General features: G+C 33.6%; 10 protein-coding genes across 10 annotated transcripts; 6 read left to right on the forward strand and 4 right to left on the reverse strand.

Annotated features, from left to right (window-relative positions):
- Window positions 1-71: 71 nt before the first annotated feature.
- Window positions 72-9,693, reverse strand: LOC134237196 (uncharacterized). Its single transcript, XM_062719299.1, has 3 exons — window positions 9,595-9,693; window positions 821-944; window positions 72-506 (listed from the first exon to the last, which is right to left on the reverse strand). Exons 1-3 carry the CDS (start codon window positions 9,595-9,597, stop codon window positions 115-117), a joined length of 519 nt encoding a protein of 172 aa, XP_062575283.1. The 5' UTR covers window positions 9,598-9,693; the 3' UTR covers window positions 72-114.
- A 6,285-nt stretch (window positions 9,694-15,978) lies between these two features.
- On the forward strand, window positions 15,979-23,493 carry LOC134237211 (cysteine-rich venom protein-like). The gene is made up of 13 exons (XM_062719314.1): window positions 15,979-16,006; window positions 16,140-16,195; window positions 16,585-16,663; window positions 16,947-17,038; window positions 17,787-17,877; window positions 18,184-18,323; window positions 18,679-18,770; window positions 19,740-19,822; window positions 20,640-20,744; window positions 20,872-20,991; window positions 21,085-21,222; window positions 23,133-23,183; window positions 23,352-23,493. Exons 1-13 carry the CDS (start codon window positions 15,979-15,981, stop codon window positions 23,390-23,392), a joined length of 1,116 nt encoding a protein of 371 aa, XP_062575298.1. The 3' UTR covers window positions 23,393-23,493.
- Window positions 23,494-24,685: 1,192 nt separating this feature from the next.
- On the reverse strand, window positions 24,686-29,335 carry LOC134237178 (E3 ubiquitin-protein ligase Mdm2-like). The gene is made up of 7 exons (XM_062719278.1): window positions 29,036-29,335; window positions 28,140-28,747; window positions 27,963-28,017; window positions 27,547-27,694; window positions 27,064-27,246; window positions 25,949-26,096; window positions 24,686-25,582 (listed from the first exon to the last, which is right to left on the reverse strand). The coding sequence occupies exons 1-7, from the start codon at window positions 29,194-29,196 to the stop codon at window positions 25,359-25,361; spliced, it is 1,527 nt and encodes a 508-aa protein (XP_062575262.1). The 5' UTR covers window positions 29,197-29,335; the 3' UTR covers window positions 24,686-25,358.
- Window positions 29,336-29,355: 20 nt separating this feature from the next.
- LOC134237180 (moesin/ezrin/radixin homolog 1-like) lies at window positions 29,356-37,059 on the forward strand. The gene is made up of 8 exons (XM_062719279.1): window positions 29,356-29,512; window positions 32,295-32,380; window positions 33,836-33,952; window positions 34,233-34,398; window positions 34,676-34,777; window positions 35,424-35,526; window positions 35,690-35,888; window positions 36,622-37,059. The coding sequence occupies exons 1-8, from the start codon at window positions 29,428-29,430 to the stop codon at window positions 36,700-36,702; spliced, it is 939 nt and encodes a 312-aa protein (XP_062575263.1). The 5' UTR covers window positions 29,356-29,427; the 3' UTR covers window positions 36,703-37,059.
- A 938-nt stretch (window positions 37,060-37,997) lies between these two features.
- LOC134237198 (uncharacterized) lies at window positions 37,998-47,586 on the forward strand. Its single transcript, XM_062719300.1, has 5 exons — window positions 37,998-38,281; window positions 39,732-39,829; window positions 39,961-40,045; window positions 46,839-47,046; window positions 47,446-47,586. Exons 1-5 carry the CDS (start codon window positions 38,233-38,235, stop codon window positions 47,477-47,479), a joined length of 474 nt encoding a protein of 157 aa, XP_062575284.1. The 5' UTR covers window positions 37,998-38,232; the 3' UTR covers window positions 47,480-47,586.
- A 4,251-nt stretch (window positions 47,587-51,837) lies between these two features.
- On the reverse strand, window positions 51,838-66,144 carry LOC134237181 (uncharacterized). The gene is made up of 3 exons (XM_062719280.1): window positions 65,832-66,144; window positions 54,076-54,421; window positions 51,838-53,234 (listed from the first exon to the last, which is right to left on the reverse strand). Exons 1-3 carry the CDS (start codon window positions 65,889-65,891, stop codon window positions 51,937-51,939), a joined length of 1,704 nt encoding a protein of 567 aa, XP_062575264.1. The 5' UTR covers window positions 65,892-66,144; the 3' UTR covers window positions 51,838-51,936.
- Window positions 62,580-63,526, forward strand: LOC134237199 (uncharacterized). The gene is made up of 2 exons (XM_062719301.1): window positions 62,580-63,141; window positions 63,251-63,526. The coding sequence occupies exons 1-2, from the start codon at window positions 62,859-62,861 to the stop codon at window positions 63,331-63,333; spliced, it is 366 nt and encodes a 121-aa protein (XP_062575285.1). The 5' UTR covers window positions 62,580-62,858; the 3' UTR covers window positions 63,334-63,526.
- A 183-nt stretch (window positions 66,145-66,327) lies between the features above and the next one.
- On the forward strand, window positions 66,328-73,953 carry LOC134237212 (WD repeat-containing protein 54-like). The gene is made up of 9 exons (XM_062719315.1): window positions 66,328-66,647; window positions 67,829-67,891; window positions 68,220-68,292; window positions 71,716-71,772; window positions 71,999-72,076; window positions 72,262-72,394; window positions 72,686-72,848; window positions 73,191-73,259; window positions 73,822-73,953. Exons 1-9 carry the CDS (start codon window positions 66,420-66,422, stop codon window positions 73,951-73,953), a joined length of 996 nt encoding a protein of 331 aa, XP_062575299.1. The 5' UTR covers window positions 66,328-66,419.
- An 8,246-nt stretch (window positions 73,954-82,199) lies between these two features.
- On the reverse strand, window positions 82,200-87,791 carry LOC134237200 (E3 ubiquitin-protein ligase RMND5A-like). Its single transcript, XM_062719302.1, has 9 exons — window positions 87,638-87,791; window positions 87,260-87,405; window positions 86,989-87,126; window positions 86,768-86,868; window positions 86,355-86,521; window positions 85,478-85,643; window positions 85,072-85,174; window positions 82,648-82,802; window positions 82,200-82,389 (listed from the first exon to the last, which is right to left on the reverse strand). Exons 1-9 carry the CDS (start codon window positions 87,771-87,773, stop codon window positions 82,326-82,328), a joined length of 1,176 nt encoding a protein of 391 aa, XP_062575286.1. The 5' UTR covers window positions 87,774-87,791; the 3' UTR covers window positions 82,200-82,325.
- A 213-nt stretch (window positions 87,792-88,004) lies between these two features.
- LOC134237201 (fatty acid desaturase 6-like) lies at window positions 88,005-89,276 on the forward strand. Its single transcript, XM_062719304.1, has one exon. The coding sequence runs from the start codon at window positions 88,092-88,094 to the stop codon at window positions 89,151-89,153; it is 1,062 nt and encodes a 353-aa protein (XP_062575288.1). The 5' UTR covers window positions 88,005-88,091; the 3' UTR covers window positions 89,154-89,276.
- The last annotated feature ends 18,300 nt before the right edge of the window (window positions 89,277-107,576 follow it).

The following is a 107,576-nucleotide window of genomic DNA, read 5'->3' on the forward strand; positions in this document are numbered from 1 at the left end:
TGGTATACTACAGTTGTATTCTTTTTAATATAGAAAAAAATCGTTTTTTTCAGAAAAATAAGCAAATGAAGTACTTCTTCCTACTAATTTATATTCCGATAACATTTTAAGCAGTCATAAGCACCACAGAGGACAAGTCACTTCATGACACAATATATTCATCATTCGATTTGAAAAATAATGACAATTGTTTTTAAAGAGATGGTATTTTCCAAAGGCAAGATGGTATTTAGAGGCACATCTTCGAAGACAGTCAAAAGGCAACCTGGAGTACCCTGCGGGCTTTAAATTGAGTTTAGGTCCACAATGTGGGTATCTGGGAGTGTGTGTGCGTAACGTTGTCTCCTTGGTACCGAATTCAGCGAACCAGCCGTCATAGAATATAAAGCTATGTACAATGCTGTGGACGGGAATCTTCAGGGACCGCTTCCTGCGATGTTTCCCAAAAGATGTCAGAAACATACAGGCTAGGTTGTTGGTTCCAAAGAAGAACGGCTTTGTCCCAGCTATTAAAAAGAAATAAAAAAGAACTTAGTTTCGAATTTTTTAAATTATACAATTTACCTAGTGCATGTATATACGTTCGGTGAAATAATCAAGCTATCACTGGGTAAATCTAATCTGGTTACAAACTGTACTTTTCGTATGGACGAAATGGAGTATTTATCAGTTGCAAGGACACTCCACCCTCATAGGGTGTTTCAGGCATTGTTTCTGATTTGGCACGACTTACAAATGCAATTCTATACAAGACTGTGTAGATTGTTTTTGCTACAGTACAGACAGATTAACTCTAAATTTCTTATATATGACGACTTACGTTCTGGAACAGAACAATCAGGGCGAACAGGACGGATACTGAGGTTAATACTGTGAGGAACTAGGATAGTATTGATTGGTACTATATATAGTAGGAGTACTCCAGCAATAAACAGTGACGTCACCTATAAAGCAAAACAAAAACAATTTATTGCTAATTATCTGGTTTCACACATTTTAATATCTACTGTTCTGAAGTATTCTTCCTTATATATGTTTTAGAAGTGACTGGGGATCAAAGCTTTATCCAAAAACATTTTTACCTGCCAATTCTCTTTAATTATATCTCGTCTATAACTTAATCAAATTAGTAAATAAACTAGATACGATCTCGTTGCGAGCAACGAGTGGGTCTTCCGTCCAATTCTTGATGAGATGAGATAAGATTTTGATTGCGATTTCCACTCTAAAATAATGATTTACCACAATCTGTAAAAAGACATTGAACATTAAAGACTTAAAAAAATCGGCCTTTTGCCCCTAACGGCCCCTAATTTTAGGAATCAGCCCTTTTTATTCATATCATCATAAAGATCTTAAGATTTTGAACATTTTGTGTTCAACAATTATTCAGAAATTCTTTTTCGTTTTTGAGCTATTAGCAAAAGAAATATTTAGGGGCCAACCCTTCAACTCCTTAATGGGGACGTTAAGCAAAAAATGAAAGGTTGCATACTGTTCAGAACATTATTTTGAATATCATTTGTTCAATGCTGCTTATCAAAATATTTCTCCCTTTCGAGATATAAAGCATCAAAGATTTAGCATTCTGGCCCCTTATGGCCCCTAATTATGTACCATACGACATAAAAACCATAATATATAGTTGTAGATGGTTGAGATAAACATCTTTGCTTCAGTAATGTATTACAAAATATTAACTGATAAAGAGTTATCGATTGAAGACTTTTGGCCCCTCTTGGCCCCTAATTCGAGTGCCCAGTCCCTTTTTCGGGATCTCTTCTTAAAGATCTTAAGATTTTGAACATTTTGTGTTCAACAACTGTTCAGAAATTCTTTTTCGTTTTTGAGCTATTAGCAAAAGAAATATTTAGGGGCCAACCCTTCAACTCCTTAATGGGGACGTTTAGCAAAAAATGAAAGGTTGCATACTGATCAGAACATTATTTTGAACAACTTTTGTTCAATATTGCTTATCAAAATATTTCTCCCTTTCGAGATATAAAGCATCAAAGATTTAGCATTCTGGCCCCTTATGGCCCCTAATTATGTACCATACGACATAAAAACCATAATATATAGTTGTAGATGGTTGAGATAAACATCTTTGCTTCAGTAATGTATTACAAAATATTAACTGATAAAGAGTTATCGATTGAAGACTTTTGGCCCCTCTTGGCCCCTAATTCGAGTGCCCAGCCAATTTTTCGGGATCTCATCTTAAAGATCTTAAGATTTTGAACATTTTGTGTTCAACAATTGTTCAGAAATTCTTTTTCGTTTTTGAGCTATTAGCAAAAGAAATATTTAGGGGCCAACCCTTCAACTCCTTAATGGGGACGTTTAGCAAAAAATGAAAGGTTGCATACTGATCAGAACATTATTTTGAACATCTTTTGTTCAATATTGCTTATCAAAATATTTCTCCCTTTCGAGATATAAAGCATCAACGATTTAGCATTCTGGCCCCTTGTGGCCCCTAATTATGTACCATACGACATAAAAACCATAATATATAGTTGTAGATAGTTGAGATAAACATCTTTGCTTCAGTAATGTATTACAAAATATCAACTGATAAAGAGTTATCGATTGAAGACTTTTGGCCCCTCTTGGCCCCTAATTCGAGTGCCCAGCCCCTTTTTAGGGATCTCTTCTTAAAGATCTTAAGATTTTGAACATTTTGTGTTCAACAACTATTCAGAAATTCTTTTTCGTTTTTGAGCTATAAGCAAAAGATATAATTAGGGGCCAACCCTTCAACTCCTTAATGGGGGCGTTTAGCAAAAAATGAAAGGTTGCATACTGTTCAGAACATTATTTTGAACAACTTTTGTCAAATATTGCTTATCAAAATATTTCTCCCTTTCGAGATATAAAGCATCAAAGATTTAGCATTCTGGCCCCTTTTGGCCCCTAATTATGTACCATGCGACATGAAAATTATAATATATAGTTGTAGATGGTTGAGATGAACATCTTTGCTTCAGTAATGTATTACAAAATATTAACTGATAAAGAGTTATCGATTGAAGACTTTTGGCCCCTCTTGGCCCCTAATTCGAGTGCCCAGCCCCTTTTTCGGGATCTCATCTTAAAGATCTTAAGATTTTGAACATTTTGTGTTCAACAATTGTTCAGAAATTCTTTTTCGTTATTGAGCTATTAGCAAAAGAAATATTTAGGGGCCAACCCTTCAACTCCTTAATGGGGACGTTTAGCAAAAAATGAAAGGTTGCATACTGATCAGAACATTATTTTGAACAACTTTTGTTCAATATTGCTTATCAAAATATTTCTCCCTTTCGAGATATAAAGCATCAAAGATTTAGCATTCTGGCCCCTTGTGGCCCCTAATTATGTACCATACGACATAAAAACCATAATATATAGTTGTAGATGGTTGAGATAAACATCTTTGCTTCAGTAATGTATTACAAAATATCAACTGATAAAGAGTTATCGATTGAAGACTTTTGGCCCCTCTTGGCCCCTAATTCGAGTGTCCAGCCCCTTTTTAGGGATCTCTTCTTAAAGATCTTAAGATTTTGAACATTTTGTGTTCAACAACTATTCAGAAATTCTTTTTCGTTTTTGAGCTATTAGCAAAAGAAATATCTAGGGGCCAACCCTTCAACTCCTTAATGGGGCCGTTTAGCAAAAAATGAAAGGTTGCATACTGATCAGAACATTATTTTGAACATCTTTTGTTCAATATTGCTTATCAAAATATTTCTCCCTTTCGAGATATAAAGCATCAAAGATTTAGCATTCTGGCCCCTTGTGGCCCCTAATTATGCAACATACGACATAAAAATCATAATATTTAGATGAAGATGGTTGAGATAAACATCTTTGCTTCAGTAATGTATTACAAAATATTAACTGATAAAGAGTTATCGATTGAAGACTTTTGGCCCCTCTTGGCCCCTAATTCGAGTGCCCAGCCCCTTTTTCGGGATCTCATCTTAAAGATCTTAAGATTTTGAACATTTTGTGTTCAACAACTATTCAGAAATTCTTTTTCGTTTTTGAGCTATAAGCAAAAGATATAATTAGGGGCCAACCCTTCAACTCCTTAATGGGGGCGTTTAGCAAAAAATGAAAGGTTGCATACTGTTCAGAACATTATTTTGAACATCTTTTGTTCAATATTGCTTATCAAAATATTTCTCCCTTTCGAGATATAAAGCATCAAAGATTTAGCATTCTGGCCCCTTGTGGCCCCTAATTATGCAACATACGACATAAAAATCATAATATTTAGATGAAGATGGTTGAGATAAACATCTTTGCTTCAGTAATGTATTACAAAATATTAACTGATAAAGAGTTATCGATTGAAGACTTTTGGCCCCTCTTGGCCCCTAATTCGAGTGCCCAGCCCCTTTTTCGGGATCTCATCTTAAAGATCTTAAGATTTTGAACATTTTGTGTTCAACAATTGTTCAGAAATTCTTTTTCGTTATTGAGCTATTAGCAAAAGAAATATTTAGGGGCCAACCCTTCTACTCCTTAATGGGGACGTTTAGCAAAAAATGAAAGGTTGCATACTGATCAGAACATTATTTTGAACAACTTTTGTTCAATATTGCTTATCAAAATATGTCTCCCTTTCGAGATATAAAGCATCAAAGATTTAGCATTCTGGCCCCTTGTGGCCCCTAATTATGTACCATACGACATAAAAACCATAATATATAGTTGTAGATGGTTGAGATAAACATCTTTGCTTCAGTAATGTATTACAAAATATCAACTGATAAAGAGTTATCGATTGAAGACTTTTGGCCCCTCTTGGCCCCTAATTCGAGTGCCCAGCCCCTTTTTAGGGATCTCTTCTTAAGGATCTTAAGATTTTGAACATTTTGTGTTCAACAACTATTCAGAAATTCTTTTTCGTTTTTGAGCTATAAGCAAAAGATATAATTAGGGGCCAACCCTTCAACTCCTTAATGGGGGCGTTTAGCAAAAAATGAAAGGTTGCATACTGTTCAGAACATTATTTTGAACATCTTTTGTTCAATATTGCTTATCAAAATATTTCTCCCTTTCGAGATATAAAGCATCAAAGATTTAGCATTCTGGCCCCTTTTGGCCCCTAATTGTGTACCATGCGACATGAAAATTATAATATATAGTTGTAGATGGTTGAGATGAACATCTTTGCTTCAGTAATGTATTACAAAATATTAACTGATAAAGAGTTATCGATTGAAGACTTTTGGCCCCTCTTGGCCCCTAATTCGAGTGCCCAGCCCCTTTTTCGGGATCTCATCTTAAAGATCTTAAGATTTTGAACATTTTGTGTTCAACAATTGTTCAGAAATTCTTTTTCGTTATTGAGCTATTAGCAAAAGAAATATTTAGGGGCCAACCCTTCAACTCCTTAATGGGGACGTTTAGCAAAAAATGAAAGGTTGCATACTGATCAGAACATTATTTTGAACAACTTTTGTTCAATATTGCTTATCAAAATATTTCTCCCTTTCGAGATATAAAGCATCAAAGATTTAGCATTCTGGCCCCTTGTGGCCCCTAATTATGTACCATACGACATAAAAACCATAATATATAGTTGTAGATGGTTGAGATAAACATCTTTGCTTCAGTAATGTATTACAAAATATCAACTGATAAAGAGTTATCGATTGAAGACTTTTGGCCCCTCTTGGCCCCTAATTCGAGTGCCCAGCCCCTTTTTAGGGATCTCTTCTTAAAGATCTTAAGATTTTGAACATTTTGTGTTCAACAACTATTCAGAAATTCTTTTTCGTTTTTGAGCTATTAGCAAAAGAAATATCTAGGGGCCAACCCTTCAACTCCTTAATGGGGCCGTTTAGCAAAAAATGAAAGGTAGCATATTGCTCAGAACATTATTTTGAACATCTTTTGTTCAATATTGCTTATCAAAATATTTCTCCATTTCGAGATATAAAGCATCAAAGATTTAGCATTCTGGCCCCTTGTGGCCCCTAAATATGTACCATACGACATAAAAATCATAATATTTAGATGAAGATGGGTGAGATGAACATCTTTGCTTCAAAAATGTATTACAAAATATTAACTGATAAAGAGTTATCGATTGAAGACTTTTGGCCCCTCTTGACCCCTAATTTGAGTGCCCAGCCCCTTTTTCAGGATCTCATCTTAAAGCTCTTAAGATTTTGAACATTTTGTGTTCAACAACTGTTTAGAAATTCCTTTTCGTTTTTGAGCTATTAGCAAAAGAAATATTTAGGGGCCAACCCTTCAACTCCTTAATGGGGCCGTTTAGCAAAAAATGAAAGGTAGCATATTGTTTAGAACATTATTTTGAACATCTTTTGTTCAATATTGCTTATCAAAATATTTCTCCATTTCGAGATATAAAGCATCAAAGATTTAGCATTCTGGCCCCTTGTGGCCCCTAATTATGTACCATATGACATTCAAATCATTATATAAAGTTGTAGATGGTTAAGATTAACATTTTTGCTTCAGTAATGTATAACAAAATATTGACTTTAAAAGAGTTATTGAATAAAAACTGTTGGCCCCTTTCAGCCCTTAATTTGATGAGTCAGCACATTTTTCTTGATATCATATTAAAGATCTTGATATTTTGCACAAATGTTGTTCAGTATGTTTTAACAAAATATTTATATTTTAAAAGATATGATACAAAATGTCTCAAAAAACCACTCATAAAACGTGTCCTAAATTTTGACCCCTACCGAGCTTCCATACTAGGCACTTCCGGAAAATATCCTGACCATGTTGCAACGTGGCAACATGTCCTCTATCATCACTAAAAATTTCATCTTTCTAGCTTGAGCCGTTTTTGAGTTCCATCACAGACAAGGAGGTCCTCCAAATTTTGATCAAAGGGCGATAACTCCCGACCGGAAGTGAATTTCGAAAAAATAATTTGCCGGAATTAACTTCAGATGACAACGCATCGACTGTGAAAATTTGAAGCAAATCGAACGAGCCATCTCCGAGAAATCTTCTGCACAAATTTTGTAAGAAGAAAAAAGAATAAAAACTAGAGCAAAGCTCGTTGCAAAGCAACGAGTAGGTCTTCCGTCCTGTTTGACCGGAAGTAGCATTAATTTTTAACAAAAATGAGAAATAACGCCTAAAAATGGTTTGAATCCTTTAACGCTATGTTAATTAATGCAAAAATAAGCAATTTTTTGCTACTTCCGGTTTGACCGGAAGTGACGACAACGGACGAAAAAATTATTTTTTTGCTTCTAGAGACATTTGTTACCAAAAAAACTTGTCAAGAATGGCAAAAAACGCGTTTTTCGACTACTTCCGGTTTGGCCGGAAGTGACGAGGCCGGACGTTTTTTGACGACTTCAATAGATTAAGCTTGTCATTTTGAACAACTTTCCTTCTTTGACGTATTAGAAATTCTCAATACGTTTTGAGATATAAAGAAAAAACTGTTGGCCCGTCTAGGCCCTTAAATTTAGGGGCCAGCCCTTTTTTCGAGATATCATTTGAAAGATCTTTAAATTTTGCACTTCTTTTGTTCTATACGTTTTCACAAAATATTTTCAGGTAAAAAGATATCGAAGAAAAGGTGTGAGAAATTTTGAAATTTGTGATAGGTCTATTTTCGGGCCATAGCGAGCGCCGACGAGCGTCACTTCTGGTAAAATTGATATACTTGATGCACCTCTCCAGACATAGCTCTACCTAGCCTCAAAGTTTGAAGTTTCTATCTAGAGCCGTTTTTCGGGAAAATTGTGGACAAAATGACCCTTAAAAATCAGAAAATCGACGATATCTCTAGACCGGAAGTGACGTCATCGAAACGGAAAAAAACGCATAAGGTTCAAGTGATGTTCCATACGTCCTGAAAGTTTCATAAGATTTTGTTGAGCCGTTTTCGAGAAATCGCGTGCACAAAATCGGTAAGAAAAAAAAATAATAATAAAAGTGAAAAAGAAACCGAAGAAAAACAATAAGGTCTTCCGCTGAAGACGGAAGACCTTAATAATAATAATAATAATAAAGGTAAAAAAGAAACCGAAGAATAATAGAAGGGTCTTCCGCTGAAGACGGAAGACCCTAATAAAGTAATACTTTTAAAATTTCAAACATTTTCTATATTCAGTGCTCAATTCAGTAAAACCAACCAAAACAATTTTTTGAACATGAAAATTTTATTCAATTTGACAATTTTGATTTTTTGAAAGATATACTTAAGCTAAAACTATTCGGTAATCAATTTTTGATGCAGAAATGATATTTGCATATTTTTTTTATATCTAATTTCAAAATATAATAATACATGTTTAATGCATTTTAATTGTCAAACATGACATCGACAAATTTAGAAATACAGCAATTGTGCACATTTTTCAGCATGTGATATCATTCTTCAGAATACTAGTACATATATATATTTTCATGTTAGAAATTATATGACTGATGGTACATTAAAACTCTGATAAGAGAGATAACTCTTAATGACACAAATCTATATTTTTCCTTCATAAATTTGTCAAGTTGAAGTGCCTTTCTTATCAAATGTTGCCCCGCAGCCCATGATAAAATTGTGTTTATTTTATTTATCATATACTTTTCTTTTGAAATATTATAAAAGTTAAACGAACATTTTATATGAATAAGCAGAGGGTTTATAAAGCCAGCAGAGGACCCATATTTATAGTTGAATCAAAGTAAAGGAGAGAAAAATAATATCAGAAAATGCTGAAGGTTTGTAAAATCGGCAATACATAAAGGAGTAATGACCATATGTTCCAAAGTTCATTTTTTAAATTCCTAGCATTGTTTTTCACTAGGAAATTAGATCCAAATTGAAAGTAGCTTGAGTATAAAGGGGTGCTTTTTTCATATGTTATTTTTTAATATTTTTTTTCTTTGCATGTTGAAGCGTGGTACATTTATAATAAATGTCGTCTAAGAGAATCAGAAAAGCACTGGTTTAAGATCACAACATAGAAGTAATTGTAAGTGTTACATTAAAATAATACTTAGTATCATGCCTATTTAGTTAATGAATATAAAAAAAACTATATAATGTTAGAAAAGTATCTGAAGTCAGATTATCACAATGCAATCTGAGATTGAAAGAATTACATTCATTATGGTATATGTATCTTTCTTTCAAATATTTCTTTAAGTGTAGATTTGTATTGAATTGGCTTATGAAAGGACTATTAATAATGGGGTATTTCTTAATTTTAAAAAGTTATCTCTCTTTTCAGAGGGCGAGCCAATTTTCTTAAAATTAAACATATTAATGATTCAACATTAAGAATAACAAGATTTACATTTAAGTCTTTTTTTATTTTCAATAAAAGTACATTTTCTTTAATTTGACATGGCACTGTATTTCTTTACTCAAGCTATGAGAAAATATATAATATTCAAATACATGTACACATTTTGCAATCATTTTTCTTGTCTTGACTATATTCCACACAGGCGACTGAATGATATGCACTGGAATAATTACCTACAGTTAATATTAATATGAATTCAAAATGAAATGACATATTCTAATATTCCATGATCATTTAATTAATTAAGCTGTAGAAACTCTGATATGATAAATATTACTAGACTTACCATAATGTTTAAGAATACTCTATCTTCAATCCTTGTGTATAGAAATGTGTTTAGTCGATTTTCTTTCGACTTTAAATGTAAACCGCAACAATTTATGGAGATTTATAATTTGCATATAATTATATTTTTTTCCTTTTTACTTTTACTCTGCATCATGTATCTTGTTGTATATCTGTAGCAATGAAAACTTAAAATGTTAATTGAATAATCAGTTAATTGTTAGGTAATTCGTCAGCTGATAAAGAAAAGGAAGTTACTTTAATGATATTGTGTAATGAAGAAAAATATTTTCATTTTAAGAAAAAAATCTCGAGAGATAGGTGCCTTTCCTTGGTGCATATCACATGTAAAATCGCTTGGTTGATTTTAAATCTTTTAAAATTTTAAACTGCCATTACTCATTGTACATGCTTACAAGTAAAGTTGTACTCAAATCATTTTTGCTAATTCGTATACTTTATAGTGAGTAAAATAGAAATTTAAAAGAACTTTAAAATGTTTTATCAGAAAATAAAGATATTAATCAATTGCACCCTTTCCAATACATTTATTGCAGACTTTATTGAAAAGTATAAGTAATAAACAAAGTTAACAATTAAAAGACTTCATTGGCTGTGTTACCTATACTTGACACAATAAATAATTACTTTAAAACAAATTACTGAAACAATTCGTAACAAAAAACTTCTATATCTCATATTTAGACAAGCAAAAATCGATACCACAATCATATCATACTGGTAATTAAGATATTTTTTAAAATGAATATTTGAAGTTTTCAAGAACTTTTTTATCATTTCATGTTTTCTTTAGGTTGCATAATTAAAACATTTATATGCACACATGAAAATACACGTGCTGCAGTCTAATTCACTTCATTTTACTTTTAATTTATGTTGTCATTTATTTAAAGCAGTGAAAGATCAGTATATTTAAGACATAATTACGTTGTTCTTGTTGGGAGAGGTTCTATCTAATAGAACCAAAAAAAGAATGAAAGTAAAAATCCACCCCTATCCTTCAAATAACAAAAACCTCTCGCATATTATCAATTCTCCTTCCCTTAATAATTTTTCTTTTGTACCTTTGCTTTATTATCTGTTTCACAAAGTCTATATATTTTGGTCTATGGTTGCATGTGTTTTCCTGACATTAGTAAAAGTTTGTATGATAAACAGCGATGAATAAAAAAAATGTTTTTGAAAGGTTTAAAGTAAGTTATAAGCCTCAAACTGAGCATTATGTCAGATATTAGACTCTCCTCGGCACTAATATCTAACATAATGGGTAGTTTTCGGCTTATAAGACTTACATAAAAAAGTTTATATTTAGCAAGTTTGGTTTTTCCATATCCATGAAAATTTGAAATTATGAAATCAAATTCAAAATCCACCGAAACAACACAAAAAGAAGTAGAGCGAAACATGGACCTTTATCAACATTATTGGTGGGACCGGGGCGGCATGGAGGAGCGGGGCGGCATGGAGGAGCAAACCTTCCCTGTTGAATGCGTACACCGTGCATTCTTTGACAAGATTGGGTAAATGGTAAGAAACCTTAGATAATTCAATGTGTAGATAATGGTTTTGCAATTTAACATGAAAAACGTTAGTCAACAATCGACCCAAAGACAAAATCGAGCGACAAGGTCATCATATCGAATATAGAACCCGCCAAAATGATGTGTAAAATTTTATATTCATCAAGATGTTTGGCATAGTCAATGGTACATGTAGAACATGTTCTCAACTAGAAAACATGAACTGCATATGCAGGAGATTTTGTATATACAAATTGCTACCAGAATAAGAAGTTTATTACGGTAGAAAGGTTATTGTAATTACGTTTGTTTTAAAGTTTCGTTCTTTTTGTTACCATTAACGTTTAGTAGGATAGCCAATTATGAAATGGATCAGTCAGATTCTATTCGTTCTTTTTACAACTTCACTGGGATATATTCAGCCGACATATAAATAACTATCTTTAATTAATCGTACATAGTGGATATATTAAAACTTAAAGTCGAATTTAAGGTTTTATTCTTCATTCGTTTAAGTTTTTGAATAAATTCTGCTTAATTCCTGCTTCACTTAATTTAAATTGTGAAATTGTGTCTGTTAATAAGGAAGTCACAGGTCATAAAACTCAGCACATGGCGGGTGTGACGTACAGATTGGCAAGGGGTGCATATTCCTTCATGGTACCTGATCCCTCCTCTGATGTTTTGGAGGTCCGTGTTTGCTCTGCTCATATTTTTTTTTATTGTTGAATAGACTTTTGAGCTTGAATACTGTTTGCTATCATCATATATTTCATTTAAATACTCTCTAATTGTTGTTTCATGCAGTTCTCGAAATAGATTAAACTTGCAGCAATGTATCATTTATCATTTCCTATTTTTATCGTTCACATTCAGTGGAAATATGTACGTTTGATAAACAACCCTCAGGTTAATTACATGTAGCGAATCCATCAGTAAATCTAAAGAACGTGGCTGTTAAAAGCAAATATTTAACTGATTTCAGGTGCATGGCAGAGAAAATTCCTGATAATCCGTCTCTGTTATTGAAAGATATGGAGGGACATAAAGTCAAATTTTAAAAGGGTATGAGGAAAATGACGAAGTGTGTTACAGATAGCTCTGCACACCATAGTACTTGCAACGATAAGATTCTAGCTTTTGGGTGGTAAAATATAAGTGCAAAATCATATATCAACATCAATTATTTTGAACTTAAAACATTTCAAACCTACTGTGATACTGAACATATGTGTTTTGTTATTATGCAGGCTTTATGAAATAACATTGTAAAGTAATGCATTACATCACGATGACCATGATAGTAACAGTAAAAGATTTACGTTGATCACTATTCTATCTTTTACAAAATGCAATACATTTCCATAATCTCTGTTGACTTACATTTCATTATAATACCAATTCTTTATATATTGAATACATTACATAACCCTTACTTTGGTAAAGTGATGAATTACATTGCCATTACTTTAGAGAAAAATAAATTGCAATTGACATTACTTTGAAGGGTCTCAAAAATAGAAATATAAAATACATTATTTGCATAAACTTACACCCCACCCCTCCACTTCCGAACAGCGTGTCATTTTGGATTCAAAACTCAGCTTTTCTACCAACTGAGATACAAAATTTATGTTGTTATTAGCATAAACTTACACTTAACCAATCCACTTTGAGCAGCTGTGTAATATTGGATTTGAAAGCAGAAACATTACGAAACTCTCCACTTCTGTTAACTGAATATTCTCAGGAATTAAAAGGTCTGAAAATGTAACTGAATGGCTGAGATATTTACCAGTCACCTTTCAGTAATAATTCAGTAACCCAGTATCTGATCAGCACAATTTTATCCAATGAGGCAGCAAACACTCCCTGAAGTTTTTTTTCCATAATAAACGAGAAATTGGCTCATTTTTAGTTTCATTGAGTCAAATGCTGGCTGACGTTTTTCATACTTATTGTTACTCCATTATTTATACACTGAATTGACGACGGATTTTTCCGTTATTTCCCTAACATTACGAAGAACACACGAGAGTTTTGACCTGTCGGCAGGAGTTGCTTACTCCTCCATGACTGCTGACTCCACCTTTAAGGTTTTGGAGGTCCGCGTTTGCTATGCCCCAATCTTGTATTGTTTTATGATTTGTTTTTATCTTAGATAATGTTCGTCATCTCCATATGTTTCATTTCATGACAAAGACAGTTATAATGGATATTAAACCACTGTTAGAACTTCGAAAGAAATTGAACATCAATATTGTGTACTTTGAAATACAGTTTGTAGGAAAGGTCGATTAAATTAAATTTTCTTCTTGTTGTTTCGAAGGGTAAGAAAAAAGACCAACCAGTTATTGAGGAAGTAAGATTTTTTAAATGTTTAATACTTATTAATCAATTTCAATTGAACTAGTCGCCATTTTCAAAAGAATAGAATATTGAAGCCCAAACTTTATTTTATTTGGAGGGATTAAATCAAGGGATATTACAAAGAATATGGATCCCCCCCCCCCGAAAATCCTATTCTGGGGACATATGACAAATAAGGAGCCTATTAACAACTGGTATCTTTCTATAAAAGAGCCATTTTTGGGGTGGGGTGGAGGGGTTAGAGATCGGTACACGCTTTGAAAGTTTTCGTCTATAATTGTTGTATTTATATAAAACATATGTAAGTTATATTAACTGATTCTTACCTCTATGTAATGTGAATTTCATTAACGTTCACAAACAGTTCAAAACAATTAGACCGTTCATGATAATTTTAAGCACGAAACAGTAAATTAGACAGTAATAGGTTTTTTCTGTTCTCGGTAGAAGAATCCCTCATTAGGGCTTTGTTTCATGTTAATTAATCAAAAAGACTGAATTTATACAGAAGAGTGCATTAATCATATTCATGCAGACTCTTTAGGAAGTTGTCTTCGTTCGAATACAGCCTTCAGTATTTAGCTAAAAAGATCATTCATCATAAAAATCCGTTGAATTTAAATTCTGTCATAGTGGTTAGGAAGGGAGATAAAAAGTTTCGCTGAATGATCATATTTAATTTTATTATAAAATGACATCTTTTGTGAGGAAGTCTGAACTTTAAGTATTCTGTGAAAAAATAAAATATAGAATGAAAGAATGGAATAAACCGGCATTTGAATTCTTCGGTGATATAGATTGATTTTGGACAAAATTAATGTGTGCTTATATAAATCAGTCAAACTTTACCCACCGATGTTCAGAGAGGCTTTATATAGATCTTAATTATTCAATCTGTAACATTAATAAAATAAATAGGAATTGTATAAGTACTTGATTGAATTACCTTTTTTTCAGTTGATCGAATTAGCTGCCCTATATTTAATTGTATCCATATGAAGCAGAATTTATTTTAAAAAATCTTATGAGTTGCTGTGGCCTTCAATTCGACATTTAGATATTTCGATGACGTATTGGCAATTAACAATCGTAATTTCCATTCAAATGTCGACACGATATATCGTGGTAAGATTGAAATAAAAATAAAAGATACCACAGCGTCTGACATTTCTGTTTCATATTTTAATAATTTATAAAAAAAAAAGAGACGTTAATGGCAATCTTACGACAAAACTTTATTATAAACGTGATGATTCTATATTTTCAATCTTTAACCTACCTTACGTATGCAGCAACAAAGCCTTATTACCTAATTTATATTTCTCAATTGATTCGCTACATAAAAACATGCTCTACCGTCTACATACACGTATGAATAGCTTTTGAAACAAATTACTAACAAACATGTTGATGAAACAAGGAGATCAACAGTCTCGTTTAAAGATATCATTTCGTAAGTTCTATGGTCGATACAATGACCTTGTCAGCAGATCCAATTTATTAAATACTTGACGTTTTCCATAATATATGTTAGACAAATGAATTACACATTGAATTGTCAACAGATTTTTCCGTTATTCCCCGTTCATGACAAGGAGCATACGGCGGGTGTGACCGATTGGCGGGGATGCTGGTCCCACCTCTGATGTTTTAGAGGTCCACATTAAGACACATTTACACCGCTCCTGATTTTTATTCTTCGAATGGACTTTTGAGCTTGAATACTGTCCTTTCTGACATATTTTATTTTATCAAATATCACAAGCCAGCGAGTTATATAATTTTTCAAAATAAGTGCGGTGACCTAAAGGGCGACACGACAATACCTTTTGTTAGATTCATATACCATTAAAAACTAAATAAAAGATTATATGTAAGTATGTGTATAGTACATGCACTTATGTTGATTACAACGTGAAAAAGCTCCACTGTGGTCCCAAAGTAACTTGGGGATAAATTTTTAAAGTATGCCTCACGAAAGAAAATCAATTCTTATTAAAAGCATGTGCTTCATCACAACTTCCAATGACCTTTTAACCCATCTTCAAAACATTAATGTTTTGTCAAAACGTTTCTTTACAGAAAGAGGGATGGTTTCATCAAACTTGCATTGTGAAGATGTTTTCCTCCTCCTGTTTTCCTTCTATTCGGTCCAATCGCAAACCCATCCCACCCCAACTGAAACTGCTTTCTTGGGAGTTGCAGTGCATGAGAAGAGAATAACAGTGAACATGAAAGATCGAATCATTGCTTAAAATTAACCTGGTTACAGTGAACACCCACTTAATCCTAGAAGGAATTAGATGACGAATGAACCTATTACTTAACAGGGATATAACGAGATTTGATATCTATATCCTGAATGACGAACACTGATGGTCAACATAACGTACATGTATATGACCTTATATAAATAATTATCAATTATATCAGTAATTAAATAGCTCACTGGATCTAATAAATAAAGAAATAAGATGAGTGTCTGGAAAATTATCTGTCTAAGTAAGAATTACTACTAATGAGATATCTAGAAAAGCTACTTATATATTTCAAGATAAGGATGAGTTACAGTTTAAATTTTCTTCAACGTTTTTTTCAGACAATCTTTGTATATTATTTTTGATTTAATTAACAGGTGTGTTGGCACATTTCTGCTTAGCTGAAGGCAACAGACACAAAAGAAGTGCTAACGTAAGTTTTATGTTGCATAAACAATCAATAATAATTTTACATTTATGTATATAAGAGTAGAAAAAAAATAATACTAAAACAGACAAGCATTATTTTTCTTTAATGCATTATAGGCAGTGCTATAATTTTTTTCACTTCTTTTACTAATTAATGCATTGATATGTGAATTTCAAATGTCTTTGAGAGAATTAAATATTAAATACACCATTGAATGCTACATATATGATCTATTAGTATATGTTATAAAATGCAATATTTATTGTCAATATTTACATAAGTATATACGTTGAAAAAAAGCACAATTTAATGATACCAAAACTGCAAGCCTGGTAGACGAATACTTAGTACCATGATGCTTGATCTTAAAACATCCATTGTCACTATTTCAGGCTAATTGTGAGCCCCGATTCACAGTGATAGAGAATCACAGCGCATGTCTAAACAGATCCGATCAGGCTGGGGCCAGCGGTGAGTTCCTATGTCTTTTAACAAAGAATCTTAAATTCGAAAGACCCGCGCGAAGAGAGATAATTAAAAAATAATTCCTTAAATATTTTTTTGAAATCCAACAATGTCTCAATTTATACCCTTCTTGATATATAGTATTAGTCATCTTAATTTTATAATTGTCATCAGTACACAAATATTTCCCCTTAAAACTGTATGAAAATTGAATGCTGAGATATGGTTTTAAACAATTAAATTATTTACTCTTCATGATACTAATTACTAAATATTGACACTGTAACAGGTGTGTCAGAGATGGAGAAGAGAGAAATCGTGGATGCACACAATTTACTGAGGTCCCAGGTCGATCCTCCTGCTAGAGATATGATGAAAATGGTAATTATAAAGACATTCATAGTATAAATCACATACTTTTGTTACAAGAGGGGTCTTATCAAAATCACTTTTAAATTCCATAATCTTATAAATTCTTAATGGAAATTTTATTCTTAGCTTGACCTGAACATGCTGAAGAAAAGTATTTTTAGACTTTTGAAAAAAAAATCATATAAAAGTATCTTATTAAATATTAAGACATCTTTAGACTAATTCATTTTAATAAGAGGATACCTGCCATTTTTTCTTAGAAAAAATTTCCATAAACAGTGAAGTATTATCAACAGAATTCACTCTTCACTGAAATCTGCATGGCAGTGAAAAGGTTAAATGGAAGTGGAAATAGAAATAGTTTATTTACTCACTTTGAAAATAAGGATTACTTAAATATAATATTAAAAATTTGGACATGACATTTGGATTCAAATTTAATTTTATCTTACACCTCAAGGAGATTTCTCTACGAGTCTCTGCTTAATAAAGCCACTAGATATTCAATTACATATGTAGTACTTTTTGGTGTTCAGTGTTTTCAGCTTCCTGAAAGATGCTTTCTTGAGTAAACTTTTAACAGGCAATATGCAATATGGAATGTAGTTTAGACAAAAGTCTTTTAGATAAATAATCTCTCTCTCTCTCTCTCTCTCTCTCTCTCTCTCATATATTTTAACAAAATTATAATGGATTGATATTTTCTCACTAAAAAAAATAAATCCTGTAAAATTAGAGTTTTTTTTTCTATGTCTAGAGCTGGGATGACGATGTTGCATTAGTTGCACAGAAATGGGCAGAAAACTGTGTGTTCAGTCATGACGGGAATTATCAACGATATATTCCAGGTAAGAGGTGAAAGATTAAAAGGCGGATCTTAGATTTTCAAGTCAAATGGCACTGATAAAAGAATTAAGATTCAATTTAAAACATTTCTTAAGTTTTAGAACTGTATAAGATATTATTATTTGCCGCTTTCCATCCATTCTTTGAGTTTTTTTGGCTAATTTGTAAAAGGTTTAAGCAGGAGAGCGGCTTTCGAGGTTATGAAGGAACTGATATATAACATTTATTAACATTATAGAGCTCTACATGAGGGGTATTGACTGCACCTAGATCCTGCAAAACGATTTAATAATCGAGGTTTATTTCAGGGCGATTTGCCTCTGGACAGAATTTGGCTTGGGGAGGGGGCAGATTGACGTGGAATGCCACTGTCTACCTGTGGCACAGCGAGGTGTCAAAGTTCATATTTGGGGGACCTAATACTGAGGAAATCGGGCACTACACACAGGTTACTATAGCTATATATCTACAACTACATGTATTACATCAAGGAAGCAGTGAATTTCATGCATCAAATGCTATTGTTTTTGTGAAAGAAGAATGATTTGGACATCTTCTCATTTTATTCTTCCTGAAGGATCATCACTCTCCCACAGAACCCTTTTTTCAAATAAATTCAGATAAAGACTGTATAAAACCTTTCCCACATAATTCATGTAACATGCGACAAATACACTGATATTGCATGATGTTCTTTACTTAAACAGTTAAATTGTTAAAGGTAGGCCTAACCGTTAAGGTAGTCTACAGGCGTACTTATATACATTGCCTGCTATTTATGTCTTTATTTATCTTTTATACAGGTGGTATGGTCGTCTTCCATCAAAGTGGGCTGTGGATACGCCTACTGTCAGACAAACGCTTTACATTACTATGTCTGTAACTACTCCCCACCGTAAGTAGAGCAGATATATATATGCATGTACTTTTAATATGGCAGTTCCTGAGACACACATAAAAAGGAATACTAGTATGCAGTTCTACTGTCAATCATTCTGGGGGTATGCTTAATGTAAATGTGGACTTTGCTTACAGGGTATGTTATTCTTTATTGAGATTTACCTAGGGGACACCATTCTGTCAATCACCTGGTAAAACACGCCTCTAATATTTCATCGTGGTTCTTTTTCTCGGTTGTCTCGGTAGGCCCTAGCACGATAAAGAAACCTCACTGCTCAATGGCCCTGAGTGCCGAGTATAGGTCTAAATTTGAAGCTCCTCACTGGCATACGGTGACGTCTCCATATGAGTGAAAAATTCTCAAGAGGGACGTTAAACAATATACAATCAATCAATCAATCAATCTGCCAATCACCTGAAGGATTACGCCTCTGTTCTTTCATTGGCGGTTCTTTCTTCCAATCACCTGCAGGAACACACTTCTAATCTGTCACTGGTGATTCATTCTGTCTACTAACTGAAAGAATAAGTCTGTCATTTAAGATTTCTTCTATCGCTTAAAGGGATGCGCCTTTAATCTGTCATTAGTGATTCCTTCTGTCAATCACCTGAAGGAACACGCCTCTATTCTGTCATTGGTGGTTCCTTCTGCCAATCACCTTTAGAAATACGCCTTTAATTTGTCATTGGTGATTTCTTTTGTCAATCACCTGAAGGAATATGCTTCCTTATATCTTTGGTGATGTCCTCTCTCTCTCTATCACTTAAAGGAACATGCCTTTAATATGTCATTGGTGATTTCTTCTATCACCTGAACAAACACGCCTCTAATCTGTCATTGGTGGTTTTTTCTATAGCTGTCAATCATCCGAAGGAACACCCCAATGTCAAATTCGTACATGTATAAATGAAACAAAGTTGATTTTTTTCTCCTGTAAAATGCAAACATTTTCTTATATTATAGAGGCAACAGCGATCAAAACCTTCCGTATAAAAATGGTACCAGCTGTGGCGACTGTCCAACTCGATGTGAAAACAATCTTTGTGGTAAGTACACTAGAAGTTTATTGAAAGTTAAAGGTAGTCCGATCCCCGGGATGATTACAAAATTATCTCTGATTTTCAAATTTAGTTTATCATATTAAGAATTGAAATTACCCACCTGTAATGTATTTCTAACTGATCAGCAAATACGCGTGTACAGTTTAGGCAATTTATATACCTAAATGCTTGCTTTGTATTTTTTTTTACTTGACGTTTTAGTACCACGCCACGTGATACTGAAACTATTGACCATGGGTTAGGGAATTTTAAAATCGCTTCGAGACTAGAGAGTTTTTATTCTCTATAACTTGATTTAAATGTACGTTTGAAATCATAGGCACTTGGGGTATGGACCCCCCCCCCCCCCCTCTTTTTCCATTTTTTTTAAATCTGGGTTCGAGTCACCTTTTTCCTATTTTTCTATTCTAGTATGCACTATATATTATCATCAATGTAACTCTTTTGTCTCTACAAGCTGTTTTTAAATATGTCGTTTTCGACCGATACATGTATATAAAGAGATACGTATCGATCGAAAACGATATATTTAAAAACAGCTTGTAGAGACAAAAGAGATTATATTAATGATAACATATAGTGCATATTAGAATAGAAAAAGAGGAAAAAGGTGACTCGAACCCATATTAAAAAAAATGGAAAAAGAGGGGGGGGGGTCCATACCCCAAGTGCCTATGTTTGAAATATCAAGAACAGCCAAGGGCGTTTGTGATCATTATGACCTTTCAATGGTCAAATTATGATAAGGGAGATGTGTTGTTTCGTGTTGTCCTTGTCTGAATGGAATGATATTTTTCTTTAGATTGTGGGGGTATCGTTTGTGAAAATGATGGCGTTTTGGACCTATACACATGTACCTGTCAGTGTTCCTTAAACAGACCCTATTATGTTGGCAGCAATTGTGCAAGTGAGTAGTTTTTTTTTAATTTTTACACTATGTTATTTGAAGGATTTCAGAAATGTAATTTAGTTATCTGATATGAAAACAGCACTTAGAACCATACAGTACTAAGTGATTTTGATTTTTATTACAGTGAACTGCTCTCTGCTTACCCCCGACACCTCCTGGTGTACAAATTCACTCACCACCGCTTCGTGTGCCCAATTTAGTAACGTCCCGTATCATTGTCCAAATCTTTGTGGCATCTGCAATTGTAAGTGTAAATCTCTCTGTATTAACAGTTTAAATTTCGTATAAAACAACATTTACTTTTGCTTTTGAGATTTGTTGTTACTTTTATATTTAGATACTTCAAATTCTGTTGCTGAAATAACATCGAATCCCCCTTTGTCTTCCTCATCCGTCTTTGAATCGACTACCACTGGGTCTATGACGTCATCACAAACAACCACGAGACAGATCAACGTAAGGCGGACAACAGCGGGTACGTGTTTATTTCTTCTTCTTCATTTTTTATTCAGCTCCTGATTTTAAGATGTACTGTTCTAGAAATGGATTGTAAAGGGTTGATTATCACTTGGGTACAATCATGTAGATGTTAATAAGGAGAGCAGGCTGTACATTACATTCTAGACCTTCCCATATCCAAGTGTTCATTTTTAGGTCACCTGAGTAAACTATTGCTATCTGTTTTCGTCCGTCGTCGTCAGTCGTACGTCGGTCGTAAACTTTTGAACATTTTAAGCTTCTTCTCTGCAACCACTAAACCAATTTTAACAAAATTTGGTACAAAGCATCTATGGGTAGAGGGGAACAAAAATTATGAATTTCATTACCCCTGCCCCCCTGGGGCCTGAGGGGTGGGGCCAAAACCACTAAAATTAATGCAATCTTGAAAAATCTTCTTCTTTACTCCTGGACATCAAGCAGTCAAACTGTTTGCATGATTGTAATCAGCATTGAATTCTCTACCAAAATTATGAAATTCATGGCCCCAGGGTCAGGGGTTCTGGTGCTAGGGTGGGGCTAAAACAAGTATATAGTGAAAATGCATTATTTCTTTGAAAATCTTCTTCTCTGCCCCTGGGTAATAAATAAACTAACTAAATTCAAAGTTATGATAAGCAAGAGTGCCTCTACCAAAATTGTGAATTTTACGGCCCCAGGGTCAGGAGTTCTGGTGTAAGGGCGGGGCTCTCTATTGATTATATAGTGAAAATACATGAATTCTTTGAAAATATTCCTCTCTGCTCCTGGGTATTAAATAAACTAATTAAGCTAGTACATAGTTGTGATGACCAAGAGTGCCTCTTCCAAAATTGTGAATTTCAATGCCCTAGGGTCAGGGTTTCTGGTGTTAGGGTGGGGCTCTATTGATTATTTGTGAAAAAAAATATGAATTCTTTGAAAATCTTCTTCTCTGCTCCAGTGTAATAAATAAACTAACTAAATACATAGTAATGGTGAGCAAGAGTGCCCCTACCAAAATTGTTAATTTTATGGCCCCAGGGTCAGGAGTTCTGGTGTAAGGGCGGGGCTCTCTATTGATTATATAGTGAAAATACATGAATTCTTTGAAAATCTTCTTCTCTGCTACTGGGTATTAAATAAACTAATTAAGTACATATTATAGTTATGATGACCAAGAGTGCCTCTTCCAGAATTGTGAATTTCAAGGCCCCAGGATCAGGGGTTCTGGTGTTAGGGTGGGGCTCTATTGATTATTTAGTGAAAATACATGTACATGAATTTTTTGAAAATATTCTTCTCTGCTCCAGGTTATTAAGCAGATGAACTACCTACATAGTAATGATGAACAAGCGCCCTTCTTCCAGAATTGTGAATTTCAAGGCCTCATGGTCAGGGGTACCATGGGGGGGTGGGCTTCTACTCTTATATACTGAACATGAATTGTTTGAAATCTGCAAGTTTGTATTAATCAAATATTTTTGATAAGCAAGGGTGCCTTTTCAAAAATTGTGCAATGTGTGGACCTAGGGTCAGGGGTTCATGTGTGGTAGGGGCACTACTGATTATTAATGAATATTACTTATTAGTTGAAGTGCATTTTTTGTTCCCCTACCTTGCCATAGGTATTTAAAGTAACCAAACTAAGCAATTTGTTAAGTATATAGGTATGATTAGCAATGGTGCCTCTTTCAAAATTGTGAATGCCATAGCATCTGGCTTAAAATAAAAACCAAATTCAATCACTAGAAAGTTGTTGCATGATACTCAGGTGACCTATAAGGCCCATGGGCCTCTTGTTTAACATACAAGAGGAATTTTACGAACCTTATTTGCTTTTTAAAGTAATATAATAATGGAATAAGAGAGTACTATATGTTCAGTAATTCTACTTCATGTTAGATGTTTAAATTCTTATCATTTTAGCCCCAAATATTAATAATGGAGCCAGTAAAATGATACCATTCAGTGTCTCTGGTAAGTTACATTAGAGAGTAAAGTCAGGTTACTTTTGTACAATGTTATATTTAATACACTGCTAAATTTTTGACATTATTATGCAAATTTTTTATGTGAACATTTATATATGTACTTCTTGGTTTAATAAATTTTAAAGGAGAATAAAAAAAAATGTATTATTTTCAGGGATTTTTGGACTTTTGCTACAGTTCCTGGTTGTGAGTTAAAAAAAAAATTATAAGCAGATCAGCTGTTTACTTGATCTGGAAAAATGAATAAAATGTACATCAACAGGTCATGAACTGAACACAGGTGGCAGTAAAAGGAGAGAGAGAGAGAGGGAAAAAGAGAGAGAGAGAGTCTCACATGGACCAAAAGAACTCCAAAACATTTCTTATTAATTTATAGTTAGGTACATTGCAATCTTTGTCAGTCATACTATTTGTCCATGCAGTATATTGTCAATTTCATCCACTTCAAGTTAACGAGTAGCCAGAAATGACTTCTTTCTACAGATGCATGTGTATTGACATAAAATTAAATAACATCAACAAAGATTATATGACATTCTTTTTTTGTACACTGTCACTGGCACATTTTTTGGTTTCTTTGTAAACTTAAGATTCCAAAAGTAGATCATCATGAACTACATAATTAAGGTAGTCTGATCCTCAGGTTTATAAAATTAACTGTTTTAAAGTAAGAAAAAATACTAAATAATGAAAATATCTCTGAATCCACAATTTAGTTACAGCATGTAAATTTATCCACAGTTTTTCATTAGAGTTAAAGATTAAAGTTAATCATATTAAATAGCGAAACTTGTCAAATCTCCAATATTTTATCAGAAAAAGCGAACTGGAATATCAGCAATGTATTTTCTAATTGCTAATTGATCAACAGATATATTATAGGTTAAAGAAAGATAGGCATCCAGGCATTCAGAGAAATTGTCATGATTTTATATGTATTTAGTATTTTTTTGTCTTCTATTTCCATCATGTATTCTATAATATATAGTGTAAAAGGCTTATGCTATCGTTGCAAGACACCACAAATCAATTCTTATTTCATATCATGCTAATACTAAGCATTGGTATCTAATGCTGGATTCAAGAAAACCTTACTGGGTATTTCTCTAAAACTGTATCATTTTTATTCCTTTTAGGGTACAAATGTCAACTTTTTAAAGTCCCTTTCTTAGACTTTCAAAATTATTGAATCTTATAAAGATGATTAAATGAAAATTGTTGCATGAAAAAATTAATTTTCAAGCTTCATTCTGATGCATTTCAAAGTTATCCTTCCTGGCGGGGGATAAGATATCCTTAAAGCAAACTGATAACCCAGAGATGTTAAAGCTATGATAGTTCACTATCCAATCAACAATAAGCTTCCATATAATCCAAAGGAGGGTTATAGATGAATATTCCAAGATTCAATATCAATCAAATAAATAACATTTCTTGAGTTCTGATTTTTTTTTTAATTCTAGATGTTAGAATTTAATCAAACACATGGATTAAAAAATCAAAACCAGCATCTACTTTTGGTCTCTAAAAAACAACAACTGCATGGAAACATGATTTCATTTAAATGTTAATATTGCACATGTTTTAGAAAAAGAGTATGAAAAAATGAAATCATTTAAAATAACAAAAACAGTAACATGTTTCATGTATTGTCAACAACACATCATGAAAACAATTATCAAATTCAACATGACTTAATGCTGACTCCTTATGATAGTTTAACTATGTGAAATGCAATGATATAAAAATTCTCAGCATCCAATTTTTAAACTTCAACTGTTATAAGCAAAGCTGAGTTCATCATGCAAACCAAAAGAACATTCTCAGCCAACACACACTGCCTATTAGTGCTTTAGTATGGTGCTTAACATAATTTCTTGTTGGATAATTATATGGAGTCAGCTCTTCAGGGCCAACATTAGCAAAGATATAATTTATATATATGCCAAACACTGTACTGCACATACATTACAAGAAGTGAATGGGGGAAATTCAGTCAAACTTCAATCCAATGTATACACTGCTTCATCTACGACAACATCATGTTCAAGCTGTTATATATACAAATGGATGATGTTAAAATTCAGTGTGCGATGGACTGTTTAATCCAGAGCCACTCAACCACGGATTTGGCACAGAGAAACTCTCCTGTTCGTTGTTTTTACTCGTAGTTACATCTGTAGGCCCTGATGATGTCTTTGATGGGGGCTCGGCACACAGGGCATTTAGAACCCCGAGACATCAGCTGACGTCCACAGCCGTAACAAACGCACATGTGACCACACTGGTAGAGAACCGAGTCTGAGAATTTGTCCAGGCAGATCAGACAGTGCGAGTCGTTGACTGGACGAGACTGACGGGAAGTAGCCGTCTCACGAGTTCCATCTACAAAATAATTGGCTGATTATTAAACAAGGACAATTGGACAATACCACCTCAAATAGTACATGTATTTAGTACCACAAAGTATGTACCGGTAATTTTATTTTTATGTTGTAAACAAAAGTGGTAATATTTTTCAAGCACCTCAGTACGAAAATAAAATAAAACAGCATAATTGGTCATTTTGCCAAATAAAAAGTAATATAAATGAACATGTAATTTTTTTTTTATTTTTGTCAACCATGAAGTACTCTTCCTACTCTTAAATAACGGTAGGTCAAACCTTTCAATGAACTACATGTATACATTTCTTTAAAAGTATAAGCCTCCAGAAATCAGGAGGAGCAGTAATGAGATATATGAACTTACCTGATTTTTCGGACATGGCTGCGGCCACTTCCTGCCTGATGGCCCTCTGGATGTCCAGTTGAAGGTCGAAGCTGACCTTTAACATGTTCTTCATCTCCTCAACCTGGGCTTTCAGACTGGCCATTTCTCGGCTCAGGTACATGTTGGACTGATAAAAACGAAATATTTGAAAATCAAATTTTTTGTAAGAAAAAGGATGCGCTTCTAAATAAACAAGTTAATTAACTGAGATTTTTAAATGTTGGTATTTTTTTAAATTTGATATTGTCACATTGACTTAAATTCATGTTTACTTATTAATAAATAAAACCAACTTAATAATTTTAGTCCATTTAAGTATCAGTCACATTATCCAGCGATGGGGTTTACGATGAGAAACCGATACGTTTTTTGATGAAAATGGCGTGGTGGCCGCCCGGACACTATTAGTGATCGGACGGTGACTGAAGCTATTTTGCGAATCGGTGGGGTCATCGGTAGGAAATAATTCATAGTTAAAAAATCAGCGATGTCTCCAACGATGCGCCTCATAGCTCCTCATCGGCAACCCATCATTAACACATCTTTCACGAATCGGCCGATGTATGGCCGAGCATCGTCCAATATCCGTTGAATCTGAGGCCATCGTGGGGTTTAGTGGTGTTCAACAGATAAAGGCCGATCATCGGTCGATGTTCGACCAAACATTGGCCTGTAGACGACCCATGTTCGACCAAACATTGGCCTGTAGACGACCGATGTTCGAACGATGTTCACCAACGTATGAGCGAAGTAATATACATTGGCCGATTATCCTGGAACATCGTTTTATGATTAGCGATGCATCGCTGGGCCTTTGTAAGTCCGGCCGGCAACCACGCCATTTTTATCATAAAACGCATTGGTTGCCCATCGTATACCCATCGCTGGATAATGTGACTGATTCTTTAAGGACTACTAGGCCGATGTGGACCGATGTTAGGGCATCGTTAACACCACGGATTACCACCGATTACCACCGGTCTACGGGCTACCGGCCAGGAAATGTGACCTAGGCATTAATAGAGCATGAAATTTTAACCTACTTCTCAAACTTTATATATTGACCTATTCACAAAGCTCCTTGTAATTTTTACCTGAGTGTAAGGCACTGCGTGAGCACTGACACTGGTGACTGAGATATTGTCCAGGTTATCTTGGTTATTGAGGGGAATCCCCAGGTGAGAGAAGTCGTTCCGGATGATCGGTTGTGTCGGTTGGAGGGATTGTACATACTCCTGTACCCTCTGGCCGTCAGAATCTGTACCTCTCATGTGATCCTATAATAAGCATAAACATGAATGTCATTGGAACTTCCTGCAGCATTATTTTACTTATCTAAGAGATTGCCCTAATGACAGAAAATGAAGATGATGCTTGTATATTTTATTCCTTATTTTATTGTATTATATATTTTTATATGAATTGTGGAACATTCATAATTAATCTAAAGGTTAATTCATTATCAGAAGTGGCTTAATTTTTTTTAAAAATACAAGGCATAAAAAGAAAGATAACTCTTACAATGTGGCAAGTAACATACATGCAGATAGAAATTTTATGAGACATGAATTACGTACCCTCATGGTAAGTTCTAGCGTGGTTCGGAAGTTTCCTTGTAGGGTGGAGGTAACCAGTTGACGGTGAACCAGCTCACTGATCTCTTGAATAAACTGCTCCTGTTGCATTTCCTCCATCACATGTTCAGGGATGTTACCAAGGTTAACGCTTTAAAAGGGAGAAAAACAGCCATGTTTAACTCATTTCAACTTTAAAAAAGAGTGACATCATATATTATAATCAAATTTCTTTTCAAATTCAAGTCTTAAATCTTTTATCTTTGGGATTGATTTTTGGTGTTCAATTATAATTTTCATTCATCTGTGGAAAATAAGCATTCCCAAAAATCATCTGCATTTCAATATTCAAGAAAAAAGAGAAGCAGAGGTGTCACTCTTATAATAAATCAAACTAAGAATGACTGTACTGTACTCACTTATTCTCTTGTGAGTTGTTAACAGTAGGCTGTGGAAGACTTCTATTCTCATTACCTGAAAGAAAATAAAATCAATCTGTTGTCATTATTGAATTAAAAATAATTTTAACGTGGAAATACAAGTAAATAAAAATTCCTTAAATTGGCACTGTCAAAAGATCTTTTTATTAATCTTACTGTGAGTGGATGATCCATTTGAGCTTGCTGTGCTGTGTGCGGACAATCCACTTCTTGCACTTGTGATGCTGTTACTCCTACTGCGTTCTTCATGTTGAAGCTGTTCCACAGGTCGGGGTATATTTTGTATTTCTGCCTCCATGGGCGTACCTTCTCTTGAAAGACTGTTTGGGGTTGCAACAACAGATGGTGTTCCATCTCGAGACAGACTGTGGGGAGTTGTGTTATTTGTACTGAGGGGTGATGATTGTGGGGTGGTGCTCTGAGATGTACTGGGTTGGGGAGAAGCCCTGGGGCCCCGGGAAACATTTGAGACATTTGAGATAGTACCACGGATGATGTTTTCGAGCCGCCGTCTGAAGGCAGTGCCGAGCACGTTAGACACCCTCTGCTGCTCTACCAAGCCTTGGATTTCTACAACCACTGTCTCTGGGCGGATTTCGTCCACATTTTCCACGTTGACGGGAACATTTTCTTTTCCTGACTCTAGCTTAGCTTCCTGAGCTTGCATGTGTTTGGCGAAGAAGCTGTCAATGACATTTTTTCTACCAGTACTAGTTACAGGCCTTTCTCCATACTGAATCTGACGAAGCTCATACATACGATCGCTGCAAAGCATGCAAAATAAATACATTAGTTTAATGAAAACAAGCACATCTCTTAATTACTCGTCTTTGGGAAGTCTATAAATAAAATTCTATAGGTGTCAGCACAGGGGCATCTTATCCACTCTGTTCTCTACTTCACATATAAAAATATGTGAAGTAGAGAACAGAGTGGATAAGATGCCCCTGTGGTGTCAGGTTTAATTTAAATGACAGTCATGTCGATTTTACAATCTAACAGTGCTCTAAACAGAATAATTATGAATTCTTGATGTTGACGGTTAAAAATACCATTTTGTCCTCTCCAAGAACTCTGACAAGCCCTCGTCTTGACCTTCGGCCTTTCCTGCAGGTTCCTCCAGAATTTTCTCTTGTTTCGCCTCTGTCTTCATGTTAGATAATTCCTGTCGTTGGTCTTGTTCGCTGAAATCTGTAACACCTCCTTCTGCCATCCTAAATACTTCCCCCAAAGTTTTATACCGGGTAGGTGGAACCGTCAAGAGTAATGTTACTATTCTTAGCAATTACCTGTTCATGAGTCAGTATGTTTTGACAACAATCTCCCGGACTATTTCGGGTTTATCGTAATTTCAGCCTTTACTTACGAAAACTCTAGAGGACTTTTGACGTCAAACTAAAGCACGCAGACGCGCGAAGTTCAAAGGGATCAGACACACTGAAAAATGACGACAAGTTTAGACGATCTTTTTAATCAGATTATTCATTCAGAGCTTCATGCACAACAAAAGAAGAAGTACCATCATGACTGTAAGACTCTTTTCACTCCATTATTTTTTTTATCATATGAAATGAGCGCATTCATTATCAGTGATAATTCATGGACAAGGTAAAATAAATAGGCCTAGATCTATGGGTTGAGGTTTAAAAAAAGAAAAAGATATTTGGAGTAGAGTCCAGAGTGAAATGAGTACTCCATATTACATGTATGATATCCCTACCCCCAGTCACATCCCAGTGACGAAGCATCGTTTTTGAAAGTGAGGGAGAGTTTTAACTTCATATTAAAAAAAAACCGCTGTGACCAGATAGACAGGCGATCGCACAAGATAAGTTACACTGTAACCAGAAACATAAATTATATTAATGTTTCCGTTGTAACCGAGCCCCTATGTCAAATCTGCCACTACCATAAAGGCGTCGGAACCGGGGACCCCCCTTTTTGCAAAGTACGTTGAAGTTTAGCCTTTGGAGGTCCAAAAAGGGTAATTGGTAGAGGTTTGGAAAAAAGTTTGGTACTGAAAATGATGGATAGGCTACTATAACAACCCCCACCCCCACACTCCTAGGAAATAGGTTTTTCGTGTTTGGACAATGAACAAATTTCCGTTTTTTCCCTTTTTTTATTGCTAGGACATCAAGTTTTTTCGTTGGTTGGACATTCTTTTTCACTTACCCCCCCCCCTCCCCGCCCCTCCCATTTAAATTTGCTTCCAACGCCAATGTACTAATATAATTTCTTTTCAGCATACCCTTTCCATGCTTTCCTTTTTGATAAACATATTCACCATATTTTCTATAAAATAGACCAGAAATGCTCTTGGGGAAATCTTTTTTTGTATTTTGTGTGCGTAAATGGGGTGAGGGGAGCTACATGTAGGGCCTATGTAACAAACCTCAGTACAAGCCCTTGATTACACCCTATAGTGGTTTATAACCCAAAATCTTCACTTAAACAAAACTAAATCGTACATGTATACACTGTAAAAAGAAGTGTAAATAATTTAACACAATTATTAACACTATTCTGGAAACACTTAATTCACACGTTAAAGTGTGAATACATTAACGGGTGTGTTAATCTATAAACATGTAGAAATGTTAATTAAAATTAACGCATTACACGTTAAAAACCCTGGAAACACTTAATTCACGCTTTAACGTGTTAATTCTGAAATTGGTGTTTAACATTTAACACACGTTTCCAAAAAATAGAATCCTCATTATTATCCCTTTGTCTGTTGTCCTGTAGGAAAAAACAAACATAAATACATATCGTACGAGAATTATTTTATTTTTCAACACGTACGTGCATGTAAAATTGCTCACTAAATTAGTTCAAATTTGTAGTTTTGTATAAAGATGCCACCAAACCAATGTTTTAAAATATTCCAAAACAGTCCGTAGATTACTGCAAGGGTAGTCCAATTCAAATACATAATACGATTTTGCCATGAGCACACACAGCAGTCATAAAGGATACCATTGTTTCTTTTTTAATCCGTTTACCATGTTTACGTCCAAATTTTCCTCACATTTTAAGTAATCGTCTGATTAGGCGAATACAATTTAAAATAACGTTCTAAGTTGGTATCCAAGATACAGTATAATAATTCAAAGTCCAAGGAGAAATAATTTAGATTCACCACCATATAAGTCCAAAATTGTCAAGTTCACAAAGGAAAACGTCTCCAATGATCGATGTACATGTACATGTATATCACAAAATCCTTCATCATTTAAAAAAGCTACTTTGGAATGGTCTATTCCTCTTCAGACTCAGGATGCTTTGAAATTCTTGGATGACAGGTCTTCTATTGACTGGACATTCTAAAAAAAATGATGGAAATCCATAAGCAAATACTTAATACAACGGTTATAAATTAGTACAATATCTATTCTTTGTTTACATGGTTTACTTGACTCAACCGACCAAAGAATGCAAAAATGGAAGTGTTTGAAAAATAATATTTACATAAAATGTTATTGAAATAGAATTTGTACTACAATTCGTGTAGAAATAACTTAAAAATCAACTCACCTTTGCTCACAAGAACATACAATCAAGTTGGTCTTGCTTTCTTTGAATTTTCTGCTGACTGCTTTCTTTGAAACAAAGAAATTACTGATGCGGCGGCAAAAGGTCAGCTAGAGAGAGGTCAGTTTCAGTGATGTAATTCATCACTAATTTAAACACTTAATGTGTTAATGAAATAATACCTACTTTTAACACGGGTGTTAATAGTTAACAATATCGTATGTTCTATTACTAGCTTTTGAGTGTTTTTTTTCACCAAATGCAATTCAAGGATTTTTAATGATATTCTGACGAACAGGCCAGGAGTATTACTCATTATATGTCAGCTAGTGTAGATGTGATACATATAAATTGATATACACCAAACAATTATAATAATATACATATTAGTGAAATAAGGTATTAAATATGTTCAGAAAATATACCAGTTGGGGTGTTACAAAATTCTTACACATCAAAGTGTTTTGCATTCTAAATTTAAAACAAAATGTAAAGAAAATGGTGATATTAATTAAAATAAACTTGCAAGAAGATTTAGGAGCTATTAACACATAATATGTTTAAGCGGAATACATGGAATGCTTACATGTTCATGTGTTAAAGATTTTACACCTTTAATATATGACATGTTAAAGATTTAACACTGCCGTAAATCAATTAACATATGAACATGTTAAAAATGAACACTACTTTTTACAGTGTATATAATGCAAAATTGCAGCATATGATAAGATTACATGTCCTTATTAAAGTTCAATATTTTTTGTTTTGTAGTAAAATGTAGGATCCAGTCGACTTTAGCCAGAAAAGATGGATTACAGAAAAAACACAAAGAGTTACAAAGAGAACTGATATGTAAAGTAAGTTTAACAGAAAAATGATGCAGAAGATCTATTGGGAGACCAGATTTTCAGTTTGTTCCACCACGAAAATGGAAATAAACTTCAACTTGATGAAATTAATTTGGACAGCACACTCCATCCCCAATTTAATTATCCTGACTTGCTGAATTAACTTTTTGTCCCCCGCTTGAAAAGTGGGGGATATTAATTTGGGTTTGTCCGTCCGTCCGTCCGTCCGTCTTTCTGTCTGTCTGTAACGCTTTCGTTTCCACACGATATCTCGAGAACCCTGTAAGCTTTTGCAATGAAATTTAGCACAGCAACTCCCTATGGACTAAAGAAGACCCCTATTGATTTTGAGGTCAAAAGGTCAAAGGGCAAGGTCATAAATAAGCAAATTCTGTCTGTTAAAACACTTTCGTTTCCACACGATATCTCTAGAACCATTTGAGCTATTGCAATGAAATTTTACATAACAACTCCCTGTGGCCTAAGGAAGACCCCTATTGATTTTGAGGTCAAAAGGTCAAAGTTCAAGGTCGTAAATTTATACATTCTGTCTGTGTATAATATTATCATTTTCGGGCGATATTTGAAGAAGATTTTGAGCTTATGCAATGTAATTTTATACCAAAACTCCCTAGGACGTCTCTCGCCCCTCTCAAAGTGCCCCGCCCCGTTTGTTTTATTAGTATTTATAGTATTACATGTCGCTATTTTTAGCGCAGGGGCATGAGGAGAGTTTTTGCGTATAAAACAGGTTCTCGGCGGACTTTATGTTCTTATTACATCTATTAGAACTGTTTAATAAAGGCTAAATAAATCAAACACCATGGATTGTGTAAAATTTTGAGAATACCGAACATGAAAACATGAATATATACATATATGTGACTTCAGTTCTGCATATACTTCTCATCGGTTAAAGCGATTCCGTGGTCCAGTGGTCATGTCTCTCGTTTCTAATGCGAGAGGTTCCGGGATCGAATCTCGGTCGATCCTATCTTTTTTTTTTAAATTACTTTTTTTTTCACTAAATGATAGTATTCAGCATGTGAAATGAAAAATTTATGAGGTTATAAAATCATTATTACAGTGTGATAAATATTCCATATAAAAAGAATCTTCTATACACATAATAAAGAATAAGCAATCAAATCTTTAAATGCATATTCACATACATGTATTTTATTTGCTTCAGTATACATGTATACATTTAATAATTCTACAAATTTAATTATTTACAACTAAGTCAGGGGGATTCGACACCCCCGCCCCCCCTCCACGAACTGCGCATGGTTTACTTTTTCCCTAAGCGGGGGACACAAATTCTCTGAATTAGCTTGTTTTCTTTCAAATCATATTTCTTGGACATATTTGCAGTACAGTGCAAGTGCATGCAAACTAATTTTGATTGTGTAGACTTCTTTTTATTTGTTTTTTTTTTAATAAAATCCATTTCTTCCAATGTAGACAAATTTGTTAATCCAAGAAGAGGTGAATTTGAAGTGTTTAGATCACAGGGAACAAATCCTACGTGACGAAAAGGCCGCTTTAGAGACGGAAAAACAACGTGTCCAGAAATGTCTGGTTTGTGTTAGTTCAACTTCCACTTCCGAATTTTATATTTCATTGAAAAAAAAAATTATTAGTTATTGGATAGGGACAATTTTGATGGTAACAAACCTTTCATTTTTATTGTTGGTCTAATACAAAAATTATAAATCTGAAAAAAAAAATCATTATTTGTCATGATTTTACAGTCTTACAACACATGACATGATGCACACACTGTGACACACCATATTATCTGTTCATTTATTTATTGGTTGATTGTTTTAAACTATTTATTTATCTTACATTGATGCAGATAGACACGCAGCATAGAAAGTCTGAGGCACTGGAGGGGTTTTGTCGTGGGGTTAGGGGCTTCATACAGGGTTACGGGTTACAGAGTGGGGGTCATCAACGTAGAAAAGAGGAGCATCAGAAAGTATTGGAGGAGGCTAAACAGACGGCAATAAGCCTAAGAGCAGGTAACCCCCCCCCCTCTCTCTCTGTGCGTGTGCATGCGAAGGGGATCTTTTAACTAAGAAGTGGAGCTGGATTACTTTAATTGACACTTAGATCTGCCAGTATTCAAAGTTAATCTCCAATTTTACTCGTATTTGTTTTGCTGGATTACAGTGAAGTAATGACTTTAGTGGCTCCTTGCAGAATAGTTCTGATGATTTTTTGCTGAAGATTAAATGCTGCAATTTCCAGGGAAACATGACCTAGTTTTATTGCATTAAAAACTTTGTATTCCCACAGAGTTGGATGTCATGAAAGAAAGACATAGAAGTTTGGAAGAGATGGAAAAGCAACTCAATAATGAACAACAAAGACATCAAAATCTTCAGAAAACGAAAGAAGGTTAGCATACAATCATGTAGAGAATATTCTGATTCAAAGTTACTGTGATACCTGTGTTATAAAAATACTCCTTAATTCATCTACCTGGTTACAACGGACACACGAAATCTGGAAAGGCCATGTAGTTCACTTATTGCATCATGGTACTATCGAGTTTTAATTGGGTTGAAATTCAAAAAGCGCTGCTGATGAAGCTAGCTATGGTTAGATGACAATGAAGCGATTGCGTGACAAGCGATGCGGATGATGTGATGGCGCAAAAGTGCAATGACACGATTGCGATAACACAATGGAGCGAAAACAATGTCGCCACAGCACGATGAAGCGATATTCTCTATCGCCCTATTGTGTTACATGTAGCACCATTGTCATCGCATTGTCGCACCATCGATCCTTTGATGTTCGAATGTGCAAATAACCCTGTGGCCCTATCTAAATTAAAATCTCAAAGATGTATTTTAAGACATATTATAAGTCTATGATAAACATAGAATTTTTATGCACTTTTTAATAACTGTCCATATGTCGACAAGACTACATTGTAGGTTCGACAATTTATTCTAGATTTTGATGGCGAATTTACACGTAAGACATTTTAATGCATCTTTTATGTCGACCAAACTAAATTGTTCATGTCTTCCCTCAGATCTTGACGGTGAATTAAAGAAATTAAAAGACCAGACAGATATCCTTACAGCCAGAAAAACAGAGTTAAACATGGTGCCTCATACCGATCCAGAATTTTTAAGGTAACCTCTCCATGCTCTCGTAGGAACTTAAAATATACCGGTATGCATTTCAATATCGTAAAGGCCATAGAATCTTAAAACATAAACTTTTTAATAAATATTGATGAAAATAAAAATGTAATACTGACTGTCACTGACTAGCTAGTATTACGAATTCTTAAAGTTTGAGTAAGGACCTAGAAATTGCCAATGGAGAACGTCTAGAGGAGAAGTGTATGGCTTTACAGCAGGAACTTCAGCGTCTGCAACAGATTTTGTGGCAGAAGCAGGTCAGAGAGCGAAAACGATTGGTGGCATCATCCCAGCAACATCCGCAACAACGATCTGTGGCGGCATCTCAGCAACAACCACCCAAAGAAAAGGTCAGTACTCAGATAAATCTAGGGTAGACAGTTTGTGCCAGTTGATTCCCAATTATAATTTTAGTTCTGTTGCTTAATTAGGTATAAGTAGCGTTCAAATAATGATATAATTTATGAAAAATATTGTATGATGAACACTAAAATAATATTTTTGAAGAACATGAGCTAGTGTGATTTGTTGATTGTACCAGCTAGGAAAACAAACTTATCTAGTTATTATGCCCCCACCGCTTTTCGAAGAAGGGAGGGTATATTGCTTTGCTGCTGTCTGTCTGTCTGTTAGTCCACCATCAGTTTCCATTCATTTTATTCAGAGGTTGCACATTTTAAAATGAAATTTTTTATACAGATTTATCATAATAATATCTACTATCTAGGTCAAGTTCTGTTTTGGTACACAATTGAGTCATTTCAGACAGCTATGCTCCTTAGACTTAGAATTTCAAATCATTAGCAGTTTTCGTTCATTTTGTCTGCAGAGGTTACACATACAGAAATGATTTTTGGTATACATATTTATCAAAAGAATATCTATGTCAAGGTCCGTTTTGGATACAACCGAGTTATTTTGGATAGAGTTATGTCCCTTGCACTTAGAAAAAAATCCAATTATTTTGGGGAGAGGGCATAAATGTTTTACAAACATTTATCGTTTTCATAAAATTTTTGATTAAGATTTTTTTCTTTGCTTTGCGTAAAAATTAAAACCTTTTAATTTTGTTTTCATCATCAGCTGATTAGAACAGAACTTGAGACAAATAGCAACAGAATGACGGTGTCTAACTTCAGTACTGGAGAGGATATCCCGAAATAGAACCGGTGTAGGAAGGTATTATAGAGCCGGCGCAGGAAAGGATTGCCCTGATATAGAACAGACAGAGGAAAAAGAAAACAGACTCAAGAGAGGATATCCTCAAACAGAGACACGATGGAATTTTAATTTAATGCGGTGATAATTTAGTGTCTATGTTACAGGGAAATTTGATTGGACTGTCTGATATATTAGATTTATAATTAAAAAAAAATTGATCATCTGCCGAGTGTAAGAGAATGGATATTGAATGAGAGGAAATGCCAAGTCTGACTATTTTTACATGAATTGTTTAATTCTGTAGTAACTGAGATGACTTTTCTGAAACTATCATTTACAAGTTATTAAAGGTTTTCTTTTCTTTATTTTTGAACTTTCCACAATCTTTTATAAATTGATAATAATCAAGAATAAAGGAAGATTATATGTAAAAAAGAAGTTAGCCATCTATTGGTATTTGAAGAAATGGATTTTTAAAATACTTTAAATCGCATAAAATCTACTGATTTAAAAGTTAAGGTGGAATATCCCTCTGATAAGGGAGATTACTCTTTTGATAAGAGAGATAACTTTCTGCAGATATTTTGTCTTCATTAAATTCAGTGAATTTTCATGCCCGAATTTACAAATTTCATTCATATGAACTATTTTACAGTCAATTCAATCAACCCTATTCTATCGTACAGATGTTGATTTCTAGTTTCTATCGCTAATATATTTATTATTTATTTATAAAAGATTACCTTAACATTTATGCTCAGTTCCTTTAAATGGTGTAAATTGAGAAATTTCTATTTCTTAACGTATAAGTTTTTTAATTGTACAGAAATTTCAGATGCAGATTTGTTTATAAACATTTAATTAATATTTTGTTCCATTCAAAAATATTTTCAAGGGCGATAATGGAACGATAACTCTTGTTTATGGATGCGTATTATTTTACATGCTCAGAAAACAATTTGATATTCTGGTTAAAAAAGCAACGCTTCAGTATGTTTTCTAATAGGAATTAGGTATGAGAGCAAATATTATTTTCATATATACCTCATATTTCTAATTTAGTTGTGAGATAAAAAAATAATTGATCTTTCTATTTGCCATATCGAATTTTCTTGATTTGACTTATTATTCATTTCTGAAAAATTAAGCAACGCTTCATGCTTCAAACTATTTTCCATTTGAATTTAAATAAAATTTATGCTTTAAAAAAAAAAGTGAAATTTGGAAATTGCCCCTTAATATAAAAATAAATATGCTTAGTTAAAGATATACCATATTCATGATCATTATTTCAAGAAATACAGGTAAAGTGAGAAAGGGGTCAAACACCGTTGGAAACATCCAAGTTACATGTATTATACAAATACTGCATTTTCTTTTAAATTAACCCCAGGAACACGTGTGAAAATAATTTCTTCTATACAAAGGTACATGTATATTAACTCTATTCAGAATGGATATAAGAGGTATTATTTGATTCTTATTCCATCGGGATAACTTTATTCGTCATTTCTGAACACACAGCCAAGAGACATGAAGTTGGTTGCAGCACTTGCTATTTTGTGTGGATGGACATACTCGGGTAAAGTTGTCAATATTGTCTCTAGCATATCTGGGGTTTGTATGTTGATTATTATCTGGTGAGGAAAACAGTTTAGTAATCTACAAAATAAGAAATGTGATCGGTTCATTCAAATCTCAAAGCAGCATACTTACCGTTATTTAAGGAGAGTAGGTAAAATAAATATGTACATGTAACTATATTCAAGCGTTGAATGTTTAAATTTGATACGTAATCATTTCTCCCGTCTCTTAGACGTGTACATGCACTTATATAAGCAAAGTAAATGTTGACTAAATACTAACTAGTGTCTTTTATTAATTTTCAATCTGAAGTTGAAAATGATAACATGACAAAACGACACTTCAGAGTAATCATACAAAATCAAAAATAAAATATATATAAAAATTCTGAACATATACTTTAAGCATAAAAATCAATTTAACATTAATTCTTTTATAATAATTAATTTTACTTAAATGTTTGACATATCCGGTAAATATCAGTAATTACGAAATATTTAAAAATAATAATAATAAAATGTTTTAAATAATTAAAATTAATTACATATTTCAAAGATTAATAAGTATACTGAAAAACTGTAAGTTTTTCTCTATGACACTATAGTATCTGGATGTTCTGCAAAAATTAAGTTTGAGTATACATATAGAGAATAATACATACCCTTTTCCATATCACATCCTGTATCAGCCCGAGACACCAATATCAGCCAGAGAAGGCCCGAGGGCTGATATTGGTCGACTGATACAGGATGTGATGTGGAAAAGGGTATGTTTTATTATATTTATTACATACTTAGTAATAAAATACAGAACACATTAAGTTGAGAAGAAAATAAGTAAATAATCATGCATGGACTTCTTACAGAAATATACATGATCTATTGTCTCATACGATTGGGGTTTATTTCTACTTCTATTTCAATGCACTCGATCCGTAATTCAAAATAATCTATTACATGTATTTGTAAATTAAGATTAACCTTGTTTTCAAAAAGTTAAAATTAAGAGAACATGAACCCACCAAAAATTTTGTACGATCACAAGTACTGTTTTTGTGGTTTCATTTACTAAGAGTGTGATATTGACGTTTTATCAGCCCTGCAGGGCTGATATGATTTGCGGGGCTGATATTAATAGTTATCAGCCCCGCAAATCCATATCAGCCCTGCAGGGCTGATACGGCTATTGTGACGTCAGCCATATCGCATATGCAAAAAACCTGTATTTATTACTAAGTGTGTAATAATGTACAATAAAAATCAAACATGTATATCATTCCTTGTATTTTATTTTTCTCGTCACTATTTTGTTAGTCCTCAACTGTAGACAACATCAGAATCTTGCACGCAAATTACAGAAAACACTTCGTACACTTCTAGGAAATTTAAATTTTTTCAACATAAAACAAACAAGCAATATATTTTTGTTTCAATCGTTGTTTTTCACAGTATCGGCGGACGGTAAGTGTGGACGGGGCTGGGTCCAATACAGAGATTCCTGCTATTTCATCAGTGAACGTCAGAAGTTCACCTGGTTCGATGCCTGGGTGAGTGTATACTACAGGTCATTTGTAATGACAAATTCCTTAGCTTAGTTCAATACATGTACGAAAGAACAAAAAAAAAATTATATTGAAAATAAGGAGTATAACTTATAAATTGTATCTCTTTCTGAAAGAATGCGTGCTGGATCCTACAAGGCTATCCCGTAGAGATTTCATCAAAAAATGAGCAGAAGTTCCTCGGCGAGAAAATGGGCGATGGTAAAACTTCATAGCTCTATATATTTATCACCTTTTAAAATCTTAATTTCATGACTTCTATTATAGCTCCGAAGCCATGCATCTCTCCTTCCTGATGCTTATAGTTCTTTAGGACTCAAGTATTTTTTAAAAGGTTCCCAAAGATTTTGAGCTTAAAGCAGCTTCAAAAGCCGAAGCCGTACATGCATATTCATGACGCCAAGCCCTGTTTGGGACTCCTTAAGCTCTATAATTGCGTCAAAAACTCTCAAAGTTCGTATGGCTTCCACGATTCTTTGTGACTACCTATAAACTCCTAATAGCTCTCACACCTCTTTGGGGCACAGTCGTCAAGCTAGAATTTGTTCTTAGGGCTACTGAATATTTTCCAAATTTTTTAATGCCTCCTAAAGCTTTAATGGTTCTAAAAGCTCTTTATAAATGCCAAAAGTCTTCATGGTTCCAAAAAGCTTTTTGTACACCCTGCTTAAAAGCGGGAGGGTATATACATGTAGTAATCAGGATGACCGTCTGTACGTCTGTTACGCTTTGGGGTACCCATCTCTTATCAGCAACCCCTCTTACACAATTGAATGAAATTTGATGAGACTGTCAGAGAACCTTTTAGCAGGGGATGCTTACTCCTCCATGGCACCTGATCCCAAATGTGATGCTTTAAAGGTCCGTGTTGCTCTGTTCCTATTTTGTATTGTTTTACGGACTTTGATATTTAATACTGTTCGATATCTCCATATCCTTAATAATGTCATTGTGACCTCCTATTTTACTTATAAATCCGACACATATTTTGGGTTTCTCAAAAACTTGGACACTGCCATTATATTCATATGGGAGGCAGGGGTATCATTTAGTGAGCTCATTGCTCACAGTACCTCTAGTTTTGGTCTGCGTTCAAGATCGAAGCGGCTAACCTAGCAGTTAGGTAGTAAATAACGGACAGCTAGCGTTGCTGCTAGGTGTTAACGTACATTTTGAGTAAAAAAATTATTTCTGGAAACAAGTTTATTCAAGCAAAAATATCTAAATAAAATCAATTTTTATTTAATTCACTAAGATATAGAAATTAGCATCTTTCTTTTCTTTTCTCCTTTGCTGAGAAGTTGTACTAAAGGTATAATCTTTGAACTGATAAACAAGTATTTTGCTAATTTTCCACAAACAGCGGCTAGACAAATTTTACGCTCAAGGTCGTAGCTTTACGTATTTATGAAGAAGAATTTGTCCAAAATTTTATTCTTGAAAAGAAGAAAACACTTGCTGTGACCTTCAACTCGACATTTAGATATTTCGACAACGTAATGTCATTTAACAATGGTTTTTTCCATTCTTTTATCGATACGATATATCCTGGTGACCTTGAGATAAAAAATACCAAAGAATCTGAAACATCTCTACCATATTTTGATATTTTACCTGAAAAATACGTTAATCATTGTTAATGGCAATCTAACAATCAAGCTCTGTGATAAACGTGATGATTTTAACTTTTCTATTGTCAACTTCCCTTACTTATGCAGCAATATACATGTACCTTCATCACCTGCATACGGAGTTTATGTCTCACTTAATTTGATACACAAGAGCATGCTCTACGTATGTACACTTTCTAAAACTAGGTAGGAGAATAAAAGCAGTCTCGCTTAAGGTCATCATTTCCTAAGTTCTATGGTCGATACAATGACTTTGTCAGCGAATACAATTCATCATTGAGTCAAATGCTGACTGACCTTTTTCATATTAATTAAGGTCTTCCGTTTCCAACGGAAGACCTTCTACTGATTCTGTTGGTAAAGATTATTAAGGTCTTCCGTTTCAACGGAAGACCTTCTTATTATTCTATTGTTTCTTTTCAACTTTTCTTATTATTATTCTTACCGATTTTGTGCAGGCGATTTCTCGTAAATGCGTCGATGGATTTTCATGAAACTTTCAGCATTGATGACAAATTAAATGAACTTAAGGCGTTTTTTTTTAATTTGATGACGTCACGTCCGGTTCGGAGTTTTCTGCAATTTTGTGAGTTTTAGAGGGTCATTTTGTCCGGCAGTTTTCTCAATAATGGCTCAAGATAGAAACATGAAAATTTCAGGTATGATAGACCAAAGTCTATAGATATGTATAAGGTATTTCATTTTTATCGGAAGTGCCGCACGTCGGCGCTCGCTATGGTCCGAAAATAGTCGTATCGCGAATTTCAAATTTTTTAACATTTTTTTAAGGTCAAGATCTAGTAAATAACTTCAGATTGATTTTTTGGTGCTAGATCCATTATGACGTCATAATCATTTTCAACTTTCTTTTTCCCGTACTTTACGGTTTTAGCAGAATTATGTACAAAATTGGGTATTTTCATGTCATTCAATTTGAAATCATATGAAAAGTAAACCGGATACCTATATTAAATTTGATATCGATTTAAAGAAGAGGCCATGAACATACTAATTACCGTTTTCTGAGAGACTGTAGGCAATCTGGATACATTTTCTTTGCCGAATACGAAAAAAACTCCGATATTCATGACTGGTTTTCTTAATTTTTCATTGAAAATGACAGTTTAAAGTACAGTTTTTCATCTTGTTTACCTACAAATTATGCCCCGAAACACCTTATTTAACCAAGCTAAAGTTGTAAGGAATCAATAAAGGAATTTATTTCTCAAGTTTGATAAATCTGTAGGCACCTTTCATTTACTAGATCTTGACCTTAACGATATCTTTTTACCTGGAAATATTTTGTTAAAATATATAGAACAAAAGAAGTGTAAAATTCCAAGATCTTTCAAATGATATCTTTTAAAAAGGGCTGGCCCCTAAAATTAAGGGCCTAGAGGGGCCGAAAGTTTTTTCTTTATATCTCAAAATGTATTGAGAATTATTTGTAATACGTCAAAGAAGCAAAGTTGTTCAAAATGTAAAGCTTATTCTATTAAAGTCATCAAAATGCGTCCGGCATCGTCACTTCCGTCCAAACCGGAAGTAGTCGGAAAACGCGTATTTTTGCCGTTTTTAGCTCTACTGGTCAGAGACCAGAAGTGCTTATGCGATAGTAATGCGTCCGGCGTCCGTCCGTCTGTCTGTCTGTCATCCGTCTGTCTGTAAACAATTTTTCAAAACGCTACTCCTCCTACAATTTCAGTCTGATTTCAATATTACTTGGCACACAAGTAGACTACACTAAGATACATAGAATAGTGCATCGGTTTTTGATTTCGATGAACGGTGTTGCCATGGTTACTAAAAATAGAATTTTATGTGAAATTCGTTTAAAACGCTACTCCTTCTACAGTTTTGGTCTGATTTCAATATAACTTGGCACACAAGTAGACTACACTAAGAAACATAGAATAGTGCATCGGTTTTTAATTTCGATGAACGATGTTGCCATGGTTACTAAAAATAGAATTTTCTGTGAAATTCCTTTAAAACGCTACTCCTTCTACAGTTTTGGTCTGATTTCAAAATAAGTTGGCACACAAGTAGACTACACTAAGATACATAGAATAGTGCATCGGTTTTTAATTTCGATGAACGATGTTGCCATGGTTACTAAAAATAGAATTTTCTTTGAAATTCTTTAAAAACGCTACCCCTTCTACAGTTTTGGTCTGATTTCAATATAACTTGGCACACAAGTAGACTACACTAAGATACATAGAATAGTGCATCGGTTTCTGATTTTGATTAACGGTATTACCATGGTTACTAAAAATAGAATTTTCTGTGAAATTCCTTAAAAACGCTACTCCTTCTACAGTTTTGGTCTGATTTCAATATAACTTGGCACACAAGTAGACTACACTAAGATACATAGAATAGTGCATCAGTTTCTGATTTCGATTAACGGTATTACCATGGTTACTAAAAATAGAATTTTCTGTGAAATTCATTAAAAACGCTACTCCTTCTACAGTTCTAGTTTGATTTCAAAATAAGTTGGCACACAAGTAGACTACACAAAGATACATAAAATAGTGCAATGGTTTTTGATAAGTACAAACCAGTAGAGCTACAGTCTCAACAGAGACTTCTGGTTAACAAAGTTTTGGGTAACATATGTCTCTGGGAGCATAAAAATTTATTTTCTGTCCATCGTCGTCACTTCCCGTTAAACCGGAAGTAGCAAAAAATTGCTTATTTTCGTATTAATTAACATAGCTTTAGAGGATTCAAACCATTTTTAGGCGTTATTTCTCATTTTTGTTAAAAGTGAAAGCTACTTCCGGTCAAACATGACGGAAGACCTACTCGTTGCTTTGCAACGAGCTTTGCTCTAGTTATTCTTTTTTTTCTTCTGCTTCCTAGACCGCAACTTCGAGGCCTCATATCTCGCTCATTTCTCAAAGGATTTCACTCAAATTTTCAGACGTTATAGACGTTAATAAACTCTATCAGAATGATGTCAAAATTTCAAAAAGCCACTTCCGGTTTTGAGTTATTTTCCTTTAAAGTAAAATTTATAGGCTTTCGTTTCCAGACAAAGGCTCAGAGACGGCTAAAGCTGAAGCAGAAATTCTACTGATTTTAGATAAAAGAAGGATTGGAGTTGTGCACATTGGTTTTTGTTTTTCGATTTCTCTGTTCAAAATGGCGCTATATAGGGGTCAAAAATTAGAACGCTTAAAAGAACCAAAAATTACTCATATTTTTCTTTTTATCTTCTAAACTAAAAATATTTTGTTAAAATATATAGAACATAACTTGTGCAGAATTAGAAGATCTTTCAAATGATATGTCGAAAAAAGGGCTGACCCCTAAATTAAGGGACCTAGAGGGGCCAAAGGTTTTATCCAGATATCTCAAAAAGTATTGAGAATTTGTTATGCATCAAAGAAGCAAAGTTGTTCAAAATATCAAGCTTTATCTAATGGGGTAGTCAAAATAAGTCCGGCGACGTCACTTCCGGTCGAACCGGAAGTAGTAAGAAAATGCATATTTTTGCCGTTTTTGACAGGTTTTTGGGTAACATGTCTCACTAAAAGCTTAAATATTAATTTTCTGTCCGTCGTCGTCACTTCCGGTCATTACACTTTTTTTTTTAATAAAAGTTACTTCCGGTCAAACAGGACGGAAGACCTACTCTTTGCTTTGCAACGAGCTCGGCTCTAGTTATAAGTCCATTATTATACGCATCGAATTGACGACGGATTTTCCCGTTATTTCCAGGTCATGACAAGGAGCACAGGGTGTGACCGGTCGGCTGGGGATGCTCACTCCATGGCATCTGATCCCACTGATGTTTTGGAGATACATGTTTTGCCCTGCTCCTATTTTGTACTGTTTTGTGGACTTTTGGACTTGAATACTATACAATTATTACTGTTTTTAGGTCAATACAATGATTTAGCCATCTGAGGAGTACAATATTCACCGAGCCCGAAGGGCGAGGTGAATATTGTACTTCGAAGATGGCTAAATCATTGTTTGACCAAAAAACAGCAATAATTGTTTTATTATATGATCCACTGATAAAATTATACAGCTCATTACTTGTTTGCATTTAATTAAGTCCTAGCCAAATACAAGAGAGAAGTCGAATTAAAATGTAAATATTGTACTAGTGAACCTTACCAGTCGTATCATTTTGAAATGTTTTTTTTTATCGATTTTAGTATCCATGAAAAAAATATATAATGTCAGTCTTTTTTATAGGAAAGATTTTGAAAGGAAGGAGTATTATTAGGGAAAACTGACTGCCAAAATTAAAAATTGTTGTTCAGTAAAAGTGTTTGAGTTAGGGGGTTCCTGCATCCCCTCTTACCACCCTCACCCGAAAATATATATTCCCTTATGTTTTGTTCACATAACAAGGTCATAGTCGTTTAAATAGCCTTCCAAAACAATTTGTATCAATTTGGAATTCCCCGAACTATTTTAGATCAATGTAGAGGAAATAAATCCTTGTATTGACCTGGAACGTCACGTGCAGGTCAATACAACGTAGTATTTTTCTAATATAGTTGGATCTCAGCCAATCAGAGAGATGGAAATTATTTTATCATATAATAATGTTCGTTATTTCCACATTACGTATTTCATACAGGTACGTGTATAAACATAGCCGTAACGCTATTGAACGCATCCCTACTTTCTACAACCCCTTTATATCTCCAGCATTTCTTCGCTCATGTTTTCAAAGCACTGGCTCTTATATTATACATGTAGTTTCTTTAAGACTCCCATAGTTGCTCATATTTAAAAGTTCCTTATGGCTCCAAAAGAATCCATGGCTCCTAAAACTCCTTCTGGCTTTTTATAACTTCTTTTAGGATCCCGATCTCAAAATAGGCTTCCAAAGCCTTTACAGTTGTTATATCTCCCCTATCATTATGGATCCTAACTTTTCTTAGAGTTCTTTAGCTCCTTTATGCCCATCAGAGCCCTTTCTGATACTCATTAAGCTCCTTTTTTGATCAGAGAGCTCGTAATAATTCCCAATGAAATTGAACAGTCCCGAAATTATTTGTAGCTCTCAGTTTTTATACCTCCCAAAGCTTCTTCTAGTTCCCAAAGATTGTTATATTCGCTATATATATAATTATGACCTCATTCGCACCTTTATGGCTTGTAAAGAGTTTTAAGGCTGCTTGTCTCTTTATTTCTTTCTCAAGATTTTTATGATCATTGGTATAGCTCCCTTATAATAAAATTACAGCTTCCAAAGTTAGCGATTTATGACCACCAATATTCCGACAAAGTTCTTTATGGCTCTTGACTTCATACTGTATTGCTGAAATTTATAAATCAAGAAGACAAACAGGGCATGATCGTGCATGGAAATCATTTTTTTAATTTAGGAGCTTACCACACGGGAGGGAATGAGGTACTCGGCAGACTTATTTGGCACACAGGGTTACGGCGTTTCGGGTACAAGTCACTCGACTGGAGAGGCAGTGATAAAAAGAAATTCCGTAACCGGAAGTGTGTAGCGGCCATGCGCATCCGCGGGAAAATGAGGCTTATCAAGAAAAGATGCCATTCTTTAGAGAAAATCATTTGTGAAAGGTATTAATAAATCTACAAAAAACACAGTGGCGAATCCAGGAATCTCGAAGGGCGGGGGCATTGAGGTCGAAATAGGGAGTTTTCATATCTTTTTCACGGGGGAAATGCATGTGTGCGAAACTTCTTTTACTACTATTTACATCTTAATATTAGTGTAGGACATTCTTCACTCATCAGAAAAGGGTACCAGTATTTATTAATATACAACCGATCGGACCATGTTCTTTTATATAAAGTAAAATTAGATCTTGGATTTTTCTTTCAGAGATTTTACATAATCTTCTTTTATTTAAGTATATCTGTGAAAAAAAGGTTCATTGTCACATTTGGTGTTTAAAGATTTCATATACGGAGAATTTGCTCTAAACTTAATAATATTATGATTATTTTCTATTTCAGACCAGTCAATCTGTTTAAATGGTATTCCCCGTGATTCACAAAGAGTGTTACTGTATAATTATCGGGCAAATAAAGTTTTCATTAGTTAGTTTTGGTACGTGTTTCTTTCCATGTGTTTGATCTGGTATGTCTCTTATTAGGGAATAATTAATATAACTGTGAGAAAAGTCTCAAAAATACATAAAAGTTTCACAAAAAATATATAGTGAAAATAATTTCCGTGCAAATGAAAAAAGATTTACAGGAAACTGTAAACTGAACTAAAATCAAAATAAAAATGATAATGACACTATATTGCTTAATATATAATTTATTATTTATTAAATGTAGCAAGGTTTTGAAAAAGAAATAAAATGCATTTCAAAAAAAAAGATTTGTGAACAAATTCAATACACAAATTGGTTACCTTGGTTTAAGAATTTATCCATAGCGATCTCTATTATATCTTCTGACACAAGGAGAAAAATAAATATGACATCCAACGATTTAAAAATATATATAGGAAAAAAAATCATTCTCAGTGTGATAATCATGTTTTAGTTTTTGGCCGACAGGCTTCATATTAATTTTACCAATCAAAGCATGTTATGGCACTTTAAAAATCCTGAACAAATCATTGATTTAATGACTCAAGTAACATCCAACTTCAAATGAAAACCAAATTATTTCTCTGTGGATTAATCTAGGTTTATCTAAAAAGTTTGACGACATGAAAGAACATATATGGGGAAAAGGTATTTTTAAAAAAAAAAACTGTTACTGTAAAGAAGACAAACTGTATTTTTGATGTTTTTCTTCACTGATATTATATTTTGGTGGGTGTATCAGTATTTATTTTATATTTTCTTTATTTGTTATAAACTTCATTAGTAAGTTCATTAATTATATAAAAATGCTGCCTGGGTATTCATGTCATGAAAATCAGATAACTTAATCAAAAAAAATCTATTCTCAAATTGATCTAACTAATGTATGATCTTTTAAATATTTTAACTTTTGTAGCTTTTAAATGCAATACTCTTCTAACCAATTTACATACTCTGAATATATGAACAAATGAATTCAATTCAGAGTTTGATAAAAATACCCTTAAATAGGTTCAACTGCTTCAGAAGAAAGCATGAACATTGAGTGAAAAGATTTATAAGCATTAAATAAAGCTAGTTAATAAAAATGACTACACATTTCATATTAATTATAAGTCCATTAACATAATGTACATTTCAACATAAAATGACACCATTTTACAAATCTGACCAGCAGACATTTGATAAAAAAAAAAATAAAAAGTTAAAACTCACTTATTAAAATTAAGGTTTCCTTCTTGATGGTGTCACCGTCATTCTTATCAACTCAATAAACTTTGCCATCAAACGGAACTGCTGTATACTGGGAAATTTTCGCCAACCCCCCCCCCCCCCCCCCCCCACCCCCCCACCCCTTTAAATTTTGCCCCTTTAGCCCTCGTCAAAAGTGGGCGATTTTAAAACGGGGCAAATTCAAAGTAAATATTATACAATTATTGCTGGCTTTTGAGGTCAATACAATGATTTAGACATCTGAGGAGTACAATATACACCGAGCCCAAAGGGCAAGGTGAATATTGTACTTCGAAGATGGCTAAATCATTGTATTGACCAAAAAAACAGCAATAAGTTTTATTATATGATCACTGATAAAATGATACAGCTCATTACTTGTTTGCATTTTATTAAGTCTTAGCCAAATACAAGAGAGTAGCAGAATTAAAATGTTAATAAACCTTACCAGTCGTATTAATTTGAAATAATTTTAATAAATCAATTTTAGTTGCCATGAAAGAAATATATAATGTCAGTCTTTTTTATAGGCAACAAGTTTTCAGGGAAAACTGACTGCCAAAAAAAAAATTGTTGTTCACATGCATCCCCTCTTATACCCTACCTAAAATATATATTCGCTTATGTTTTGTTCACATGAAAATAAAAATCATAGTCATTTAAATAGCTTTTTAAAACAATTTGTATCAATTTGGAATTTCCGAAACTACCTGGTATTTTTAGATCAATGTAGAGGAAATAAATCCTTGTATTGACCTGGAACGTCACGTGCAGGTCAATACAACGTAATATTTTTCTAACATAGTTGGATATCAGCCAATCAGAGAGATGGAAATTATTCAATCATAAAATAAAGTATAATATCTTTAACAATAATCTTTCTGAGCGAATTTAAAATGGGGCAAACTTGTTTCCAAATGTGAAAGGGTGAAAATAACACAGGGTGAAAATAACCCTGTACACAGTATCTATACATGTAACCAAATATAACAGTTTGATTGGAGCTGGTGGTATTTTGCAAGTATTTTATACTTCATGCTACATAACTGCTGGACATAAGATTCATTGTATTTTAATAGTTACTTTTTAAGTTTGCACTTGACAGTTTTAATACATTTGTTAAGTTATTCTAACAATGTTTTTTAAACATTGAGTTTCTAGTTCTATGTAACTTAATGCATCTTATATACATGTATTATAATTTGTTAGCAATATGTTTTGGTAAGGCCTAATCAAAAATTTTAATACAATGAAACTAAATGTCTATGCAGTGTCATAGAATTCTTGAAAATAATGAAGTGGCACAATTAAAAATAACATGCATGTACTGTTTTGTGGTCTTCACAACAAAAGACATCATTTTGATTATATATAATGAGCAGTGAACTATAAATAAAATACCAATATTATATTCAACAGATTAATCCAGGCTCTTCATTAATCTGGTTATAAATTGCAAAAGGAGATGAGAACTTTTAAACTTAGTCAGTCATCTTTCAAACAAAGTACACATACATCAAAATTGTTCAAGTATTGCTCTATAAAATAAATTATAAAAAAAAAAACACCTTCCTTGCACTATATAATAACATGTTGGTAAAAAACTGCCTGTTGTACTTTTTAATTTTGCATTACATCAGTTATTCATTGCAGTTCAGTCATTAACAAATACTTGTATAGTGCACATATTAATTAAATATCTTTTTATTATGTTTACAAAGAGGCTGATGATCATTCAAAAAATATCCTAAAGGAAGACTATATGTAAAAAAAAATTGTATAAAAATAACAAAAATATAAAAGTATATACACTGCACACACGCATATGGGGTTTCATATTTTTAAAGCTTTAGGTTTTAAGCTGCTTAAAGAGTTGGAATGTTATGATGTCAGCAAATATAAATGAATAAACAGATGATCTATATCAAAAATTTTTTTAGAGAGAATATTATAACTCAATAAAGTAAAAAAGTTCAGAGATGGAGAATTTTTCTAAAATACGTTAAAGGTAATTTCAATATTTTAACCAAGTTTTGATACCACCACACAACAACTTTAAGAATTATTTTTATAAAAGAATGGATATTAAACAGACAAACAAACAAGTAAGGATAACTGACAGAATCAAAAATAATGAAACTAGTTTAGTTTTAATAAACTGTTTTTTTTTTATTATATATCAAAGAGCACTATTACTAGAATACCAACACCATTTCCTATTAAATACTGTAATACTGTATCGCACAAATGTTTACCAATAACAAATCACAAAGTATTCCTTCTTTATCTAGAAAAGTTTCACTATATTCACAATTATTCCTGAAAAAGTAATCTTAAGGTATATTATCCTTTTGATGAGAAGAATAACTCAAGCATTTTTTTTTTTTGGTAAAATCATATCTGATTTTTGAAAAGTGCATAGTGCCCTGAAACTGCTTTTATTTAAATCATATGCTTTGTTGGAAAATTTAAATGTTATTGGCTCGTAAGTGTGTGATGCTGAACAAACTGTATACAGGGGAAAAAATTCCTCTCTTTAATTTTTCTTCATTTGTTGTAATTTTGCAAATAATATAAAAAGGGATGAATTAATAAAACAGCATTTTTTTTTTAAACATTACTATAGACAAATCTAAAATGATCGGGCTTATTTGTTTGCAATTTGTTTGGATGTGCAAGAGGGAAGAAAGAAGTGAGGGAGGTGGGGTGAAAATGTCCCTGTAAAGTTTGTACATTAAGTTGTATATGGAAATGGAACGTATATAATGTTGAGCATAATTTTCAAAAAAAAAAAAAAAAAAATTGGAAAAAAAATACAATATTCAGATTTTGAAAATTCAGCATTGATGTTCCAATTGTCTAATGGAAAAAAAATTCCCACCTAAAAACAGGCCGAATTTTTTCATTTAAAAACAAACAAACAAACATCATGTTAAAAAAGTTTTTTTTTTAAATATATATATATATATAAAATGCAGCTTTTTTTTAACAGAAAAATGAAAAGCAATTTGAAAATATTAATATACAATAATTATATTCCATACATTAAATGTATAGGATTGAAAATATTTAATTTATTTAAGTTTCACCATCTTATTTAATATATACTTCATAATGATTGCATATGCAATAAATTTTACAAACAAAACAAAATTTTCTCTCTATTGCTTATTTAGCTGTTATCAACATCCTCGTACAACTCTGGCCGATTTTTCGGAGGCTCACTACGAACACATGACACTGCATCTGCGTATTCTTCCGTTGGATTCATTGTATCTGCGTAAGTATCGTCGTCATCATCATTTTCAAATTCGTAGTCATTCTGAACCGGTTCTGACGATCTAACCTGCTTTTTTTCATCTTGAGGATATTCGGCACTCGCGTAGTCACCATCCTCAATGTCATCAATGTCTTTACCAGAATTAATTCCATAAATGTGTTCATTAGGAACGACTGCATTTTTTGGTTTGGGCCCCTTGGGATTCGCTTTCAGGTCCACGCGGTCGTACATCGAGTCGTCCTCATCGTACGGTCTATCTGCAATGTGAGGCAATTTTCCTCCGTCTTTGGAAGCAGCGTCTTTGATTTTCTTGTAATCTTCTTCATGGTGCTCGTCCAACGCTCCCTGGTTACGCCAAGCGTCGGTCCTACCTTTGACTGGTTCTGCATAAACTGGTGGTTTGCCACTGGGTGCTGGGGGGGTCTTATTTTCACCAGCTTCATCATAAATTGGTTCCGCTTTCTTATTTTTCACTGAAGCTTTACTGGATATTGGTGATAGAGGTTCATCATATAAATCTGCATTAGGCTCACTACATTCTAATTTAGGATTGTCTTTCTTTTCACTCTTATCCCTCTTCCAGGGGAATGAGAAACCCCTCTTCTTCTCTTTGCCGCTGCCCTCTTTATGAGGCTTGGGAGATGAGGGATGGTTGCTGATTTTTTCCTCCAGCGAGTGTTTGAAGTCGGCTGGTAGCGTAGAAGGTGTTCGCGTTTCGTCCTCAGACTGACTGTCTTTAGTGATTTCAAGTTTCAACGAATTCGATGACTTCCTCGACAGTGGCTCAGAGGCCCTCTTTGCTGATTTTAACGACTCTCTGGACTTTTCTGCAACTTCTTTGCTTCCGGAATCCATACCAAGCCTTGTTGTCAGAGATGAGGCTTGCTTACTTTTTGTGGCATTGTCAATGGCTAGTGTCAGTGCTTTAGGATTTCCAACAACATGGAAATCAAAACTTCCTTCTCCTGTCTCACATCTTCGTCCAGCTTCGATCGTAAACAAATTCCGAGACTTTGTAAATCCGTAGCGACGAATATACTCAAAATGCCACCTGCCCATAATTTCTCTTGTCTTTGTATCTTCAAGACCCAGTGAGGCCATGGTAACAAATAGTTTATATTTTCCACAATTATTTAAATTGAGTCTTTTAGAGCCTTCTGTTTCTTGCACAACAACATCAAAGACTTGTGCTGCAAAAGAAGAAAAACACAAAGTTCATATATCATAACATCTACAAACAGCAACACATATCTTTTTTATAGTTAATTTAATGGACTACTTTCTTACCACAATTCAGGCAAAATTTGGAGATTGCAGCAATTTATTCTGTGTTATATTTCATATGAACTTTAACTTGGTTTTCAAGCTGTTATAAAATACATGTAAATGTAGACACATGTAGTTCATAAAGTTCTTGAGAGATCTGAGCCTACCCTATTGTCACTAAGTCTTACAGTATTTGTGGTTGATGAAGGCACTTTTAAATGACCATTGGTCATACTTCTCTTGAATTTACTTCAAATAGAGATTTCCATCTTTTTTATTTTAAAAAGATCATAATATGCTCTTGTGTTGCCAATATCTAAGCATTAAATGAATTTCCTGCTCAATATTTAGTTTTCAAGAAGGAGTCTAAAATGGTACCAACCAAATTTAAACATTTTTTGAATTTCAAGCTCATGCCCCTCAAAAGAGGAAAGTGAATTTGATTAGTACTCTAAAGATACTTCAGCCAAGTTTTGGTGTGGCTCTAAGAAAGAAGTTGGAAGAAAAAATTCTGTGAAATTTTAATACACTGTACATAGTAAAGGACTAAAGTAAAAGCTTCAATTAGCAAATCTCTTGTATTTCAGGCAAACAAGGGATGGTCATTTCTTACAGATGCTCAAAGGCCAATTATTTCTAAAACTCTCTGTAAAAGTTGATTCTCTTCTTATTAAAAAACTCTATACAAAAATTTGTTTCATTTGTTATTTCCTTCCACAAAAAAAAATACCCACTACTGGATTGAAATAAATGACCTTGACCTACCACTGTCCTCAGATTCGTAGAGAAAGTTTTCCTTTAACTCATCCTCTTCGTAAGAATCCATATTAATGGCCTGAATGATGGCGTCGTGCCACTGGGAGAGGATATCGCGATTATCAAACATCAGACACAATTTCTCTTTCTTAAACGGAATATCGATGTGGAATTCTTTGGCCTGATTTCTCTCCACTTTGTCAAGGTCTTCTTCCTTGAGATTTTCCAGGGAGTAGCGTTTAGGTTTGTGTTTAGGGCTGGGGTTCTCATAATGGCTGCGATTTTCAAAAGCCTCGATGTAACTGGCATCTTTCTCGTCACCAAGGCAGACGATCAGATACTTATTTTTCTTACTCTACAAAATACATAACATAAATTCACATAATTTTTGTTTTAATTGCATTAATGTATTTAAAATTTGTGTTCTTATAATTTTAAAATTGCCTTTCAAAATAACAAGTACAGTATATAACTTCTATTGATACAAGCTGGTAATAGAGAAATCAACAAATTCATGACTGCAGCAGTTTATTATAATCATTACGGCAAACAGTAAGACTTAGTGTTTAATCATTATTTTAGTAGAAATAAATAAATATTCCTATAGGTCTTTGATTTTAGCAATGACATGTCAATTAATGTACATATATGTAAGTATTGAACAGCTGACGTTCCTATGATGAAAATTTTAAGACAGTGTATCGGAATCTGAGGAATTTGTACACACCATTTTCTTTCCTTTAAGAGGAATTTAAAACCACAATTCTGTACAAGTTTTAAGTGTTAAAAATGATTAGATAAATTGTAAAATTTCCTTCTGCTTATAATGACTATTATTATAGTGAAACTGGCTTATTAATAAATACAATCATGGCCTGCAGTACCAACTTTAAAAAAAATTATATGGAAAAGTTTTTAAAATTTGTTATTACTGTTTATTTTTTCACGTGACAGACAACTAAGATTATAAGTTTATTCAAGCAGTGTAGTTTTTTTTCGATAAATTTTGCATGTGCGTCAAAATAAAAAAACCTCTCAGAATTTGTTACAGTTTGCTCAAGGAGCTACTAAAATTTTAAGCACATAAGCAAAATATGTGGGAGGGAAAAGTACTTGAGCGAAACATATTATTAAACAGATTGTTTATTTATAATTTAGGCTGGTGATAACTAACTGTGACCCATAAAATTGAAGTAAATGCAATGTTTCATCAAGTTTCAAGTTTCTTATATATCAGACTTTGACCAAAAAGATACCGGAGCATAACTGAATCAAATTTATTACCATGCAGTGGTAAATCCCTAAAAAGGTGGGTATATATGAGTAAAGGGTCGTTCTTTGCACCGTATCTGATCATGAACATGTAGCATTTTCTAAAAGTTATTATCTTGCTAAAGCTTTCAAATATTTTTTTTTTCGTTAAATTGTGACTGTGAGGATCAAATTGTTTTGTAATTTGATATCAAAATTGCATGGACAGCTTAGGGGTTTCTCCCTTTAATATTAATAAAAAGGATCATGACTCTGAGTAAGCTTAAAACTGAACAATTATATTATTCTGACCCTGGTCTACATATTAATAACTATAACCCAATAGTAATATAACAGTGTCATCCATGTAAACAGTCAGTAAACTATAGGTAAACAATGCTTAAACAAATTTTGTTTTCTCTATTTAAGTTTTTCCCTGTCTGCCTGGGAAGTATATATCTACAGTAACTGTCAATGTACTGTAATGTTGACTAATGTGTTCTAGCTTCCTGGTTCACTTTGTCTCAGGTTATTAACTTCATGGTTAAAGATTGAATTTCATTTTATTGTATACTGCATATTCACAAAATTAATACCAGCCATCATCAATCTATTAATTAAAACCTTTGATCCACTCCAGTTTGATCACTTCAATGTGTATAGCGATCATACTGGAGCGGATGAAACATATCTTATTTTAATTAGATTGAGCCATCATAATTTTGAATTTAAATACATTAATTAGAACCTTAAAATTAAACAAAAATACTGTGACATTATCATAAAGTGTTAGCCTGTACTACTAATCAAAGGAAAATGTGATACATTTAGCATGGTGCAGTGTATTAAAGTTTATTTCAGGTTACACTTTCAGGCACAGTGCACTGGCAATATTTACTTTTTATTAAGATAGACCTAATACATGACTTGTATTGCTAAACAAAATTCAACAAGAACAAATGTAGTTACATATAAGAATTGAAAAGCTAGAGTGGAGTAAATTCCTTTGAATTAGATCATCCCTTACAGAAAAAACTAATAGAAACTTATAAGTGTTTTATAATCCACCTATTAGTAACTTATAAGTCACATATAAATTTTGAAATTTACTTATAAGTGTACTATAAGTTAAAGTAAGTATAAGTGAGGAATGGATTTCGTTAATACTTCACTTATAAGTAAAGATGAGCTTCATATCAGTGAATATTTCACTTATACCTCACTTATAAGTGAAGATCAGTATGGTATGAGTGAAGTATAAGTGTGGACTTAGACTTTTTACCCTATACTAGACTTCTCTCAAGGAGCACTATGGGTATTCAAGGTAGCCAATCAGAGAGTTTGTCTCTGCAGAGATCAGCAACAAGAGTTTGAAACCAAGTTTGTGTCTGTGAAAGGATGTTGGAGATTTTAGATTTATTTTGAGTATACCTTTACATCAGGTACAACAAGTAGGTTCTATTTACATCATCTCTCTATTTTAACTTCCTTTGCATGAAATTTTGAATCAATTGACTCAGTTGCTTTCAGATTTCATAAATTTGAAGAAGCCTCAAGGTCATTAAATCTTGTTGCCTTTTTGTTCAACATTCTTGTTTGTAAACTGAATTAATATGTTAAGTTTGCATCATCAAAGAAATGTCATATGAAAGTGATTTTTTTCCATAAAATTTTTACTTGATTATTTCATCTAAAGTGCAGATACATTTGTAAATGTAAAAAATAGCTTTGAACATATCATGCAACCTCTGCATGGTTGGAAGTTCTGTTCCAAATTAAGATCTTACAGGTAGTGTTGTATTTCACTTATAAGTCACTTATAGTCACTTATGAGTGACTAATACTTGATAAAGTATGAAGGGTTAATGCTTGACTTATAAGTCACTTATAGTCACTTATAAGTGACTTTACTGCATAAAGCATAAGTGGCTAATACTTGCTTATAAGTCACTTATAGGTTAAGTAGCTCATTTGCATATAAAATCCTAATGAGTAACTTATAATTCACTTATTAGTTAAATGTATCAGTGAAGTGTAAGTCCAGAATAAACAACTTATAAGCAAAAGAATAAATCACTTATAAGTCACTTATCAGAAATTTCTGTAAGGGATTGCATGATTCTCTGTTAACTTAAACAAAGTCTTTCTATATTATTTAAATTAAGGTCCTTTGCGTTAACATGGTAAAAGAACACTTATAATAATATTTTTCAAAATCAATATTTCATATAATGAACTATGGAGAGATTACAAATTATATCAAGCTCAAAAGTTAACTGAAATAATAAAATCGGAAGCAGAGCAAACACTGATCCAAAACATCAGAAGTGGGATCAGGTACCATAGAGGAGTGAGTATCCCCTATGCTCGTCTTTCACTCATCAAAAGAAGAGATCACCCGGCCGTGGGTAACCGACGATGTGTGTTACTTGTCAGTTCTGATATAAAATTGTTTCAGTCACTTAAATGCTATTAATTAATAATATTCCACTTAATAAATGCCAAAAAATGTCTTTAAATGATTATGAAAATAAATTAATAGTATGTTGTTGAGGACAAATTGTGAAACATTATACCAATCAGGTCCAAGCATCCTCAAGGTGAAACAAATGGTTGATGATTTTCAGAGACGACACATCCATCTTCAACTCTTAATTATAAGTAACATATAATTTTTACACGTCCATTAACATGGGTATAAGATTTCCTTAATAATTAAAATCTATTGAAAAATTTTGAACAAATTTTATATTAACGATGGTCACGTCAATATTGACTCATTAAGCTATTCATGCTATTATAAAAGGAACAAGGTTCAATTGAAAGGAAGAAGACATTTTTTGCCCTTTCGTAACACACAGACCAGCATTATTTTGTAATCAGTTTTATGCACTTTATCCTGAATGTCTATATATAACGGGGGTAGTTATCTTTTCATCTGTACACCTGTTACCTGGAAGGTTTACCTTCTCTGACATCTTGTGCCAGTATATTCCCTCTCTAACAAATTGTCTATATATGTCTGCATGATAAGACAAGCACTAAATATGTTAAGGAAAACAAAAATGGGCATTTTTACCCAATCTTAATCAAGAAAGTATATAAACATTTAGGACTCTTGCCAATTAATTTCTCAATTTTCATTCTAACTAATAAAATCAGCTAAATTCAGATTTTTAAAATTTTTAACACATTTCATACTTTGAACATGGGAAAAAAATATACCAGAACTGATATAGTTCTAACTTGATTATACATGACTGACTTCATGGCTAAAAAGACTAAATAAATCATCAGTGATCATGTTTGTATCTATATAAAACATATACATGTATTTATGGCATGCTCCTCCAACTCACACTTCGCAATATAGTGGTCAAAGCTGTATTTGGTCTACTATCAATGCTCACAGTTCCAGACCCCCCACCCCTTTACCACGGGGATGAGGAATGGGGCCTGAGAACAATTATCTTGCAACCATCTTCAAAATTCAATTATCTGTGCATCAGGTCATGTTAGTTACTATTTAGGACATACCAAGATTGCAAACTTTTGGCAATGAATACCATAAATTAAAAATTACTGCAAATCACTTTTTATTCGCGAGAACTTTATTTTCGCGTAATTACGCGAGACAGTGCGCTCGCAAAAATTTAATTCTTGCGTATAATAGTATCCCTTAAGATTATATAGAGCAATAACCACAATTCGTGAAAATTTTGTCTCGCTAATCAAGAGTCAATGACTATCTCGTGAAAATAAGGTGTCGCGAAAATTTAGTGATCTACAGTATAAAAAATGCATGCCTTCCTTCATGTTTCATGCCCATGCAGACTTAATTCATTTATTCTTTAGTCATTCTATAGTTTGTTGCAGTACTTCTTTTTTTATGAAATAGGAACCCTTACCAAAATATTGACCTTCTGGCAACATCTTCTGGCTTTATTGCAGCAATATTGCAGCAACATTCTGGCAATACATTGCCGCAATATTGCGGCTATATCGTTTTTCGTATGTAAATTAGTTTTGCGGCAATATTGCCAGAAAGGGGTTGCGGCAATATTGCTGCAAATCATGACCAAAATATTGATCTTCTGGCAACATCTTCCGGCATTATTGCCGCAATATTGCGGCTATATCGTTTTTCGTATGTTAATTAGTTTTGCGGCAATATTGCCAGAAAAAGGTTGCGGCAATATTGCTGCAATAAATCATGACCAAAATATTTTTCTTCTGGCATTATTGCCGCAATATTGCGGCAATATCATTTTTCGTATGTAAGTAAGTTATAAATTGGGATTTAATAGAAAGTATGATCTATCAATCTAACAATTAACAAAGTTAACTGTGCTGAGGATTATAACAAACAATAGCAAGCCACAGGGTCAATAAGAAATAGCTACTTCTGCTATTCTTTGAACAGATAGAAAATTATGTTGATCTTCAGAATGAAAATCAAGATATGTTTGTGAAACACTATGCGCCTGGTGGCAATAAAGTTTGAAAAAGCTATTTATAGCATATGGGTCACAGTCAAGGTCACAAGGTCATTGATCTTGGTATGATTTGAAAGAATTAGTGGAGTATGCATACTAAATATGAAGTCTCTATCTCTTATAATTCAAAATTTATGGCAGAGGATCAAAAAGGCTATTTTTAGCATATGGGTCACAGTAAAGGTCAAATTGTCATTGACATTGGTGTTACTTGAAAGAGTTTAATTAGTGAAGGGTGCATCCCAAATATGAATTCTCCATCTTTTATGACTCAAAAGTTATGTCGAAGTTTCAAAAAATCTATTTTAAGTATATGGTCACAGTCAAGGTCCCAAGGTCATTGACCTTGGTGTTATTTGAAAGAGTTTAATTAATGAAGGGTGCATACTTAATACAAGTTCTCTATCTTTTATGGCTCAAGATTTATGTCCAAGGTTAAAAAAAAATCTATTTTAAGGATATGGGTCACAGCCAAGGTCTCAAGGTCATTGACCTTCAGGTGTCTTTTGAAAATGCTTAATTAGTGAATTATGCATACTAAATATAAAGTCTCTATCTTTCATTAATTTTAAGTTATGATGAATATTCAAAAAAGCTATTTTTAGCATATAGGTCACAGTCAAGGTCACAACGTCATTGACCTTGATGTCATTTGATAGAACTTAATTAGTGGAGTAGACATACCAAATATGAAATCTTTATCTCTCATCGGTTCAAAAGTAATGGTGATCGAAGGTTAAAGTTTACAAACAAACAGACAGGACAAAAACAATATGTACCCACCATCTATCGAGACAGGTGCATAAAAAATGTTTATAGAAACAATATTAATATGCCACTGTGAAAATGTCCAGCAACTCTGCATTAATTTTCAAATATTTACATGCTTTAATTCATCTTTTCCTCTACTCTAGGATATATAGACATACAAGTCTAGTATGCATACATCACAAGCACTAATTGAAACACATAATTTTTCCAATTTTATCTCCATTGAATCATTCATCTAAAAAAGAATATTGGTTTTGACTCACCAAGTCTGCATGATATGGAAACAGAGTACACATTCCTATAATTCTGCTTAAATTCTTTTTTCTAGATTCCACACTATGCAGTCTTACTACTCATCTTGACTAATCCCACTGTACACAATTAACAACTCTAATTACCTTAATACAAGTCAGTAATGAAGCAAAACATGCTTGCCTTTGAATTCCCTCCACTTTATTTAAAAAGAGGAAGTAAATGACTGAGCATGCTCAACAAATGGCTCATGGGTAATCCTAGATGTTGCCAGAAAGTTTTTTTCTGGCAGTATTGCCAGAATGTCACCGGAAGTTGTTGCAGCTAGCGGTGATATTTCATTTTTTCTGGCAGTATTGCCAGAATGTCGCCAGAAGTTGTTGCCGCTAGCGGTGATATTTCACTAACCCAAAAAGCTTGTTTCTGGTGACAAAAATGTGTTGCTGCAATGTTGCCGCAATATAGCGGCAATATTGCTGCAATAATTTTACTTTGGTAAGGGAAATGCCTATTAATAAAATATGAACACTGAATCATATGAAACTTCCTGTTTACCCAATAGCTAAAAAAAAAAAAATGAAATAGGTGCACTTATAAATGCTTTAAATTTCTATTTCAAGTACATTATATATTGCATAGCCGGATTATAAATCTTCAGACTATATAAGCATTGCCTTCTTAAATAGCAAGTTGTATCTTCTTCTGCATAAATTTTGTACATCAGGGCCATCTGCATCGGTAAAAATTATTTTAATCATAATGTTTGGTATACTCCAACCCCTATTTTTTCAAAATAGGTATAGTTTTTTAATTTTAATTTCTAAATTATTTATCTAATATGTGTCATAAAAAATTGCAGATTTTTTTTTTATGTTTCATTATCATTGATTATCATGATAATGCATCAGAAAACAAGACAAATTTAACATGTTTAAATACTGTAAGTTGTTTTAATTCCACGGCGGTAAAATTTCACGATTTCTTAAAAAGTCCCAACCGCAATGATTTTAATTTTAATTTCGTGTAAGCATTTAACATGTTTAAACATATATTTTTTTATTAAAACCAATGAAAGCATTCACGCTGGGTTTAATTTCGCGGAAAAGGACAAATTGCGAACTTATAGTGAAATTAAAATCTGATTTGATTTTCATGCATGATTATTTGCCTATCTACACTATAAATTGCTATACACTTTCAATCTAAACATGCTAAAAAGCATCCCTCTCAGAGAAAAGATTATTTAGCTAACTGAGAAAATAATAAACATGCATTGTCTGTTAACTAATCTCTTGATACAAACAAAAAAAATGATTAAAATAAATTATTGTTTCCATGGTCAGTCATTTTTGTCTTGAAATTAAAGAAGATTTGACGTTGCGTATGACTAGTTGACTCTGTTAGCTCTAAATTTCAGTGATGGGGGTTAGGGAAACATTGTTTTATTTTAATCTGAATTAAATGAATTTAGTAACTCGTTAATTTTTACCTAATTTATTCAGCTAGAAAGTGGTTTTTATTTACAATTCATAATAATTTATTAATACAATTTTCAAATATCAAACAGGTGTAAAAATAAATATATAGATCGAGCAATAATTTTTCCCCTAATGACAAGGATATATATTGATGTTGTCATAATGCATACATGCCAACTTTCCCGATTTAGGCGGGATTCTCCCGATTTTACCATGCCATCCCGCTATCCCGATCGTGAAAGCAAAATTACACCATAATCCCGATTTGACCATTTTTCGACCAAAATTTCCGATTTTCCGACTTGACCCGAGTTTGAAATCGGGACAATCGTGAAATCTCGTTAAACTCTCGTATTATTAACCAATGAAATTTCCCGAATTCGTCACGCTTAGGTCGCGTGTAATTTACCTATCGAGGATACCTACCTGTGTGTACTGTGACGATTACTCAGTCAATTATGAGCATGTATCATGTTTTGATAACAATTAATGCTATTCTGGGGTATGGTGGAGATCAATCGGGAATCTCGCATATCGATTCACCATGGGTGCAACTCCACCACGAAAAAAGAGTAGATTAGGATCGAAATACCTGAAAAAATGGGAGGCTGACGCTAGATTCACCGGATGGTTGACGAAGTCAAAACAAGGACAGGCTCATGCATATTTTAGAGTGTGCAACAGAGACTTTAAGGTTGACCATGGTGGACTGAATGACGTGACAAAGCATATGAACACTGCCCTGCACCAAAATACTTTGAAGTCGCAGAATTCGACACCGTCTGCCAGAAACTTCTTCACCAGTTCAAAACTCGACCAAGATGAGGGTAAGTTGACAGATATATTATCTCTGTGATAATGAACAATTTACATGCATTAACTTTGAATTAATTTTATATTTTAAAATAAATCTAAATTCTTTGTTCAATGTTGTAGATGTGATACGTGCCGAGGTTTTGTTTGCCAATTTTGTGGCACAGCATAACCTCCCGTTTCTTGTCGCATTTCTACTGGGGTAGGATCCTAGAAATGAGAAATAACATTACCAAGACTCCAAGATTCCCAGTTATGGGGAAAGTAGTGAAAGCCATGCTTACTGTGCCCAACTCCAATGCTGAATGTGAGAGAGTATTCTCAATGGTAAAGAAAATACAGACAGAGACCCGTGCTAATTTGGATAACAAAACCATCTGTGCTCTGCTTACCACCAAAGTTAACATTCAGCATTGTAATCTTGTGAAACCTTCCAAAGAATTGCTCCAGTCAGCAAAAAAGGCCTGCTTGTCTTATAACAAAGACTGTGTTTCTTAGTGGTGATTAACAAGTGTTTTATTGTTTGTATCTTGACTGTGATTGAAACTTCTGTTTTACCTATTCTTACCTGAATTTTAATAGTAATAACTACATGATGTTTTTTTAGTTTGTAACATTTTATTTATTTGAATTATAATAGTAGCTATTTTAGTAACCAGATTTTAACAATGCAATATTGTTTTCATGTTTCATGTGCCACTGTATTTTTCTTAAATTTGTTATTAAATTGTTGAAACTATACATTGTTTTGGTTGCTGAATCAGATTCAGACTTATGTTGGTAGCTGCATTGAATGATATGAAAGAAATCAGAAGAAAAATGTTCAAATGAGGAACATGTATTATGTATTATAAATAATAATATAGATATCAGTGAAAACACAATTAGATTCAGGTTCACGACAAAATGTCGCGAATTTAAAGCTTTGAAAATTGTCGTCACGGGCAAAATCCCCCATGGGAATTTTCAAAAGTTGGCATGTATGCATAATGTGACACTCAACGTGTACTTAAAATGAACTGTGAAGTGTATTTTACAATGTATACACCCCAAAAAAGCGATTAAATTAATCATGGTCAGCTTAAAGCTGCCAGTAATACTGAATTAACTTTCAGGGGAAAAAAACTCTGCACCTCCTACTATTTTATTCTCCATTTTCCTCATAATTCTGATTCAGTCTATATATGTATCTTCATTCTTGCTTAGGATTGCATCTTTTTAATTTAAAGTGAAATGTATGATTAATGTACATAATGGATATACTTTTATCTCTTATTTAAAAAATAACCCTTACCTTAAATTAAATGAAAGTGATTACCCATGTATCAGAAAGTGTTCAAAGCATATGGTTAATTTGTGTAGGATGTACAAACATTGATTCAGAAGTGAAATTTCTTTAAACATGTTAAAAGTAAAAGTTAAATTACCAATCATTGACAAAATTTACCTAAGTCTGACTCATTCTGTTGAAGTTGAATTCAAAGAATTATACTGTATAAGTGGAAATTTTTGCGAGACTCAAATTTAGCAAGCTGTCCTTAAAAATTGGAGTTTATTTTTAGCGAATTGCAAATTTAGCGATTTTAAAATGTTTTCTAAAGAAGCTATTACAAATTAAACACAATTAATTTTTAGCGATATGAAATTTAATCGATCTCAGCACCCTCGCTAATAATGCCAAAATTAAATCCTCGCTAAAAATTCTTCTTATACGGGGTCATGATTCAAACAAACTTGAATCTACACAAACTGGGGATGCTTCAATGTTAGTTTCATCTTTCCTGGCCTAGTGGTTTTGGGGAAAAAACTTCCTAAAGAGTTTTCCTAGTATATATTCCTATGTAAAACTTTGATCAGCCATTGTGGCCCCGCCCTACCCCCGGGGGTCTTATTATGAACAAAATTGAATCTACACTATTTGTAAATGCTTCCACATGAATTTCATCTTTCCTGGCCCAGTGGTTCTAGAGAAGATTTTTAAAGATTTTTCTTATTATTCCTATGTAGAACTTTGATCAGCCATTGTGGCCCCACCCTTATCCCGGTGGTTCTTGAGAAGAAAATGAAAATGTGAAAAGTTAACGATGACAACGACAACGACAACAACGCCAGACAACAGACAAATTTTGATCAGAAAAGCTCACTTGAACCTTCGGCTCAGGTGAGCTAATAAAATAAAATTATTTTGAATATGATCCAAGGGGAATAACTCCATTGTCATCAGGGATTGATTGATTGATTATATACTGTTTAACGTCCCTCTCCAGAATATTTCACTGATATGGAGACGTCACCATTGCCGATGAAGGGCTGCAAATTTGGGCCTATGCTCGGCACTCAGGGCCATTGAGCAGGGAGGGATCTTTATCGTCTGCTGTAACACGGGGCCTCGGTTTATACGGTCTCATCCGAAGGACCGCCCCATTTAGTCGCCTTTCACGACGAGCAAGGGGGTACTGAGGACCTATTCTAACCCGGATCCTCACGGGATATGTCATCAGGGAAGAGAGTGTTAAAAAAGATTGTCATCTCTTTAGCATGACTTTGCAATTAATGACGATATGACAACAACTTTTTTTCCAACCTGAATATTAGCTACATTGATCCATTAATATATCATGTACATCCAGTAGGATACTCCATGTACTCAGTACATAGACCCTTGACTCCCAGATGACATAACATGTAAACAACTGTCTCTCACCTGTAGCCTCCCCTTCTTCACCTGTACGTCCCCCTCCGCTAACTGCGTTCTTCTTGACATTTCAGTAGGAGTATTCCCAAACCATCACTGTAATTTCCTTCTCGGACAAGCTACAACCAGGAAGTAAGGCTAGAAGTTTATCGCGAACTGTTACTCGGTTTCCTGAAAAACTTTCCTTGACACAGTAGCTAAGAATAGTTCCTTATTAATGCCACCTACTTATCATATGCTGTCAGTTTATTCTAACGCTGTACAGTTGACAAAATATAGATGCACTTCAAGTTTTAAACTTTCTCGGAGTTTTCCCAACTCCTGTGTCGAGCAGATTGTTCTTTGAACAATTCGTAAAAAAAAAGAAATAATTGTCTGAGCATAAATCTGCTGCAAAAATTATTTTTTAATATATGATTTATTTTTTCCCTTCCCTTTTTACTTCATTTATCGTGATTAGTCGATTAATATGGCATTAACATAATTTCCTTTTAGTGTATGACCTATCAAATAAATACTTTGTCTTATTAGCGCATGCGCTATCTCGCGTACCGAGCAACACAAGTTTCAACGAACACCTAATCATAATTTTCCACTATGTACCGCAAAGAGAAACCTTTAATTTTGAAAAGCAGCGCATCTTCACTTACTAACAACCTTTCTGTGTTGGTTGCTTTGGATAAAGGAGTCCTGAACTATGCCGTCGTCCATAAAGCTGTTGTCAACATCATTTCGGCATCAACTGATGGATCCACTGTCAATAGCAGAAACATCGTCTGTAAAGAACCCTCGGCAGCCCAGCAGAGCACGCCAATGATTATACAAGTATTTATTTCATTGTGTCAAAGTAATCATTTCTATCAATGAAGATTTCAGATTTAAAGAAAACATTAATTCGAATTTCCTCGTTGGATTGATTGATTCATGTATTTCTAGTTAACTACTAAAATGCAATATAACAGGACTTTAAAATTAACCCTACTAAATATCAGGGACTTATTTATTACTTACTAACTTAGGGAGTATACCTCCCTGAGAAATATGCTGTGCTTTTGCTTTTTGGTTGATTTTCGGTGATCCACAGCAGAAAATATACATGTGTTGGATTTAGAAATTTAGCTATTATAACAAATAAGTAATGAAACTTATTGTTATACCCCTACTTAACAGTCTCTATATAATTTCTTACTTTAAAAAGTCCAACAGTTTCACTGTTTTCCCGACTGTCAATCCAGGAACTATTAAAAAACTGTTAAAGAAGACTGTTGCATGCTGACAATTCAAATAGAGCTAAACTGAGTTATCTTTTCATTTGACAAAGGAGTATAACAAAACAGTTGTCAACAGGAGTCTCAGGATACTTGTCAATCTGTTGGACAATTGTGCAAATTGTTGCCTGCGGTCTTGGACAACCGCTTGCACTCCAGTCCAACAGATTGACTTTTTTCCCTCTATATGTACCCCAGTCAACAACTGTATATTACCATGGAGACTGTCTGTGACTGTCAGGCAAGCTTTGTTGACAGTGAGTAGTTGGAAGACCATTTTAATGGGAGGGGGTTAATTTGTTCACAGCTTTCTTTAATATTTTTCCTATCTTGCTACAGTGGTATGATCCTAGCTTTCCTGATTTTCTTTTTGATATACATTTGTATATTATACATGTATTTTTTTTTAAATTTTCTCATACAGAACTGATGCAGATTGATTTGTATTTTCAGTTAAATCAGAATAAGCTCATATGTTTTACTTTTTCTTATTTTCTACAAATTAAAGCATATCATCATGATCATTATGTATAGTGAATGATAAACATAATTATGATAAACAGGAAGAGGAGCATATGCTAACCAAACAAAAATCAAAGACAAACAAACCCAAATAGTGGGATATTTCAGGGAGTCTAGAAATTGAAAATTTTGCAACTGCCTAGAAGACATGATTGTTGACATTCACGAGGAACTCTATTAAATAATGTTGTTTTAAATTATGATGTTTTTTTCCAGGCCAAATGGGTATGCCTTCCTACCAGAACGGTTTTTATTTTAACTTCATTAAAAGGAATACAGGTAAATGTCTTCATTCATATTATAAAAGAACAGAAAAGACATGTAGCAGTAATAGACATTGTAAACATCAATTATGAAAATGTATAATTATTTATACATTGTAACAAAGTCTCTCTCTTTTCCTTGTCTATCCTTTGTATTTATTAAGTAGAACTGCCTATACTGCATAATAAGTGGTTAACTATCAAGAGTTTATAAATATGATTGTAGGCTAAAATTTTATAGGATATTAGAAGTAAACATGTACATGTACGGGTATATGAAATTTTAGCATGTGTTCTAAGTATCCTGGTTCTTATTAATGATTTATTTTTAACTTTCTGTACAGATGTTTGAATCAGATGGGTCTGCAATGATATATTGGCATGCCCTTGGTGATATCAACAGCACAGATATATTAGGTAATATAATGACTTGACTATAATCAGATACTAACCAGCTTTACATGACCTTTGCGAGCCAAGGATGTCTGATATGCTACTCTCCTCATAAAAGTTGGCCTATAGTGCTGACAAAAGAAGGGATTGTTTTCTTCACAATATGACTCGAATCTACCACTTATATGCACAGATTGCATCTGTGACAGAAATAAAGAAGCATATTTAAAAAAGTCAGAAAGTATTAAGTTGTGGTTATTTGTTATTTACAGTACAAAATGTACATCTTCAATGTACAGAAATAGATTCTTGATCACATATTTTGCACATGGCTTATTAATTATATATTGGATGACCCCATAGCTATTCATAGAAATGATAATAGTTGTTTGTTTGCATTTTTCATTCCCAAGATTAAAGAGTTGAAATGTGTCCTGAATGCAGATATCATCATTTACGAAAAACAATTGCCAATGGTTGAATGATGTCATTTGACTCTAATCACAACTTGAGAAAAAAATCCCAATTATTTCTAAACACCATTGGCCAAGCTTAAAGGGTTCATGAGGAGTGTTGCACATCAAAACTCTTGGCTAGCAAAGATGTATAAACATATGCTTGTAATATCTTTTTAGCTCACCTGAGCCGAAGGCTCAAGTGAGCTTTTCTGATCACATTGTGTCCGTCGTCCGTCCGTCCGTCCGTCTGTCTGTCCGTCTGTCCGTCCGTCTGTCCGTCCGTAAACTTTTCACATTTTCGACTTCTTCTCAAGAACCACTGGGCCAATTTTGACCAGACTTGGTACAAAGCATCCTTGGGTGAAGGGGAATTTAAATTGTTAAAATGAAGGGCCAAATCCCTTAACAAGGGGAGATAATCAAGAAAAGACAAAAATAGGGTGGGTTCATTAAAAAATCTTCTTCTCAAGAACCACTGGGCCAGAAAAGCTGAAACTTATGTGGAAGCATGCTAGGGTAGTGTAGATTCTAAATTGTTCAAATCATGACCCCCGGGGATTGGGCGGGGCCACAATGGGGAATCCAAGTTTTACATAGAAATATATAGGAAAAATCTTTAAAAATCTTCTTCTCAGGAACCACTGAACCAGAAAAGCTAAAACTTATGTGGAAGCATCCTGATGTAGTGTAGATTCTAAATTGTTCAAATCATGACCCCCGGGGGTAGGGCGGGGCCACAATGGGGAATCCAAGTTTTACATAGAAATATATAGGAAAAATCTTTAAAAATCTTCTTCTCAAGAACCACTGAACCAGAAAAGCTGAAACTTATGTGGAAGCATCCTCGGGTAGTGTAGATTCTAAATTGTTCAAATCATGACCCCCGGGGGTAGGGCGGGGCCACAATGGGGAATCCAAGTTTTACATAGAAATATATAGGAAAAATCTTTAAAAATCTTCTTCTCAAGAACCACTGTGCTAGAAAAGCTGAAACTTATGTGGATGCATCCTGGGGTAGTGCAGATTCTAAATTGTTCAAATCATGACCCCTGGGGATAGGGCGGGGCCACAATGGGGAATCCAAGTTTTACATATAAATATATAGGAAAAATCTTTAAAAATCTTCTTTTCAAGAACCATTGGGCCAGAGAAGCTTAAACTTATGTGGAAGCATCCTGGGGTAGTGTAGATTCTAAATTGTGCAAATCATGACTCCCGGGGATTGGGTGGGGCCACAATGGGGAATCCAAGTTTTACATAGAAATATATAGGAAAAATCTTTAAAAATCTTCTTCTCAAGAACCAACTGGGCCAGAAAAGCTGAAACTTATGTGGAAGCATCCTGGGGTAGTGTAGATTCTAAATTGTTCAAATCATGACCCCCGGGGATTGGGTGGGGCCACAATGGGGAATCCAAGTTTTACATATAAATATATAGGAAAAATCTTTAAAAATCTTCTTCTCAAGAACCATTGGGCCAGAAAAGCTGAAACTTATGTGGAAGCATCCTGGGGTAGTGTAGATTCTAAATTGTACAAATCATGACCCCCAGGGATTGGGCGGGGCCACAATGGGGAATCCAAGTTTTACATAGAAATATATAGGAAAAATCTTTAAAAATCTTCTTCTCAAGAACCATTGGGCCAGAAAAGCTTAAACTTTATGTGGAAGCATCCTGGGGTAGTGTAGATTCTAAATTGTACAAATCATGACCCTGGGGGTAGGGCGGGGCCACAATGGGGAATCCAAGTTTTACATAGAAATATATAGGAAAAATCTTTAAAAATCTTCTTCTCAAGAACCACTGTGCTAGAAAAGCTAAAACTTATGTGGAAGCATCCTGGGGTAGTGCAGATTCTAAATTGTAAAAATCATGACTCTGGGGGGGGTAGGATGGGGCCACAATGGGGAATCCAAGTTTTACATATAAATATATAGGAAAAATCTTTAAAAATCTTCTTCTCAAGAACCATTGGGCCAGAAAAGCTGAAACTTATGTGAAAGCATCCTGGGGTAGTGTAGATTTTAAATTGTACAAATCATGACCCCCGGGGGTTGGGTGGGGCCACAATGGGAAATCCAAGTTTTACATAGAAATATATAGGAAAAATCTTTAAAAATCTTCTTCTCAAGAACCATTGGGCCAGAAAAGCTTAAACTTATGTGGAAGCATCCTGGGGTAGTGTAGATTCTAAATTGTACAAATCATGACCCTGGGGGTAGGGCGGGGCTGCAATGGGGAATCCAAGTTTAACATAGAAATATATAGGAAAAATCTTTAAAAATCTTCTTCTCAAGAACCAACTGGGTCAGAAAAGCTGAAACTTATGTGGAAGCATTCTCGGGTAGTGTAGATTCTAAATTGTTCAAATCATTACCCCCTCGTAGAGGGCAGGGCCACAACAGGGTATCCAAGTTTTTCATAGAAATATCACAATGGGGAATCAATGTTTTACATAGAAATATATTGGACAATCTTTGAAATGCTGAAACTTATGTGGAAGCATCCTTGGTCAGTGTTGATTTCAAATTTGTCTAAATTATGATCAGTGGGGTAGGGCGGGGTCACAGTATGTATTACAAGGGGAAATCTAGTAGATAACAGAATGTCAAAGCTTCTCAGGTGAGCGATGTGGCCCATGGGCCTCTTGTTTTTATAATGGCTAAATAATGATATGTACCCAATAATGGTCAATTTCTGATCTTCATATCAGTCAAATGCTTCATAATTTTGTAAAGGAAGAATCATTAGTGAGAATTTCCTGTGTGACTGGGAGGTTTGTCCTAAATTTGATCTCAAGTAGAAGTAACCTACACAATGTCACATTGGAAAAAAAGGAAAATGGGACTGAAAGAAGAGAAAATGGTTGTTGGAAGTGATTTTTTGTCTGAGTCATCTCTGTCTAAATGTATTTTAATTTATCGACATGACATTTAATGGCCCAGAGCATCCAACATATTTGAAGTATTTTATAACATTTTCTTTTAGAACATGCCAATTTTGGAAGAGGAATTGCAGGAATAGGAGAAAATTTTATCTGTATTGGTAAGCTTCTTAGAAGATGTTTGTTATTGTACAGTTAAAATGTAAGGTCATATTTGTTGCTATACAAATATGTTGGAAGAAGAGCTTAAGTTATAAAGTTTCAAAGAATTATTTATCATAAATACTACAGCATTTAAAAAGTTCAGTTTTTGTGGGGTAGAAAGCATTCACCTGTTCAAAGTTTATGGGTTGACAGTTTTGATGATATTTTTGTCCTTTTTTCTAGGTACACAACTGGGAGAAATCCATGTATTCAATGTCCCAGCAAAGGGAACAAATGTTACATTGAAGGAAAGCTTAATAGGTAGGTAGTCATGAACTGATTAACAACAACCTTCATGTTGTTTTCCTATTCAATTCAATTATGGCAAATATGGCAATGAAAAATATTATCTGCTAATTTTTTGTCCCAAAGGAAAAGAAATACTGAAGATTATAGAAATTGAATTTCCTCAGTATTGATTTGATGGAACATGATAATCATTGTAGGACATAGACACCCTGTGTGTGATTTAGCCTCCAGTGGGAACACCATGGTCAGTTCAGACGAGCAAGGAAACATCATTATATGGTCACTCTCAGGGACTAACTTTAAACAGACTCACTCCATCACAGGCTCAGGGTAGGTACTCCCTACATCACAGGGGCAGGGTAGGTACTACATCACATGCTCAGATAGATATCATAGTTTCTGAATGAATATTGATATTACTGAATTATAAATTGTCACTCTATAGCAAGTGAAGGTAAAGGTTAGTATTTGCTAAATATAAGTGTAACTCTTCCTTTTTATCCCAGGTTCTAATCTTGTTAAGTTAGAAGAGAATGGTTCCATATTGTCTCAAGTACCAGATAACATATGAGAGCATTGATATTTTGACATATTCAATGGTGTTAAACATTTCTATTTCAGATTTCCTTGCAGTAGTCTTGCCTTGTGGAAGAATGTTATTGTAGCAGGGTTTGGTAATGGTCAGATTCGACTCTACTCGGCAGAAACAGCTAAACTGGCGGCTCAGGTTAACGCCCATGCTCGCTGGGTCACCGCCTTAGATGTGGCATCTGACAATGGAATGGTAAGTTACAGAGAATGTCCTAGTGTATGAATAGAAAGTTTGCAGACACATTTTACTTTCCCAGCTGTTACTGTAAATCACAAAACTTTTGCTACAAGTCATTTTAGTGAGAATGTTTAATGATTGGTATATTTATAAACAAAACAAAATTTTCATGAATTTTGCTATTGCTCAATGTATTCTATAATTATAAAATTACAGTATAACCAACTTGAAGAAGGAAATTTTCATGAGCAGATTTTCTTGCCTAACTAAGCAAAATTAAATTTTCCTAAAGTGTTATTTTCAGTACAATGTACTATACACTGTATTTCTAAACTGATTTTGTGTTTACTTTTTCAGCTGTTATCAGCGAGTGAAGATTCATTTGTGCGAGTCTGGCAGCTGAAGGAAGGCAGTCCTATGCCAGAGGTATGGAATACATATTCTGACTTCTATGTAAACACCTCATAGATGAAAAATTGTTGTTTTGTATTCATAAACAACAAAAATTGAATAAATTCTGCTTGTGAATGGGGGGGGGGGGGGGGGGTAAATGCATCTGTTAAAAAAGTGACAAAGAGAAAACCTTAATTTGGTTCCCAAGGTGTCAGCTGAAGTAAATATTATTTAGGATGAAGGCATAGAAAATATTATTATGGAAATTTTAAAGTAATGATAATGTATTAAATTTGGCTGTGTATTCTTTTTGAAGGAATGAACTGTCCACTAATTCAAGTTTAGCGCTAGCTGTCTTGCACGTATATAGATAAATTAAAATGGAGAAATCTACTAAATCAAATCTAACTTTTTCAAAAATCAAATTTCCGCCAAATATTGTACACTCTATATATAATACCTTTACAGTATTGGTTCCCTGGATATTTCTTAACAGCTTTCCATAGTGGTTGATGTGAAATCAATGAGTTGTAATATTAAATATTGATAAAGTACAATACATTGAACCTATATTTTGTCAATTATTTTACTTCAGATTGAGTACTTATACCAAGAGTGTGTCACGGACCAGCAGTTGGTGGGGGTGCAGTTCCTCCACCCCCAGGGCAGGGCGTTCTGTACCACGGGGTACGACAGCTGTGACCTCTCCTTCTACGTCCAGAGCTAGACTTGGTGTGATGAACAACTGTGTAAAGAATAGGGCTGGGATGATACATGTATACAGTCAAACCTAATTATTGTGAACTCTATCGGACAGAGGAAAAACTTCAATATCCCAAGATTTGACATGTCAAGGGTAAAATTCCTTAAATAATATTAAGAAATTGGGACTTCAAGATTACTTTGACTTTTCCATGGTATTAAAGGTATATGTGCTCAATTATACATGTATCCTGTTATAACATGCTGCATATCAAATTGTTAAGAGACAGTATGTATACAGTGCCACGTACATACCAAAATTTGCAAAATTGAACAAGTGATAAAAATATTCCGGGTTTTTACTCTTTATTTTATTAGAAATGTTATCTAGTGATTAGTAAGTACAATATTGATGAAACACTAGTTGTTGTGATTATTAAAAAAAGAATTTAAAAACTTTCTAAATCCCTTATTTTTGTCTACATTCATTCATTCATAAAATAAAATTATTTCATACTCTACTGGAAATTGTGTATTGCTATGTGTATCAAGGAACCTTGTGTCAGGATGCACTATAGTGTATTGTATCAGAATACAGACGTCCCAGCCCTGTGGAAGTGTGACTGCAATATACATGTATGTTAAATGTTAGATCTCTGTGAATATTTTACAGGTCATTGATATGGTTGTAATTTATTGAATCTGTTGTACAAGATCTTCTTTTCAATCTATGGTGGACTTTTTGTTTTCAGATGAGAAAAATAATGTAAGGATTTTTTTTAAATTGATTGTTTGCAATGAATTCTGATTTTCTTTTAAAATTTTTCTTATGCTCAGGCAATATAAACTCAAATTTTGATCTTAATAACAGATCATGACTTTGTTATATGATAATGTTTTTGTTATAATTGCCTTATTGGGATAAACATGTGTACTTTAACTACTTCTTTGTTTGTTTGTTAAGATCATGTAATACATGTATTTGTCTGACAATTTTACATGTAAATGAACATTTAAGTGCAAAGCACTTTAAATTATTAGACATTCAGAAATTTGCACATAATTTTGATTTTAAATTGTGCATAAGTTGAGTGCAATACATTTATTTCTGTGTAAGATCTGAAATTTCACAATGAGGACGGGCAGCTGTGATGTTCAATTGGAAAAAGCATAATCAGCTTTTTGGAAAACGTAAATGAAAACTTTGTATTCCAAAAAGTCAGTCAGGTAAAAAGAATCTATTCTGAGATGTCTCAAAATATACTAAACTACAAATAAAACTTGTTATTTTTACATAGCTTTTATAGAGTATATTTCTTTTGGTGCCCAATTTGTTATTGTGTCATTGTAACTGTTTTCTTTTGTTACTTCTTGGTCTATATTCTAAATGTGTTCAAAACTTACGAAAAAAAAATGTTGTGTAACCAAAAGTTTTGCACTGTGAACTAGGAAATTCAAATGTTATTTTCAGATACAATGCTTCGTGCTGAGAAAGATGGTTGTACATTTGGCTGTGAATAATTTGTGTCAGAAAATTAGTCAAGCTAGAATTTGAATAATGAACCCTTGGTCAAGTTCCTTAGTTAATATGTAATACATGTACAACTTTCAGTAAATGGTATTTTTAAATGCATTGTGTGCATTCTCCGTCCATTAAAACTTCTGATTTACATATCTGAATTGTTATTTCTTGAAAGATGGAATAAAAGTGCCTGTCTATGAAATTCATCTGACCACTGTGTTCTACATACTATACAGTTAAAATCCCCATGCTTGTTTGCTTTAAATCCCGAGCTAAAAAGGCATGGGATTACATATTGCACTGATGATGTTGCTTTCTTATTTTAATTGCCTGATTGACATGGCATGCAATCAAAAATAATTTTTGTACAAAATACAGGTTTGTTTTGCCCCATATTATTTTCACTCTTTCACATTTGAAATCAATTTGAAAATAATACTGCCAAGTTCTGTAAAATCACATATTTTCATGGGGTCAAATTTTGGAGGTTTGAGGAAAAAATCTTGGTTTGTTGGGACTTGATTTCGTGGAGGGAGAATGTTTAAGCAGTAATGTATATTAAATTTTACATTTTGTAGTGGTCATAAATTCGTGAGACTCTCTTTGCCTCGAAAACAATGAAATTTAAACCCCCACAAAAATTAGTGATTTTACAGTACATGTATTTATAATTTGTTTTAAGCTCACCTGAGCCGAAGGCTCAAGTGAGCTTTTCTGATCACATTTTGTCCATGTCCGTCCATCTGTAAACTTTTCACATTTTCAACTTCTTCTCAAGAACCACTGGGCCAATTTTGATCAAACTTCGTACAAAGCATCCATGGGTGTAGGGGAATTTAAATTGTAAAAATGAAGGGCCAAGTCCCCTCACAAGGGGAGATAATCAAGAAAAGACAAAAATAGGTTGGGGTCATTAAAAAAATCTTCTCAAGAACCACTGGGCCAGAAAAGCTGAAACTTATGTGAAAGTATCCAGGGGTAGTGTAGATTCTAAATTGTTCAAATCATGACCCCTGGGGGCTGGGCAGGGCCACAATGGGGAATCAAAGTTTTATACAAAAATATATAGAAAAAATCTTCTCCTCAAGAACCACATAGCCAGAAAAGCTTAAACTTATGTGGCAGCATTCTGGGGTAGAGTAGATTCTAAATTGTTCAAATCATGACCCCGGGGGGTTGGGCGGGGCCACAATGGGGAATCAAAGTTTTACTTAGAAATATATTGGAAAAATCTTTGAAAATCTTCTTCTCAAAAACCACTGGGCCAGAAAAACTGAAACTTATGTGGAAGCATCCTGGGGTAGTGTAGATACTAAATTCTTCAAATCATGACCCCCGGGGGGTTGGGCGGGGCCACAATGGGGAATCAAAGTTTTACATAGAAATCTATAGGAAAAATCTTCTTCTCAAGAACCACTGGGCCAGAAAAGCTGAAACTTATGTGGAAGCATCCTGGGAAAGTGTAGATTCTAAATTCTTCAAATCATGACCCCGGGGGGTTGGGCGGGACAACAATGGGGAATTTCAAAGTTTTACATAGAAATCTATTGGAAAAATCTTTTTCTCAAGAACCACTGAGCCAGAAAAGCTGAAATTTATGTGGAAGCATCCTGGGGTAGTGTAGATTTCAAATTGTCTAAATTATGATTAGTGGGGTAGGATGGGGTCACAATATGTATTACAAGAGGATAATCTGGTAAAGAACAGAATGGTCAAAGCTTCTCAGGTGAGTGATGTGGCCCATGGGCCTCTTGTTTTTTAAATAACTTAAAGGTAAAAATAAAAAGGGGCTAAAGTTTCTCTGTCTACAGTAGTTTGGAGAACAATTTCGATACAAAACAAAATTTTTTAGGGAAAGGGGCAAATTATATACAGTACAGTATTTCTTTCAGAATGTTTTCTATGATTTTCTCTCTTAGGGTGGGGAGGGTTTCAATAAATCCAAACATGAATTCCAAGTTCAACATGTGCATTCACTGTAGTTTAGTATTTGTTACATTTTAGTTTTCATATTTTTCTCAATTTCACAATTATATTAATAACAAGAGGCCCATTAGGGCCTTGAATCGCTCTTCTGATAAATTATACAATCTATCCTCTATAGTTACATTTATATATCTTCAGCCCTAACTAGCTAAGAATCATCAAACTTGTCAGTTGATGCATCTTGGGTCTTAAAGACCCAAGATGCATCAACTGACAAGTTTGATGATTCTTAGCCAGTTAGGGCTGAAGATATATAAATGTAACTATAAAATACTATAAGTAGGTCATGGTGACCAGGCAACTTTTTGATTGAAATTTTCTGAGGACACAAGATGCATTAGTTGACAAAGATTGATGATTCTAAGCCAATGAGTACTTGAGATACTCAAAAGTGGGTCACAGTGACCTACTTATTGGTCAACATTCTCCGAAAACCCAAGGTGCATCAACTGACAAAGTCTGACAATTCTAAGCCAATAATTACCCTAGAATACTTAAATATGGCCACACATGTGAGTTAAGGCTACATATGGAGGTTCCTGTGCAAAATATCTATTTAAAATTCCATAATTGCTCTACCTACCGCACAGAAAACGTTAAGACTTACTTTCTTATACATTATTGGTACCCACGACATGCGATACCCAGTACACATTATGACGTCAAATGATGACGTCATCGACCTTTACTACACAACTTTATAAGAAACATCAACAAAATTGTTTCGGCGCAAGGGCATAACTTACTTTATTTTAAAGAAACAAGGTATAAAAAGACGCAGGATTTTCCAAGGATTTCAGATATCGCTGCACAAATGTCGGCACTGCAATTGTTTACTTATTATTCGTGCAGTTTTAAGTTTTAACGGGGTAAAAATTCACTGTCCAGTGTTAGTTATCGAAAATTTTTATCAATTGAGAACGCGTATAGGATTTGTGCAGCAATTTTATTAATTTTAAGAATATTCTCCTTCATATTATACATTATTTATTTTAAATCATATAGGATATGCCCTTGCGCCGACGTGATTTTGTTGATGTGATTTAATACCTTGAATGGGAGAGAACAATGACGTCATAATATGACGTCATAATGTGCACTTGCATAAATAAACTGTGGGTACTGAGTATGTATAAGAAAATCAATTTGAACCTTCTCTGTACATAAAATATACAAATCATGAATTTTTCTTAGCTCATTTGCATAGAAATATCCATATTTAGCCTTAACTCACTTGCGCATAAATATCACAAGCAGGTCACCATGACCTATTTTTCGATGGTCATTCTAAAAGAATCCAAGATGCTTCAAATAACATAGTTTGATGATTCTAAACCAATAAGTACCCGAGATACCTAAATATAGCCATAACATGTCAAAAGTAGGTCACCGTGACCTACTTTTGGTCGACATTCTCCAAAAACCCAAGATGCATCTACTGACAAAGTTTGATGATTCTAAGCCAATCAGTACCTGATATATTCAAAAGTAGGTCACCGTGACCTACTTTTTGGTCGACATGCTCCAAAAACCTAAGATGCATCTACTGACAAAGTTTGATGATTCTAAGCCAATAAGTACCTGATATACATAAATCTAGCCATAAAATGTCAAAAATAGGTCACCGTGACCTACTTTTTGATCGTCGATCTCTGAAAACCAAAGATGCATCAACTGACAAAGTTTGATGATTCTAGGCCAATAGGTACCCGAGATACTTAAATCTAGCCATAAAATGTCAAAAGTAGGTCACAGTGACCTACTTTTTGGTCGACGTTTTTTGAAGACCAAAGATGCATCAACTGATAAAATTTGTTGATTCTAAACCTCTCGGTGTCTGAAATAATGGGATTAAATGTTTTAGAAAAGATTAGCCATAAAATTCAAAAAGTAGGTCACAATGACCTACTTTTAAGTTGATGGTGTTTGAGGACCCAAGGTGCACCTGGTGCAACTGACAGAGTTTTATGATCATAGGCCTTAAAGTGTCCAAAATATGCCTCAAAATCAATTTGAAAACAAAAGCCCTTAAAATTTAAAAAGTAGGTCACCGTGACCTACTTTTGTATTAACATGATGTGAAGTCCTGAGATGCATCAACTTACAAGATTTCATGATCCTAGTCTTTATAGTAAGCAAAATATCAACATTTTTATTAAGTGTAAATTTTGGTCAACTTTGAAGTGACCTTGAGACCACACCCTTTGCCCCAGGGTCATGCCTTGAACAATTTTTAATCTTCAACATATCTCGACCCTTGTTTGTAAGTTTGGTGAAAATCTGCCTGGTGGTTCTGGAGAAGAAGATTTTTTAGCAACCAGTACTTTTGGTTCCATTTTCCTGATTATCTCCCCTTGTTTTAGGGCCCCACCCCTAGTTTTAGTACAAATGGTAGCACTTGGGCCAAGGATACCCTGTAACAAATTTGACAATGATTGGCCAAGGGGTTCTTGAGTTATGGTCCATATTCTAAAAAGTTAACGCACACCACACAAATGGCCATAGCATTAGTTCTTTGAGCCTTTGGCTCAGAAGAGCTAACAAGAGGCCCATGGACCACATCGCTCACCTGAGAACTGTGGCTTGGAAAAAGTAGAAATTGGTGTATTGTTGAAAAGTTTAAATCCAAAAGTAGTCCCATGACCAATCATGGCTTTGCTATTCTTGAGAAGACGATTTTTAAAGAATTTTCCTATATATTTCTATGTAAAACTTTGGTTGGCCATTTTAACCCCGCCCTACCCCTGGGGGTCATGATTTGAACAAATTTTAATCTACACTTCCGCAAGATGCTTCCATATAATATGATCAATTATGGCCTTGTTATTCTTGAGAAGAAGACTTTTAAAGAATTTTCCTATATATTTCTATGTAAAATTTTGGTCGGCCATTGTGGCCCCGCCCTACCTCCGGGGGTCATGCTTTGAACAAACTTGAATCTACACTACCTGAGGATGCTTCCATATAAGTTTCATCTTTCCTGGCACAGTGGTTCTTGAGAAGGAAGATTTTTAAAAAAATTTCCTAAATATTTCTAATTAAAACTTTGGTCGGCCATTGTGGCCCCGCCCTACCTCCGGGGGTCATGCTTTGAACAAACTTGAATCTACACTACCTTAGGATGCTTCCATATAAATATGATCAATTATGGCTTTGTTATTCTTGAGAAGAAGATTTTTAAAGAATTTTCCTATATATTTCTATGTAAAACTTTGGTTGACCATTTTGGCCCCGCCCTACCCCTGGGGGTCATGATTTGAACAAACTTTAATCTACACTTCCGCAAGATGCTTCCATATAAATATGATCAATTATGGCTTTGTTATTCTTGAGAAGAAGATTTTTAAAGAATTTTCCTACATATTTTTTATGTAAAACTTTGGTCGGCCATTGTGGCCCTGCCTTACCCCCGTGGATCATGATTTGAACAAACTTGAATCTAAACTACCTGAGGATGCTTCCATATAAGTTTCATCTTTTCTGGCACAGTGGTTCTTGAGAAGAAGATTTTTAAAACATGCCACCAAATTTTTATTATTTCCCAATTATCTCCCCTTGAATGAGGGCGTGGTCCTTCATTTGAACAAACTTGAATCCCCTTCACCCAAGGATGCTTTGTGGCAAGTTTGGTTGAAATTGGCCCAGTGGTTCTTGAGAAGAAGTCGAAAATGTGAAAAGTTTACAGACAGACAGACAGACGGACTACAGACAAAATGTGATCAGAAAAGCTCAGTTGAGCCTTCGGCTCAGGTGAGCTAAAAACAATATACAACAATATCTTCAATAATTTAATGTATTAATATTTACATAACAAATTGAAATTTTTATTTCAATACAAAATTGCACACCTTTGTATTTATTTTCATTAACTTAAGATATCTGCAATGATAATATTAAAACAATACTGTAAATGGCATCTTCAAATTGATGATTTTGTAGAGTGTATAACTTTACATTTACACATGTACATACATACAGTGCTCCTCATATTTTTTATGCTTTTCAAAATCAGTACTAATACATAAAAGATCTTGGACTCTAAATTCCCCTAATCAACACATAATAATGTTTCTAGTTCAATGTATACATTGTATATCTTATCTTGGTTATTGATATTGATCCACATTATTACTAGTCGTGTTGTCTTGGATGTCCACTAAAATCATATAAAATCGAAATGTTTATAGGACTATGTCCATGAACCTGTCTCTACATTATCTTTACAATGTGGTGCTTTTCTATTAAGAAAAAATCCCAACAAACACTATAAATACTTCTTTATATACAGTATGTACACGTAGCAACATACACCTTATATCATTTGTACTAAAAGCAAATACAAATAGTATTTTTACATCAATTATACAATAGAAGAGGAAATTTATCTCAAAGGGATTCACTTTGATTTACATCTACATTTCCTTTAGACTGACTTCAATGTAAATATCAGAAAAGTGTAAATTTTTCTTGTTTTTTTTTTTTTGTCAATTTTTTTTGGTTCTGAACATAAATCATTTAGTGTTGATTTACAGACATATGAAACAAATAAATCACACCCATATTTCATCGAGAAACATGTAACTCTTTATAAAACAAAGATGCTTTCTTTGGTACCAGTCTTAACAAAGGGTCGGCACAGCTGACTTAACAATTTTTGATTGGTTGAAGTATAAACATGATCTGACTGGTAGCGTTCCAATCACAAATATAACCCTCCTGGTGTTATATAGAGGAAAGTAGCAGGAAATCTATACATTTCTTTATTTTTGCTGTCTTGTGATATCAATCACACTGTTTTATTCCTTCAGATGTTAAAACACCCTGAATAGCAGGAGATACATGTGAGTGTAAACATATCTCATTGTTTGCTGTGTTGAGGTATAAGTCACTCAGAAGAAGACTTGTTTAGCATCTGATGGGAGCTGTTCTACCGGACAGTAGGGGCATTTCACTCTACAATACACAATTACATAGTAAAATTAATTTCATCAGCATCAACAAGTATGCAGTGAGTTGTTTTATTTATCATTGTTCTTTTTAGTATTTGAAAAATCTGTGAGACTGAATGGAAAATAAATTCAACTTCAATGATGATAGGAAAATTCACTTTTTAAGGAGTATAGAGAGAATATAAAACTTTACACATAAAAACACATATGATTTTCTGCCTTACAAAATATTGAGACTCATTAAAATTTTGTATTCACATACTTGTTGTTATTGGAGAGTTTGTTGAGGGCGTCGCGAGAGATCACATGACCACAGATCAATCTCATTGGAGGGTTGATATCTGTACTCTGTTGTCGGAGGATCGGGCAAGCGAAGATAGAGTGATATCTGTACTCCCTACCAAGGTCTATCTCCACCTACAAACATCATCATCATCATATAATTAACATCATCAACATATCATCATCAACAAAGATAGAGTGGTATCTTAACTCCCTAACAAAGTCTATCTCCACCTACAAAACATGATCATCATCATCAACAACATCATCATCATCACCATATAGTTAATAAGTGAAGGCAAAAACCTATCAATTTCAATTTCTTTTTATATGCCCGTCTTCAGACGGGACGTATTATGTTATAGGCTTCGTGTCCGTCTGTCTGTTTGTTAGCTTTTTCGTTTCCGGCTCATAACTTTAATACTACTAGGCCTAGGATAATCAAACTTTGCCATCTGATGCATCTTGGGTAGAAGGTGTGTAGCGCACAAAAAGTAGGTTGCTCTGACCCTTTATTAAAAAGTTATAGCCAAATATGGAAAAATCCTTTCTGGCCCATTACTAGAAAACTATAAGACTTACAATCATCAAACTTGGCCAGTTTATACATCTTAGTAAGAAAGTGTGTCGCGACCTATTTCAAGGTCACTGTGACCTTTAATTTAAGTGAAATTTTAAAAAAAAATGTGTCTTTTTACTAATCATTTAAGCATTCCAAATAATGTAAGAGTATTGCACTGTCCTTATTAAAAAAGTGTTAAATCAAGAAAATACTTAACTTTTTAAGCATATACTTGACAGCAATCTATAACAAATATAATGTATGTTAGAGAAATCCTACCTCTCCCTTGAGTGTAATTATCAAGCACTGGCCAAGAAGAATTTTGATAACAGAAATTTGCATGTCAAATTAGATAGAAATTAATGAGTTTTGAGTGAGAGGATCTAACTGATAGAGCATTGGTGTTATCTATATCCCTTGGGTATTGGGCAGATGGGTAAGCCTAGGATTAAAAATAGCTCTTGTTGGCTAGCCTAAGTTTTAAAATGAATGTGATGAAAAGTAATTAAAACTAATTTGATATTGCATAATAGACTAACCTGATATTTTATTATAATATTTACATTTGCAAATGTTTTCCTTTATATAACACTACTGAAAGCAAGCGTTTTTATAACTGTATAAATACAGGTACGGGGTCAAGAGGTCATAGATGTTAGTATGGATAAACGTTCGACGCAATTTCTCAGTGAAGTCATAAAGGGTCGACGCGCGTTCAGGATATTACAAACATGCCGTTGGGATTGAAAAATGATGCATTTCACAAGTTAAAAGTCACAATCAGGCAAATTTAAAGTATGAATAAGTCACCAATGTAAATATAAGTAATAAGGTATCATTTTTTGAGTGTTATTGGGATGTAAAACGGGTTGGCACATGATCAAATCTTCCATAAAGCCCTTCGGGCTTTATGGGATTTGATCACGTGACCAACCCGTTTTACATCCCAATAACACTCAAAAAATGATACCTTATTTCTTAATTATCAATTTAAAAACTAATTTTTAAAAATAGGGTGGGGTGAAATCAGCATGTCCATATGAATTAAATATTAAAACCTGTCGGATGTTAAATCTCAACCCAAAAAAAATCTTTGAATATTTTATATGTTTAAAAAAAAAATTATGGTAGATAATGCAGACCCATTCATCTCTTGGTAGTAATGAGAAGACAAACATCCAGTTAAAGATTAATTAATGAGTTCAATGTAGGAAGGCTATCTGATCAAGCAGTCTTATCTGTATCCTGTGGGGATTAGACAGAAGAAGTGCTGGTCAGTTAATTATAACATATGTCATTTGATGGCCAGCCTTTTCTTTTCGAAATTAATTTGGTATAGATTAAGGTGTTAAGACTATGATATTGTTTAATATGATGGGTATTTGACAAGGTCTTACACAACCAGTATAGAATGATGTAATATTTATTATAATTAATGCCTACATCACAGGGAATGGATAAATATTTTAAAGAATGGAAAAATCATGGAAATCTTAAATTCAAAGTTGACATGATTTTCTTGCACGCTAAACTGTTCAAGAAAATTTTAATTGTTTGACGGGCGTATCATGCTGTGGCGCAGCACTTTATTTAAAATAAATCTACATGGACAAATTAATTTTAAAATCTATGGTCTTAAAATTTTATGTATGTTTTTCTCTGACTCATACATGTATATTCATAGCTGCAATAATGAAGTCATCTCCATTTTCTTTCCTTTTTTTGTCTTCTTTGAGGAAAAAATCCAGATTTAAAAAAAGAAATGGAGAGGGCTACATTATTAAAGATTATATATTAGTAAGTTGTATTTATCTGACATCCAGCCATATGACCCATACTGACCGGCAGTTCCTCCTTGCTGCTCCAGACCCCTGACACCTGTCTCTGCTGCATCACTTGTCTGATGTTAAGGAGTGGTGGTAATGCCAGACAGCCAGCACGAATACTGAAACAGAGGAGCAGGTAAACTTATAACTACATGTATATAAACAGATGTTAAGGAGTGGTGGCAAGGCCAGACAGCCAGCTCGGATACTGAAACAAAAGGAGCAGGTTAAGTTATATCTTTGCAAACAAAATACATAAGAAAAGTAGTACATGTAATACTTTGAGTTCATTAAAAAAACATTATTGAAACCAGAAAATAAGACCTTACAAGGTATCTTAATACTTACATGTATTTATCTGTAAAAAAAAAAAATTATCTTTAGCCCCCCTATTTAAAAATATAATAATTTAAAATGCCCACCTGACACTAAGTGGACTTTCCACAGACATTCCTAGCAGAGTGCAGGCGTCCCTGGTAAACACATCACAGATCTCGTCCCAGTAGATCGGAGCCAGGAGGTGGGAGTAGGGGGAATTCTCAATACCCTGCTGTAGGTACAGCATACTCCCCATCAGTATCTGTAAATCTACAGGGGGAAAAAAGACAACAAAATCAAAACAATTACTGTAAATGTATTATATTTAGCGCATACAATATTTGACGGAAATTGGACTTTGAACAAGTTGGAGTGAGCGCATATCTAAATGTTTTCTTTATAGAAATATGTGCGAGACATTTAGTACTGTACTTGAATTAGCGGACATTTCTTTCCGCCAAAAACACTAAAAAAAATACACAGCCAAATGTAATACGTTTAGAGTATCTACTCCATTCGGAATATGTAAATCTACAGGAAAAAACAAAACAATTATCTAATTCCCGTCAGAATCTGTAAATCTACAGGGGGAAAAGACAACAAAATGAAAACAAATCCCTGCTGTTTATACAGTATACTCTCCATTAGAATCTGTACATCTACAGGGGAAAAAAGAAAATCAAAACAATTCCCTGCTGTATATACAGCATTGTACCCAACAGAATCTGTAAATTTATCTACACTGTATACAAAAAAACATCAAAATCCTAATTACAAAAAAATAATGAATAACGTACAAAAGGAAACACCCTGAATCAAGAATCCAAAGACATTGATTTAAAAAAAAAAAGTAAAAAATTACAATGTATATCATATTAAACAAGTAACAAAAATGTATCTAAACAAATCATGATCCAGTTTTTGTAAGGAAAAAAGGAACGTCCAAAAGATAAATTTTCTGTCCATTAGACAAGACCGTACTTCTGGCGTGTCTGTCTGCGAACGGAGCGAAGTTCCTAGAGTACTGTAGAGCCTGAGACTGGAGGGAGGGGCCCTGCTTAAGGAGATCAATAAACTGCAGGCGGTGAAGCTTAAACTCCAATGAGCTACGAATCTCATTTAACCGTTCTCTGTTCTCCTCCGCCCACCTATGTAAATAATGTCAATAATTAATATTAACGTTTGTCATGCTTTTTCATACTTTAATTAAATATGCTAAAAGAAAAAACTACTCATCTATATTGTAAATACATGTATGTCATATCCATACACTCGTACTTTAAAGGCAGCTGCTTCATAATACCTTGAAAAAGGTTAGTACTATTTCTGTGTATAAATAAATGGAGTCATTACAACAATCACAACATAGACATGGATCAGTAAACTCTGGTCACCTTAATGCTGGAGTCAGATCCTTCTGTTTCAGTCCGCCCAGAATCCTGTGAAGCTCCAAAAATGGCTCCTTCTTGTCTGCAGCAATTTCTAAATTTGCATCCTACGACACACAAGAAATATTTCTGGTCTTTTTTTTTTCACTTCAAACAGATCGATTCAGAGAGAGAGGTACTCAGAAAAAAAAAATGATTCAGAAATAACTTAAATTAGTTTCTCTTACCTCAATCAGAGCATCTGCGATGTGTAGCATGCCCTGTCTCATGAAATGTTCCGCAATCACTTCATTTAGCAGGAGTTTCTTGTTCTCGTCCTCTAAATTACAGTCTTGAGATATGGAGGTAAAGTCTGTCACAAAATTCTGGGGGTAGAAAGTGATATGTTATGGATAAAGTAAATTAAATTCTAATACAAAAAAAACTCTTCTTCATTTAATCCGTGCTATGATGTGCTTTAAAATAGAAACTAAACATTTTACAAGCGTAAAATCTCACCCTATCAACAGCCTTGCCAACTTTTGACACTGTGCTGTGTAGGTCTTTGTGTTCCTGACCCATCCTAGATATGGCTTCTTTTATTTTCCGAATTGTCTGCATCAAGATTATGGACTGTGTGGGTGTAATTTCATGATCAGCTGGGGCTACAAATCACATAGAGGAAATTCGAGTTAGAAACTTTAGACCTCTTAATAAGTAAAATGGATTAAATTTAATTACTATAATTAATCATTCTTATGATTATACGCAATTGTTTTAAACTATCTTGAATGTATTAAAGTATTTAAAAAGATAATTTCAACATTTTCTGGACAAAGAACTGAAGTCAGTGATGTTTATCTGGAATATTTACATTCTCGAGGATGAAACGCATACCTTCATTAAGTTCTTTTTGAATACTTTGTATGGAAGAAATCAATTCTTCTAAATTTTTCTTCGAGTGGTCCTGGAGACCGCTAAATTTTGATAAAACTCTTTCCACTTCTCTCTCCACTGCTAAACACGACTCCATCTTTGTTTTTCGTCCTCCACCTCTAGATTAGGGGATGATTCATTAATATTAAATGAGTTTAAGCATAAATCCCCGCTTTTAGGTGATGAAAAATTAAAAAAAAAATATTTTATTTAATAAATTTATATTTCAATAAAATTAAATAATACAAAGTAATTTTTAAGTGAGTTTTATTTAATATTTATAAAGAAAGAAATTGTTACTCTTCTTAATTAATTATTACTCCCTCGGGTTCAAAGTGCACCTCATGATTATAGATACCGTTGGCTCGGCATTTGCTGTCACTTTTCTCGTCCTTACCAGCGACCTCGCATCAAGATGTCATTCGCGGTCTCGGAGAAAGATTCCAACAAAGAAAGTGGGTCGGAGATTGTATACGATCGCGTCAAGATAGACAAATTACCGAAATTCTCGGACTTAAACAAAGAAGTGATTGCTTTTGTGAACCAATGCAGTTGGTGGGATAGATATGGGGTGGACTGGTGCATCACTTCAATGGGATTTATCATGGTGTATGTGGCGCTGATCTGTATACAGTCTTCAAATGTGATGACTTTTTGTCTCGGTGTGTTCATGTATGGGTATTGCTTTCAGATGTTTTCTGTGCGCTGTGCTCATGCGAGTGTGCACAATGCAGTCTGCGAATCCCGCTTTATAAATCGCTTATGGGCTTTCTTCTTTGGAGACGTGTGTGCATCTTTTTCAGCTGATGTCGGATATGATATGCATATACGTATACACCACCCGCATACCAACATTATTGGTCTCGGGGATTCGAGCAGTTGGAAGGTGTCCTTCTTGCCTGCCCTTTTCTACATGTACTTTGCCCCCCTCCTGCTTCCGTTATTGTCCATACCTATCTCAGTCAAAGAACTCTGGGGCCAGTGGATGAAAATGACCAGATATGTTCTCCTTATGCTGACTGGATTAGTCATCAACTTCACGCTGCTTATGAAAGTTTCAGGATTTTCCTTTATGGGGGCTTTGTTATGTATACTCGTATCTCGATCCCTACTGATGATACCTTACATCCATGTCAATATATTCCAACATATCGGACTTCCCATGTACTCCCGTGACCACCGACCAAAGAAGATATACCTGATGTCTACTGGGGTGTTAAATCTTCCGCGGAATCCCATACTGGACTTTACTTTCGGACATTGCATCATCAGCGCTCACGTGGAACATCACCTATTTCCTCACATGTCAGACAACATGTGCTTGATGATCAAACCCATCGTGTCCCGATTTCTAAGAAAAAATGGACTCCCATACAATGAGGACACTTATTTCAGTCGGATGTGGCACTTCACGGTGAAATACAAAGAGTTGATGGTTAATGCTCCTCCCATAACTCACTTTGTTGGGATTCAATGAACAAGAGATGCTTATTGTTATTTCATTGACATTATTTGGAGTCACCATGGTAAGGAGACAACCTTAACCATCTGTTAACATGCTTAAGTTTGAAAAACTTTGATAATTTTATTCGCTGGTATAAAGTCATATCAAGATACATTTTGTAACTAATAATGTGCTAATTTTTTACCACACCAATGATTAATGAGTCTCAAAGTTAATAAATACTCAAAAGTCGTTAAATAATATATGACCTTCACTGTTAGGTTTCAAACGTGATTTATACCATGTAGATTAATTTTATGTATATACCATGGTGCTCTCAGATAGAATTTGCTTATACAGTACATGTATGTTTGAAAGATCATTATTATACAATTTTTAATTTTACTCAGATTGTTAATATTTTGTTTTTTATTAATTTGTTGATTTTTTTTTTTAATTTCATCTTTACTTAAGATTTATTCACTTGCTGTTGAACGTTTAGCTGTGATATATGCTTATTTCAATGCAATTTGTGTGCCATGTCATGACTTCATTGTATGCTTCTATAATTAAGGTTCCTCTTCTCTTTCCTTTCCTTACTCAGAGAATATTGTTTTACATTGTATTATGCTTATCGCTTTCAGAAAGAGATCCATTTGATCATTGTTTTTACACATCGTGCAGAAAAATATTAGGCAGAAATGTCCTTTATAATTTGACTATTTTATTTTTAAAAATAACATAATTATCCAAGTTAGAGTTATTTCTCTTCTCAGAGGGTCATAGAACCTTAATCATGTTTATGCTTAGATAGAATGTTCTATCGTTAAAATGATATTGTCCTACGGACCCGGTTGAGGGCCTGTACCGAGACACAGTTAGATTATTCTAACTAGTTTATGCTAAGTAATTATGTTACAGTAAGTATGTGTAGACTTGTCTCTGCTTTTGAAACTTTGAAACTTTTTATTTCACTAAAGCCCCCACATGGGGTATGTTGGTACAACAAGAATTTAACAAATGAACAAGTAAACATGTGAACAGTTAACATGATGAACAAGTAAAAGATCTTTGATATGGACAGTACTGGTGCATTAATTATGTTACAGTAAGTATGTGTAGAGTTATCTCTCTTATCAGAGTATCAATGAACCTTAATGCTATAAATAACTTATTTTACAGTTAATCTGTGTGTGTTAATCCATTTGTTTTGTTTTTAATTGTTGTTAAGATTTACAAGACAAGGCCATCATTAAAAGAATGTTTGTTTTGCCCTCTCGCAACTTGAAATTGGGTTGGTTGGTAGGTGAAATTTTTTATGAAAATTTCAACAAACATATTATCAGAATGAAAAAAAAAAATCCTGGAATTAAAAATTATCAGTTCCTGGAAGTTAATAAGTTCTGAGTTGGACATTTTTAAGCAGTAGGGAGAGTGGGCAAACATATTTTTTTTTAAAGAGGGCTTAATATATTCTGTGATTTGATGTTAATGTTATTCAGATACATGTATGTATTATGATCTGTGTGGTATGCAACTATCTACAATCAATTTATGTTTATCACTGCTTTTGGATTTTAAATAATAAACGTGTTGAAGCAATATCAATTTTTGATTTTACTGTAGTTGATAACTAGATCAATACGCATCCAAAGTCAAGGCTCCCAAATTACGCACATATTATATACTTGATAAAGGGTCATAATTTATCTGGTTTTATCTCGCCCTTACAAATTCTCTACTCATAATAAATTATAAAAATCTATACAGGTGAACTTTATATACTTATGTACTTGATAAGATTTATCATCTACATCTGAAATATAAATTTTCAAATTTTATTTGAGAAATCTGTACATTATTAGTTCAACCTCCTCCCAGTTTCTAGCAATTTAATTTGCAGTCATAGTTTTAAAAATGGCTTATTTCCTAATTTAACTTTCATAAGGCATTACATAATGTAATGAAATTCAATATTTTGAAACTATCACGTTTAAAATTCAAATACTTCCATAGATTTAAACATTCATTATTTTTCAGAACAATAACATCTTGCATTGCATGCCTTTAAGCATTAATTCAGTAAGAAGATCAGTTTTTCAGAATTTCAATTAAATGTATTATATCTCATCCTCTACTTCAGTCCATGTAGCCATGCATTTAAATACCTTTGGGAAAAAAGGGGATGTTGGTATTTGCAGTCATCTTGTTTTAAACAACTCCTCTTGAGCATTAAACTTAAATTAGATAGAATGTTCTATCGTTAAAATGATATTGTCCTACGGACCCGGTGAGGGCCTGTACCGAGACACAGTTAGATTATTCTAACTAAACTTAAATCACCCTCGCCTCAAACCTGAAACAGGTTCATCTCAGTATTTTGAAGACAAGATGCATTTTTCTTAAGCATTTTATCAAATAAATAAGTTAACGTAAAATTTATATATGGACATCACAGTACAGAAATAAATTGTATAGGTATTAGGAACTCCGGTCCTACAAAGCGAGAAAAAGAGAGAAGATAAAATGAAAGAATGATTATAAGTTCATTTTCCGGCCTACAATAAATCCCTTGAAAATTAAATGGCATTTAGGTACATGAACAGGAAAAATTCACACATAGTGCGCATCGAGTGTTGGATAATTTACATGTAAAAAGATAACGAAAATAAAAGGATTGAAAACTTTTTTACGAAAGAAAACTGCATTATAACTATAACGCCCTTGGTAATCGTTTAAAACTGACCACCTTCCATACTTTTTGTTCCTTGTCCCTTTGGACTTTATCCTGCGTCCGTTTCGAGGAGATGGGGAGGGGGTAGGTGTTGGAGAATCATTGAAAATGGCTCGATATATAGCTAAGCGTTAACCTATATAAAACAAAAATATAAGTTATATAACACACCTTCCTGTGGCATTGACAGTGCAGATATATATTTCTTCAGACTTTATGTCTAATATCATATTTCTTGATTTGAGTTTTTTTCTTGAATTGAAAGATATTTAATTTATTTTCAACTTTAAAATTCTATTTTCAACTTACAGTGAAAGCTGTCTATATCGACACCTGTGCATGTCGGTCTAGACAGGTATCACAGTATATTGCATTCATTATATTTTTGATATGTGATGCAATAAATGCAAATGGGATGACATCTGTACTCTCACAGCTTCACTCACCTGCTGCGTTCAAATGTACTTAAATTTTTTTTTATGCATGTTTGTAAAATGAATTTTAATTAAAAACAATATTCTGACTCTCATACTCTGTTTGCGAGGTAAAAATAGCTTTAGTGTTATTATACATGTTTTCGATACCCATTGGTTCATCAGAGCTGTTTTTTCTTCAAACGTTTAAGCTTGTTTTCTCTCTGACATATCAGTAAAACTCTTTTTTCATTCTGAGCTTCTTAAATAATCGATCGCTCTTTTACAATTCCATATGTCATGCGGCGTGACGTGCACTGTTCCTTTGGGTTTATAAATTTTATATGGCCACCATTCATTATAATGTACGAAAGCCGGATAGGCTCATTTCTGAAAAGATAAAAAAATATTTAACTCGTTGTAACGAATTAATTATCTCGTTATAACGACTTAGTTATCTCGTTATATAACGAGTAAGTATCTCGTTATAACGAGTTAATCATCTCGTTATAACGAATTAATTATCTTGTTATAACGACTTAGTTTTATCTCGTTATTACGAATTAGTTATCTCGTTATAACGAGTTAGTTATCTCGTTATAACGAGTTAATTATCTCGTTATTACGAATTAGTTATCTCGTTATATTATATAACTTTGTGAAATCCGATAATCTGATTGGCCAATACGAAGTACTTATTTTTTAATAACGACCGCTGAAAGCGAATAATGACTCGCACGAGCTGCCTCGTTTTCACTTTCGCTTTAGACAAACATGGGAGTTCGCATTATAAATGCATATTGACCTACATCGAGTCCATATTTATTATATTATATAAATAATAATTTCCCAAATTTATAAGTGCAATGTATATCGATCATCCTATTAATTAGTATTTACAGAGATAGTATTAACCATAAATAAGTTGAATGTAAATGTTTCAGAATTCATTGAATATTACTCAGAGGAAATTGTTTCGGCATATATTTCCCATATCATAATAATGACGCAAGATATCTATCTCCGAATAACACAGAGTACCCTCTCCCCCAGATTGAAAATCGCTCTCAGTTACACTTGCAGACGAAAATTAATGCACTGACAAAATATAAATACCTATGCCTTCTAAGAATAGATACAATCTTACATGGCATGCTTGTCTTATGTCTATATTTTCTTTAGTCTCCGTAATCGCGTAAACAGCGTCAAAGCTCAGTTCGCTGAGTGGAAAGGTCAAACTCAACCATGAAATGGTATGTGCTTATTATTCCCGAAAAATATTCACAAATATCCTAGTAATTGGTTTGTATTATCAGTCTCAGAGTTCTTCACTATAGGCCTATGATTTGAATTTTCCTCACCTTCAACTTGCGAACTCCCATGTTTGTCTAAAGCGAAAGTGAAAACGAGGCAGCTCATGCGAGTCATTATTCGCTTTCAGCGGTCGTTATTAAAATATAAGTACTTCGTATTGACCAATCAGATTACCGGATTTCACAAAGTTATATAATATAACGAGATAATTAACTCGTTATAACGAGATAACTAAGTCGTTATAACGAGAAAAATTAACTCGTTTTAACAAGATAACTAAGTCGTTATAACGAGATAACTAAGTCGTTATAACGAGATAACTAAATCGTTATAACGAGATAACGAAATCCTTATAACGAGATAACGACCTCGTTATAACGAGATAACTAAGTCATTATAACGAGATATTAACTCGTTATAACGAGATAACTAACTCGTTATAACGATTTAATTTTTTTTATCTTCTCAGAATTGAGCCTATCCGGCTTTCGTAATAATAAACGAGACTTCAAATCAAAATCAGATAAAATCAGATAAAACAAGTCACTAAATGTTTTGTATAAATTTCCTTTTCTAACCCTGAATAGTGCTCCCAGGCCTACATGTTCTCAATTAAGGTTTCCGCTATACAAAAAAAAAAAACATTTCCGGAACATCTCATAGACAACCTATATGAGTTACATGTATCTAACAGCGAGCTACTACATGTATGTTAAGGTTCGATCTGTTATTTGTTGTTATAATCTTTACCTCATTTCCAACCAGTCTCCAATTTGCAAAATATCACTCACCGTCGCAAACTACGGCCAAAACAGCTTCGCGGTTTAAAAAACTTATTGTCTTCCCACACACTTTTATCAAAGAAAATTTGGTGTTATGATTTTATTAAAAATTTGTCGAAGAACAGTACACTGCCCCAAGTTATATTATATCATACCGCGTATAATGTAGATTCCTTAAACATTTGACTTTTGCCTTTCAAACTTTTTTCACCTGAAGTACATTTGCTGTCAATTTATTTGAGGGTCAAAAGGCAAAGATAACATTTTTACAATTTAAAATGGTCATTGCAGGGACCTGTGTATACTGTACATGTATACCCTGTATCACCCATCCATGTTCTGGACATGGAATGGGGAAGGCCACTCCTAAACTTTCTATAAACATGTTGGCGGGGTGGGGTGGGGTGAAAGAGATTAATTTGTTGATTTTTTATTCAATTTTATCTTTACTTAAATTTATTCACTTGCTGTTGTTACGTTTAGCTGTGATATATGCTTATTTCAATGCAATTTGTGTGCCATGTCATGACTTCATTGTATGCTTCTATAATTAAGGTTTCTCTTCTCTTTTCTTTCATTACTCAGAGAATTTTCTTTTACATTGTATTATGCTTATCGTTTTCAGAAAGAGGTCTTTTTGATCATTGTTTTTACCTATTTTGCAGAGAAAAATTGGACAGGAATGCCCTTTTTAATTTGACTCTATTTTAAAAAATAACATTTTTCCAAGTAAGAGTTATTTCTCTTCTCAGAGGGTCATTAAACCTTAATCATGTTAATGCCAATTAATTATGTTACAGTAAGTCTTTGTAGAGTTATCTCTCTTATCAGAGTATCAGTGAACCTTAATGCTATAAATAACTTATTTTACAGTTAATCTGTGTGTGTTAATCCATTTGTTTTGTTTTTAATTGTTGTTAAGATTTACAAGACAAGGTCAACATTAAAAGAATGTTTGTTTTGCTCTCTTGCAACTTGAATTTGGGTTGGTTGGTAGGTGAAATTTTTTTTGTATGAAAATTTAAACAAACATATCATCAGAATGAAAAAAAAACCCTGGAATTAAAAACTATCAGTTCCTGGAAGTTGATAAGTTCTGAGTTGGACATTTTTAAGCAGTAGGGAGAGTGGGCAAATATTTTTTTTTAAAGAGTGCCTAATATATTCTGTGATTTGATGTTAACTTTATTCAGATATGTATTATGATCTGTGTGGTATGCAACTATCTACAATCAATTTATGTTTATCACTGCTTTGGATTTTAAATAATAAACGTGTTGAAGCAATATCAATTTTTTTTACTATAGTTTATAACTAGATCAATATGCATCCAAAGTCAAGGCCCCCAAATTACGCACATATTATATACTCGATAAAGGGTCATAATTTATCTGGATTTATCTCAACCTTACATATTCTCTACTCATAATAAATTATAAAAATCTAATACAGGTGAACTTTATATACTTATGTACTTGATAAGACTTATCATCTACATCTGAAATATAAATTTTCAAATTTTATTTGAGAAATCTGTACATTATTAGTTCAACCCCCTCCCAGATTCTAGCAATTTAATTTGCAGTCATAGTTTTAAAAGTGGCTTATTTCCTAATTTAACTTTCATAAGGCATTACACCATGTAATGAAATTCAATATTTTGAAACTATCATGTTCAAAATTCAAATACTTCCATAAATTTAAACATTCATTATTTTTCATAACAATAACATCTTGCATTGCATTCCTTTATGCATTAATTCAGTAAGAAGATCAGTTTTTTAGAATTTCAATTTAATGTATTATATCTCATCCTCTACTTCAGTCCATGTAACCATGCATTTTTAAATACTTTGGGAAAAAAGAGGATGTTGGTATTTTGCAGTCATCTTGTTTTAAACGACTCCTCTTGAGCATTAAACTTAAATCCCCCTCCCCTTAAACTTGAAACAGGTTCATCTCAATATTTTGTAGACAAGATGTATTTTTCTTAAGCATTTTATCAAATGAATAACGTAAAATGTATGTATGGACATCACAGTACAGAGATAAATTGTGTAAGTATTAGGTACTCCGGTCCTACAAAGCGAGAAAAAGAGAGAAGATTAAATGAAAGAATAATTATAAGTTCATTTTCCGGCCTACAATAAATTCCTTGAAAATGAAATAGCATTTAAAGGTACATGAACAGGAAAAATTCACACATAGTGCGCATCAAGTGTTGGATAATTTACATGTAAAGAGATAATGAAAATAATTAAAAGGATTGAAAACTTTTTTTACGAAAGAAAACTGAATTATAACTATAACGCCCCTGGTAATCGTTTAAAACTGACCACCTTCCATACTACGTGTTCCTTGTTCCTTTGGACTTTTTCCTGCGTCCGTTTCGAGGAGATGGGGAGGGGATAGGTGTAGGAGAATCATTAAAAATGTCTCAATAGGGCTAAGCGTTCACCTATATAAAACAAATATAAGTTATATAACACACCTTCCTATGGCATTGACAGTGCAGATATATATTTCTTTAGACTTTACGCCTGATATCATATTTCTTGATTTGAGTTTTTCTCTTGAAGTGAAAGATAATCATAATTTATTTTTAATTTAAAATTCTATTTTCAATTTACAGTGAAAGCTGCCTATATCGACACCTGTGCATGTCGGTCTAGACAGGTATCGCAGTATATTGCATTCATTATATTTTTGATATGTGATGAAATAAATGCAAATGGGATGACATCTGTACTCTCACAGCTTTACTTAAAATGAATTTTAATTAAAAACAATATTCTGACTCTCATACTCTGTTTGCGAGGTAAATATATCTTGACTGTAATGATATATACATATTTTCGATACCCATTGGTTCACCAGAGCTGTTTTTTCTTCAAACGTTTAAGCTTGTTTTCTCTCTGACATATTAGTAAAACTCTTTGTTCATTCCGAGCTTCTTAAATAATCGATCGCTCTTTTACAATTCCATATGTCATGCGGCGTGACGTGCACTGTTCCTTTGGGTTTATAAATTTTATATGGCCACCATTCATTATAATGAACGAGACTTCAAATCAAAATCAGATAAAATCAGATAAAACAAGTCACTAAATGTTTTGTATAAATTTCATTTTCTAAACCTGAATAGTGCTCCCAGCTAGGCCTACATGTTCTTAATTAAGGTTTCCGCTATACAAAAGAAACATTTCCGGAACATCTCATATACAACTTCTTTGAGTTACATGTATCTAACAACGGGCTACTACATGTATGTAAAGGTTCGATCTGTTATTTGTTGTTATAATCTTTACCTCATTTCCAACCAGTCTCCAATTTGCAAAATATCACTCACCGTCGCAAACTACGGCCAAAACAGCTTCGCGGTTTAAAAAAACTTATTGTTTTCCCACACGCTTTTATCAAAGAAAATTTGGTGTTATGATTTTATTGAAAATTTGTCGAAGAACAGTACACTGCCTCCAAGTTATATTATATCGTACCGCGTATAATGTAGATTCCTTAAACATATGAATTTTGCCTTTCAAACTTTTTCGCCTTAAGTACATTTGCTGTCAATTTATTTGAGGGTCAAAAGTCAAAGATAACATTTTTACAATTTATAATGGTCATAGCAGGGACCTGTGTATACTGTACATGTATATCCTGTATCACCCATCCATGTTCTGGACATGGAATGGGGAAGACCACTCCTAAACTTTCTATAAACATGTGGGCGAGGTGGGGTGGTGTGAAAGAGACTATCAATTGCACCAATACATACACGTTAACGATATTGTTCTCAATCGATGCAATTTCAAGATTTTTAACGAAGGCAGGATAAAAATAGGTGTAACACCGAATGGATTTAAAGTTTGTCTCTAAAAATCGTTATGTGCATTTGAGTGAACCTTAAATTGATTATATAACATGTGCACTAAAATCTAAGGCACTGGTAGTCAATACCAAACATGGCTGCAAATGAAAAAAAATACCCAGTGGGCTCTCGTCCAGTGCATATATTGAAACGTGTAAATCCCACGAATTACCTATTGATATTGTATGTGAGGATTGTGATAAATTTATTTGTGCCAAGTGTGCTAAACAGATCACAGAGATCATGATTGATTGATTGATTGATTGATTGATTGATTGATTGATTGTATGTTGTTTAACGTCCCTCTCGAGAATTTTTCACTCATATGGAGACGCCACCACTTGCCGGTGGAGGACTACAAATTTTGTCCTATGCTCGGCTCTCAGGGCCTTTGAGCAGTGAGGGATCTTTTTCGTGCCAGCACCTACTGCGACACGGGGCCTCGGTTTTTATACGGTCTCATCCGAAGGACCGGGATCATGAATGGAAAACTATACCTACGGCGGCCATCGAAAGGAGAAGAGGTTTACTTTCATTTCTGAAGAAGACCAGGGAAGAGGATCTGCCTGGGATTGATGAGAAGATGGAAAATATTCCACTACAGATCACAGAAATAAATAACTGTGTGACTATGAGATTAGAGAGCTACATGATCATTTTGAAGAACTAATAGTCAGACTGACAGAAATCAGAAAATGTTAAGAAAAAACAATAAGAGACAATCTGGTTAAAAAGAATGATCAACTGAACCATGTGAAATCTGAGTTAGAGAAGAAGAAATGGATTACTGACACATTGGAATTCATGGAGGAGAACAACAGCACCATGTCAGATTACAGCTTGATTGACAACCACAGAAAACTGAATAGAATGCTGTCTGAAGTGGAGGTTTTTATAAAAAATAATAAACGTTCAGTGAAGTTCAGTAGAGTTGAAATCAATTATGACTTACAAGAGTCTGTGGTTGGAAAAACTTGGAATTTAGATGATATTGCTGTGACTATCAAGAATTCATTTCAATATGAAGATAAAATAATGTCTGCTTCAGAGGCAGTCAGTGAAGATCAATGCTACATAAATGGATCTGAATCTGAATATATAGAAAAATACACATTGAAAGTGCCAAAATACAAAGATTTCGTGTCTCCTCTGTTAATGACATGTGTGTGACTTATACTGATGATGTTTATTTCACTGACTACATTAACAAGTCCATCCGCCGTCTGCTCCTTACATTTGCACCAAACTTTACTCTGTCCATTTGAAACTTTTAAATAGTCTTCTTGAAAAGGCCAATGAAAGTCCAATTTTGATTCCTCAACACCAGAATATAGGCTCGGATCTGTGATTATAGATATTGCGAATGATATAGGCTATTTTAACTGTCAATAAAGGAATTGACGCGGTTAATATAAGTAATATTCTTAATCACAAAAGGGCCCAGTCTTGTATTCCACCATATTTCAAGTTAAAGACTACACCTTGTATTTCCTACAAATATACATCGACCATTGCTTCCAAATTTTTCAATTACAAAAAAACCTTACATGACCTTGATACCGAGTATCTGAAACATGTATAATCCTCCATCGTGTTTATGTTCTTCTTTGCCCTATAACTATGTTCCTGCTGGACACGTTCTTACTTGTGACGTAAATATAGTTAATAATGAGGACCTTAGATCACTTATTTCAAAAGGTCCTAAATATAGGGAACTCCGATCCTTCAACTGGCGTCGAAACTTCATAAATATTATGGATTCTGTTGAAAATCATACCAGATGAAAAAGAAGACGTTGACACTTTGTCACAATGGATTAAACGTATAAAATCGATGTTAAAGTCGCGTATTAAAAGATTGAGGGGCAATATGAAAACCATCTATCCTTCTGAGTTCAATAATCCAGGGGCCCGTTTTACAACTTACGACTAAGACCAAAAACTTCAGATTGTTGTAACATTTGCAAAATTAATATTTCTCTTTGAAATTGTTTGTGTAAAAATATCATACCACATTCCTTTTCAAAAGTTTAAAATAATTTTCGAAATAATGTAAATTAAAAAGTTAAACAATGAATTAAATTTGGTCTTAAGTCGTAAGTCCTTTTGTAAAACGGGCCCCTGAAATGAAAAAAAGAATTAGATAGATTATAAGGGGTGTTAAGAAAGTTCGTTCTATGATGAAATATTTTCAAAAATTTCAAAGTAGTGCTTAACAGAAAAAATTAATTTTTCAAGAAAGACAAAATCACAAGACTGTACTTTAGATCTTTAAAGCGCCTGAATGATATACATGTAAATGCTGGCCATTGTGAGTGAAAACAAAGGATAATTTACTTAATGTTTCTTCATATAGCTTATCTTGCATCAGACAAGCTGATGAGCGTGGGAATACATGTAAGAACATCACTTTTCAAAAGAATATGTTTGTCATTTCGAATTTTTTTCACCGAATTTTTGCATGGTATTTGAAAGGATGTTTTGACCTGTGTGCTTAATATATGTCATAAATATGCGTCACCTCCAATTTTTCTGCACATACATCATCTGTTTTAATACCCACCCTCCCCTTATTGATTCAACAAAAGACAGTTAAAACCTAGTCAGTAGCAAGAATGGACTCTAAAACATGAAATATCACATATTGTAAATATCCTCTCATCCTATTTCTTTTCAAAAATAAAAGAAAAATGTGGAATGAACTTTCTTAACACCCCGCCGACAAAGCAAGCAGGTAACAATCTTGTCTTCCTGTGCAAGGCTCATTATATAAATTGCATTTTATTAGAACTTGGATTTAATTCTACAAGTGGTAATCCTATTAATACTCATACTTCCCTTTCTAAGGAAGAAATTCTTCAAAATCATATGCCAGTTTTGAATATTTTTAATATTTCACAGAGCCAAAATGAATTTGAACTACCCTATATATATTGGATTCCGAAACTTCATAAAAATCCTTACAAACAAAGATACATTGCGGGTTCCAGTAAATGTTCAAACAAGCCTCTTTCGTTACTCCTCACTAAGATATTTACAGTAGTGAAGGAAAAACGTCAAGAGTACTGTGCAACAATGTATTCAAAAAAGTTATGTGAATCAGATGTGGATACTCAAAAATTCCAAAGAACTTTTGGACAATTTGAAATCACCAGATTTTACCAAAATCAACAGCTTAAAGACCTATGACTTTTCATTTTTGTACACAACCATTCTCCACGATAATTAAATTCCAGGCTTTTTGAGATCATTGACTGCTACTTGTTCAATAAAAATGGAACTCGTAAATTTACTTACCTGGTCATTGGTCATCTGCAAAATTATTTTGTTAAAAATTCTGATTGCACCCACAAGTACTCCGAAGTTGACATCAAAAAGATGCTTGAGTTTCTGATGGACAATATCTATGTGGTTTTTGGAGACCAGATCTTCCAACAATCTATTGGAATTCTCATGGGTACCAATTGCGCTCCATTATTAGCAGACCTATTTTCGTATTCATATGAAGCAGGATTTGTGCAAATCTTATGCGTGAAAATAAAAAAAAAACTTGCTGTGGCCTTTAACTCGACAGTTAGATATATCGATGACGTATTGTCAATTAACAATGGTAATTCCATTCCTACGTCGATACGATATATCCTAGTGAGCTTGAGTCTGACACATCTGTTTCATACTTGGATATTTTACTTGAAAAAGATGTTAATGGTAATCTAACAACCAATCTATATGATAAACGTGATAAACTTTAAAACTTTTCTATCGTCAACTTCCCTTACTTATGCAGCAATTTACCTTCATCACCTGCATACGGAGTGTATATTTCTCAGTTGATTCGATACGCAAGTGCATGCTCTACGTATAAACAAATTCTAAAACGAGGTAAATTATTGACAAAAAAAATTGATGAAACAAGAATATCAGCAGTCGTGTTTAAAGTCATAATTTCGTAAGTTCTATTGTCGATACAATGACCTTGTCAGCTAATACAATTTATTATTGAATCAAATGTTGACAGACGTTTTTCATACTAATTGTTAGTCAATTATTTGTTCACCGTATTGACGACGATTTTTTTCGTTATTTTCCGATCATGACAGAAAGCACACGGCGGGTGTGACTGGTTTCAGGGGATATTCACTTCACCATTGCACCTGATCCCACCTCTGATGTTTTAGAGGTCCCTGTTTGCTCTGCTCCTATTTTGTATTGCTTTATGGACTTTGATATTGAATACTGTTCGTTATCTCCATATCCTTCATATATGTGACTGGGCGAATTGAACAATTAATACTTATTACAGTGTACAATGTATACAAGAATGTTTATAATGTGATTTGATTATATGTTTATGATATGTAATTATAATGTAAAACAATGTTCTGCAAACATATATGTCAAGTAAGGTAAAAATATCTTTGATTGTAATTTTACATGTTATCGATATCCGTTGGTTCCTCTTTTCTTGCTATCTGGTATTTAAATTGTTCCTTTTTTCTATTTTGTCTAATAAATCTAATAATCGATTGCCTACTTTTTCACCAGTCATGTGTGAGGAGCACCGTTTCTTTGGGTTTAAAATTTTGAAAAGATAACCATTCATTACAAAGAAAGAAATATTAACTAAAGCCATGTCAAACAAGTTCACTAATTATTTTGTATGTGATTTTATTTTCAGCGCTGTTCGTCTACATGTTTAAGGTTTCCGCCTTACTAAAGAAACATTTTCGGAAACTCTCATACACGTGCTCATTTGAATTGTTCCGTTTCATGTTTCTCATTGGACTTTTTCACTCTCAGACTTGCTACAGATGTAGATTAGTTCGCTGAGAATGTCAAATCATTTGAGAATCAAAATATCAAAGATAAAATTACTTTATGTAAAGGGTGAAGTTAACAAACAGTGATCAATATATACATAGGCGTCGGTATCGGGGGGGGAGGGGGGAGTCCCCCCCCCCCTACACAGTTTGTTTTGCAAATATATACATACTATAGGCATTGAAAATTGGGGTTTACCTTTTTTTATTGCCCCCCACTTTCAATTAGCCCCCCTTTTTAAATTGCCCCCCCCCCTTCCACTTTAAATTTGCTTCCGATGCCTATGTTTATATATATATTGTGTTACTGTGTTATTTTTGCTCCTTGTTATTTTTGCTCAATTACACCCATAATACGGTTTAATTACCATTTTAAGTTCTCCTAGACATTAATTAAAAAAGAAAAATAACACAGTCTAATATTTTTTTATACCGTATATTCCTTTTTACTATTGATATTTTCATGGAAAGGCCGGTTTTCCCTAACTTTTATTTGCTTACATTATGTTAAAAAGATCACAATTATTCCATTTTTAATGTTATTCAGATTAATTGTTATTTTGTTATTTATTTATTTCACGAATGTTATTTTTTTTTATTTCAACTCCTACTTGTGATCTTGGTAAAACATAGTTTTTTTTACAATTACCTTGCATTGAAAAATAGGACAGAAATGATCTTTTTGAAATTAAAATTGACTATTTTATAGAAAAAAACAACAAAATAACTTCAATATAAAAGTTAGGGTAATCTCTCATCTCAGACTGGGTCATTGATCCTTAATACTACATAATTACTTATGCATAGTAGCTCTAGGTACAGTTATCTCTCTTATATTAGTATCACTAAACCTTAACTAATGTTATAAATAACTTAATATTTTACAGTTATTCTGTGTGTTAATCCTTTTGTTTTGTTTTTGCTTGTTGTTACGATTTACAGGATAATGCCATCTTTAAAAACATGTTTGTTTGCCTGTCCCAATTATGGTAAAAAAAATATGGATTGGTAGGTATAGTAGCATTTTTGCCTTTGAAATTTTAATAAATACATGTTATCAAGATGAGAAAAAAATCCTTTAATTAAAAATTATCCTTTTCCTGGAGCTAAAAAAAGTTTTGAGTTGAATATTTTTATGCAATCGGTTGGGAGAGGGCAAATTAATACTATTTTAAAGATGGCCTAATATATATTTTGTGATTTGATGTTTAATTTATTCAGATAGGCCAAAATATTTTGATCTGTGTGGTATGCAACTATTTACAATCATTTTATGTTTTATCACTGCTTTTGTATTTTAAATTAATACACATGTTGAAGCAATGTAAGCTTTTTTACTGTAGTTTATAACTAGATCAATACAAATTCAAAGTCATGGTCCCCAATTACGCACATATTATACACTTGATAAATGGTCATACTAGTAATTTATCTGGATTTATCTCGCCCTTACAAATTCTCTACCCATAATAAATTATTAAAGTCTAGACAGGTCGAAATTTATATACATGTACTTGAAAAGAATTGTCATCTACATCTGAAATTTAAATTTTCAAATTTTATTTGAGAAATCTGTATATTAGTTGAACCTCCTCCCTTCTAGCAATTTAATTTGCAGTTATCATTTTAATTAAGGAATGAATTTAATAGCTACCCATTTTATACGGTATAAACTGGGTTGGAGCAGTTTACGTTTTATAAAACGCGAAGCGGTTTATAAAAAAAGCGTAAACTGATCCAATCCAGTTTATACCGTATAAAATGGGTAGCTATTAAATATATTGCTTATAATTTAATTTTCATTCATTTGATGTTAAAAAAAGATGGTTGTTGTTACAAAATGACATTAATTTGTACAAAATTTGAATGTATCATCAGGCGGATTGATACGTTTTTGACGCAAGTCATTGTGACGTAGGCAACCCATTTTATACGATTTAATGTAATTTTTTATCAATCAAATACAGGGTTACAACCAGAATTAAATTATTTAAAAATAACTTATTTCCTAAGTTAACTTCCATAAGACATTACACCAAATAATAAAATTCAATATTTTAAAACTATCATGTTCAGAATTCAAATGCTTTCATAAATTTAAACATTCATTATTTCAGAACAAAAACATCTTGCATCGCAGCCATTTAAGCATTCAGTAAAAAGTTCAGTATAAATTCAGAATTTCAATACAAAGTATTATATCTAACCCTCTACTTCAGTCCATTTTGCCATTTTAATACCTTTGGGGGAAAAGGGAGTTGGTATTTTGCCGTCATCTTGTTTTAAATAACTCCTCTTGAGCATTAAAGATAAATCCCCCTCCCGTTAATCTTCAACAGGTTCATCTCTATATTTTGTAGACATTATAATTTCTTTTTCTTCCTAATTTTAATATACAGAGGGATATGTCATTTTTAAAGCGTGTATAAAATCATATTTTCGTAACATTCTAGTGTATATGAAGCAGAAAGTTTTGCAAAAAAAAAACAAAAACAAACAAACAAACAAACAAACAAACAAACAAAAAACTAACAATTAACACTGCACACTGAAAAAAAAAATGTTACGAGTGTAGTTCGACTTTCCTCGACAATACATTTTATAGAAAATATACAGAATCCTTGACCAAAGCGCCTATGTAATAAAGTAAAATGTATAAATGGACATCACAGTGCAGAAATAAATTGTATAAGTATTAGGTACGCCGGTCCTTCTGAGAGAGAGAGAGAGAGAGAGAGAGAGAGAGAGAGAGAGAGGGGGGATAAAATGAAAGGATGATTATATAAGTTCATTTTCTGGCCCACGATAAAATCACTTGAAAATGAAATAGCATTTAGGTACATGTATAGGAAAAATTTACACATTATGTGCATAAAGTGTTGGATAATATATACCTCCATCACCTGCATACGGAGTGTATATATCTCAGTTGATTCGATAGGCAAGAGCTTGCTCTACGTATGAACAATTACTAAAACGTGGAAATTTATGAACAAGCAAGTTGATGGAACAAAAATATCAGCCGTCTCGTTTAAAGTCATCATTTCGTAAGTTCTATGGTCGATACAATGATTTTGTCAGGAAATATAAATTTATCATTGAGTCAAATGCTGACTGACGTTTTTCATAATAATTGTTAGTCCATTATTCATACACTGAATTGACGACGTATTTTTCCGAGATTTCCTGATCATGACAAGGAGCACACGGCGGGTGTGACCAGTCAGCAGGGGATACTCACTCCTCCATGGCACCTGACCCCACCTCTGATGTTTCGGAGGATTGCTCTGCTCCTATTTTGTATTGTTTTATGGACTTTGAGATTGAATACTGTTCGTTATCTCCACATCCTTCTTACATGTAGACAGTCATCGAAAATAAATTAAAGGATTGAAAAGTTAACTTTTTTACGAAAGAAAACTGCATTATAACAATAACGCCTCTGGTAATCAATTAAAACTGACCACCTTCCATACTACGTGTTCCTTGTTCCTTTGGACTTTTTCCTGCGTCCGTTTCGAGGAGATGGGTAGGGGATAGGTGTAGGAGAATCATTAAAATGCCAATTTGATCTAAGCGCTCACCTATATACATGTAAAAAACAAATTGAACATACCTTCCTATATGGTTTTGACATTGCAGTTATATATTTCTTCAGACTTTACGTCTAATATATTTCTTGATTTGAGTTTTTTCTTGAAGTAAAAGATATAGAATATTTTAAATTCTATTTCCAATTCACAGTGAAAACTGTCTAATTCAACACATTGTGCATGTCGGATCATCTTCTTTCTAACATAATTAGCCAATGTGTTTAGATTAAGAAGACCTTTGCAAGTTTATAGTTTTATTATAAAGTCACAGCAAAGGCAAAAAACAATGGTATATAAATATACAAATACATATAGATCTCAGAGTCAAGATGGTGAAAGTTCGCATAGTCATTGCATCACAAAGGTCTCAGAGCTAAGTTCGTTAAAGCTCTCATAGTCCGTCTCAGAGCTAAGATGTTAAAAGCTATTGATACTCAGTGCGCTTTGTACAAAAAGCAGCATCATAGGGATAACATATTTGGTAATAGTAACTAGTGAGTTAGAGTGCCACTTTATTAATATTATTAAATGTACAGTCCGCGCCTCACTGAAGCTCTGTCTCCCATCTCCTTATAGGGTTTGGCAGTGTTCACTGCTTACATTAACAGTGTCAATGTTCGAGAACAACACATCGTAAAAACTAATTGTCCGTCAAATGAAGACGCTCTCTTACTGAATCCAATCACTCAGAGTTCGTAAACAAGTTCGTAATTAAGATATTATTGTCCGTTGTTCAACACACTGATAGTATCCTTTATAATTCATATCACAATATTAAAAGATAGATAAATGTACTGTACAAATTAATATATCTTAAAAACCTATTATTTATACGCTCATTGTGTTACATTTTGTATTTATGAGCTCTTTTATAAATATTGTTTTGCTTATGCCAAGAAATATTACGATTGGCATTACATAACTGAATTT

The sequence above is a fragment of the Saccostrea cucullata genome, unplaced genomic scaffold, assembly GCF_032062105.1.
Source record: "Saccostrea cucullata isolate Sc308-1 unplaced genomic scaffold, CSIRO_AGI_Scuc_v1 ctg1558, whole genome shotgun sequence".
NCBI classification, from domain to species: Eukaryota; Metazoa; Mollusca; class Bivalvia; order Ostreida; family Ostreidae; genus Saccostrea; species Saccostrea cuccullata.

Excerpts from the sequence above, each read along its gene's own strand:
- LOC134237196 (XM_062719299.1), bottom strand. Across the intron at positions 507-820 it reads TGATTGTTCTGTTCCAGAAC|CTGGGACAAAGCCGTTCTTC; the intron begins GTAAGTCGTCAT and ends TCTTTTTAATAG.
- LOC134237211 (XM_062719314.1), top strand. The coding sequence starts at position 15,979 with ATGAGTGTCTGGAAAATTATCTGTCTAA. Across the intron at positions 16,007-16,139 it reads CTGGAAAATTATCTGTCTAA|GTGTGTTGGCACATTTCTGC; the intron begins GTAAGAATTACT and ends TTTAATTAACAG. Across the intron at positions 17,878-18,183 it reads TTATCAACGATATATTCCAG|GGCGATTTGCCTCTGGACAG; the intron begins GTAAGAGGTGAA and ends GGTTTATTTCAG.
- LOC134237178 (XM_062719278.1), bottom strand. The coding sequence starts at position 29,196 with ATGGCAGAAGGAGGTGTTACAGATTTCAGCGAACAAGACCAACGACAG. Across the intron at positions 28,018-28,139 it reads AAATGGATCATCCACTCACA|GTAATGAGAATAGAAGTCTT; the intron begins GTAAGATTAATA and ends ATTTTCTTTCAG. Across the intron at positions 27,695-27,962 it reads AACAACTCACAAGAGAATAA|CGTTAACCTTGGTAACATCC; the intron begins GTGAGTACAGTA and ends TCCCTTTTAAAG.
- LOC134237180 (XM_062719279.1), top strand. The coding sequence starts at position 29,428 with ATGACGACAAGTTTAGACGATCTTTTTAATCAGATTATTCATTCAGAG. Across the intron at positions 34,778-35,423 it reads TCTTCAGAAAACGAAAGAAG|ATCTTGACGGTGAATTAAAG; the intron begins GTTAGCATACAA and ends GTCTTCCCTCAG. Across the intron at positions 35,527-35,689 it reads ACCGATCCAGAATTTTTAAG|TTTGAGTAAGGACCTAGAAA; the intron begins GTAACCTCTCCA and ends GAATTCTTAAAG.
- LOC134237198 (XM_062719300.1), top strand. The coding sequence starts at position 38,233 with ATGAAGTTGGTTGCAGCACTTGCTATTTTGTGTGGATGGACATACTCG. Across the intron at positions 38,282-39,731 it reads GTGTGGATGGACATACTCGG|TATCGGCGGACGGTAAGTGT; the intron begins GTAAAGTTGTCA and ends TGTTTTTCACAG. Across the intron at positions 39,830-39,960 it reads TCACCTGGTTCGATGCCTGG|AATGCGTGCTGGATCCTACA; the intron begins GTGAGTGTATAC and ends TCTTTCTGAAAG.
- LOC134237199 (XM_062719301.1), top strand. The coding sequence starts at position 62,859 with ATGGGTGCAACTCCACCACGAAAAAAGAGTAGATTAGGATCGAAATAC. Across the intron at positions 63,142-63,250 it reads AAAACTCGACCAAGATGAGG|ATGTGATACGTGCCGAGGTT; the intron begins GTAAGTTGACAG and ends TCAATGTTGTAG.
- LOC134237181 (XM_062719280.1), bottom strand. The coding sequence starts at position 65,891 with ATGTCAAGAAGAACGCAGTTAGCGGAGGGGGACGTACAGGTGAAGAAG. Across the intron at positions 54,422-65,831 it reads TGAAGAAGGGGAGGCTACAG|AGTAAGAAAAATAAGTATCT; the intron begins GTGAGAGACAGT and ends TGTATTTTGTAG. Across the intron at positions 53,235-54,075 it reads CTACGAATCTGAGGACAGTG|CACAAGTCTTTGATGTTGTT; the intron begins GTAGGTCAAGGT and ends CTTCTTTTGCAG.
- LOC134237212 (XM_062719315.1), top strand. The coding sequence starts at position 66,420 with ATGTACCGCAAAGAGAAACCTTTAATTTTGAAAAGCAGCGCATCTTCA. Across the intron at positions 66,648-67,828 it reads GCACGCCAATGATTATACAA|GCCAAATGGGTATGCCTTCC; the intron begins GTATTTATTTCA and ends GTTTTTTTCCAG. Across the intron at positions 72,395-72,685 it reads CACTCCATCACAGGCTCAGG|ATTTCCTTGCAGTAGTCTTG; the intron begins GTAGGTACTCCC and ends TTTCTATTTCAG.
- LOC134237200 (XM_062719302.1), bottom strand. The coding sequence starts at position 87,773 with ATGGAGTCGTGTTTAGCAGTGGAGAGAGAAGTGGAAAGAGTTTTATCA. Across the intron at positions 85,644-86,354 it reads CGCAGACAGACACGCCAGAA|ATTTACAGATACTGATGGGG; the intron begins GTACGGTCTTGT and ends TTCCCCCTGTAG. Across the intron at positions 85,175-85,477 it reads GAAAGTCCACTTAGTGTCAG|TATTCGTGCTGGCTGTCTGG; the intron begins GTGGGCATTTTA and ends CCTCTGTTTCAG.
- LOC134237201 (XM_062719304.1), top strand. The coding sequence starts at position 88,092 with ATGTCATTCGCGGTCTCGGAGAAAGATTCCAACAAAGAAAGTGGGTCG.